Below are 144179 nucleotides of genomic sequence, written 5' to 3'. Positions count from 1 at the left end.
AAATCTCTTGAGACTAGCCTCTAATAGCTGCAGCTGACAATATCCTCTGACATATCAATGGAATTTTATGCTATACAAAATAATTATCCAAGAAACGTGATGAAAATGCGATTTTGTGGCAGAGGCAAACTAAAATATTTTAAGAATAATGCTCACCAGCAGCCTAAAGCATACGTATGTCTCAGACATGAGCTGTTTCTGTTGTCAGATGTACAAGATTTTACTTCGAGTCTTTTGTTTCCACTTGCCATTTCATGGTCTGCACAGGAGTTGAGAGTATTAGGCACCTGCTTACCTGCAAGATGCTTTTTAGTGTTAAAAGTTTCCGAAAAGCAACCTTGTTTCCGTTCAATAAACTTCTGTAAAGGTGCTTATTAAACATCATGTTATCCACTATGCAGGCATCCTTTTCTGTGTCTATTTAGATTATTATAATAATATTAACTAATAATAATAATAGTAGCTAATGGGGCTAGGTGTTATTTTTTATAATTCTTATAATGCAGATTTTGAAGATTTGAAAATTTAATCAGTTCAGAGAATACGTGTTTGATTCCTCAGACTGGGATTTCAACTAACGTTAACCAGAGTGGCACTAAAGAGATGAAAACCACCCGTGCAGGTGTCCTGGTTTAGGCTCAAATATCGTTATTTTTTCTTCCTGGTAGCAGGTTTAGTACTGTGTTTTGGGTTGTTTTGGATGAATAATGTTGCTCACACACTGATGATTTGGTTGCTGCTAGGTAGTGCTTATACTAAGTCAAGGACTTTTCAGCTTTCTGTGCTCAACCAGTGAGGAGGTGTGCAAGAAGCCGGGAGGAAGCATAGCCGGGACAGCTGACCCAAACTAGCCCATGGGATATTCCATACCATATGACATCGTGCTCAGTATATAAACTGGGGGAGTTGGCCAGGGGTTGTGGGATCACTGCTTGAGGACAGGCTGGGCATTGGTCAGTGGGTGGTGAGCAATTGCACTGTGCATCACTTGTTTTGTGTATTCTTCTATTATTATTATTATCATTATCATTATTATTATTTATTATTTTCTCTTCCTTTGCTGTCCTATTAAACTGACTTTATCTCAACCCATGAGTTTTATTTTGTTAGATTTCACTTCCCATCCCACTGGAAGAGGGGACTGAGCGAGTGGCTATGTGGTGCTTGGTTGGCAGCTGGGGTTAAACCACGACAGCAGGTCTTTTTCAGCTTTTTGAATTGAGCAGAATACAGGAAGAAAAGGAAAGAGAAGATAATTTAAACGGAGAAAGATGACTGTAAACGTGACACTCTAATAGTTATCATTATTACTAAGCCTACAGTTTGAATATGTAACATGACCTAAATATGCCTCTTGAATGTACTTTTAAGAAAGTTTATACAAAACTGCTGTACCATTATCATGTTAATAGAATACTTGAATTTAAAGCTCATATTAATCATTAAAAAGTGTAACTTCACCTTGAAAGCTATCTGAAAGTGAAACCTTACTTGAATAAGGATACTTTAATTACCCACTTTATTCTTATATATTCTAAAAAGGTTTACCTAATGTCCTTATTTAAAAGGGAGATGGAGTATCATTCTGAGTAGCTATGCTACTTTATACTTTCCTGTGGATGCAATTGTACTAGCATAGAGGTACTTCTTGAACTACTAGTAGAAATTATTTCCTTTGATGTAACCACACCACTTCTTAGAATGAAAATAAAGGTATAATTGTAAAAATATGTAATTCTGAAATGGCAGTGAAGAACAGCACAAAAAAGGAGAATTATTATATAATTTGAACTGTACTAATGCAATTGTATTTCTAGGATAAACTATATTCAATGCATTCTCTCAGCTTGGTACAATGTAGATCCTACTGCTTTAAGACTACAGTCAGGATTATTTTCCTGAAACAATTTTAGAGATGGATGTAGTTTTTAATCTCATATTTCCTGCAAAGAAAAATGTATTCAGCAATACTGAAACGTTCTGAATGCACATTATATAAAGCTATAACTTTCCAACATAAAGTATATTCCATTTTAGAATTCATAACATTTCACTTAGAAAAAGCAGATGAAACAACTTATTTGATTTTAAAAATGAAAAACAAAATTGTTTTTAACCTTGAATCGAAATATATTTCTACTTATTCTGTGTTGTGGTTTAACTTCAGCCAGCAATTAAGCACCACCCAGCTGCTCACTCACTCCCACCAATGGAACGGGGGAGAGAACCAGAGAAGTAAAAGTGAGAAAACTTGTGAGTTGAGATAAAGACAGTTTAACAGGTAAAGCAGAAACCAGACACATGCAAAGCAAAACAAGGAATTCATTCACTACTTCCCATTGACAGTCAGATGTTCAGCCATCTCCAGGAAAGCAAGGCTCCATCACGTGTAATGGTTACTTGGGAAGACAAACGCCATCACACTAAACTTCCCCTCTCTTCCTTCTTCCCCGAGCTTTATATGCTGAGCATGAAGTTTTCTGGTATGGAATATCCCTTTGGTCAGTTGAGGTCAGCTGTCCCAGCTGTGTCCCCTCCTAACTTCTCGTTTGTCCCCAATCTACTCGCTGGTGATGTGGTGTGAGAAGCAGAAAAGACTTTGACTCTGTGTAAGCACTGCTCAGCAAGAACAAAAACATCCCATGTTATCAACACCACTTTCAGCACAAACCCAACACACAGCCCCATTGTAGCTACTATGAAGAAAATTAACTCTATCCCAGCCCAAACCAGCACATTCTGAATTGACTGATCCATGTCCATGTCCCTACTGAAACAGTATACCTGCACAACAGCCATGTTATCTGTCCAGTACTACAAGTCTTATGTTGCCAGTGAAGCTTTTGAATTTTAGTACTACCACAAAGACAGCAACTCTAATGATATACATTCTGGCTGAAAGCTGAACCAGAACTTGAGTAGTATATTTCCCTAACTTCCCCTGTCGTCTGCTACTCATTTAATCCTTCCTTTCTCCTTGTTCTGCTCATTCCGTTTTCCTAATTCCACCTCCTCTTCCCCATTGCCATTTTCATCCTTGCCTCTCAGATTTCTTGCATTTCACTGCTCATTTAGAGACATTGCTTTGCATTTAGCACATATGGTGAATAGCTAACTGTGACTAGAAGCTGTGAATGCCCAGTATAAAACTTACTGGATGTGAAAAGCCCTCAAAGACCTTTGGATCATGACTCTGTGAAAGAACAGCTCTAAACCAGCTCCTGGGTATGTTATTGTCATAGCAGCTTCTATGAGAACCTCAGCTACCAAAATTAACTACACCTTAGCTTCAGCTCATTAGCTATACCCAAGTCAGTGAAGGAAGTTGACCAAAGAGAACATTTTCATGCTGACACTATTTTGACTGCTTCTAAAAGTTCACCAGACTTATTTTAATCTTTTGGTTTGTTTTTACATATTTTAAACACTGACAAACTGTAAGTTACTCTATTTTATAATCACTAACAAATTACTATCAGACTACAACTGCAGACAACTCCGTTCATTTCTTCTTAATCTTGGAGACCAACTGATGAACGTACTTAATTTCAGATGTTTACAAAGTGAAAGCAGGAATGAAATGCTATCACCTCTTGTTCTGCAGATAATATCTGAACTATAGGTCACTGGAAACATGGAGAATGCAGGAGGGATTCCTGGCCTATACCGCACTCTGATAAGATATTGCTAGTGCTGAGTTACCATGTTGCAACACCTTGCTTTTTTTTTTTTTCCTACAGAATTTAACAACCTCATGTGATTTTTCTCTTAAGCCTTGGAGGGGCTGCTCATCTCTGTCTCAGAAATATTACTTCTCCTTTCAGGTTTGCTCTACTCCTTTTACCTGGTTCTGCCCTGTGAAATATCTCAAGGCTCTTTTAACTGTTTAGCAGCATCCTTTGAAGTGTGATCCACGGCTGCCCAGCACTGTTGTGTCTCCAGTAGCTGAGCTGAGGCTTAACAAGGCGGCAGGGAACTGGGAACTCACATGGATCAGATGCTGCAGAAGATGCAGGAAACTGGAAACATAACCACAGCTTAGAAAAACAGACATCAGAAATAGGGAAAATAAATGAAAGATATTATTAGGGAAGGGAAAGTAGTGACAAGCTTTCTCCACACTCCTTTTTCCTCAAGTCATTCTGAATGATTCTATACCTCCTGTATTAATCTACTGATTATAAAAATTGGTTTGCCTAGGACTTAAGAAACCAGTCCATACTGGGTTTCTACAACTGAATATCGTTAACGATAAAAGAAAAGTAGCCTGTAGACTCCACCACAAGCCTCTCAGTTTGGTTATACAGTAGCTGCAGTATTTGTACAGGGCCTAGCAAAATGGAAGTGAGATCTGTTTGTTTCTGGGAATCACAATACAATAAAAAATATAACCCACTTGAAACTTTTTGTAAAAGTATAAGAAACGTAATTTTTTAAGATAAAAGAATATCTGAATTAGAGGTTTGACAATAGACATTTTGGCAGTACATACTGCCTTAATACCCTGTGATCATACAGCTATTTTCAATGATAAAACATAGCTTGAAAGTGTTATTACAGAAACAGTAATGAAATTCTATCAGATTATTTTTTTATCAACTTAGATTACCTAATTTAGCAATGCAGAAAAAGAAGCTTCTTTCTGGCACAGTTTAGGTCTAACTTCCAGAATTTGCTTTATAAACTTGGATAACTTAGATCATGACCAGCACATCAATCTTCTTTGATTTTGGAGCCCAAGCATATTTCACAAACGCATAAAAGCTCTGTGCAAACCATCACATCAGGAGGTGTGCAGCAAGCTGGAGTTTTAACATAATTTCCTCTGCTGACTCAGTTGTTTCTACTAAGGGGTTTTTCTTTTTCTATGAAAAGAAAATAAACCATGCAGAGAAGAACCTAAATGGGAGGAAGAATACAATTTCATGTTTTAGCAAAAAGGGTAGGCAGAATAATCAGTATTTTTTCTTTCATATTGGGTTTATCATCTACATGTGCATAAGGGATCGAAGTACTTCGTTGGGACACATCACTCGACAGTTCTTGCCTCCAAACTCAGCTCCCTCTTGGATGGAAGTTACTAGCCATATTGAATAGTGCACATATTCATTCAAAAGGCTGAGCAGATTCCTGGCAAAGGTTGTGTTTAATCTGTTAATTTTTTGGTTTATTGTTCTGTGTATTTGTTGTGTGTAGTTTGCCATCTGCCAAATGTCACTCGGAGATTGCTGCATTTCAGTAGTGCATTGAAATTTCATTTGTCCGTAGTTCATATTGACCTATTGTTTTTTCAAAATGATTGGGATTTCTTGAAGATGAAAAGCAGTATGCTTTAGGGATAGTGTCTTTTATTCATCTGAAACACCAGGACTCCTGAGGCTAGTTATCTGGCCCATTTGACTACATGTTTGTTTAAATCTGATTTCTTCTCGATTGTCTTGATAAAAGATTTCTAGCATAACTTATTGAAAATGCCACCTGATAGTCTGTGGTATTTGATACCACACAGCCAATTCTATCTCCTATCTTTGTAGTCTCTTGTCATAAGGGACGAGTGTTCTCTAAACCCAACATTTAACATATGTGGTCCTCAGGCTTACGCTTCCCCTGACTCAAACAACTACTGTTCCAGCTCATGGCCTACTGTTTCAGTACTCACATCATAAGGACAGATGCTTGCTAGAGCTTACTAGTCCTGTGTGGGTTTAAATGTAGTGGAACAGATGCAATTCTGCTGCACTGGTGCAGTCACCGGGTTGTGGCCAAGAGGATTGCTTCTACGCATCTCTATCTATAAGCGATTCATCACTGGAATGGACTACACGACGAGGTACTCAAATCTGGAAAGCTTGATGGAGAGGAAAGGCAATCTGTTTCACTAAATTGAAAGTTAAAAGAACAGATCTGATGATATTCTGCATGTATCCACACAAGGAGAACACGTCTTTTGGTAGAGCTGTCTAATAAAAAAGATGAGGCTGGATAGTGACCAGAAAGAAATCATGTATTTTGAAAAAAGAGTAATGAATCATTGGCACAACCTGCCTTGGGAAGAAGGAAAGCTGGGACTCCCCAAAAAATGAAGGACCAAATGAATAGTTGTGTTTTTTTTTCAAAAATAATTAAATATAAATTAAAAATTAGTTTTAATATAAAAAGTTCTAAGTCTGAAGCAGGAGCTCATTTATCTTACTATTAGAAATAGATCAACTTCATCTGTAGAATCTACATAGCAGTTAAAATATTGCTTACTGGCCATTTTCTTTTCTTTTAACTACATCTTCTCCCGTAAGTGAAAAAAGGTCATCTGTATTCTAAGCAATGTGATACACTCCCATCATATGAAGATTTTACACCAAATTTTGTTTATCTTTCCAAAAGTTAGGCCTTAGTACAAACAAAAATTATTAAGCCAATATAGTAAAATCTATAGACATCTTTGGTAGCATATTGGGTTGATTCAGCCAATTGATCAAGTCTGACCTGAAAATATAAGGGTTTGTGATCAGCTTTTCATCCGTCCTCTGTGAAACCAAACACTGAATGGCAATATCTGACGTAGTATTTCAATATCAAGCCTCAAACAAAAGTCTCAAATGCTCATCTACTTTACATATCCCAATACATTTCAGAAACTTTTGCCTTCAAACAATTGATGCTTTATGTGTTCTAAGGAATTCAGTTTTCATTGTTATTTTTCTAATTTCCGACACATCATTTGTTGCCTCTAAATCATTGTTTCAAACGTGCCTCTGAAGTAGTGAAAATTCTTCGTTCCAAAAATGAGAGACCGTTATAATTGATTTTTGTTATCTAAGTCTTCTTTTGTGTCAAAACAATAAGCCTCCTTTTGTGGTCTCATTGAAACTTCATTTATCATAGCTTTGCAGCAACGGATGGGAAAGCTAGGAGTGGCAAGAGCATGCAATTTTAATCCCTTGTGCTTGAGGTGGGACAGAAAAAATTTTTTTTGTTTGTTTGCAAATCAGAAAATGGTACTTAATGAGCATATAGAATTCTAATTTGTCTAAAACATTTAAGTGTATCTATGTGCTGCCAGGATTGTTGGCAACCATTTTTACTAACTGCTATTTAATGTGTAAGTACTGTGACACTTATGGCATTTTGTAGGATGGCTGAGAAGATAACGAAACGTCTGCTTGAGTCCGGGGTTCCTCCAACCCTCCCATATTGGGACAAATTAGGAGCAATTTTGTAGGTTGTTTTGTTGATGTAGATGTTGCTTTCACTCGAAATTTCAATAACAATCAACTCAGGTCAGATCAATGTGAAGATCACTAGAGCAGCTTTTGAGTATTAATCACATCATCTGTTTTGCCTCCGTACCAAACTGTCAAGGCGCAAGACACTGGCTCTCAATAGTAGAGAATTTTTTTTTTAAAGCATCAATGATGCAGCAGATGTGTGTTTTCTTAATGCAAATTTTTTATTTACTAGTTTGTTTCATCTGTCCTGCAACAGATATAGATAGGGCATGCACAAACTTCTAGTCTAGTCTAGTCTAGTCTAACCTTGCTTTTAAAATCCTTATTCAGGTACATTGAATTTAATCCCAGAGGTCCACTTCCTCCTCAGATGTGTTTCTGGTTAGAAGGACAGAGGCAAAGAACAAATGCTCTTGCTGTTTACTAGCTCTTTCCTCTAAGAAACTGTATCAATAAGTCACTAATGCTTTTGTCCATAACTAAATATTTGCTCATGGGAAATTGAGTGCATATTTGTAACACCCGTCTCATGCATTCTTCTACAAAAATATTGAAGCTTTGGATCACCTGTGTGGCTACAATGAAAATGCAAAGAGAGGTTAAAGAGAGAGCAATATATAAGCCATAGCCTTTGCATATCATGTGTGCATGTGGTAATTTGAGAGCAGAACCAGGTTTGAAATCTGCACATAGGATTAGAAACCTGTCAAAAGGACAAGCAGCAGAAGAGGAGAAATTAGGACAGTCAGCTTGCACACTCTGTGAACCACATCTGTTTTTTTTCTGGAAGAGGTCTCATTACTTTAAAAGCAACATTACACATTACATGTCCTTCAGCAACCACTTGCAAATGAATAAAAAAAAACCCAAAACCCAGTAAAATAGCACAGAAGTATCAGATCTTTGATTTTATTTTTTTTAATAAATGATATATCATTTATATCAATTTAGTAATAAATTACTCTCTACCCATAATGAAGGTCCGGTGACAGTACGACAATTTATGGAATACTATGTATATAGTACTCATATATATACAGTAAACATAGTATCCATATTATGACATACACAGATATGCATATGTGTGTGTGTGTGTATTTACAGACTATGCTATAAACTATGTATAGTTATAGTATCCATTGTATATCACAAATCATACTATTGATATAACATCCTATAAAGTTCCAAGCCATGTAGTAAATTGGCACTCACAGGGAGGGTATTACTCACAGTGAGTAAACCTTACATCAGTCAGGATCCTTGTTTTCAAATGGCTGGATTCGCTCAAAGTCTTCTCCATTTCAATTTGCTGTCAGGGCTGTGCCCAGGAGTCTCTGCCTTCTCTGCAGAGGTCCTGCTGGCTTCTACAGCAGAAAGCAGTCCCCCAGCACAGGGCTTAGCATGGGGCAAGCATTTGGAGGAGCTTTCTGACAGAAAGGACAGGTTCTGTACTCGGTAGACATTGTTTTCTCTTTCCTCATCATCCACCTGCTTTCAGATCTGAGCTGATTCTTTATTTTTTTATAGTCTCTTGCTCTGTTGCTTTTCTTAAATTCTAGACAGATCATCTCATTGGGATTCTTTTATTTATTCTAGAAGATCTTGGAAGAAATTCAAAATCCTCTTTATTGTATCTGTAATCTCCATGTCAAGCTGTCCCTTGACATCCAATGCCAGCCTTTCACAAATGGACTTTGTTGCCCAATTTTTGTTACTCCCCATGGTCCCCAAATAAGGAAGAGTAAGTTCATAGGTGTAGCAGCAAACAAGCATTTTCTTCCCATAGCACAGACAAACATAACTGTTGTCTGTATAACTACCTATCAAAAAATGACATTTTCCCTTTCCAAGTAAATTTAATGTCAAGAAAGAAACATGTATTAGGTGACGCCATGGCTCAAAGGACTTTGCCCCAAGACATCTACAAACTGTGACAAGACAATGAGAGGCTGGAAATGTCTGTCCAGTCAAAAGACCATATTGCAAATTCACTGGTGATGGCAGTGTGTGTAACTAGCTGAGTCTCTCCCCTCCCTCTCTTCCATTTAACGAAATGACAGCAGAAGAGAACAGGGAGGATGGAAGATTCTGGAGCAGAAAAGGAGAGGATTTCTATTCTTTACATTGTTGATGGTTTGAGCATAAAGGAGAAAATAAGAATGTGGGAAAAGGAAAAGAGAGAGTAAAATTCTGTCAGTTCCTCAACACTGATCAAGCATTACACTCTTTGATGTTAAGAAATGCCTCATGACCTGTGTTTTGATGTCCTGTACCCCATCCACACACTCTATCTATCTATCTATCTATATAATGCAGGTGTTTGTTACTGTGGCAGAAGCTATTATCAGTAACATGGTTTTATTCACATATTAAATTAGAATGCAATTATCTCTTTATTATTTAGGAAATAAACTATTAGAAATGATTTTTATATTCTCTGCATATATAAATAGCTGTCAAACAAAGCACTGCCTCTAGATGATGTCTGTACTGTACCTGTTCCTCCAATAATATTGTCAAGACTGAGCACATTTGAGTAAATATGTGCAATACCCTTCTTCTGTTCTCCATAGAGAGAATTGGATAAGCAAATTGAGTGGAGCCTTGTTCCTGCTCCTTCTAAGGTTTGGAGGGTGCACTGGGTTTGGATGGTTAGCAATCAGCTTCCCAGTAAAGACAAGAATGCAGGAGAAATCAGCACAAGTGGAACATTTACCCGCACTATTAATTCCTCACACGGCCTTATTTTCAAGCAGAGAGCAGATGCAACATCATTTGTCTTGGGTGAATAATTGAGGCATAAAAATAGGTGGGAGCTTATACAAGTCCCTCTCCTGCCTCTGCTCTTCTTGGCTACTTTAAGCACATCACAAACTCTGCTGGCAAAAGGATCCCATACGAGAGATCGAATCACAAGCACAGGGTACAGCTCCTTCTACTGGACTATGGGAATTGGGAAGCACTGACTTGATCTAGACCTTACAAACATGCTGTGGATGTAAAATGAGTTACAGTTGCAGATTTACCAGGCAGGGACTCAGGCAACCTCCTTCCCCTGTTAACAGTAAGGCTCTTACTGCCTGCTGCCACATCCCAAGGTGCAGCTGCATCATCTCTGCTCTGCGAGAGGGCTGCCAGCTATTGGCTTCCACAGAGGATCCTTCATCTCTGCCAATCGTGTCAGCAAACACCAAGCTACCTTCCTAATGACTGCTTAAGATTAAAAGGGGATGGATTTCACAATGAACATTGTGTGTGACAGGAGATATAATTCAATAGGTTTCTGGTAGCTGCACATCAGTGTGTCATAAAGATAAATTCTACTTTTAAAAAGATTGTTGCAAAGTAACCAAAACAATCTCATCTATTGTCTGTTTGTTTGTTCGTTTTTTTTTAATTTACTGATTTTAAATGTACAGTGAAGGGAAAGAAATAATATTTATTCTCTTGACACTGCTAAACAGACCAGTCACAGTTTTCTGTATTTCACAGAAGAGTAACTATATAAAGTCTACCTGAAGATATCAAAAATGCAGTCAAGAAACTTTTCAGCTTTTATATCACACCATATGTTCTTTAGGAAGCAGGTAAGTATTAAATTAGCAGATGGGGAAACTGAGGCAAACACCCATACTGATTCCCACCCATGATATAACAGTGTGGTTATCCAGCATGTACTACTGCCTTAGCTATTACCAGACTCTCCCGATTGCTCATCAGAATACCAACGTGACAGGCGTGCTCTGGACAGCATGTCTCTTACTGAAATATTCCCTACAAACCCTTAATGATCCAAAGACCATGTTGCACTATAGATGCTATATTTGGGAATAACTACATTCAATAACCTTTGCAGGGAAACATATTTTCCTCTTGCCTCTCTGGTATCTTGGGGAGCTGTTGGAGGATGGGCCCAAGGTTGTACAAGATGGAGGATTCATTCAAGGCTTGGCTCTCACAAGCCTCCCTTGCCTTCCCTTACAGTAGGGCAGTTGGTCTGATGCTCTTCTGCCTCACACTTGGGAGAGCTTGTTCTTATCCACCTTCATCATACCTTGCAGAGATCTGGTGTCTCTCCTAATTTTAATTATAGCCACATCTGCCTTCAATATCCATTAACTCGACTCTGACATTTCCAAAGTAAAGTTCTCATGTTTGTTTTAATAATCCAGCCATATTCTGCTTAAAATGGAGGGAATCCTCACTGGCACACCCCATACCGAGAATGATCAGTAGTCTAAAAGGAATGGAAATGTGGAATGTGTTTGCTTTTCTTTAAGGTAGGAAAATAATGAGCTCAGCTCTTCAGAGAGTGAAACAGCAGCTTCAGCTGTCCTGTGTCTTTCACATAGAGTACATCAATGTACTTTGTCATAACAGCTGTCACCAACCAGTCTACCACCAGTCAATCACTGTGCCTCTTTGGAAGAAGCTGTACTAATTTGTTATGCCATGGATCACTGTCGTGGTTTAACTCTGGTCTGCAACTAGGCATGATGCAGCTGATCACTCACCCCACCGCACCCCAGTGACATGAGAGCAAGAATCAAAGAGGTAAGAAAACTTGTGGATTGAGATAAGAGCAGTTTAATGCTTGAAATAAAACGAAATAAAATAAAAATAAAGATAATAATAATAAAAAACAATAAATAATAAATTGTAATGAAAAGAAGAACAACAACAAAAAAAAGAGAAACAAAACACAAGAAAAACAAATGATGTAACCAGTCACCACCCACTGACTGATGCCGAGCCATTCTCTGAGTAGTGATCGCCAACCCAGCCAACTCCTCCTAGCTTATACACTGAGCATGACATCTTATGGTATGCAGTATACTTTCAGACAGTTTAGGGTCCTTTGAATGTTATCATCAAGAAAATTGACTTAAGACAAGGTAACTTTGATAAGGTTCCCACAACACATTAGGCTATTGTTTGATTGTCATGGTAATGGCTGGAAGTCTCATGTTGATTTAGTTGTAGAAGACAAAATTGTCTATTACATTCTTCTATAGGTAGAACTTAGGTGACCTGGAGCTTTTTGACGACATTATTAAGAGACTGGCTGGAATGCGATACAAACTGTGCTGTCAGGAACGTCAAACAGCCTCCATCTATTATGTTCTAATTTAGCTTTTCAAGAGAGAAGGCAGAATGACAGAAAAACGGATTTTATTTTCTGCACCAAGTCAATTAGCTTGAGACAATGAGAGTAAATCATGGTAGATCTACCTTGCACCATCCAAAAGGATTTTTCCGTTATATTTCACAGAGATCATCTTGAAATGAACTATCAGGTTGGCAGCTGAAATGCCAGTTGTAGGTCCCAGATTTGATAAACAGCATTTGCCAGAGAACAGGAAATTGCTGTTTAACCTTCTATCTGGGTTCATCTATCAAGGGTCAATTGTCCGCCAATCTTGTTATTTTCAGGATAGTGAGAAACTAAAAGGATTCTGTGTGTAGAGGCTTTTTGCAATTATTGGGGAAGAGGAGAGAGACAGAAGTCACCTGGTATCACATTGTGAGTAAGATGGCAAAAGTTACTTGGACTACTAAAACTATTCTTTCTTCCTAAACTATGAAGATCTGTGGAAGGATACCTGAGACATGTGAACAATCCAGCCTTTCCTGGGAGCACGTGCCTGGATGCAGAAAGGGAATTCGACACCATGATGACGTTGCTTCCGGGATGCAACCAGTCATACTCAGGGGTGGGCTATTGTTTGTATTGTAACCAATCATAGATTGCCAAGTCTTGTTTAGAAAGCTATAAAGCACGCTGAGTGTATGCAAATAAAGGTTCACTTGTTTGATCACATTGATCGTGTCAGGTGTCCTCACTCATCTCCCGCAATTGGCGCCCGAACAGGGACCCTCAGATTCCTCACAGCAAAGTTGCAAGACTTGGCGAGGAAGAGGGTGGAAGGCCGACCGAATGATCCGCTGCCCCGGCGGAATGAGCAGTGACCTGCCCAGTCACTAAGTGGAAAAAGGTGCACCTGTTTAGTCGCTGGATCGACGCTGGAATCTCGCCTAGAAGAGGTGAGCGGTCGGGGAGACAGATGGGGTTGGATAAGCAACAAGAGGCTGTCCTAAATCTGCTCCAACACATGCTCTCTGTGAGAGGACTTAAATATGAATCCTCGGCTCTTAAAGGGCTGTTAATGTGGGCATGGAACAAAGAATTAATCCCCTCAGTAGGAGTCGTTTTTGAACTCGCTACGTGGGAAGCCATAGGCAGAGAGCTATGGGATGATATCAGTTCGGGGGGAGCGAGTGCAAAGGAGGCGAATAAATGTGCTACCCTGTGGAAGTCAATTAAAGAAGCGTTACATAGCATGAAAGTCGAACGAACTGTTGCTACTGCTGCAGGTGCTGTGGCTCCTGAAGCTGCTCTTAGTACAATAACTGGCATCGTCTTCATCCTCCTCCTCTTCACTCTCATGATCATCGTCTCTATCTTTTTTACGCGAATTTCTGTGCCTATCAAAGTAGAAACTGCGAATTCAGGGACCACGTGCTTAGAACCGCGCCGAAATGGCGGCAGCCAAAATGGCGACAGCATGCGCCAAGATGGCGGCAGCACGTGGGCAGAAAAAGGGGACTCGGAAGAGAAGGCGGAAGAACTACAAAGGGGCGGGGGAACAGGCGGACGGTCCTACCGGCCTAAGTACCGCCTCTACCCTGACCTCCCACCACCCCGCCGAGAGCTCCACCCGGTGGAGGAACCTTTGTCCGCACCGATTTCTTTGGGAGAACAACAGAAAAAGGAACTATCGGAAGAAGTCTTGCAGCAAGTTATGGACAAATTCTCGGAATTAAAAACGACAGATGCCAACGAGAGGAAAAATCTCCATAATACACCTAATCCTTTTGCTACGTCGTTATCACCGCCAGTGCCGACTGCTCCACCACCCTTTGCGCCACCGGATGAAGAAGAAAGAAGCAGAAGATGGAAGGGAGTTATTCGTGAAGCCTTAATCGAAGGAAATTTTCTACCATCTGCCTTTCCCATTATCACAGACCATGGGGGAAATAGAAAATGGGAACCTTTTGACTGGAAAATTTTAGAAAAGGCGCGTTCTGCGGTATCGCAATATGGGCTTCAATCCAGTTATTCTCAACAACTGTTGCAATTTATTTTCACAGCAGATGTGCTGATACCACATGATTCTCAACAAGTTGCTAATATTCTTTTGTCCCCTTCTCAGCAGCTTTTGTTTTCCAGGGCCTGGCAACAACTATGTGAACGTGAAGCTGCACGACCTCGGCAGCAGGGAGATCCTCTATATGGCGTTCAAGCACAAATGCTGATGGGTCAAGGTCCTTTTTCAAATATGGCATTACAGCAAGGGTTTCTGGGAGAAGTATTGCAGTTGTCACAACAATTAGCTTATCAAGCAATGATTTCAATTAGAGAACCGGGAAAAGTATATTCTTTTGCAAATACTAAACAAGGCCCCCAGGAAAGTTTTCCTTCCTTTATTGATCGTTTACATCAGGCTGTTCGAAGTCATCCCGATTTGGATGAGACAATGAAGGAACAAGTCTTTAAAATGTTTGCCTTTGAGAATGCTAATGATAAAGCAAAAAGGGTCTTGAGCACATTGTCTAGAGATGCCCAAGTGGCAGATATGTTAGAAGTTATGGAACGCACCACCGGTCCTGCATCTTTAGTTGCTGCTGCGGTATATAGTGCTGTTCGTCCTCTATTAGAACAAAAAGGGGGAGGAGCTAAGCAAAAGAAATGCTTTAATTGTGGGAAATCAGGCCATTACAGAACTCAATGTAAACAGCCACAACAACAGCAGCAATATAGTAGCAAGAAATGGTGCAAAAATTGCAAAAGGGATAATCATAATACCAATGAGTGCCGGAAGCAGGGAAACTGGAAACCGAGCGCGCCAGCCCCGCGCACGATGATAGTAAATCGGGGAGCAACACCAGTATCAAGTCAGGAATTTGTTCCCTCCGTGCCGCCACCACAGGAAGTGCCGGAGTGGATGTGGAAACCACAGTAGATTCAACGCTCGTATCTGACAAAGTAGTAATAGATACAAATGTAAAAGGACCATTAGGTGAAAGGTTATCAGCCTTATTAATTGGTCGCTCATCTACATCACGTCAAGGTATTTTTGTATTACCAGGAGTTATTGATGCAGACTACACAGGGATTATTAAGGTCATGGTATATACGTTAACTCCACCTGTTTTTATTCCAACGGGCAGTAAAATTGCTCAACTAGTGCCTTTCCGTGCCTGTGTGCCTTCATCTGATGACTCTATAAAGATTTAAAAACAGGGAAATGGGAAGGACCAGTAGAATTAAAAGTAACAGGCAGAGGATATATGTGTTTACTTACAGGAAACGGACCACTGTGGGTTCCGGCGAAGTGGGTAAAACCATATATACCCGAAGCAAACTAGAATGTGGCTTCTTCCCACAGATACATACTGGCTACTGACAAGAAATGGTTCAAAAGACTCATAATAGAAGATTTCATGTTAATACGTAAACTGTTTTTATGTTTCTTGCTGTTTGGTATATTGCAGGTGTGGGGTTTGCTTGTATGCTTAATAATTTGTCTGTTACACTTGCTCACGAAAATGATTGAACAGGTTGTAAAACAAGTCTGGATTGTTCAAAAACAAGAAGGGGGATGTGTGGAAGGATACCTGAGACATGTGAACAATCCAGCCTTTCCTGGGAGCACGTGCCTGGATGCAGAAAGGGAATTCGACACCATGATGACGTTGCTTCCGGGATGCAACCAGTCATACTCAGGGGTGGGCTATTGTTTGTATTGTAACCAATCATAGATTGCCAAGTCTTGTTTAGAAAGCTATAAAGCACGCTGAGTGTATGCAAATAAAGGTTCACTTGTTTGATCACATTGATCGTGTCAGGTGTCCTCACTCATCTCCCGCAAAGATCTTTCATTTACTGTGGGGAAAAAGGGAAGAAACACTGTGGGACATCCTTCCCTTCATTCTGTTTTCATGAGAGACATTGGTAAAACTTGTATGTTTGGCATTCAATTCAAAACACTATTTTGAAGTGAATAGAGTGTTTTGCTGAAACTTCTTGAACTGAGATGAGCTGCTTTGCTGATGCCAGAACATTTCATGGGGCTATATTATTTTTGGTAACATAGTTGGCATTGACAGTGATTTTGAGATCCCTGGATTCATTTGTTTCTAATAACAGAGAAAGACAGGAGCTGGGAGAAAGGAAGGAATAACAACTGAAACTTGACAATCCAAAAAAAGCCATTTTGACGTAGTTCTGTTCAGCATGGTGAAGCCTTCAAAGACTTAAGAAGAGAGGAGATAAAAAAAAAAAGTCTTTAGGACTTTCCATTCAATAAAACCTGGTCTCATAATGCCTAGGTTGATTGGACGAATGCACTTCTGTGATGGATTTTGCAAGACGTCACATTCAAAAAAAAATTCTCAATCAATTATGATGGCAGAGGTGGTAGCTTCATTAGGCTCCTGACCTTTGTCTTTCCATCTGTCTTTTACCAAAAGCAGGAGTCATACAGTTTTATAATTTTGTTTTGTAAGGAGAGAAAAGTAACAATATGTCAGACATAAGGAATTTATATCTGACTGCTCTTTCAATAAATTCTTTATTTCTTAGACGTAAATGTGAATGAACATTGGATATAAATGTTGACCTTCATGCTACTGTTATTTATAGAGCTGGCTTTTCACCATATCAGGTGTTGAGGGAATGAAATCACTCCGTCATGCTTGAACCTAACATCATTCAGGTAACTGCAGTAGAGATTTTATCTGAATGATCCTTGCTGAGTTCTTTTTTGCTTGTTTTTCCACTGAATTCTGACCTTGGTGTTTCTATCAACACCATAAATGAATATCTGAGTTCAAATTGCTGTTGTTTATAAACTTCTCTGAACAAAAGTTTGGGATAGAGAATTTTTTTTTTCTGATATGTGAATTTTGAGAGAATATCTCTGCATAGAATGAACCACTACACGTCACAGAAAACCTCTTTAAAATACAATTCTCCACAATGTTCTTTCCAAGCCAAACATTTACAACACTAAAATTGCTAAGTATAATGCAGGTTATCAGCTACATTTAAACAATGTAATGACAGTACCAGTCATCATCTAAGGTTATACTATTTATGAAAAGTCAAACAGAGCAAAAACCCTTCTCTAGTTAAGGCAAAGGAGAACCAGTCAGTTTTGTCTTTAAATCTTCACTGTGAGTCTCCTCTACAGCTCACATCACATTCCCATTGTTCTAATACATAGTTAATATTTGTTGCATGATTTTTCAGTTTAAAGAGTCTGAAATAATCATAGAATCATAGAATCACAGAATGGTTAGGGTTGGAAGGGACCTTAAAGATCATCTAGTTCCAACCCCCCTGCCATGGGCAGAGAAATCCTCCACTACATCAGGTTGCCCAAAGCCTCATCCAACCTGGCCTTGAACACCTCCAGGGATGGGGCAGCCACAACTCATCTGGGCAACCTGTTCCCATGTTTCACCATCCTCATTGTAAAAAATTTCTTTCTTATATCTAACCTAAATCTGCCCTCTTTCAGTTTAAATCCATTGCCCCTTGTCCTATCACTACACACTCTTGTAAAAAGTCCCTCTCCAGCTTTCCTGTAGGCCCCCTTTAGATACTTGGAAAGCTGCTATAAGATCACCTCGGAGCTTTCTCTTCTCCAGGCTGAACAGCCCCAACTCTCTCAACCTGTCTTCATAGGAGAGGTGCTCCAGCCCTCGGATCACCTTGTGGCCCTCCACAAATGTGTCAACAATGTCGTAGTTTCAGGGATTGGAAACTGGAGGCATGTTTTACATATGCTGGGAGTGATGCAAATCTTGCTAAGATATTTGGAAGAACAGCATAAAGTGAAGGGAGCCAAACTTGTTGCAATCTTGTCTCTGCTTAAAAGGCCCTGACACATGAAGTTCTCTGAAATATGCCCAGACATTGCCAGGGAGAGTGGTAATTGGCACGAGAGCATGCTAACAATTAAATGCTACAATTATAAGTTTCTTTTTCTGTTCAAAGTGATAACTACATTCACCCAAAAAGCCATTCCTTGTGATATTCCAGCCATCTGTCACCACTCTCCATATCATAGCAACAATCAAGGTTTTTTTCATGAAGGTGGGAATCAATGGATCGTAAATCATAGAACTGGTTGTTTGTCTTTATCTCTGCTGGCTTTTTCCAACAATTCATATCAACTCCTCCTTCTCAGTTTTCTATCGGAAACAATATCAACAGATGGTTACCTGTGGATACAAAAAGGCTAGAAGCAGAAATTTTCCAGCTACTGCAGCGTCCTGTGAAAGTTCTTTTTCCCATGCAGGCTAGCTGAGAAACAGTTTGAGGTTTTTGTAAACTAAGACTTTATCTTGCACCTGTAGCTTGTTATGCAGTCTTGTTTATGGCACACTGGGAAAGTTGTTTTGAAATGGGTGTTGTAGCATTTAGCCAATCACTCTGGGAGGTGGGTGGTCAAGCGACCAATTGCCTTGACCATCCTTGTGAACCATATTATATATATATAGATTTGTAATTAATAAACGGCTGATGCTGCTGCTGCTGCTGCTGCCGCTGCTGATACTGCTGCTGCTGCTCCTGCTGTTGGCGTTGGCTCTTTCTCCTGCACCTGAATTCTGTGTCGTTCTTCTCTCCGTCCCCGAGACGGCTGCGACATTTGGTGACCCCGACGTGATACAACCGCAACTGAATTTAGAAGGTACGTGCTTCCCCCGAGGCTCCGGGGACAAAACTCTAGACTGAGAAGATGGGGCAAAGCTCCGTGAAAGAAAGCACGATATTTTCTGCCTTCAAAAATGTGATAACGATCGCGGGAGCTGACATAAGTGATGAAGCTCTCTGTGAATTGCTAAATTGGGCAGCAGAACATGAGTTTGTAGCTGATCCAGACACTGCCCTTAACCCAGAAGCTTGGGAACTGTTAGGGGATAAGTTATTTCATGAGATCATGCTTGGAGATAAGAGCGTACTTGACCTGCTATGTACGTGGTGGTCCCTATACGGTATAATGCGGAAGTGGACAGCAGGAAGAGAAGGAAAAGAATTACCGGGCTCTGACGAATCTGCGGGTGAAGGCTCTGAAGGGGACGATGAGTTATTTGAGGGATCACTGACCCCGGACAGCACAGGCAGCGTACCCGCCGCGTCTCCGCTGCCCTCGGGCACTGAGAGACTCGCGGGGACTGCGCGGAGGTCCTACCCCTCCCCGCGGGATTATGTTCCGCCTGAGTACCCCTCACCAGTGGAACAGTTAGCAAAACTAACCGGTCAAAGCAAAGCGTTGGAGCGTCCCCCACCCTCCGCCCCAGCGGCCCCCCCCTCCTCCTCCGCACTACGGCCGCCCGTACAGCCGGCTGCTTCAGTGACTGCAGCGGGATCTGTCCTTCCTACGGCTCTGCCATTGCCGCAGCCAGGCACGGCAGCCGGGGTTCTACCGCAACCGGGAGGTGCAGGAGGTATCACGGCGGCGTCGGCTCCGGCGCCTTTGTGTCCCGCGCCAGCATCCGCGCATTTCCCGGCGCAAACGGCGCAGACGCCGGTAGCGGATCTCTCGGCACACCAGCGTACGACGCTTCTGCGGGAAATACTACAGCAACTAGTGGTGCTGACGGAGGCGGTGCGACAGGCGCCGAGGGCGGCGACGGCAGCCCCCCCGACGGCAGCCCCCCCGACCGCGACGGCGGCCCCGGAAGTGGCGCCGAGTGCGGCGCCGGCAGCCCCTCCGACGGCGGCCCCGGACGCGGCCCCGAACGCGGCGCCGGCACCCCCCCCGACGGCGGCGCTTGCACGGACAGTGATGCCGCCGCAAGCCGCAGCGCCCCAAGCTGCATTGCCGTGCGTAGCTCCGCAACCGTCCACAGCCTCCGCCTCTACACCGCCCGCTGGCCCGGCACCTGTGCCCTGCCAGCCTTCCTCATCCGTGAGGCCCGACGATGCAAACAGTGTTACTGCGGACTCGCTTACTACACTGCGGGAAACTGTGGCAGTGGTCAGACATCGGCAACCAGTGACACAGCTGACCTACAACCGTCCTTGGACGCTTCCCGAATGTAGTGTGACTGTGCGTCCAAAAAATTCAAAGCGGTTTTGGGAATCGGTCAAGAGGCGGGCTCTGGAGGTTGGGGACTGGGATTTAATAGAGAAAGTCGGGATGCCTAAAGATGAAAAGGGACCTGAGCGAGTTATTATAGTGCCTCAAAGTGCTGTGCAGGTAGATCAAGGTGGTAGTGAACCCACAGAGGGTATCATCCAAGCCTTTCCTGTACAGAAAGCTCTTCCTAACTCAGGTCAGTCTGACACACATGATGTTATCGCTTGGAGAGTGGTCCAAGATTTGCAATCCAAAGTGGCACAATATGGGCTAGGGTCTCCTGAAGTCATGCAGATTATTAGAGTGCTGAATACTGACCTGCTCTCTCCATCTGATATTAGGCATTTAGGTCAGGTATTATTTCAACCTGTACAATATTCAGTTTTTGAGGCCAATTGGAGAAAGATGGCTGAGAAAGCTGCGGCTGGGAATATGCAACTACCTCCAGCTGATCCTAGACATGGAGTTCCAGCAGATGCTCTTATGGGAGCTAATGCCTTTTCTGATCCTGATCTTCAAGCCACCTGGCATCCTCAGGTCCTTGAGCAGGCTCAGAAGATTGGTATGGGAGTATTAAAAGGCATAGACATGGCTGCTCCTAAAACACGATATGTGAAAATAACACAGGGGCAGAAAGAGCATTTTTTATCTTTCGTAGAAAAGATTGCTGCCGCCCTCGAGAAGCAGGTTGAAGATGAGACCTTGCGGCAGCTGTTGTGCAGACAACTAGCAAGAGATAATGCCAATGATGAGTGTAGAAAGATCATAGATGCTTTGCCAGGGGAACCCACACTAACAGACATGGTTGAAGCCTGTTCCAAAGTGGGATCTGAGGATCCTAAGTCTGCTCTGGCTGCAGTTCTGCAGCCTATTCAATTAAATTCTGATCGTGGACTAAAAAGGCAACCTAAGGTTGAGAGCAAGCAGAAACAGATTAGACAAAAGAAGAAGAAGAAGGAGAACAGGGGAGCTGCTCACTGCGAGAGATGCGATAGGCCAGGTCATTTTGCAAAATACTGTCGATCTATGTACCATGCCAATGGTCGACCCTTGACACGCTCGGGAAACTCGACCAGGAGCGCAAAGGGGATGTGCGCTCAGACACAAATACTTCCCCAGGGCATGGCATCGACACAGGCCTACTCAGCCAGCTTAGAGCCGGCACCCAGGGATCAATCGGAGTGGATGTGCACACCGCAGCAACAGTCATCTTAGAATCCTGTCATGTTTATAAGGTTCCCTTGAACGTATTTGGGCCCCTAGGACAGGGACTGAGTGCATTGCTGGTGGGAAGATCTAGTGTCACCCCTCAAGGGATCTTTGTACACCCAGGAGTTATTGATGCTAACTTTACAGGCCAGATTTGTGCTATGGCTTCCACACCCACCCCCCCGTCACTATTCCTGAAAAGACTCAAATTGCTCAACTTGTGCCTTTCAAGTCATGTGTTCCCAGGACAGAACAACGAAGTCGTGGAGATGGTGGCTTTGGATCTACGGGACTTCCGCAGGTCTTCTGGACCGCAGACATCTCTAGCCAAAAGCCGCAGATGACATGTACCCTAATCCTGCCAAATGCCCAGCCGTCCAGGATTCAGCTCCGAGGTTTGATCGACACGGGCGCTGACGTGACAATCATCTCCTTCTCTGCGTGGCCTCCTAGGTGGCCTTTAGCCCCTGTGGGGTCAGCCATTGCAGGGTTGGGGGGAACCACACAGAGCTATTTAAGCGAACAACCTGTGGTGGTGAAAAATGCAGAGGGGCAAACAGCTACAGTTCGGCCCTATGTCACTGCAGCTCCGCTTAACCTCTGGGGGCGGGATGTATTGGCGGCTTGGGGGGTACGGATTGGGACAAATTTTTGATGGGGGCCACTGTGCTGAAGGGCGCAGAGTATCCTACGCTGCCTTTGCGGTGGCTAGTAAGCAAATCCATCTGGCAACCCCAGTGGCCCCTGCCAAAAGAGAAACTAGTCGCCCTTCATCAGTTAGTTCAGGAGCAATTACAACAGGGACACCTTGAGCCTTCCACTAGTCCCTGGAACACTCCTGTTTTTGTAATTAAGAAAAAATCAGGAAAATGGAGATTGTTGCAGGATCTCCGAAAAATCAATGCAGTGATGGAAAGTATGGGGGCATTGCAGCCTGGTATGCCCTCACCCACCATGATTCCAGCAGGGTGGGAAATCCTGATCATTGGTTTGAAGGATTGCTTTTTCACTATTCCTTTACATCCTGATGACAAGCCGAAATTTGCTTTTACTGTGCCTGCAGTTAACAATGCCGAACCTGCGAAGAGGTATCAATGGAAGGTTCTACCTCAGGGCATGAAGAACAGCCCGACTATCTGCCAATGGTATGTCGCTCAAGCTTTGTCCGGAGTCTGCGAGCAGTTTCCTGAGGCATACTGCTACCATTACATGGATGATATCCTGGTGGCAGCATCTACCCAGGACGAGCTGCTGAGGATACAGCCTCAGCTGCTCGCTGCTCTGCATTCTTATGGATTGCAGGTGGCTCCGGAGAAAGTTCAAAAGCATCCTCCTTGGAAATATTTAGGAGTCAAAATTCTGGATCAAACTATACAACACCAAGAGGTGCAATTCTCGGGTTCTATTAAAACACTGAATGATGCTCAGAAATTGCTGGGTATCATCAATTGGTTACGTCCCTATCTAGGGCTAACCACGGCACAACTTTCCCCGCTTTTTAATATTTTAAAGGGGGACCCCGAGTTGAATTCAGCTCGGAAATTGACTCCTGAAGCGCGACGAGCGCTGGAGGAGGTTCAACAGGCTGTTTCTGCTCGTCAGGTTTATTGAGTGGATCCCTCCATTGATATCACTGTTTTCATTACCACTCCAGATTTTCATCCTACAGGTATCATTGGCCAGTGGAATAAACAGTGGCCCGATCCTTTGCATATTTTGGAATGGGTCTTTTTGCCACGTCAGCCAAAAAAGACAGCATCCACATTGTTTGAATTGATCGCTTGTCTGATAATCAAATGCCGCCAAAGGTGTTTGCAATTAATGGCAGCGGATCCTGCAACAATTGTTCTTCCAGTACAGCAGGAACACTTTGAGTGGAGCCTCACTAACAGTGCTCCTCTGCAAAGTGCGCTGCAAAACTTTTCGGGACAGATTGCTTATCATCTGCCCAGCCATAAACTACTGCAATTGGCAAGATCGACAAGCTTTACCTTGCGGCCAAAAAATAGTTGGGTGCCAGTGCAAGGACCCACCGTCTTCACCGACGGGTCCGGGAAAGCCGGGAAAGCTATTGTTACCTGGAAGGAGGAATCTGAGTGGCAGGTGCTGGAAGGCCACGAGTCAGGCTCAGCCCAGTTGGTTGAACTGAGGGCTGTTGCCATGGCTTTTCAGCGGTTCTCTCAGGTACCTTTGAATTTGGTCACAGATTCTGCTTACGTAGCAGACATAACCCAACGCTTAGATTGTTCACTTTTGAAGGAAGTGAATAATGCGGCTCTGTTTTCACTATTGAAAACTTTGTGGTGTGCAATTCAAGCTCGAGTTCATCGGTATTACATTTTGCATATCCATAGTCACACCAACTTGCCAGGCTTTATAACAGAAGGCAATGCCAGGGCTGACATGCTAGCTAACCCTGCATGGGTAGCGCCTCAGCCTGACAAAAATGCGCAAGCCAAGGCATCGCATAGTTTTTTCCATCAAAGTGCGCATACCCTGCAGAAGCAGTTCCACTTAACGCCCACTGAGGCTCGGGACATTGTCAGCGCTTGCGCTGACTGCCACGGACTTGCGGCACCTCTGCCATCGGGGGTAAACCCCAGGGGCCTAAAGGCCCTGCAGCTTTGGCAGACGGATGTAACGCATGTTCCTGAATTTGGCAGGTTTAAGTATGTGCACGTGTCTATTGACACTTTCTCCTCAGCTATGTGGGCGTCTGCTCATACTGGGGAGAAAAGTCGCGATGTCATTGCCCATTGGAAACTCGCCTTCGCGGTCTTGGGCGTGCCTTTTTCTGTGAAAACCGATAATGGCCCGGCCTACGTCTCACAGAAGACACGGCAGTTTTTACACCTGTGGGGTGTAAATCATACCTTGGGTATTCCGCATTCTCCTACTGGCCAAGCCATTGTTGAACGCGCTCATGGCACTTTGAAGCGTGTTTTAGATAAACAAAAAGGGGGAATGCATGGAGAAACCCCACGGAGTCGACTAGAAAAAGCATTATATACAATTAATCATCTTACAGTGCCACCAAATTCAAATAATCCTGTTATTCTGAATCATTTTCTTTCGTTGCAGTCTTCAGGCGAGACGCACCTGCCTCGAGCGAAAGTCTGGATACGGGACCTACTCACTAAGACGTGGGAAGGCCCATATGAGCTTATTGCTTGGGGTCGTGGGTATGCTTGCGTTTCCACAGATACTGGGGTACGATGGCTACCTGCAAGATGCGTTCGCCCTGACCTGCGGCACCAGAAGCAGAACAGGCAACCTCCAAGGCAACCTTCAAATGACAGCCAGAATGCAGATCATTCGATTGATGATCCTCCTGATGACGACCAAGACATCGACCATCAGCCCGGTCCTTCTACAAGCAGAGACTGAACTTAAAGTTTCTTATGTTATGGAGTCAGAATGTAGAGCCCTTAAGGCTATTTAGAATTAATGACTGGATGCATAACTGCGTTTGCTATACGTGTATCTCTTATGGCATTGCTGGAGAATCTCTCTGCCTACTTTAAATTAGTCTTAAACAAAAAGGGGGAATTGTGGATACAAAAAGGCTAGAAGCAGAAATTTTCCAGCTACTGCAGCGTCCTGTGAAAGTTCTTTTTCCCATGCAGGCTAGCTGAGAAACAGTTTGAGGTTTTTGTAAACTAAGACTTTATCTTGCACCTGTAGCTTGTTATGCAGTCTTGTTTATGGCACACTGGGAAAGTTGTTTTGAAATGGGTGTTGTAGCATTTAGCCAATCACTCTGGGAGGTGGATGGTCAAGCGACCAATTGCCTTGACCATCCTTGTGAACCATATTATATATATATATAGATTTGTAATTAATAAACGGCTGATGCTGCTGCTGCTGCTGCTGCCGCTGCTGATACTGCTGCTGCTGCTCCTGCTGTTGGCGTTGGCTCTTTCTCCTGCACCTGAATTCTGTGTCGTTCTTCTCTCCGTCCCCGAGACGGCTGCGACAGTTACCCTTTCCTCATTTGTGGTGTTCCATTGTGTAATAGTTCTGCACTTTAATAACGATAATCACATCTCAGTGTCTAGCTTGACAACTTTGATTATCTTGACATCATTTTCTACCATCCTTCACTGAAGAATGCATCTTCTTGATTAGACAAAGAATGAAATAGATATTAGCACCACAGCAGGTGACTTTTCTCATGCTGTTGTCAGAAATTTGATTTTTCTCCTCCAGTGAATCCACAGATATTCAACTGATGTTTAAGTAATAAGACCTTCCCCATCATGGCGTTCTGGGTTAATGTCTACTACAAGATGAATACAAGATCCTCAGTTCACTTACTTCCTGCCTTTTCCTGTTTCTCCCTACTAGGCTGCACTAGATAAGACAAAAGAGACTTTCTTTCTGTACTACAAAAGTGGGTCCTAAAGTTTGCAAGGAACTTGGCTGTGCTTCATTATCACCTTAAAAATTTAAAGGAGTCCCCTAAAAGTGGGGGATTTAATATGCTTTATGTCATGGTATAAGGATAGCAAAAGCTACCAAAAACTGACTGGTGCTAGGCTGAAGAGAAGCTTTCCATGTCAATCAGCCAATCTAAGGGCATTCTTGACATGTTGTTGAGGAAGCCAGTACATTACTGTTTGGTTTTGGGTTTTGGTTTGAGGCTGGTTTTTTACGTGATGTTCATTTTGTTTGGTTTGGTTATTTGATTTAGTTTGATTTCTTTTTTTCCCAAATAGGTTATCTTGGACTGAATATTGCAAACCAGAGTTAATCTCAAATAGGATTACTCCCTCAACTTATCTTGTTCTTCTAACAAGCCCATACTACAGTTAAACTACTCAGACGTGATGTAATCTTCCCTATGCTGCAGTAGGTGTTTTATAATCCGAAAAGGAAATTCTGTTTCATTAAAGAGATTGCTTCAGTCACTACAGCACAAAGCATGTTCATTCAAAAAGACTGCCTCCAAAATCTGTAGTGTTCAAGAAGGATGTAAATGGGTGCCTGAAGCATTAGCTTTCATGAAACCTCATAACCCTGGAACGACGGCACTCAGGAGAAAGCTATTGATAAAAATAGGAAAGACTTTCCAGTTACAAATGCTGTGCAGTGTGGACAGACAGAGATATTTAGAGATTTTTCTTGCAAAGTCTAATTTATTTGGAGACAGAAATTATATTAGAAAATAATTTGATACAGTAGAAAGGACATTCAGTTATATGCATAAACTACAAGTGATCTAACACAACAGAATATTGAAGGATGGTTTCTAATATTCTGGATTATTACTCCTCTAGTGTAAAGAGAGAACTACATAGGAAATAATTAATGAATTTCCACTTTATACAAGCGCTTCAGAAGGGTGAACTTGAAGTCCACAAGAACCCAGAGTGATTCAGACATCACTCTAGATCTTAGAATCCCCTTTTCTAAACTGACTGCAAATGAAGCTTATGGAGCCTAGATCTGCAAGTCTCATGACATTTAGATATACTCATCAGGTGTCTAACATTAGGTGGAGTCTAAGAATTCAATCCCAGATATGTTTTTTTTTAATAAATCTGTCCTAAAAAAAAGAAAAAAAAGAAAACCCACACCACAAAAACTCAAAGAAAATCCCCCAAAAAATCCCAACCCAAAAGTCCTCTTTACCACTTAGCACAAAAAGGGTTCTGTCTTGTAGTCAAGACCTATAGTCATGTTCTTCACAGGGACTATAGACTGCAAGAGTAAGGTCCTGCCTGGTGTTAGTATCAATTGAAAAATCTCTTCAGCAAGATGTCATTTGGCTGCATCAACAAATCTCTGATTTTCAGTCAATTATCTGAACTGATAGCAGGGCTTCAGAAACTGCATAGGTTGATATGACTATACCATCCTTGGATCTTGTTCACCTTAAGTTGGGGATCACTGTAGGCATGTCCTGGTAGTGCAAATTACCCTCCAGAAGTTTCCATCTGTAGTCTTCCCACACTCATATTCTCTGTGATTACATATGAACCGATGCTTTGCGTGTCCTCTCATTCTCTCATTTACATGCCATGGAAGGAGCAGCCCAAATTCCATCAGTGACTTTAACTGTAAGGAGAATCAGACACTGAGTTTGGTGATTTAATACACAAGGAGCTTAATAAGAAAAAAAAAAAACATCCTGAACCAATCCATTCTAATTTTTATCAGAAATGATTCATTAGAAAATCCTGGAAAGGGTATATGTCAGTCCTCAACACTGAGTCATAAATCTGTATATGTCGATAGAATCATAAATGGTTTGGGTTAGAAAAAACCTTAAAGATCATCTAGTTCCAACCCCCCCTGTCCCCCCAAGGACACCTTCAACTAGATCACTTTACTCAAAGCCTCATCCAACCTAGCTTTGAACACCTTCAGAAATGGGGCAGCTACAACTTCTCTGGGCAACCTGTTCTAGTGCCTCAGCACCCTCAGAGCAAAAAATCTCCCCTCTTTCAGTTTAAAAACATTACCCCTTGTTCTATCACTACATACCCTTCTCAAAAGTCCTTCTCCAGCTTTCTTGTAAGCACCTTTAAGATATTGAAAGGCCGCTAGAAGGTCTCCCCAGAGCCTTCTCTTCTCCAGGCTCAACAACCGTAACTCTCTCAGCCTGTCTTCATAGCAGAGGTGTTCCAGCCCTCAGATCATCTTCGTGGCTCTCCTCTGGACTCAGTACAACAGCTCCATGACCTTCTTATGCTGGGGACCTCAGAGCTGAATGCAGTACTGCAGGTGGGTTCTCACGAGAGCAGAGTACAGGGGCAGAATCACCTCCCTCGACCTGCTGGCCATGCTTCTTTTGATGCAGCCCAGGGTACGGTTGGCTTTCTGGACTGCCAGCACACATTGCCGGCTCATGTTGAACTTCTCATCAACTAACACCCACAAGTCCTTCTCCTCCATGCTGCTCTCAATCCATTCTCTGCTCAGCCTGTATCTGTGCTTGGGATTGCCCTGACCCACACGCAGGACCTTGCACTTGGCTTTGTTGAACTTCATGAGGTTGGTACAGACCCACCTCTCCAGCCTGTCAAAGTCCCTCTGGATGGCATCCCTTCCCTCCAGCATGTCGATCACACCACGCAGTTTGGTGTAGTCAGAAAACTTGCTGAAGGTGCGCTCAATCCCACTATCCATGTCACCAACAAAGGTCTTAAACAACACAGGCCCCAATACTGACCCCTGGGGAACGTCACTGATCACTGATCTCCACTTGGACATCAAGCCATTGACTAAAACTCTTTGAGTATGACCATCCAGACAATTCTTTATCCACTGAGTGATCCACCTATTGAATCCATGTGTTTCCAATTTAGAGACAAGGGTGTCGTGGGGGACAGAGTCAAATGCTTTGAACAAGTCCAGGTAGATGACATCAGTTGCTCTTTCCTTATCCACCAACACTGTAGTGGTTTTCCATAGTCCTCCTTTTATAACTGACATACTTATAGAAGCTTTTCTTGTCTCCCTCAAAGTGCTTGGGTAGACTGAATTCTATCAGGGCTTTAGCTTTCCTTACCTGATCCCTGGCTGCTCAGGTAATTTTTCTGTATTCTTCCCAGGCTACTTGTTCTTGCTTCCACCCTCTGTAGGCTTCCTTTTTATGTTTGACTTGGTCCAGGAGCATCTTGTTCATCCATCCAGGCCTCCTGGTGTTTTTGCCTGACTTCTTCTTTGTTGGGATGCACCGCTCCTAAGCCTGGAGTAGGTGATCCCTGAATATTAACCAGCTTTTTTGGGGCCCTCTTCCTTCCAGGGCTTTATTGCTTAGTACTTTACCAAGCAGATCCCTGAAGAGGCCAAAGTTTGCTCTCCTGAAATCCAGGGTAGTGAGCTTGCTGTGCACTCTCCTCCCCTCCCTAAGAATCTTGAACTCCACCATTTCATGGTCACTACAGCCAAGGCTGCCCTTGAGCTTCACATTCCCCACCTTGCTGGTGAGAACAAGGTCCAGCAAAACACCTCTCCTTGTTAGTTGCTCTGTCACTGGAAGAAGGGAGTTATCATCCATTCATTCTAGGAACCTCTTGGATTGCCTATGCCCTGCTGTGTTGTCCCTCCAACAGATATCGGGGTGGTTGAAGCCTCCCATGAGGATCAGGGCTTGTGAACGTGAGACTGCTCCTGTCTGTCTATAGAGGGCTTCATCCACTCAGTCTTCTTGGTCAGGTGGCCTTCAGCAGACCCCCACTATAATGTCAGCTGTCCCTGTCCTCCCTTTAATCTTGACCCATATACTCTTGGTCAGCTCCTCATCCATCCCCAGGTGGAGATCTGTGCACTCTAGGTGGTCATTGACATAGAGTTAGGCAGCGGTGATAGTGAGCTAGATTGTGTTGTTATGTGGTATGGCTGACCCACGCCTCTGACAGAAAATGAAATGGAGTAACAACATGCAAGGACATGGTTACTGATAGCAGTACTTCTAATTGCTCATTCTGATACACTTGAAGGCCCCTTCAAATACTGTTTTTATGAGTGATGATAACAGTAGTCCACCTAAGTGAAGCTAAACAGGAGCACCAGAATCTGGAAATTTGGGACCAGATAATACAAAGAAGCAAATTTCATCTCAAAGGTATCCACAACATTATATGCAGCAGAAGCAGAACAACAGTTGTCAGAGAGAATGAAGAGAAATTGATAATCTGAAGAACACGGGTTTTGAATCATTTATCACCAAGGAAACTTTTTTTTGCAAGCTCAGCTTGGCAGAAGGGACATAATGGATGGTTTTGAGAATCCCAAGATATTTTATAAATGTTGGTTCAAGCATTTGATCTATTATTCTTATACACATAACTCATCTGAGATGAAAGGAAGAAGACAGAGATATCAACCCATCTATAGCTCTTTGCTAGAACATTTTCTACAGAAAATTTCCTGGCTACAGGATGTTATTTCCCATGGGGCTTGCACCCACTGTATCAGGTAGTTTGGGAAAAAAAAAAAAAAAAAGTAATTGGATTACATGAGACTACAGCTCTCCTGTGCCAAAGCCCACAGTCAGACCCAAGCATGAAAACCTTTATGGAGCTCACACACACTGGGACATGCATAAGACTTGATTCAAGTCTTACTCTTAGCAGTAGTGTCTCAGAGGCTACCTCATATGACACTTGAAATGGCTGTGGATTGTCCACTCTTGGAGATGTTCAAAACCTGACTAGACATGGTGCTGAGCAGCCTGCTCTAACCGCCCCTGCTCTGAGCAGGGTGATTGGGCTTGATGATCTCCAGAGATCTCTGTTAATTTCAACAGTGTAGTGGTTATGTAAAGCCACAGCAGCTTTGTACATGCTGAAAGCACCATGAGGCTGAATCAAGGCTTTTGTGCTTGTCTTAGGACATACTGAAGTGAACTGTGACTTATGGTAGTAAGGGCAGAGGTTTCCTCTTTTCTCATTACTCATGGTTCCTTCACCTTCTATTTACATTTATTTAAATACAATAACCAGGTGCTACCTAGCTACATGGACAGTTTGGCTAAGCTTTAGATGTTCTACCTGTACTTAGGCATCTAAGAGCTACAGGTCTGCAGACCCTAAGCTGCAGAAATAAAGAAATAGCAAACTCCAGGAAGAAGTAAAATGGATCATGTGTCTTGGAGGTACTGGAAGCAAAAACCAAATATTTAAATGTTTAGTGGTGCCACAGAATGACACTTGCGAGTGAAAATGTTGTCTTTTTTTTAGCAATGAAGAATGAGATTCCACTTCAGTGGAATTTTCCAGAACGAATTCCTTCAGATACAAGGAAGTTGTTCAGCTGCTGAAAACTCCCGGTCTTTAACTTTCGCAGGTAATTAAACCTAAAATATTTGGTTTTCTTCTGGATAAAAGCAAACAAAAAATATTTTAATAATAAAAATATTTTTAAATATTGATTCGCCTTGTCTTTAATACTTCATTCAACAAGGAAATTTTAGAAACTAAATACATTGATACATAGTGTGTATGGTTAATGTAGTCAGGTTGTAAAATATAAACACCAAAAAAAAGAGTTATCTATTTTATAGGACAGTCATTTTCTCACAGCTTTCCATTTGTAATACAGGCAGGCAAGCTTTGTTCAGAGTGAGTTACTGACCTGTGCCAGTGCTTGAGCTCTTTTACATTAGCTGGTGTCACGGTTTGATGTGCAGGGGGGGGTGGTTCTGGTGGCAGGAGAGGGGTTTTGCTCCCTGTGACCTCCCCGGTTTTGGAACCGGGTTAGGCTGAGTTCTGGCCACCAGATCAGACTGCCATCCCCCTCGGGGTTGAGCCAATAGGGCACCTCTGCGAATTGCCCTATTTAAGTCAGGACAAAGGAACCAGAAAAGGTGCTTTGCCCAGGATCGAGCAGAGAAGGGAGGAGGGCACTGCCCCCGCTGCCTGGCTCCCGGCCGGGCAGCTGCCTGCGTCGGGCCGGCGCCGCCCACGGAGAATGGCAGCGGCGGAGCCAGCTGGGGAACTCGGGGGCACCCCACTCCCGGGGTGCCCACTGGGCTGAGTTCACCTGGAGAGGACTGAGATCTGAGAGAAACAGCCGCATCGACAGCAGGTCAGTGACAATGGAGCGGAAGGAGGTGTGCCGGAGCCGAGTTTCCCCTGCGGCTGGTGGTGAGATGGCGGCCCCCCTGCAACCAGGACGGCCTCGGTGGAGCAGCGACCCACTCGCAGCCCGTGGGGAGAAGATGCCTGAGCCCGAGGATGGTCGTATTGGGGTGCACGACAAGGCAGAGAGGCATCTGGAGTCTGCGTGACGACCCACGCCGGAGCGAGTGGCTACAGCTCCCTAAGTACCCGAGACTGTGGTATAGCCCACACCGGAGCAATCTGTGGTGAAGGATTGTTTCCAGTGGGCTGGACTCACGCTGGAGAAGTTTGTGGATTTTTCCTTGTGGGTAGGGGATCCATTGGAGCAGGGGAAAAGGGTGTAAGGACTCCTTCTCCTTTAAGAAAGAAGCAGCAGTAACAGCACGGAATGAACTGACCTGCACTCCCCCAGTCCCTGCCCCCTGTGCTACTGGGGGGAGGAGGTAGAGCCGGGAGGAAAAGGAAAGGGGAGGGGGAAGGTGTCGGTTTTAAGATCTGGTTTTGTTTCTTTCTGTCCTCTCGAGTAATCGGTTTTGTTTCCCTTTGTCCTTCTAAGTAATCATTAATAAACTGTTTTGCTTTGAGAAAGCCCTGTCTGTTTTGCCCAGGACCATGGTTGGTGGGTGCTCCCTCTGTTCTTGTCTCAACCCTCAGTCCCTTTGTTTTTTTTTCTCTCCTCTCTACTTTACTGGAGAAGGAGAGACTGTGTGAGTTTTAGTTGCTGGATCAGCCTAAAACCACGACAGCTGGTACCACTCAATACCTCCAGTGAATTTTCTTTTAATAACATTACTTATAAATTTACCTGCCTCTAAAAAACTTCAGCCATTTTTACACAAATCTGCACGTGTTCTATTAAATTTGAGACTGATACGGAACAAATGGTGATTCATTTTGGTTTTTTTTTCTCCCTATAGACTTTGCAAAGGAAAATACATTGTTGCAAAATTCAATTTCATTTTTAAAAAGGAAAAAAATGAATAGGAAGGTTCATTTTAGTTACTTTCAATTTAGCTGTTTCAGGTGTCAGTAATACAAGAAAATGAAATCTCATTGATAACTAGAGGGCCTCTGAAGGAGCTTGTGTCAGTCATTGGCTGTTGCACATATGGTCATTCATTTAACTAAATATCAGCCAACAAAATCTCTGGAAAGAAATCCAGAACTGTAGATTAAAATTGGATCAAAGCCCACATCACAATTCAACCATATTTAAATGCTGGAACTGGAGCTTGTCAAAAGTGTTGATGAAATATAACTGCCATATATTCTTCAATAATGTTATCTATCCAGATCTGCAGACAAATTCCAGTCTAAATCTGAACCTTTAATTTTCAGTAGACAACACATACAGCAGAATCATCACAGCATATTACAAGGCAGATCTGGCTGTTCATTGCTTGGAATCTCTCTTAAAAAATAGCAACAAAGGTTGAACCAATATTTTGAACTGTGTGTCTCCTGAAAGATAAAATTGAAGGAAAAATTTAAAAAGCTTTAAGTATTTTATTTTAAGAATGGTCAGCCTACAGTTTATAGGCAATACACAGTTCAGGTACTACGTAATTGAATCTTTATTTAGAGACTATTTTAAGTCCTGGAATGTTTTGAAATGAGTTTGTCACAATCTGGCACAGCCACCAAAACAAGTGCAGTATTATAAATATCTCACAGCCTATCAGCTTTTTCATCTCCCAGAAGCCTGAATAATTTTCTTCGTGCTGAATATTATCCAGCACATTAACACATTGATATTTCCCCACAAATTGCATCTACTGTCTTGCGGCCATAAACCTGTTGGATTGTGAAATGCATTCTAATGATATTCCACCTCTGAGGAAGAATTAATTTTTAAAAAGAATAAAGAAAAATATTTCTAACTATTAATACAGCCTGGGGCTGTTTTTTCTTGCTTTGTGTATGCAAGTGTGTCAGCAATGTTGTAAGAAATAGTTGTGGAAAATTCTGTGGTTTATCATTTTTTTTGACCATACTGTATATCTTTTACTACTTTAAGACTGTTAATCACAATGTACATATTCTAAAGGTATTTTCTTATTATCTGATATAAATTTGTTTGATGGATGTAATAGATCTGCTCTCAAACTTTGTCTCACCTTCCCAGGCAAAATGCTACATGGGTTTTTGGAAATTCTTTGGATTTAACAGATTAGAATGAATACTACCTACTTCCTGAAAGAGCAGTTGTTAAAGGCAGGGTTTTCCAGCGTGGGTCAGTGTGCTGGATTTATGGGAAATGGTCCCTGTAAGTAGCTGTGAAAAGCTTCCCTGGCTTCAAAACCGGTCAGACCAGTGTCCGGCCAGGTGAGACCCTCCCCATCCCCTCGGGCCAGGGCCGAGTCAATCAGCGCCTCTGCCACTGCCCTACTTAAGATGAGAACAAAGGAGCCGGAACTGGGGCTGGACCTACACTGAAGAGAGAGGAGGTGGGGGCTGGCTCGAACCCCATGCCAGAGCATGGCAACTCCCTAAGAACTTGTGACTCTGTGGGGAAGAAGCCCATGACAGAGCAATCTGATGGATAAGGATTGCATCCTGTGGGAAGGACTCAAGTTGGAGCAGCCTGTGGACTGTCCTATGAGGAGGGGATGCACTGGAGCAGGAGAAAAGAGCATAAGGAGTCCTCCTCCTGTAAGAAAGAAGCGGCAGAAACAACGTGTGATGAACTGACCTGCAGCCTCCCAGAATTATTCTGGATAAGAGTTGGACCAGAAATCAGAACACACTTTTTTGTCCCTTCGTCCAGATGTGCTTTGGCAAGCTACCTGTCTTTGTTCTTTTACCAGTTCTGGAAAAAATCTGCAGAAGTTCTTAACATGAAGTCAATCATGTTGATTGATAGTTCTTCCTGGTTCTGGAGCCTAGAGGATAATGAAATGACCTCAGAGGAAGTAAATCAATCTTAGACAAAGTGTAGGTTTTGTGTAACTTTAACTTAGCCATGTCCTGTAATTCTATAAGTGCTGAAGAACTTTGAATGAAAAACATTAATTTCAATTTTTTATTTATTTGAAAAAATAAATTGAGAAGTTGAAAAGTTGGTCAATCTACTGTTGGAAACAGATCTTTTTCATGTACTTTATTGGATTTTATCTGCCCTTTTACTGAGCTGCTCTATAGTTATTTATTGAATTTTATTACTGACAAAATATACTGTTTAATAAGAGGTGAATTGTTTGAAGCTGGAAATCTTTCTTCTAGCTTCTCTGTAGGAACAATCTCTGGCTTTCTTCCTAGAGAAAAATAATGAGAACAACTGCGATATGGGGGCTCTGTTATTTGCTGTTCCCCCAAAAGATATGTCTATCTTTTATACTCACCACGCTGGAAGCACATTAACCATTCCTTTGATGTGAATGACAATGGCTGTATCTTACCTTGCTATAATCCCTAGTGCAGTGAGCCCCAAACCAAAGGACAGGCAATAAACTACTAAGAAAATGACTCTGCACTTTCTGCCTCATGATATGAAGGAAGTTCTTCTTTGTGTCCATTTACAGTATAACTTGCCTAGTCATAAAATATTCTCCCTGCTTCTGTATTCACATGATTTCTATATCCCGTAGGAGTTCTGAATAGGCTTAAAAATCCATCTGCCTGGAAGATCTAGGACCATCACTGAGGTCTATTACTTGCCTCTAGTTTAAAGAATAGTCTGAAATATCCAAAATATATCTACAGCCAGTCTGTGCAACCTCGTAGTTCAGTCACTGATTCCCCTGATCCTCCTCTCTCTCTTTGCTTATATGAATAATAAACCAAATATATTAGTTGAGGAAATGTTTGTCTCTAATCATCAAACTAGCCTGACAGAACTGTTCTTTAATATATTTCTGAAGGTTTCCATTTGAGAAAAAAGAATAATCTTATTCATATGTAATTAACCCATTCTTGCACGACCCTTATTTTGGATCTAAGCCACTTTTATCTATTTGTCAAAATCTCAGTTGTGCCAAATTTTAGCAGTTTCTGCGTGTCTTGGGGTAAAATAGGCATCCCCTGACAGTGATCAATCACATCCTAATAAAATTACTGAAGGAAAGTGGGAAGGTTTGCCATCTGGAATTATCTATTTCATTCCACTGACTAGGAAGGGACTCTGGGTTACAAAATATCTTATTCCTTTGGATAAATAACTTTTTAGCCCTGATGTCTTCCATCCTAAGAACAAGACAGGCCAACATTGCAAGACTTGGCAAAAATAAACGCAATTGCAGTGGTCATAGGGCTGAATTGCACCAGTCTATCCCTTGTCCCCCGATCCGGCAACTAAACCCCACACAGCTCTCCCACCCCAGTAAAATGGAGAGGAGAAAAATGTAATAAAAGAGCTGAGGGTCGAGACAGGAACAGAGCAGCACCCACCAACCATGGTCCCGGGCAAAAGAGGCTGTTTTCTTAAAGCAAAACTATTTATTAACAGCTACCTAGAAAGAGAAAAGCAAACAAAAACGGTTACTTGAGAGGATAACAAGGAAACAAGGCCAGGTCTTAAAAACAACACCACTCCCCCCCTTTGCCTCTTCTTCCCGGCTCTACCTCCGCCCCCCAGCGGCGCAGGGGGGCAGGGAATTGGGGGGTGCAGGTCAGTTCATTCCATGTTGTTACTGCCGCTTCTCTTAAAGGAGAAAGAGTCCTTACACCATTGTCCCTTGATCCAGTGGATCCCCTACTCACAGCAAAAGCGTGAATCCTGCCCGCTGGGGGGCAAATCCTTACCCCACCGGATTGCTCCAGGTGCGGGCTTTACCAGTCCTGGACCTTTAAGGAGCTGTAGCCACTCGCCCTGGCGTGGGTCATCATACAGATTCATAGATTCATAGATTTCTAGGTTGGAAAAGACCTTAGAGATCATCGAGTCCAACCATCCCTAATCCCCATTAAACCATATCCCCAAGTAGATCATCCACCCTATTCTTAAACACATCCAGGGATGGGGACTCAACCACCTCCCTGGGCAGCCTATTCCAGTGGCTGACAACCCTTTCAGAGAAGAAATACTTCCTAACATCCAACCTGAATCTCCCCTGACTAAGCTTATACCCATTACTTTATCCAGTCTTTTATCCAGACTTTAAATGCGCTCTGGCGTGGGTCGTCATATCGACCTTAAATGCGTCTCCATACAGACTTCAAATGCATAAATGCGCCTCGCCCTGTGCCCATGATTCACAATAGTCTCAGGCTCAGGCATCTCCTTTAATGAAACACCTCCCCATCGGCGGGGGGCATCCCACGGACTCTAGATGCGTACCGTACTCAGGCTCTGGCATCTCTTCTCGACGTGGATCCTCCACGGGCTGCGAGTGGGTCTCTGCTTGCTCCACCGAGGACTGTTTGCAAAGGGGCTGCTGGCAAGGGGGACTCAGCCGCGGCACACGTTGTTCCGTTCCATCTTCACTGACCTCTTATCTGTGTGGCCGTTTCTCTCAGATCTCAGTCCTCTCTGGGTGAACTCGGCCCGGCGGGCACCCCAGGAGCGGGGCTCTCCCCGAGTTCCCCAAGTGGCCCTGCCACCGCCATCCTCGACGGGGGGGGTGTACCGGCCCGGCCGGGCGCCGGGAGTGGGGGCCGTGCCCCCCTCCCGTCTCCTCGCTCCTGGGCACAGGCACACACCTTTCCGGTTCCTTTGTCCGACGTAAATAGGGCAATTCGCAGAGGCGTGGATTGGCTCAAGCCCCGAGGGGGATGGGAATCCGGTCTGATGGGCAACTTCTGCCACCCGGACCTCCCCCCCCACTTCAAACCATGACAACTCTGCTTTCTGCTTATGTTTTAATCCTCATCATCTGTCATCTCTACACCTGAAACTGTGAAAAACTGAGCAAGCATTCAGGACAATTATCTGTACATACTAGCTTTGTATTTATATATTCCTATACACTCCTTCTACTTCTGGTTGCAATGGGAAACAGGCTATTAAAGACGAATTTTTAATCTGATCCAGCAGGACAGTTCATATGGCTCAAAGATAGATTTAGTTAGATCTAAAAGAAAGTTTCACACAGAGAAATAATTAATGTAATTGTGAAATATGTACATTCTGGAGTTTCTACCTATTTTTCTTTCCTAACACAACTGAAAAAAAAAAATGTTGTAAGACAATATGGAGCAACTGTTAAGTGTGCCATCATTATCATCTTCTTTACAACCAAAGATAGGAATCCTAGGACTTCAGCTTTTTCCTATTTTCAGCTTGTTGTCACTCCTACACTGATATGGCACCAGTCATTATTACCCAGCTGGATTGAGTTGAGATAATGAACTACTAATTAACTACTCAACTCAAGGTACCTATCCTGCCCACAAGAGGCAGGCCATTTCCTCCTGGCTGCGGAAGATGCAACAGTGTCCCTGGTGCCGCAGCCCAGGCTGGTGAGCAACAACTGGTGACCCTGACATGATACATCGATGAGACCCTGGGAAGCCCCGACTCCCTCGCCGAGCTGAGAGCCCTGGCTGCAAAGGAGCCCGAGCCAAAGAGCCGGAGCCGGGAGCTTGAGCGAGAGTCCTTCGGAGAAGAAGGTAAAGCCGCAAGCCCTGACGTGGTTTTCGCGGAAGGGAAGCGTGCTGGAGTTGGATGAATGGGCCAGGTCTCTGCTCACCCTTAAAGCCTTTGTGAAAACAAAAAATGGTAAAACAAAAAGGGGGAACTATGGCACTAATCATTCTTATCCAGCTGGACTGAGTTGAGCTAATGAACTACTAATTAACTACTCAACTCAAGGTACCTATCCTGCCCACAAGAGGCAGGCCATTTCCTCCTGGCTGCGGAAGATGCAACAGTGTCCCTGGTGCCGCAGCCCAGGCTGGTGAGCAACACACTGACAATTTGAAATACATTATCTCACTCTAGAATGCCATACCGTAAACTGAAATCTGTGTATTTTATAGGGACCGTCTTCTTCCTTTCTCTGATCTTTTCCAAGCCTTTTTTGAACAGGAACTTTCTGTGAAAGTACAGATAATGAGTAACCGTAACTATTTCCCTCATGAGGGAAAGGGAAATAGCTACCTCCCTCCCCCTCTTTTTCACTTTCTGTTTTTCCTTTCTGGTTTTATCCAAAATCATAAACAACACCTGCAAGGTTTGTAAGCTTTGCTCCCAGTGTTTCTTTAGTATACACAGTGGACAGTTCTGCAAGTATGATTTCTATAATTTCATTTATTCATTGCACAAAAAAAATTATTTATTGATTGATTGTCCTGGTTTCAGCTGGGACAGAGTTAGTTCTTTTTAGCAGTTAGAAGAGCTCTGTGTTTCTGTTTTAGTCTGGGATTCATTGTGAGAAGAAGGTTGATAGCGCACTGATGTTTGTAGTTGGTACTGAGACCTCAAGGACTTTTCAGCTTCCCGTGTTCTTGCCAGTGTGTAGGAGCACAACAGGTGTGGTGGGAGTATGGCCGGGACAAAGGGGCCATAACTCCCCTTATGATTTGAACTTAGACTTAAGATTGAGGGCCAAACTGGCCAATGAAGTATTCCATATCATGCAATGTCATGCCTAGTATACAAATGAGGGTTAACCAGAAAGAGGGACCTTTGTTCTTCCAGGGGCGCTCAGTCTTGGACTCTGAGTGCTATTTCTCTCTTGCTGTCTTTTTTGGGACTCTCACTCATCCAGGATTGTGGCATCAGGATTTATCTGTTTTGCGATTGTTAGTCCAGGATGGGACAGGTGTTGCTCACTGGGTGGTGAGCATCTACACTGTGCATCACTTGTTTGTATATATTATTACCATTATATATATATATTAATATATTACTAGTAGTAGTATTAAATTGTTCTTATCTCAGCCCATGGGTCTCTCTCCTTTTTTCCCTTTCTCTTCCCCATGCCCTAGGAGTGCAGAGGGGTAAGCATATCAGTAAGATATATGATTTACATTGATGAACATGCAAGAATAATAGTAACAAAAGAAAAAGCTATCAGTAAAAAAAAAGATCCAAAGAACATTAACAATCTTTAATGATTTCTACTGAGAGCAATAGGCCAGTGTGCCTTCTGAGGCTCCAAAAAGGCTATCTGGGAGCTGAGGTAAGGCTGAGTGTTAACCACGTAGAGTGACCATCCAAGAGCAGTGTTTGTAAATTGAAAGAAAGAAGCAAAGGCAAAAAGATAGCTGCTGCTTTAGGTAAGTGTTGGCATGTCTTATCTGGGATTTTTTCTTAAGCTTTGTGATATTGGTGATATCCGCTGCAATCGAATAGCCTAACATTTATAGAAATAAGCAAATGACACCAAGAGCATACAGTGGCTCCATATCAGTTATTATACAACAATGAAAACTTTCTCAGATCATCCCCAATTCAGGCTGTGCCTTGACTGAAGAGATACATTGTTATTCATGCAACAGTTTAACAGGTAGCATTTATTTGTGCAGATTTTGAATATTTAATTTTATTTTAAAATCTGCTGCTTATAACCTTGGGCTGTCCCTGACTATGTACTTCAGTCTAGACAAATACTTAAAAAACATTTATTTTGAGCAGAAAAAGGAGGTTTCAAAATTCTATGATGTTACAGACCACTCAAATTTTACAAATAAAACATACCTGATGGCAATGACACAGTAACATCTTGCATATTGGTGTATAAATTTATCCTTTTTCAAGGAATCAGATGAAGAACTTAGATGCATTGGAAACATCAATAACTCTTAATGATGCAGATGCTGTGTTCTCATCCCCTGTGCAATGCAGACTTCACTCCCAGTTACTAAAATATGCTGGGGAGGAAAAATGTCTTTTCCATTGATCGATGAACTGCCCATGACAGCCCCGAGAGAGAGTTATCTGTACGTCAGCAATGTTTGTTCTGCTTAACCAGCTAATATGTATGCTCTGATTGTTAAAATATATCAGTTTGTAAATGATACACACTCCTCCATTGCAGAGACAGAAAAGATACGTCTCATTGCATGATCCTTCCCTTGAGAATACTCTGCTTTCTAAAGAGTAGGATTCTGACAGCAAAGATTGTTTCCTTCTTAACCAGTTTCCTCTCCAGAACTGATCAACCAATCTCCTACTGTTAGTAAAGGGCTTTGGGTCAGACTTGGACTTTCTGAGAAAATTTTCATTGTGTGTAACTTTTGCAAGATGATTGCCACAAGTGATGTTTGAAAACTTCATCTCAAAAATCATGTTGGCTTTGGGGGTGACACATATATCATCTGTAAGACTGAAGTGTCTAATCTAAAAGATAGGTGTCTCATTTTAGTAATTTATTTATGAAGATATTATATAAATGGTTTAGATCACACACCTGTTGTGGTTTTCCGTTGGTCTGAAACACATTTAAGATGTGGTTCAGATCGAGATTTAGGTCGTGGTTTCAGACATCTAAATTTAACAATCTGAATTTCACTCTAAAATTAATTCCCTAACTTTTAGATATTTCAGTGTAGTTAAGATTAATTCTACCTTTTATCTCAAAATACCATCCAGCTTATGAGTATTTGCTACATACAAAGAGTGATAATAACATCCTGGTGTATTGATTTCTTCTTCCTTTAGAAGTGAGAAAAAAGGGACACAAGGCAAAGGAAATCTCAGTCTTTTGACCACAAAATCTGTTTCTTCCCTTCTGTGACGGGCAGAGATTCTGGTTACAACTGCTTGCAAATCTCAAAGATTTTCAGGAAACTGTTCAACTGATGTTCTTCAAATTGTTATTATCCATGACTTTAAGCAAATCTTTCTAAACTCTGTTGGTGTTCTTAGCACAAAGATCTGGAAATCAGCAGAATGAGGTAACACTTCATGTCCCTGTAAAGACTTTGCAGACTGTTTTAGACATAAGGGACATGGCATGAAAAAATAAATATTGTTACATGTCAACAGAATAACAAGTCTGAAACAGCTGACAGTAATATTTTGTTTGTAAAATCTTCATCCTTCCCTATAACGTCTTTACCACCGCCTCCTCCATTCTAATAAGGTTTTTAAGCACCACAATAATTCCTGAATAGGAGCCATCTTCAAAACTGGTCTGTCAAAAGTATCACTCTGCCTTTCATATGCTCTTTCCTGGATGTCCATGAAAGAAAGTTGGAAAATTAGACTAGACTTCTAACTGTTCAATAACCAAACCAAGAAAAGATACATTTTGTTATGAAGTCTGGTGCGATAGAGATATCTGGAAGACTAATTCAAAGAGTCTTCACACACTCAAATTTCCCTCTGATCAACAGAGGTAGCAGTTATCTATAAAGACTGCCTAGATGAGACATCCTTAGATCCTTGTTTACCATTTGTAAAGCCTAGAGCTGTAACGCCTCTTTAATTCTCTTGCCTGCTGAATAGGAAATTGCCAACAGTTGATTAATAGGAAATATAAGGCCCAAGAGTGTACTTAAAATTCAGGACGTTATGTCCACTTCTGAAAGCAGCTGACACTGTGGTAAACAAAGAACTCTGATAAGAAATAATCTGCAAGAGTTCAGAGGGAAGCCCTGTGCAGATCAAGCTTTGAACTCCGGTATCCTCTTCCAGGAGACAGGAAGTCATTAATTTAACAATGATGGTTTTAAATATTTTCCTCTTGCTGAGGGGACCACAGGGGGACAGGGGATGGGACAGGGATAGGGGATAGAAGGAGGAAGTCAAAGCATGCAGTGTCTTGCTGAAAGTCACATGAATGACAGGACTAAGTGGAATACTGAATTTATCCCCTGAATTATCCATTACACTATGCTCTGAAGTAAGCAAAAGTTCAATTCCTCTTTATGTTAGTCAAGTAGGAGATTCTCCAATATGTGTCAAAGGATCAGGCCCGTTTAGATAGATACTCCTGTCATTAGAGCTTTAACCCTATCAGTGGATGATAGCAGAGGAGGCCAGGTTGGATGAGGTTTGGCTTTGACAGCAACAGTAATTGATTTTACATCCATAGTTGGCATTTGATTGGCTGATTAGTCAGTGCAGGTTGTAATCTTTAAGGAGTGGAAATGCCACCCCACTGAAATGCAGAATACTGAAAAGGTCAGAGAAGAGGAGAATTCCCCCTTTAATTCATGAAGAAAGAGACATTACAGCCTAGGGAGCCCACACAGATGACAAAGGTTATAATGAGAAAATAAAATGGCAAACGGATAATCCATTTCTGCGAAAAAGATTCTAAGGAGACTGTAAAAGGGCAAATGTCCCATATTTATCCCTCTTGTGAGTGTCACCACATGCAGAATGCAGACAACCTTTGCTAGGGGAAAAAGAAAACAAGACACATCACTGTTAAAATATATATGTATATTCCACGTATCTATATGCTTATGTAGACAGGAAACGCTGAGGTGTGATATTTTTAAACAGAAACAGACACAGTGGGAAAGATGCAATGAAAAGAAAGGCATGTGAAATTATTTTAAAAATTCATACATTTCCTGCAGAATTCAGGAATGAATCGCTGTTAGCTGTGTTTATGTAGCCGAAAAGACTGAGCAAGAGAAGATGATTGTGGAGGAATGCTTTTTCTAACATGTTCCAGATACAGACCAAATAAATGTTTTCTGCCTTTTTTCTTCTTAATTTCTGGAACTCTTCTTTCATATAATTTACTTACTGCATTAGCAAACTTATGCATAGGAATTTACCTGCTGTACAATAATTCAAATAGAAAGTGTTGCGAACGAGCAACTTAGCTCTGTATATCTCTGTGTCTGAGTTAAGATTTATCAAGGAAGTTTGCTTTGGCCAGTAAGAAATACACAGACAAATCAAGTCCTTCTCCACTTTCTTCATATGTGCATATATATATGTATATGGGTGCTTGCATTTGTATGCAAATATATGCATAAGCTTTTTTATTTAGTGTTCATACACACACACACGCATGAATAAGGACACAGAGCTATTGAAAAAAAAAAAAGGAAATAAAAGCATCATAGAAAGAAAGGCATCCTAGAATTTTTCTGTTCCCTTGAGCTTTTCCCCCAAGGCAATAGCCTAGTGTATATCTACAAATACATGCCAGTTCTGTGAATAGTTCTTTCTAAAAATATTCGGACTTTTGCTGCTAAGGTTGAAATCAAACATTCTGGAACATTCTGTTTTTACAGTTTTTAAATTGAAAAGTCAGTTTTCTGATAACCACTTCTCTCTTTCTCTCTCTCTTGCTTTTTCTTACAATCTTTCATTTACTTCTTTGTTATTATATTCAACACTATAATCTCTACACAGAATCTCTGAGCATTGAATGGTACTAGATGTAGACATAAGAGATGAACACAGGTGCTTGAAGAGAAGAAAAATGTGGTAAAATGGGGCAGTATCCCCTCGCTATTAGATGGCTTTATAGTGTTATTGCTTTGCAGCTGAAATTGTCTAGGAATGTAATGCATAACATGAAGAGGTTCAAAGAGAAAATCTGTTTTTTTCAAGAAAGTATGCAGAGCTACTGAGAACTAATATGAGCAAAAGTTTTCTGTTTTTCTCATTTTGCTGTGTCTGAAGTGTTGAATTTGCTTAACAGCCTGCACTTACAGAAAGAAGAGTGAACTGTTACCTAACTGTTCTAAAGAGATTTGAAATAATATTGTGCTTCCAGAGAAAGAAAGAACTGTATCAGTTTCATAAGAGATCAAAAACAGGGTGAAATTTTTGAAGCATTTATATCACCTCTGAGGGTATTCAGCCAGACATGCAATTTTGAAGAGTTTGTGGAATCCCTAATTTGAGAACAGATTATGACAGTGCTCGGAGGCCTGAAATAGAACATCTCAACTCAAACTTAAAAAAACCCAATTGTGTTGTTTGCCAGAATGTAATCACACCAGATTACATATTTAGAAGAGAAGTTTTGGCTTAGTTTTTCAAAATATGGATTCACAGCAGCATCAGAGGCAAAACAAAAGTAGAACTCCAAGAGACTGAAAATGGACAAGAAGCAGGAAAGAGCACATGTGATGCAGAGGAAACTGGCAGGCTTTGACAGTGTCCTGACTTCGCATAAGACTGCTAAATCTGCAAGATGCAAACCCAGTTTCCAAAAGGCTGCAGAGACAGACGGAAGTTCCCCATGAAGAAGGATAGTACATGTGTCTTACAGAATCAGAAGGTTCTGTATTCGACACAGAGATGTTTGCAACACTAACAGTTACTTTAGAGGATATTTCTTGGTGGGATTTGCTCAAGAGCAGACACACACTGTGACTGAACTATCACCTTAAACATCAGGAACGACCTTCTTAATTTTAAGTTTAAAAACTCTTCAAGTTACTGTGATAGCTGAAGATACAGTTCAGTATGCGAAAAGAAAACTTGGTCATGTGGAACATAGGTAAAGTTCAGATTGCATCATGGAAAGGCTATTTCCGCTCTGAATACTCAGAGCTGGGTGTAAAAATCAATGTGCTGGAAAGGTAAATTTGCAAGTGTTAGGAAATGCAAGATCTGACTGACATTAGTAACGTAATTCAATTTCCCAGGCAAAGGGATCTAACATCATCTGAAACAGCTAACAAGATAAAATACCTTATTATGTCCTACCTGGATGGCAGATATAACACAGGAGCTATGGAACATCTATGGTTTTTTTGGAGTGACAGTCAGAGGTCACTCACACAGTGAGTTTTATTGACTACCTTTACTATTTTCTATTGTACACGTCAGCTTATGCTGCCTTCTGTCACTAGGTAGAAGCCTGTATTATGGACACCTCAACGTAGTTATCTCTAAGCAGTCAATTCATTTGCCTAACAATTAGCACTGAAGGCCACTTAAGGGTGCTTATTTTTTCACGGGCATTTCTATGGGGCTGGCAGATACGACAAGGATCAACAGGGCCAACTATGCATTCGTGCATTAGCATCAGAAACCAGCTAAGAAGTTCAGGTATCTGAAGTGTGAGAAGGCACTTCCACAGTGGCTCATGAGCTGCTCTTGGCTCCTCTGAGTGTATTGATCAGGGTATAATGGGACTAGTAAAGCTGGAATAGCAACTTTGAAACTGTTAAGTTTAAACTGCTGAATTTCTGAAATATTGTTCGATACAAAGCTTAGAAACAGTCTAATTGGTACAAACTCAATGCTAAAAACAAAGATATTACAAATGCCTGAAAAAGATTTAATGAAACAGAAATTATACCGTTACAGGGAATTACATTTATGAAAGTCTTTGCAGCCAAAAAGCAGAATATGCTTATAACAGTAAAACATGGATTCAATGGTTCCTTGCGTGGCTGCTGTAATAAGTTAATTGCTGCAGAAATGCAGAGTTGTAGTTGAAATAGCAACTATTGACAGCAGAAAGAAATACAAATGAACTGTGCCTTCAGTCCTTAAATCATGAGGAACTACCAAATCCTAAAATCAATAAAGACTGAGCTGTTCAATGTAGATAAGAAAACTCTTTAGGGGAATCCAAGATGTAAGAACGGAAAATAAAATTTTAATATTAAATTTTATTTTGGAAATTTTATTTTGGAAATTTTAGTTTATTTTTAAATTTATTTTTAAATTTAATTTTTTAAATAGTTTTTTATAAATGCCCTCATTTTTAAAAAGGGAAAAAAGGAAGACCTAGGGAACTACAGGCCAGACAGTCTCATCTCTGTGCGTGGCAAGATCATGGAGCAGATCCTTCTGGAAACTATACTAAGGCACATGGAAAATAAGACGATTGGTGACAGCCAGCATGGCTTCACTAAGGGCAAATCCTGCCTGACTAATTTGGTGGCCTTCTATGATAAGGTTACAGCATCGATAGATAGGGGACGAGCAATGGATGCCATTTACCTGGACTTATCCAAAGCATTTGACACTGTCCTGCACGACATTCTTGTCTCGAAATTGGAGAGACATGGATTTGATGGATGGACCACTCAGTGGATAAGGTATTGGCTAGATCATTGCACTCAAAGCATTGCAGTTCAATGTCCAAGTGGAGGCCAGTGAAAAGTAGCATTCCTCAGGGGTCAGTACTGGGGTTGGTGCTGTTTAACATCTTTATTGGCAACATGGACAGTGAGATCGAGTGCACCCTCAGCAAGTTTCCTGAACAACACCAAGCTGTGTGGTCTGGTGGGCACATTGAAAGGAAAGGATGTCATCCAGAGGGACCTTGACAGGCTGGAGAGGTGGGCCTGTGTCAATCTCATCAAGTTCAACAAGGCCAAGTGCAAGGTTCTGCATGTGGGTCAGGGCAATCCCAAGCATAACTACAGGCTGAGCGGGAAAGGGATTGACAGCAGTCCTGAGGAGAAGGACTTGGGAGTGCTGGTGGATGAGAAGTTCAACATGAGCCGGCAATGTGCGCTGGCAGCTCAGAAAGCCAACCGTATCCTGGGCTGCATCAAAAGGAGCGTGACCAGCAGGTCAAGGGAGGTGATTCTGCCCCTCTGCTCTGCTCTTGTGAGACCCCACCTTGAGTACTGCATTCAGCTCTGGAGTCCCCAGCATAAGAAGGACATGGAGCTGCTGGAGCGAGTCCAGAGGAGGGCCACGAAGATGATCCGAAGGCTGGAACACCTCTGCTATGAAGACAGGCTGAGAGAGTTGGGGCTGTTCAGCCTGGAGAAGAGAAGGCTCTGGGGTGAACTTACAGCAGCCTTCCAGTACTTAAAGGGAGTCTGCAAGAAAGCTGGAGAGGGACTTTGTACAAGGGCATGCAGTGATAGAAGAAGGGGCAATGGCTTTAAACTGAAAGAAGGGAGATTTCAATTAGATATAAGGAAGAAATTCTTCACTCTGAGAGTGGTGAAACACTGGAACAGGTTACCCAGAGGAGTTGTGTCTGCCCCATTCCTGGAATTGTTCAAGGCCAGGTTGGATGAGGTTTTGAGCAACCTGATCTAGTGGAAGGTGTCCCTACCCATGTAAGGAGGGTTGGAACTAGATGATCGTTAAGGACCCTTCCAACAAACCATTTTCTGATTCTATGAAAACTCCATTACTTGCCCTTCATTTTTCATTATGGCAAGAAATTATAATTTGGGCATTCTTACGGTGTGTTGTGTATGTACATATATGTATACATATATATCTTAAGAAGTATAATCATGTTGATTTTAATAACAATATCTTTAGTCATTAATATCTAGCTGAACTAGCATGTCTATACTCTTTTTCTATTGTCCTGATTGTCTTGATTGAATGCACCAAATAGCTCCAAGCACATCTGTGCTATTAAGAGCCTATTCAGTATCTTTCACCAGTTCAAAACAGGATCAGACTGTGATAAGTATTATGTCACTCTTTTTTGCTCACTAATAATTTTATTTGAAGCCTTAGATAACCCTTTAAAATTAATTCCTAAAATATTTCCATTTCTATAATCACTGAGTGGACAAGGTGATATTTTGTTAACAGCTGTATATCTTGGTGAAAAGCGTGTTTCAGTAGAGCCCAGATTGTGCATTGTAATACTATTTTTTAAAAATGTCTACATCCTTTAAAATTGTCTGAAATTCAGGCAGTTTTGGTTCTTAATACTGTCAAAAAAAAAGGTATGCAAAGATCAAAATATCATAGAATTAATAAAATTGCATTTCCTATTAGGGAAAAGTTTAATTTCTAACATAAGAAAACAGTAACTTATCCTTGCAAACAGTCACTTATTTTCTCTGAAATTGTGTAGCTTTAAATTTTTCTCTGTAGCACAGCACAAAACAAACATTTGCTAAGACAAAGACATGTCTTTATAACATAAGTTCATCTCTTTCACTGAAAAAAAATGCAATGGAACTCTATATAAGTGCATGTGTCCTAGAATTATATTCCTTTCATAAGCTTATTATTAACTTTATGTTAGTATTGCAGCTTTCAAGTCAGCAGTATATGTCAACTATAGGACAGAACAAAACAAATCTATGTTGGTTTACAGGCTGGGAGTGCGAATTGAGTGTCATGAGAATGATGAATGGGAGTATGAAAACAGAGTCCTGGTAAGGTCTGATTCCTTTGCAATGATACAATGACGATATACGCTCAACACTTCTACTGCAGATCTCGGAGCAGATACCACCAGACATCTATACCATTGTCCCTGCTTATGAAGAAGGAAATTACGATCCTTGATGATGGCTTCCTGGCAGACAAATCAAATTCAGTCACTGAATCCCAGTCGGGAATTCAGTGTCTGCAAAACACAGCTTCCCACTGCACATTTCCATAGAAGTTTGGCAGGAGCAAGGATATGCTTCAAAATTAATGAATGACACAGGCAGCACTGCAAAGCGGTTTTAGGTAGTCAAAAAAGGTTACTTTTTACCACTAGTGCTACAGCAGCAGCTACATACTCTGTTTATATGTCCACCTGTGAAGCGTTATCCACATGCATCATGAAAGGGAGATACCTGAGCAGAAGATCTTGCACTCTAAGTGCACAGAATGAGGCAGACAGCAAAGCTGCACTGAGCTTGCAATAACTGATTTGAACATTAGCCATAGAGCACTCATATTCGAGTCAATTTTAAGCACCTTTGTCGTGGGTTAGGCCGTTCCGGCAACTGAACTCCACGCAGCCGGTCTCCCACTCCAGTAAATGGAGAGGAGAAAAATGTAATAAAAGAGCTGAGGGTTGAGACAAGAACAGAGGAGCACCCACCAACCATGGTCCCGGGCAAAAGAGACTCAGTTTCCTTAAAGCAAAACAGTTTATTAACAGCTACCTACAAAGAGAAAAGCAAACAAAAACGGTTACTTGAGAGGATAACAAGAAAACAAGGCCAGGTCTTAAAAGCAACACCACTCCCCTCCTTTGCCTTTTCTTCCCGGCTCTACCTCCTCCCCCCAGAGGCACAGGGGGGGCAGGGAATGGGGGAGTGCAGGTCAGTTCATTCCATATTGTTACTGCCGCTTCTCTTAAAGGAGAAGGAGTCCTTACACCATTGTCCCTTGCTCCAGTGGATCCCCTACTCATGAGGAAAGCGTGAGTCCTACCTGCAGAATGCAATCCTTACCCCATCGGATTGCTCCAATGTGGGCTTTACCACAGTCTTGGATTTTTAGGGAGTTGTTGCCACTCACTCTGGTGTGGGTCATCATACAGACTTTAAATGCGCTCTGGCGTGGGTCGTCATATCGACCTTAAATGCGTCTCCATACAGACTTCGAATTAAATGCGTCAATGCGCCTCGACCTGTGCCCATAATTCACAATAGTCTCAGGCTCAGGCATCTCCTTTAACGAAACACCTCCCCATCGGTGAGGGTTGTCCCACGGACTCTAGATGCGTACCGTACTCAGGCTCAGGCATCTCTTCTCCGATGTGGGTCTTCCATGGGCTGCGAGTGGGTCTCTGCTTGCTCCACCGAGGCACTGGCTGCAAAGGGGCCACTTGCAAGGAGGACTCAGCTGCAGCACACGTTGTCCTATTCCATCTTCACTGACCTGGTGTCTGCATGGCTGTTTGTCTCAGATCTCAGTCCTTTCTGGGTGAACTCAGCCCAGTGGGCACCCCGGGAGCGGGGCTCTTCCTGAGTTCCCCAAGTGGCTCCGCTGCCGCCATCCTCAGCAGGTGGCACCGGCCCAGCCCAGGCCGCCGGCCCGGCCAGGTGCCAGGGAGTGGGGGCCGTGCCCCCTTCCCTTCTCCTCGCTCCTAGGCAAAGGCACACACCTTTCTGGTTCCTTTGTCCCGACGTAAATAGGGCAATTCGCAGAGGCGCCCCTCGAGGGGGATGGGAGTCCAATCTAATGGGCAACTTCTGCCACCTGGACCTCCCCCCCCATGTCAAACCATGACAAACTTTTTGATAGGCACGATGACAGAGGTCATGTTAGAATTTCCTCCTTCAATTATATTCATAAGGAAACTCATTGCCTGCTTCCTGATAACAATGAAACAATTTTAACAGCTTCAAGTATTACCTTGGTTGAGTAGTTGCTTTCCCCGCAATTGAAGAAGGTGATAATTTTAATAAGCCCTTCTTTATCTATGAGTGCCTCAGCCTTTTTCATGTTGAAAATTAAAGATTTCATTCATTTCCTGCAAAATAGTTAAAACAAATGTCTTCTGTCAGAAGCCAGCTTCTCACAACTTCAATTAAACTTTAGAATTACTTTCATGCATCAGAGACTGCGTTGAAAAGATCAGTCAGTTTTATCTTCTCCACATCAGCGTTGTACAGGCACATATGGCCAACATCGATTCCTCAAGCACTGCAGAGAATTTCCCTACATTTTTCAATTTTCTGGCAATTGCACCTTTAACTGACAGTGAAATTATTATGGCTTTTGCTGTCATCTTAACTTTATTCAAAGTGCTTAATATATCCTAATTTACTCAGTGTTAAAAAAAAATCCTATCTAATTTTGTTTTGACACTAACAGATTACTTCCCACGTGCTCTTTATTAAAACAGTCCACACAGCAATTTGTTCTCTTTTGCTTTGTTTTTCTAAAAAAAAAATCTGTCTGAATTTAAAGTTTTGGGTGCAAAAGTCTTGATTAATGGAAAAGTAACATTCTTCATTGACTGAGTTTTCAGCAATATCAAGACTTGTATCCACCTGGCCATGAATTTGATTTTAAGGTCAGGTTTAAATTCAAAGAGTAAGAACTCAAAAGTGGATTCTACCAAAACTAAACAGGATCCTTGTGGCAAACTGAGGGTGTCCATGCATGATATTATTTGGAAACGGTTAATCACGTATGGCTTTTCGGACAGATTCAGCAAGAACGGAATTTATCTCTTCAGACACTTATGCCTACCATTTTTCACTTCCCAGAGAAAAAGTGTCAGTCAGTGACTCTGAAATATTTTATCATGGATGGCAGATCAAGCACTTGTTCACCTCTGTTGTGCTAGAGGTTAGTCATACAGCAGCACAGGTGATGATATGTTTGCTCTTCAGTCCCCTCTCCAAGAATACCTGTGAAAAGCTGATTGATGATAATTCTCAGGGAAGTGAAGAACAGCTGTAGTAAGTGGCTATTGAGTAAGTTCTGTTCTTATCTCCACTTTTCTAAATCTGGAGCAGGATCAAGTCCAGAGGACTTATGTCGGTAAAGGACAAACACTTCTGTGTTTACTAACTAAATTCAAATAATACACAGTTGTTCAATGTCTGTAGTTAGAAGAGATCTGCCTTGTGATTTTGGGCAAAATCTTTAATTTGTCTTTGCTACAGTCTCTCCTCTACAAAATAATGCTTCTTCACTCTTTTTTTTCCAGTTTTTGTTTGGTTGGTTGGCTGGTTGGTTTTCTTTATTTTGTTTTTTAAATCCCAGAGCAGCAAAAAAACCTCCGACTCTCTTGAAAATGCTGAGTAAATGCAAAATGGACAGACCACATCGAGTTCCACTCCGCTATATCACATCGACATGGATTCTAAAACTGCCCTGCCTAATGCTAACTCACCATGTCTGTGTTGCAATTTTCACTCTAGCTTGTTGATGGAGGTTTCAGACTCAGAGGCTGGCTGTCTTTGTGCCCTTGTATACAGCACCCAGAAATGGAACACTTCTTGGCCAACCCTTTAGGTAGCGTAATAATACAAACAGCAACAGTTTGCATCCTGGAAATAAAAAGAAATACAGCTGAGAGCTTCAGATCGTTTACCTGCATACAGACCGATGGGCACTGCTGAAGGATAAAAGCCGCCTGGACAAGTAGGATAGGCAGCACTTTCATGAAACACCTTGTTCTCCTCAATATTCCCCAAACTCGGTGCGTGCTACAGCTTCCCTGCAGAGCAGCCGGGTGCCCGTAGCCACGAGGTGGTACTGTTGCCTCTCGCTATCCCGGGGAGCCCGGGCTGCGCCCGCGGGGCCGCCGCAGCGCTCCGGGGCCGGGGCCGCCTGGCACCCCCGGGCACACGGGGGCTTCCCGGGAGGGCTCTGCAAGGCAGGTGACAAACTGAAAGGTCCTCTGCCATGCCATACCGCGACAATCCTTCCTCTGCTGTCCTTGCTAGTGTCAAGGGACTTAGGCAAAGCTTGCTTCTAGCTGGGTTGGCTGTTTCTTCCTTCAGACGGGGCCAAGTTGTTGAAAATTTCCCTGGAAAGTAAGGGAGTTCTGTCTAAATAAACAAAAGCATTAAAAACAAAACAAAAAAAAACCCCTCACTATTGAAATAGTCTACTTTGACTTTTAAAAATTCAAATTCACATTTAAGAGCAGAATTTCCATTCTCCAGGGAAGAAATCCTTTGCTACCACATGCGCTAGTGACAAATGTAACAGATAAATAAATAAATATAAAAATCAAACAAGGGCAAATCATTCTCCATTAGACACAGTGAATGACTTTGGGGTACTTTTTAATATGTGCATTCTTGCCTAATTTGAAGTTTGTTAACATAAGTGGCTGAGACGCAAGGCTCTCTCCCACTTCAAGCATTGCTGAAGGCCAGGAAGGACTCTCCAAGGCAGCTCAAATTGAGCCAGCAAGTCATCACATTCACGTATTAGGAAATATTTTAAGTCTCCTTCAAACCCAGACTCTTTCGATTTGTTATGTTCGGGCACTGTACACAAGGTCGATTTTTCAAAAATGTTTTTTCCTTTGTTGATCGGAGTACAAAAGCACAGACCCGTGGGAGTGAAATTCTGAGCTGAACTATATTTCCTGACAATATTAATAACAGTCCCTGAAATGTCATTTGATGCACACTGAGAATGTACGTAAATATTAAGCTGAAACGTTCACATGAGCTTTCATTCATCTATTCCGGGGAAATGTCATTGGTGAAATGTTAATGGAATGTGACAAAATACTTAAGCCAGAAAACTCATGAGACAAATTAAGGCCACTTGACTTTTCCTAACCGTTGTAATAGCTCCTGAGGTACTGACAGGGCCAGAGGAAGATTTTGTGTTGCTCTTGGGATTCCCTGGTGTGGTCTATTGTAAACAGCTTTATGATTCCTGGCTGACCACAGGTTTCCAACCTACTTTGCAAGATAGTATCAAAAAGTAAGGCCTCTGAAAGGGAAGAAAACTCAAGCAAGTACTGGGAAAACAGTAAATATTCTGTAAATGTTGCTAATGACTTTTGTGGTCCTTCCTTATTTCCACAGTCATTTAAAAGTAGAAGAAACAACTTTAGTTTGTGAGATGAACTTAACGAAATAGTCATTGCAAATTTTTCCTAAGCTTTCCTGTTTTTCTTCAGGTATATAACAGATCTTTTCCCATATCTAACATTAAATACCAATGTATCTCAGAGGAACACCTATTTCCAGTTAAATTTGTCCTAAATTAGAGAGTCCAGCCCATTGCTTGTGATTTGGTAGAGAACTGGAAGAACACCCTTCATCCCCAAACACAGAGATGTGGTAAAAGCAAACATGAAGAAGGAATAAAGTATTTGCCCCACAGTGTTATATTTTTAAAGGAATAGATGCTGGTAGGTGTCTGCAAGAAGCACAAGCTGACTGAAAGATAAAAGCCAACACTACATGCATCCATACCAAGTACAGAAGAGGTGGATCAGAGGCAACCAAACGGGCACAGAGACCTCCGTTTATCTCTTGCAATGAAATAGAATATAGATGAAACTTGGCATGAGTCTGAAAGGACGGTTTGAAGTTTAGCTACACAAAGACCTGAGAAAAAAACAACAACAACCAATCAGCAAAAAACCCCACAGCAGAAACAGATCAGAATATAAGTGAGAGAGCAGAACGACACCTAGGAGCCTGGTACAATTTGTAAGATTTTAGTTACACACCAAGGTAACTTGGAAGATGGGAAGTAACAATAGATTTTGCTAAATCTACACCTGGAAATAGAAGTAAGATCCTTCAAAGAGCAAAAGACCTCTATCAGTACCTTTGAAACATTTTATTGATGAAATAATGAGAAAATTATTTCAGTATCACTGACATCAAACACAAATAATCAAAGACGAGAAGAAGAGGAGAAATATTTGTGTGTATTGAGGTTGTCATGGGATTTTAAAGGATACGGATAGCTTGCAACATGATTAAAATGATTATTCACATAAAAAAGAAGTCCTTAAAAAAACTGTTATTTAGTTTAAGAAGGAAGTAGTGATGGGTTTCTTATCTGCCAATTAATTGCATTCTGCAGAGCTCTTCACTTGACACCAACCACATTTTTTTTGCTTATCCTCCTGACTTTTCTTCAGAAACAAGATTCTTTATCAGTCTCCAGTGCGTTTCCCCAAGGTGTAGGGCTTAAAGGCTGTACAATTAAAAAGGGATTGCACCTAAATCACTATACTGTAACCATTTCTCATGCAGAGTCTCCTTTATAGAACTGCAGAAATTTAACTCATAAATGTAACTTTAGTCTAATCCACATCTCTATGCTCATCTGTAGTATGTCGGAGAGATATCCCCCCCTCCAAAAAAAAAAAATAAAAAATTCTCAAGCACAGGCAGCTGAAGAGATTGTGAAAACTGCTTTTTCTTGAGGGACATTTTTTCTTTCAGGTCACCTAGTGAAGTTCCCATTTTCTCTGATTAAATTATTTTTTTTAAGCACAACTATTTGTCTACAGATTTGTCATGGGTCTACAAAAATCAATAGGAATCTGTCCATTGACTTAAAGAGGCTTTAAGTCAGAATTTTTACCAGCCAAATCTTAATCCCACTGAATATAAGGCAAAGCTCTGCCGATTTCTGTGAGGTCAGAATTCTGCCTCAGATGTACAGTAAGAAGATCAAAGGTTTAGCTACTGCCACAGAGATTTAAATGGAATAGGAGAAACTATGAATCTTTTTTTTTTTCTTGTTTATGTACAAGAAGCACCACTGAATGAAACTAACTTTGGAGAACTACTGAGTATCTAGAAACCAAACATCTATAGAAAACCAGTGCATATGAGGAGGCTACACGCACTTTCAAGTTAGTGAGAAAGGCATGATAATAAAATTCAACAAAATTTTGTGTTCATGATCAAAAAAGCAAAATATCATAATTTCTGTGTTGTATATACCAATTGTCACAATTTTTCAGTTGCTTAAAAAAGTGATCCTAAGAACATTGAGGGGCTGAGAAAAGGAAATATTTACACCACTCATGTGTAGGCAGCTAACTTTGAGGGCTGAATCATTAGGGCTAACTGATTAGCTTTGGTCTCCCAAAGGTTCCCAGATAGAAACAATGCAGCATCTTCAACTAGTGTTTAGAGAAGGTACCTGAGCATATCTAAATGCATCTCCACTGTCAGTGGCACCCCTTCCTTCCCCTCTTTGTGCTCCCTGCACTCTGCAACTGGCAGAACAGCCTCCCCTCCACATCGAAATTTGATTTTGGTTGCAGCTAGTCTGATCTGGCTACTCTTACCACTGCTTGAAGGAGGCTGTGGAGGAGGCTTATCCACAACAAGGATGTCATAAGGCAAAATACAGATGTGTAATTTCATGCATGGTCTCACAGAAGACAATTTTGAACTTCAACAAAGCATGGGAGTGTGAAAACATGGCGTTACGCTTTAGACCACTGTGAATAGGCTTTTCTAAAAAAAATGCAAAGGAAAGGCAGAGGGCTGATTTATGTCTCAGTAAAAGTGGCACACCACTTCTACTCTGTCTTTTCAATGCACCCAAGATGCCCTTAAGCCTCACCAGGATGGGTCTGATCTTCAGAGCTGTAGCACAGCCTTTGTTAGACCAGGTGAGTGCAAAGGGCATCACTTCAGCTCCTGATCCTGCTGTCAACCCAAGCTGAGATTCAGACAACTAACAATGCTTTAAGCAGACAATGAAAATATGGCCATTCAGAGCACTAAGAAAGGAAGCAAAAATAGTAATATTTTTCTGTTTTATATTACTTGTGAACAAAAAATATAGAATCATAGAATCATAGAATCGTTAGGGCTGGAAGGGACCTTCAAAGGTCATCTAGTCCAACTCCCCTGCAAGGAACAGGGATATCTCCAACTAGATCAGGTTGCTCAGGGCCTCATCCAACCGGGCCTTGAACGTCTCCAGGGATGGAGCATCCACCACCTCTCTGGGCAACCTGTTCCAGTGTTCTACAACTCTCATGGTAAAAAATTTTTTCCTAATATCCAATCTGAATCTACCTCCCTCTATTTTAAAACCATTACCCCTTGTCCTATCACAACTGGCCCTCCTGAACAGCCTCTCCCCATCTTTCTTGTAGGCCCCCTTGAGGTACTGGAAGACCGCTATAAGGTCACCCCGGAGCCTCGTCTTCTCCAGGCTGAACAGCCCCAACTCTTTCAGCCTGTCCTCATAGGAAAGGTGCTCCAGCCCTCTTATCATCTTCGTGGCCCTCCTCTCGACCCTCTCCAACTGGTCCATGTCCTTCTTATGTTGGGGACTCCAGAACTGGACGCAATACTCCAGGTGAGGTCTCACGAGGGCAGAGTAGAGGGGGAGAATCACCTCCCTCGACCTGCTGGCCACACTCCTCTTGATGCAGCCCAGGACACGGTTGGCCTTCTGGGCCGCAAGAGCACATTGCCGGCTCATATTGAGCTTCTCGTCCACCAGTACTCCCAAGTCCTTCTCCTCAGGGCTGCTCTCGATCCATTCTCCACCCAGTCTGTATTTGTGCCTGGGATTGCCACGACCCAGATGTAGGACCTTGCACTTGGCCTGGTTAAACTTCATGAGGTTGGCACGGGCCCACCTCTCCAGCCTGTCAAGGTCCCTCTGGATGGCATCCCTCCCTTCCAGCGTGTTGACGGCACCACACAGCTTGGTGTCATCGGCAAACTTGCTGAGGGTGCATATGGTCACCTTAAGCCAGTATCGGCAATGTCCCAAGTCACTGAATCATGGAATCACAGGAAGAGACCTCTAGAGATCATCTGGTCCAACCTCATGCTCAAGTAGGGCCATCTAGTCCCCGTAGCCCAGGACCGTATTCAGATAGTTTTTGAATATATGTAAGGATGGACACTCTACAGCCTCTATAGGCAACTTCTTCCTGTGTTCAGTCACCCTCACAGTGACTGGTCCTGTCACTCAGTACCACCAAAAAGAGCCTGGCTCCATCCTCTTTGCACCCTCCCTTTAGATATTTATATACATTGATCAGATCCCCCAGTGAGCCTTCTCTTCCCCAGAATAAAGAGTCCCAGGTCTCTCAGCTTTTCCTCATAGGAGTGATGCTCCAATCCCTTAATCATCTTCATGGTCCTTATGAAACTCTCTCCAGCATGTTCATCTCTCTCTTGTACTGGAGAACCCAGAACCGGACGCAGTACTCCAGGTACGGCCTCACCAGCGGTGAGTAGAGGGGAAGAATCACCTCCCTTGACCTCCTGGCAATGCTTTGTCTAATGCAGTCCAGGATACCACTTGCCTTCTTTGCTGCAAGGACACATTGCTGGCTCGTGTTCAATCTGATGCCCACCAGGACCCCTAGGTCCTTTTTTGCAATTCTTTCCAGCTGAGTAGCCTCCAGCATGTACTGGTGCCTGATATTGTTCCTCTCTAGAAGGAGGACTTTACACTTGTTGAACTGATTAAGCTACTGTGTCAGTCCATTTCTGCAGCCTATTGAGGTCCCTCTGGGTGGCAGCATGACCTTATCAGCCACTTTTCCTAGTTTGGCATCATCAGTAAAATTACTGAGGGTACACTCTGCCCTATCATCCAGATCATTAATGATGATGTCGAACAGGACTGGGATCCAGTATTGATGGCTGGAGAACACTGTTAGTCACTGATCTCCAACTAGACTTTGTGCTGCTGATCACCAGACTCTGAGTCTAGGCATTCAGCTAGTTTTCAATCCACCTCGCTGTCTGCTATTCCTGCATCATCAGCTTCTCTACAAGGATCTTATGAGGGACATTGTCAAAGGCCTTAGTGGAGTCCACATAGATAATACCCACTACTCTCCCCTCATCTACCAGGTCACTCACTTCATCATAGAATTTTATCAAGTTGCCTGAAAATGGTTTCCAATATTAGCCATGTCATTACCTTCCCAGGGATCAATGTGAGACTGACTGGCCTGTAATTCCCTGGGCATTCCTTCTTGCCCTACTTGAAGACAGAAGTGACGTTTACATTTCCCTAGTCTTCGGGCACTTCTCCCAATCACCGTGACTAATCAAAGATTATCAAGAATGGCCTTGCCATGACATGAGCTGGCTCTCTTTTAGGTGCATCCTGTCAGGGCTCATAGACTTATTATGTTCAGTTTGCTTAAGCGTTAATTGACCTGATCCTCTTTACCAAGACTAAAACTTCCTTGCTCCAACCTTTCTCTTTGGTCTCTGGGGCCTGGGGTTCCTGAAGGCCTGTCTTGCTAGGAAACACAGAGGCAAAGAAGGCATTCAATACCTCAGCCTTTCCCATGTCCTATGTTACCAGGTCCTCCAACTCCTTCAGCAATGGTCCCACATCTTCCCTAGTCTTCCTTTTGTCGCCTATGTACTTACAGAAGGCCTTCTTGTCTTTGATATCCCTGGCCAGATTAAATCCCATTTGGGCTTTAGCTTTCCTAACTTCATCCTTGCTTCCGTCCTCGGTATGCTTCCTTTTTGTGTTTGAGTTTGGACAAGAAGTCAATCCTATTTTCAGACATGATTTACCTTCTTTATATAGTTGCATAGTTGAATTGTATCCATTTACATCACAACGGAGTTTAGGATACTGTGTGTTTGAAACACCATCACCACCAACAAAATATTAATTAGAAAAAAATCACAGGTATGTGCATGAAAACCACAGGTAAAGTGATATTTGCCTTCACTGTAGATGCTAAAAGCTGAATTTCTTTTATGTTTCACTTCTGTGTTCCTAAAGCATGTGATGTGTGCCATTTATTGTTTTAAAGCTGTATCAACATGAAATATGCAAGTGTCACAGTCCAGAATAAGGTTTGTCAGTGTGCTTACTAAGCAAAACCAACTTTTACAGGACTGCCATCAGCAAAGGATATTGGGGTATAGGATTTAAGCAAATATGTTTCTTTTTCAATTATTTATGAGTTAATATAGAAAATAATAAACACAAAAATGGCCCAAGGGGTTTTTAAAGGAAATTTGTAATTTAAAAAAAAATCTTTATAAAATATGATTTTCAATATCATTTACACTGTGCTCCCTAAAGCTCACTGTTCAATTGCTAACATCCACAGTTCATGTGTTTGCTGAATGTGCCTGTTATCCAAGGACACAGCAGTATAATTACTTTGAGTCCTTATGAACAAGTTGGATTGTTTATAAGATCAATTTTTTTCTATGGATACAAAGAGGAGTGAATAACATTACAGGCAGTTAGGACAGAGTTGTATACAGAAATATGAACAGAAGAAGTACTTATTAACAAAATGATCACAATTAATAAGAAATAATTGATAGCCAAGAAATGACAGTGGTATAGAAAAAATGTTATTGCTGCAGATACCTGCCCAGTATAATGAAACAAACCCAGAAAATTCCCAGCAGCACTATTTTGCATTACACATACTCTGTCTGTGCTAATATATGCTAAATAAGGTCTGTGACTGAAGATTTACTATAGAGCAAAACAGTTTCTACCAGTAAGGAAAGCCTAGAACTTCATGTACTTCTTAAATATGATTCACCCACTTCCTTTCTCCTCTAGGGAGCACTCTGTGGTTTCCTGCTGTCTACTGATCAATACCAAAAGCACACAGCAGCACACGTGCACAGGTTTAGCTGTGACATCTCAGGTTGCATCAAGACAAGCATAAGCACTCAGATATAAAATGAATTCTTCATGCAGAGCTTTCAGATTGATGATTCAAGGACCTTCTATAGGACCTGAATATGTGTATCTTTTAAGGCAATCATATTTTCCTTGTCTCACATAACTATAGACATGAGTTCCTTCAGTCACAAACAAGCCACAACAGAAATATCGACAGAAGATAACTCAAAATTTTTGTCTACAAGGCAAAAGATATTTCCCCATCTCCAGAAAATTATCGCTTATGTTGCACGAAACCATTTTTATCTTTATTTGCTTTTTTTTTTTTGTTGAGCTGTAGTTTATGTTTTCTATTTTGTTATTTGAAAGAAAAGAGAAAATTTCTTAAAAGAATTAAGTTTCTTTTAAAGATATCTTTCCAAGTCCATACCAGAAAAAAAACAGTTACAGTCCTCAGTAAAAAGCTAAGAGGTTTCAGCAATAAGTCACTGAGATTAAAAAGCTAAGAGAAAAAACATTTGCTGCTTATTTACATTCCCATAAATATCAATTTTAAATTCAAACTAATCTTTGTCATTATAAGGACTGGGCAGGTGCAGAACATCAAAGTAGATATTTTTATATTCCAGTCTGAATTTTGTTTTTCGGTCCATTACTATCTTCCACTGCAAGCAGTGTCTGCATCATAAATGGGTATAACTCGGCAGTCATTCATTAATAATTTTTAGCAATTACCTTTTTTGACAATTCTGCTATGTATGGAACAACACGGGTTTATAACAGATGGCAGTCTCTGCCCTCAGTCCGACTTTTAAGTTCATACTGGCCTCACCTTATGTTGACTCCCAATCTACTTACTACAGAGCAGAAATACATGCTCAACTCTCTGCTGGGAGCCAATGATACATCCAAAGTTGAATTCAGCTTGTGCTGTTCTAATCTACACATGATATAGCTTAAACATTTCCCAAATTCAAACCTTTTGCTGACTTAAACAAAAATAGATGTCAAAATTTCAGACAGTGTTCTTGTTTCTTACTTATTTTATGTTGTCTATGTGTAAACTGCAGACCCTCCTTTCCTTCTTCTATCTGAGCAAATCATCAGAGTGTGCTTTGCATCTGTAAAAGCACAGACTTGCCTGTTTTGGGCTATTTCTAATTCTCTTTAAGTTTGCCAGTTTTCAAGGAATTTAATTCTATCCAATAAAGAATAAATATCTAAAGAAGCAAGAAAGTTGTGCAAGTGTTTGACGCATAATTAATGATTCCCTGCAGAACACATTTAAACTTATGAAAGGAGGTTAAACCAGAGTGACCCAACAGATGACTAACATAAAGACCATTTTCAGAGATTGGCTTTACAAGGAGAAGTGCATGGAAAGGACAGAGTGCAGGGAGTTGTACTATGGATCCATGAGCTCCACATGCAGAATGAGTGGTCTATCACTGCTACCGTCATTTAAGCAAAGTTTACAAAAAGTACATTTAAACCTACAAATTTGAGAATTAGGACTAAACACTCAAAACAAGCATAAAATCTGTATTACACTGAGAGAAGTAAGGGAAGACAAAGAGAAGAGTAATGCCTTGGATCTGAGAGAAAAGAGAGAATGTATGAAGAAAGGAGAGCTAGGTTTACACATCCTGTTCTCCTTCCATTAATTATAATCATGTTCATCTCCAAATATGTGTGGTTTTTGTATTCTCTGCTGAGAGACTGAAATCAGAACATGCATTGAAAGTTTCCCCCTAAAGATGCTCATACCAACATTCTTCAGAAAAGACAAAGCTATCAAATTGAGAGAGTGTGAAGAACACGTCAGATGTGTGAATTTCTCATCTTTCACTTGACTTTTATACAAAAAAAAAAAGCTACATTGTCAGGGACAATAAAAGCAAGGGAAGATCTTGAAAAACAAGCCACACATTGGGTCGATAAAACTCTCATAAAGTGTTAGCTTTATGACTGTTAGGAACTTAGAAATTGTCATACTGGGCCAGGTGAATATTTTTTCTCATCCAGCAGCATGTTTCAGGCGCTTCAAAGGGAGATAAAAGAAAGTCTACGAGGAAAATTCCTTGCTAACATTTTGTGTCAGCGGTTGGCTTATAGACATCCCACGTAATTTAATTCTCATTATCTCCATGAATGTCCAGTCCTTGTTTGAACCCTGCTATTTTTGACAATTATTTTCATAGGCCTGCTGTTCACTGTGGGAAGAATATAAACACACTTTGAAAATTTAGATTTCCTCTATCTATAATATGAAGTCTCCTGCTTCTTGGATGGTAGTAGAGAATAATAATGGGGAAAATCTGGAAATGGAATGAACTTGCATTTAAAGTATCAAAATAGGATTTGATACACCTGGCACTCCTCAAGATACTCTTCATGACCTTTGGTAAGTAATTAAATCCCTCTGTGACTTAATATTCAAACATCCCTGTGTTCATTTGGTTATCTTTAGCTGTCTGTTAATCCCCTGATTCTGATGCAATAATTACTTAAGGATTCTCTTGGTTCCTGTCATATATCTCCCATATTTAATTTTTGCATTATTCTCTGCTTTTTTCAGAGTAGATGAAAGGATTCTCTAATTAAGTATTTCCTAACCTACTATTTGTCTCTGGAGTGAACAATAGCGTAAACTTAAGGAAAAAGAATTAAAATTATTGCAAACGTAATGAGGTCTTGCCTCAGTGAAACCCACCAGTAAAGTCTGTAAAACTCAAAAGAAGCACCTCACCTGTTGTGAATCTAACATATTTGACAAGTCTGTGACCTGGTCTTTTCAATGGCTGTCCCCATTTTACGAGCTGTGGAGAAAGAGAAAATCACTCAGCATTCCCTACACAGCTGCCCCATTGCATTCATGGCCTCATAGATCACTCTCATATTCCATTCCTCCTTCCAGAATAGAATAGTTCAGATGCCTTTCACCTTTTCTCATCATAATTGCTCTTCTCTAGACCTTCCAGCAAGGTACACCTGGACTCAATAGCTTGAAGAATTGCTTCTCTTAGTTTCCATTAGTAGAAGTTACGTGGCTTACATTGTGCATGTTTTACAGATGATCTGTCTCCTACGGGACTATGCCTTGTTTGCTAGGGCTGTCAGCATTCTGGAAAAGTAAATTCTTAGCCAGAATCATCCATCAAATGTGTTTTCCCTTCAGTTTGGCAATTTAAGGTTGTTTGTGGTACTTAAGAGGTCTGCCTGTTTTCATTCTCTCATGAAATAAACTTTTTTCTGCTTGTGCTTTTGTCTTTATGAATCTGAGTAATGTACATCTAATAACAATATATTGCTTGATTCATAATAAATAACATGAAAGAGTTTTGTTGTTGTTGTTTATTTGTATGGTTGTTTTTTTGCTAACTGGAAGGGTTTGAACAAAAAAAAAGTCTGCCAGAGCCAGGCTAGTGAAGCATATTTGAGGCAGAATCATCCAGATACCAAATCAAGAAGATTTATCTTACTCTCGGGCAACTAAAGGGCCCCTAAGTGAAGAATACAGTAATTTATAAAGTCTCATCAGATAGGCTTACCATTGTGTCGGGTGTCAGGAGCAGCAAGACTAGGGCTGCTCTAAGAGGAAGATGAGCCAGAAGCCATGGGCTCTCACTGCACAGGCATCCTCATTGAGAGGGCACAGTCCTGCAGCATCCGAGCAGAGCGGGGCTGGTGGCAGCAACAGGTCTGGGACAGCCTAGTGAGCATCAGACAAGAGCATCAGAAGCAACGAGTCAGGTCTCCAGTTGATTCAGTCAATGTCAAGGACCAGGCACAGGGGTATGTGCAGGTGGCTCAGGTTGAACCTTGCTCCTGGGCCATGGGAAGAGGGTGTGTGAGTCCCAGATAAGATATATCAGGGCAACTAACGTCTTTTCTTGCACTCAGGCCTGGAGATGTTTCCCACACACTTAACTGAGGACACTTAAGCTTAAAGCAATCTGGTTATACATCCAGGAGTGAAGACTGCGGGACAAACACCAGTATTTGCCTTGTAAAATAAACACCCCTCTTAGCTACAAATGTCATCTGGAGTACTCCTAACAGGATGGCTGGCTGCAATAGGAAAAATGCATATTGTGTGCCCGGAAGTTTCAGCTAGGCTGGTACTCTCTACAAGGGCACAGGGCAGATATGATGACTGCAATAAATACAATTGCTGCCATTTGGGGGCAACTGCCGTTATGCTTGGGCACAGCTACAGAGACAAAGAAATGAACTCCCTGACTAAAGTGCTAAGCAAGTCACAAATTATTTCATTATTACTTGCGGAAAGGATCTCAATTAAATTATTTGCTTTGCTTTGCGTTTTATTTTGGTTGGTTCAAGCTTAAATGAAAAAGAAAAATCTATACCACTGAAATAGAAACAGAGATATTTTAGGAGCCGTGAAAGACACAAGCATCTAAAACTCAGATTAGGGATTGTCCTCGGTGGAATTCACCTTTTCACTGTCTAAAAGTAAGGGTCTTTTTTTTCTGGAAATGTAGGTAGATTTCTGGTTTGGGACATAATCCTGATGAAATCACTAATACAGAGAACAAGAACAAGTATTTAAGCTACTGTGACTTTGGAATCACACTACTCCCAGATCAATGCTTCTGATATTTTGAAAGGTCTCGCAGATATAATAGTCCCAGACAAGACATTAGAATAAATGTTATCACAAAATCCTGTACAGTCTTGGCATGAACACTCAGGAATTGAACAAAACCCTCTAGGAAGGGTCTTTTCTGCCTGATGTCCCAGAACGGATGGGATAACGGGAGGAATAGAAAGTTGAGTGCACACATCACTGAAGGGAGAAAACATGCCCATGACTTCTCACCCAGAAGCTGGATTGCCCCAAAATCAGTCCTTCAAAAAAGTAATATGGATGGGAAGCTGATCAGTTCTTTAGCATGCCCCGTGAGCTCCTATGCAGTTGCTTTCCCAAACAGAAAAAAAAAAAGAGCAGAAATATGTACATGTGGGATCTGTTTAGGACTGATTTCTCCAGGAACTGGTAAGAAATTAGGCAGCAAGTCCACATCTTGCAATTTCCAGATTGGGCTCTTTTGTAGATTCATGGTTCAATGCATCTTCTTCAGGTTAAATGCTCTTTCATTTAAAGAGTATTAAATGCCAAACTTGCAAGGGATTTTAAGTAAGATATTGTCAAGGCCAAGGTGATAAATCAGATTTTACAACTTAAGGCATAAAAGCTGTATTTGATCAATACCAATCTCGTGTATCTATGGATAATGACAATTCATGGTGTCAACTGGACAGTGTGCATCAGAACAAACAGCCCCAGATCACTTCAACACTTAACAAAAGGAACAGGTTATGGCAGCTTCAGCTGGGATTCAGGACACACACATCCTTCTACCAGTTCTGCCACAAACATTAGCCAGCAACTTAACATTTCCAGTCAGTAAGAAGAATCAGTAAAACATAAATAGCTACGCAGTCAGCATGACTTTGGTGGATGCTAGGAAGAGTGAAAGACTAACAACACAACAAACTTCTTCTGTGAGTGTGTCTCATTTTTTGACACCTAGAGACTTAACATACACCCATCTAAGCATGAGAAGAAAAGCTGGGATCTCAGCTAACAGCAAATTCTCTTAGGGGAGAAAAAGAGAAGATATTTTCTTCCTTCCCTAACTCATTCCCTACCTGACCTCTTCTTTACCAAGCACCAGGCAGTTCTAGTGCTCTTGTCGGCCTTCATGCAATGCCCAGGCATCACTTCTGAAGCACGTTGGCATGAGGTCGGGGAGTGGTTGTCACTAACTCAGCCCAGATGCTGCCCTTTCTGTCTATAAAGGGATAGAGGCTATCTATCCCTATAGATCTATACAGATCTGTTTTCTTTAGATATTAACCAAGAGAGGGAATGAGGACAAGAAACTCACACTGTTCTCTGAGGTAAGTAATACTGAAAGAGGAAGACAGTCTGCTACTAGAGAAGTTGTGGATGTCCCCTCCCTGGAGGTGTTCAAGGTCAGGTTGGATGGAGCCTTGAGTAGCCTGGTCTAGTTGAGAGGCGTCCCTGCCCATGACAGGGAGGTTGGATTAGATGATCTCTAAGGTCCCTTCCAGCCTATGCCATTCTATGATTCTATGATTCTGTGATACTACGGGAGAGTGAAGATACTGGGACACATCAACAACTGTCACCTCATTTGGCTGCTGTCAAGACAGGTGTAGGTGAGTATAAGAGCACTTTTGTCCAAAGAAAGACACAAAGGGAGGGAAAATCTGCTGCTCTGCTGAGGGGTTTGAGGTCGGGGGTGAAGGCAGCTGAAGTTTCTTCAGCCACGCTGCAGATAAAGGGTAAGGCTCTGGGGATATGGGCCTGAGGTCAGATCCTGTCTTTGCAGTTTATCAAACTGCAGTGGATCACACTGCTCAAACTGTGTAAATGCTGACTCCATAATAATGTAAATAGCACTTATAAATAGGAATGCATTAAAGCTCCTCTGGCTCAGCTTTTCTGTTTTTTCATCTCTGTGAGCTGCCCCTTCTTATGGTAGAATTCTTGCAGGTAGTTCATCTGAGTACAGCATTTATACAGTGACTTGAACCGTTGGTTTAAATCACTTGGGTGTTAAGTCATTTATTTTAGGATAGGTTTAAATCAGACTGAAGCTCTGTAAAACTAATTAAGAAAAAACAAAACCTTCTCTATTGCAAATTTGCATTAAAATGTATAATGAGCTAAAGGCAAGTTCCAAACCAGTATTTACATGCTTTCAGTGAAGTCTAAACAGAAATTAGATTTCTAAAGTATGTGTCATTAAATCACCTCAAGTGATCTGGAAAAACACAGTTTGATGAAAAACAAACAAAATATCTTTCTTAGGCACCAAGATCTCTAGCTTTATGATACAAATCCTGAAAAAAATGGCCCTTGGAGGCACCACAAGTAGTCGTCTAGTCACAACTTTGTTAAAAAAAACCAAACCAAACAAAAAAAAATCCAAACCCACAACATCCGGGACAATATTTTCGCAATGCTTTTCATCTAGAAAAACATAAAAACGAGTCTTCCTAAGGCTTAAATTTTTCTAACCATGAAAGATACCTCTGCCTAAAGAAAGATGTTACCTCTCCCTAGAATACCTTGTCCTGCTATGTTATTAAGACCGTCACAGCTACAATACTACTACTATAGCATTTATAGCAATTCTATTTGTAGCCTGTTCCCAAAAACACTTCAGTAACGGACGTGTCATGAACTCTTTATTTCATGGAATCATAGAATGGTTTGAGTTGAAAGGGAGCTTAAAGACGATCTAGTTCCAATCTTCCTGCCACAGGCAGGGACACCTTCCACTAGACCAGGATGCTCAAAGTCTCATCCAACCTGGCCTTGAACACTTCCAGGGATGGCGTGTCCACAGCTCTTCTGGGCAACCTGTTCTAGTGCCTCACCACCCTCTGAGTGAAAAATTTCTTCCTTAAATCGCATCTAAATCTACCCTCTTTCAGTTTAAAACCATTGTCCCTTGACTATCACTATCTGCCCTTGTAAAAAGTCCCTCTCCAGCTTTCTTGTAGACCCTCTTCAGGTACCAGAAGGCTGCAATAAGATCACCCCGGAGCCTCCTCTTCTCCAGGATGAACAGCCCCAACTCTCTCAGCCTGTCTTCGTAGCAGAGGTGCTCCAGCCCTCGGATCATCTTTGTGGCCCTCCTCTGGACTCGCTCCAGCAGCTCCATGGCCTTCTTGTGCTGCAGACTCCAGAGCTGAATGCAGTATTCCAGGTGGGGTCTCACGAGAGCAGAGTAGAGGGGCAGACTCACCTCCCTTGACCTGCTGGCCACGTTTCTTTTGATGCAGCCCAGGATATGGTTGGCTTTCTGAGCTGCAAGCGCACATCGCCAGCTCATGTTGAACTTCTCATCAATCAACACCTCCATATCCTTCCCCTCAGAGCTGCTCTCCATCCATTCTCCGCCTAGCCTGTGCTTGTGCTTGGGATTGCCCCGACCCATGTGCAGGACCTTGCACTTGGCCTTGTTGAACTTCATGAGGTTCACTGAGGCCCACTTTCTCTCCAGCCTGTCAAGGTCCCTCTGGATGCAATCCCTTCCCTCCAACATGTCGACCACACCACACAACTTGGTGTCATCAGCAAACTTGCTGAAGATTCACTCAATCCCATTGTCCATGACATCAACAAAGATGTTAAACAGCACCAGCCCCAATACTGATCCCTGAATAATGTCACTCATCGCTGGTCTCCACGTGGACATTGAGCCCTTGACCGCAACTCTCTGAGCACGATTACATCATAGGTGACCATCTCCATTAATACTGAACTATGCAATTGTTTCTGGTCCCAAACTGAAATGCAGTATTTTTAAGTAGGCTAAATTTTCTTAGCTTGCTTTTGAGACTAGTGGGAGAAGGTATCAAAAACCTTACTGAACTCTTGCATCTGACATTTAGAGTGAGATTCAGCTCCCAGATTGAGACACCCACTTTTATTTGTCTATCTGTAGTTGTCCAAAAGTGATTTAAGTGCTTAGGATCTGATTATAATTAAAGAAGATCTCTTAACATGATCAGTGGAGCCTGTAAAGAAACATAACTGGCCAAATATATCTAGTTTAGAGAAAAATGAGTAGTTCTTCTAATTGTCTTGACTTTTTAAATTAGGACCTTGAAATTCACCACCCACTCAAGGTGTCCTGTGCGAACTGAGACTCCTATGGTGTTCATGATGTCTTTGTAGGCTTTGAAACTGTTACAGGGATCTATGGAAGACTACACCTTTCTGGAGCAGTAGCTGTAGGGCATATCCTAGGACACTTCAAATGTCACAAAATATCTATGTTTACCATTTGAGACATCATATAAATAACGTGGAGGATCAGATGCAATAAATATCTATGCTTCTAATATTTTTCTGGACTCTTAAATTATTATGCAAGCATTCAGTTAGGAGTTAGATTTTTAAGAAATTGTCTGGAACTTGGCATGAGAGACTATAGATCTCTACAAAACAAGATTTTTGAAAGAACAAAGTATATTTTCCAAATATTTTCCAAATAATATGCTATAAATACTGTAATTGTAATAAAGGCTAGGAGCCTTCGATAGCATTAAGATCTTATAGAGCAATGACAAATATAAGTGAGAAGTTTTGTCATGTAGAGCTTATCATTTTACATTGTGATATTGCCGTTGGTTGCACATACCTAAGGTTTCCTGCAATCATGTATAGGACTAAGGGTTCTGTCTTCTCACATCCTGTCTTAAAATTTCAATCTCGATAAAATCATTCTAACTTAGATATTTCTAATGACTTGAACAGAAAATTAGAACATGCAGGATAAAGTCGCTTTTCTACAAGGATAAAATAGAAGGTGTAACTTTTATGTAGCCTTATTTGGAAACTTTCCCAATACAGTAAATAAAGAAATGTTTTTCTAAATCAGGAAAACAGGTAGTCAAAAGATGAACTTCCTATCACAAAAAGCCAGAAGAATGCAATTCTTCCTCAGAATCACTATTCTAAAGAGATTTGCTATTTCATTTATGAAAGACTTGAAGCTACATATTTCCCCTTGGGCACATTGGAAAGGTTTGTGACCTTGGAGTTACATTTTATCATCTGCTGGCCAAGACTGAAGTTTTAGTTGAGTCTTGATATCACTGTCATCTAGTGTCTTTTATAGCTTGTTGGAGATTTGTTTTTATACGTAATAGCTTACCTCTGATCTACTTTGCTTTTAAAACGAATTTGCTAGCAGTGTGCTTTTGCAGAGTGATGTGAAATATGTCTGGGCTTTTAAAAACCTCTATGCATAATAAAGGAATCTTCGATGTTTGGTTTTGTTTTAACAGCATACTTTCTGTTCTCTAGTACTCACTGAAAGAAGCATTCATTTACCAATAAGAATATATGTTATTTCCACAATTTTCAATTAAAGCAATCAGAAGTGCTGTTAAGGGCTTTCCATCAAAGATGGTAGTTAAGGCTGATAGTCCTTCAGCACCTGGGAGTAACCTTCTTTTGTGCTTGATGTAATGCATTATTGTCCTGTGAGAACAATAACACATCCATATGTTTTGCTGCAACCTAGGTGAGAAAGTGAGATAATTTCTCCAGTGATGGCTCAGTTCAAGTTCATACAACTTCATCTACCAAATCCATACCAGAAATCTTGCACTTAGTCCATGAAGAGCCCACAGTCTACAGCTGTATAACAATTTTAATTATTAAGCAGCAACACAACAGTGAAGAACCTAATGACTGGGCATGGGTACAGGTCAGAACACCTCATCTGAGAACACTTCACTCTGGGCCAGCAATTTTGATTTTAAGTAATGTCCTTTTGTGAGATTCCAGTTTTCTCTGGACTTTGAGTGATGATGTTGCTGATACTTTCAAAATTTGTCTCAGGATGAACTATTTAATTTGATTCTCTGGCTGTCAGAACTGAACCAATAACCTCAGAATGAAGGGAGGTTCCAACCTGGCACTGAGTTCACGTGTGACTATGGTGTTTCAAGCTGTGATCCCAACTAGTGCTCATGATGCCTGCTACTCAGTGAGATTAAACACTGAAGGCAGAAAAGGTTTCAGAAGCTGAAAATCCTTGCACTGTGTAACTTAAGTTTTTCCTCCATAGCATGTCTTCATGGTACAGGATATTGATAGCTGAAATGGATCCTGTACCAGAAGCAGTCTGGCTGCAGAAATCAAGCAATTTACCCAAGTTCACTTACTCTGCTAGGAGACACTCATTCATACTTAAAAAGCATCAGTACTGAGATCTGTGAGAACACTTATTTCCATCCGTTAGTTGTGTATTGACAGGAAGAGGAAGGAGACAGAAGCAATCTTTCTGTTTGAGATGAAAGGAAATTCAGTAAACATTTATTTTAACAGGAATTATATTTTTTCATGCATATTTTTAATGGATTTGAAATACGAGAATAATAAATCGAGGACAACTTTTTTTGAAAGAAGTACTGTGGCAAGAACAATAGCAATGAAATCACTCCTCATAAATGAACTCACCTGTCAATGGGCCAGATTATGAGCTCAATTACATTGATATGAATCTGTAATAGCTCCACAGAAAGCAATTAATCTTCTTGTTATTCTCACTTTTTTAAATGCAAATAGAATCTGCTGTGACATGCCCAAACATCTGAATTTGATGACATTCAAGGTCTTGCAAAGACATTGACAACATCAGTGTTACTCTAAGCTTCTTATCCATACTAGTATCAATGACCCTAAGCCAATTAGAAATAACTATGAAATTTTGAGAACAAAGATGAAGACGTCAGAATAAACAATAGGTGCTTTTCTCTATTCTCCCAGATGGATACAATGGTATATATAGGCAAATAATAACCTTTTAGAGTTCCTTATTGAAGATATTCTTACAGAATTCATTGCATAGCAGATAAGTTTCTGGCACCAAGACTTGTTGAAGATGTTCCTTGAGGAAGGTCCACAAGGAATGTTGGATGACCAGCTGAGAAGGGAGGAGTACCTAAGAACATTATCTTTAAACAACCTGGTAAAGATTGCTTCATAATATTTGAAGATGATGCTAAAAACATGGAAGCTAGCTGAAAACTTCTGCAGGAAAATGAGAAAGGCCTGATAAGTAGTTCAGATATCTATGCAGGAATGCCCAGGGAACAGGAGTAAACTGGAAAAATTCAAAATCTTGGAACACCATCAAAATTGCGTGTTACCATTTAAGAGGTTCATTAGAATAAGTCATAGAACTGGAATGTTTATGCAAAAGGAATTAATATATAAGGAAAATTCAAGATGTATTTTTTCTATATATTAAAAGAATTTATATTTGCTCTTATTCATGAAGAAAAATAGTAAAAATAATGATAGTAAAAGGTAAAAGATATTGAGTATTTCCAAATAATTGTAGGAGAAAAGCTATGTATGGGATGTGATTCAGACTATGTAGTAAGAGGGAAAAATTGAGCAGTTTTAAATAATTACAAAAAAAAGTGTATGTGGTGGCAATGAAGAATCTGAATTAGCTAGTTTTTTTTAAAAAAACAATATGGTAGAACACAGAAATATGTCATAAAAAAATCTATTTTGACCAATTTTGTCTTTAGAAGATGAAAGAAGTTGTTGAAGAACTAACAGTTCTAGATTTAATTCTGACAGGTAGAGTGGAGCTGCTTAAATGTTTGGTATGAGAAGATGACATAAAGTCACTATCAGCTGAATAAAAAATATCCTCACACTACAGTTAACAATTCGTTGCTACGCTATGAGGATATTTCAGGTAGTATCCTTTGTACCTGTACAGTGGTTGCTAACGATCACAGTACTTTCTTTAATATCTTAGGTAAAGGAATAGAAAACAGATTTATTGATTTTTCTTTTTCTTTTTTTTTTTTTTTTGAATTGTTGGATGCTCCTTCCAGAGTCTACATCTCTTATCTGTTGATGACTGCTCTCTCACAATAGCCTGATGACTACTGGCTCTCAGGAGATTCAGAATCCCTGACCCCCTGTTGCTAACCCAGAATACAATTTCCGAATGCAAAGATATTATCTACAGACTTACATACGTTTAATACATTCTTTATTCCTTCTAACACGCTTTTTCTTTTTTTGGTTATCTGCTTCAGTCGGACAACATACACTTTTAAGTTGATTACTTTATCTGAAACTTATATGGAAATTTTGTGCCTAGGTGCACTGTAGTTCAAGTTCCACATCTCAAAATGCTGTGGCTGGAAATTGTGGTCTATGTATAAACCCTGATACAATATGGCAGATGTCTTGTGTAGATCTTCTCTAATTCTTTGATGGGCTACAGGCATCATGCTCATTGGTGTACTGTCTATGTGCACATCACTGATGTTATCAATTTTTCCAATATAATGATTATCCTGCTGAAATAAATAACCTTTTAATTTTCTGGCCTTCATAGCTTTGCCTTAGACAGTATGCTAGTGGTTTTTTCCCTTGTTGTGAGACCTACACACATCAGTTTCTTCACTTGACATCCCAAATGGCCTCCTATCCCAGGATAATCACCCAGCTGGGACACACTCGTCATTCTGGTGCACAGGAGACTGACACAGGTTCTCAGCACACACGTATAAGATCAAGGAAGTAGAGACTATTTAAAATCATGTTTTGTTTGCAACATCATCATTTTCTTAAGTAGATACTGCATATTTCAAGACAGAATATAACTGAAGAAGCATTGTATGAGTGTTGATCCCCAAGTGGACAACTACCTACAAATTATTTATTCCCAAATAATTTTAGCAGTGTTTTTCACTCTCTGCCATTGCTTTGAACTTTCCATTTCGCACACTGATTAGCCCAGTAATATTATCAGTTTCTTTTCTAAACTGTGAAGCACTGATGAATTCAACCAGGGCTAGGAGGGAGGTCACAAGCAACCTACAAGGCAGTATCAAAATTCAAATGATCTTGAGAAACTGGGGAAATAAAATTAAATCCAACAGGAAGAAATTCAATAAAAAGAGTAAAAGGCACTTCACCCTAGAAGAAGAAATCATATGTGTAACTACAAAATGAGGAATAGTTACGAGGCAGCAATGTGCCAAGAGAGTCCTGGGAATGATAGTATGTTCTGAGAAGAATGAAAGTCAACAGAGAGATGATAATTCAAAACTGGTGAATCTAATTATGTGATTCATTAAGGCCATGTAGAGGTAAGATAGGGGAAATAATGATTAAAGTTCACCTACCACTGTTCCAGTGAGCCACTGTATAATTTTAAGCACTATAGTAAAAGATATATGTAGCCCCAAAAGTTAGAAAGAAAAACAATAAGACAAAAAAACCCCAAACCACCACATTTAGAAGACATGACTTACAGGCAAAGGTTGAAAAAATTGGACTCCTTTTGTCTACAGAAGGGAAGACAGACAGAGATTGATATAGGATGACTATCTGCAAGATGTAAAATGGTGCTATAAAAAAGATGATGATTAATTGCTTTCTACATCCACAATGGATTAAGGAAAAAGAAACTCATTTGACTTCCAAAAACGTAATAAGAAACACATTCAGATTACAAGGGAGTAAAACACTAGAACAGGTTACCCAAGGAAGCTATAAAATCCACCCCACTGATAATTTTTAAGAAAACATTTTCAGAAAAGCATCTGACAGAAGTGGTTAAGATATATCCATCTTATCTCATATCTAGGGAACAGATTAAAACATGTTTTCTTGAGATCCTGTCAAGATTTATGTTTCCATGTTTTTTGATACTTGAAGGTAGAAGCAATGGTATTTGAAAATAACTAGAAAAGTTGTAGGGGTAGTAAGGATGAGAAAACTTTTGAAACTTGAAAAACAAATTTGAACTCACTACTCCACTGATGGTGAATATATTAAATTATACTCACAGTGTGTATTTTTAAAATGCTTCAAGGATACTGAAAGAATATGAATATTCCTGTTTTATACCATAGCAATAACTTCAGAATGGAAATAAACATCGATTTGGTTTGGGGTTTGTTTTAAATAGGGCACTTCTAGGATTCTAAGTGTAGATTAGTCTTCATGAGCATTTTTCAGCTGAGTAATTTTAGCCTGTGGCAACTTCAATGTTTATATTTGAGTTTATCACCCTGGCTACTTTTTGTAGTCTGTAAAAGGAAATATGTGAAATAATGCATGATTTATACGATCAATTTAGAAGCCTACTTTAGGATAAGATTAACTGTGCTATGCAAATGTCTGATTTCCTCCACTGGCTTTATCAAAAAGTCTAAACAATTAGCTTAATTCTACCAACCACCTCAAGCTAGTACCCACCACCTCACCTACCATTGTCCTTGAGAGGCCAACAGAAGAGCTAAATGTGAAACAGACTTTCATCACTGATTTGTCACTATTCCAGACTTATTCTTAATGGAAGAACTCTCCATCCTTCATTTTTAGCCTTCAATATGATAAAAGGTGACCCAAAGTCTGGACTATATCATTGAACTTGCCCATCTATTACAGGTGTCTCTACCTCCCTTTCCACATACAGAAAATTGCAAAAATGATACTTACTTCCCAGCTTAATTGATTATTATTTGGGAAAAAGTTTGATTTTTCCTGATAGGAATCACTATGCACACTAGGAGATTAAGAAAATGTTGCTGACTGCACAGGCAGATGAAATTATATTTATGCCTGTCATGTAAACTTGTTCTGTTTCACGTTTCATCTACAATTTTCTTTCACCTGTTTCAGTGTTCAGACAGTTGCTCTTTCATTACCATTTCTGATCCCCTTTGCATGGCTCATCCTTGTGCTAGATATTGTTTAAGCCAATAGGTGCCCATACATAAGTACTGTTGCTGATATATTCCCAGTCCCTCATACCACTCACCTGGAGAACCAGATTGTTTGGCTGTATCTTGTTACACAAAGACAAAGTTGCTTTTCTTTTATGCATCCTTAGTATTACCCAAAGAAGATTCAGAGCTTAAACTAGACTCAACCTTAAAAATTGCCATTGCCAGCTGATAAAACAGATTTGCAGCTTCTCGCTGTAGGCAATTTTTATAAACACTCTGTACATACAGGTAGAAAAGTAGAACATTTTTGAGTCCAGTGCATCTACCTATGTCGGTAGGCAGGAATTAACCTCTACTCGTAAACACAGCTTGGAAAAGGGATGATGGTTCTCTTCCTCTCTCTCTGTAACTCTAACTTCAGGATTACCTGCATTAAGGAAATGAAGTTTGGATTAGAATAAGAGACAAAACAAGCATCTATTTCCCATCCAAAAATATTGCATGACCTTTAGCCACTTATATGTTTCGCTGGTTTATATTTAGAAACACAGAAAAGAGAGACAGGTCTGAAAGACCCACATGTCAAAATCCCTGCTGTCCTGAAATATGCATATGCAGGCTATTGTGAGTTTACCAGAAAGAATAGGACAAGAGTCTGTAAAGGTGTGCTTCATACATAAATGTATTTTGGAAATCTGTGTGGAGAACAGTACTCTCATAAGTTCAGTTTGATCTCCATAAACTTTCCCTTTCAAAGAGAAAGAGAGTCCTGAATCCTGCTTTTCTGGCAGGAGCTGTGTGAAGCTCCTGCTCATAGACCCTCCACTACTCTGCATTGTCAAGGAGATGAAAATCAGTCCTTAAGGTTTGATTATGTAATTTGCAACACTTGTCCATAAAAAAATAATCTTTATAACAACATTACAGTTGTTCAGCCTGGAGAAGAGAAGGCTCCGGAGAGACCTTCTAGCAGCCTTCCAGTACATAAAGGGGCCTACAAGAAAGCTGAAGAAGGACTTTTTACAAGGGTATGTAGTGATAGGACAAGGGGCAATGGCTTTAAACTGAAAGAGGGCAGATTTTGATTGGATCTAAAGAAGAAATTCTTCACTATGAGGGTGATGAGGCACTAGAATAGGTTGCCCACAGAAGTTGTGGACATCCCATCCCTGGAAGTGCTCAAGGCCAGGTTGGATGAGGCTTTGAGCAACCTGGTGTAGTGGCAGGTGTCCCTGCCTATAGCAGGGGGGTTGGAACTAGATGATCTTTAAGGTCCCTTGCAACCCAAACTATTTTCTGGTTCTACGACTAATTCTATATGGCATTTTGATACTCGATCTTGGCATCAGTCAGCTGCTAGAATATAATGCAAGGAGAATGCAATGACATTGAAAGCTGAACAGTGGGAATGGGATGAGCTGCAAGGTTATGCATTTAAGCTGACACAAGAAGCTGATTTCTACTGTGTGTCTATAAGCTGGAAATAACAGTGAGGGTGAAAGTAATCAGTGAATCAGCTGGAAACAGGTTAAATATGGGCCACCAGTGTAGTGCATCCTTAAATATGACAGATGTGATCCTGAGCCGTCTTAGACGAGGTAATTCCGGCCTTCCTAGAGAGCATTCAAAAAGAATGTAGTGCACAGTTCTGGGGAAAAAATTATTATTTAAACTAAAAATATTATATTAGCACAGCAGCTATTATGTATAATCTGACCTTAATTATATTTAAATAGGAAATTAAAAGAAATGTTATTACTATTTTTGATTATTTTCTCAATACAAAGAACTGGCGGAGTCACAAGCTTTAAGATGGGGAAGATTATGGTTTGTTAGTGATGCAAATAAAGTGAATATGATGCTAATATTTTTTTCTCTCATGTTGAAGGAGTTTTTCTTGTTGGAGGCAACTAGTACGGGTGACACCAGAGAGCATCTCTGGATTCTCCCTGCTGTCACAGAAATCTGCAGTGAAAATTTCTGACTTTCTCTTAGAGACCAGCGAAAGCATAAAATAATGGCTTCTACTAGACATTGTTCTGAAATGACGCACTGCCTTTTTTTTCTTCTCTTTTTAAAATCCAAATCTCACAACTGTACTTCCAAACATCAGTATCCTCCTGATTCCTTTCATGGTGCTGTTCAATTAGAATCTGCCTTCCTTTGTCTACAGGCTATTTTTTCTATGCCTATGAAATCCATTAAGAAAGTAATTAGTAAAGATTTTCAAGAAAGGGATATGATTTTGGCATGAAGTAATCACGAGCTAATTAGTTTAAGGCCAAACAAATGTAACTGAGAACTTTTTAGTTGCTTTTTTTTTTTTTTTCATGTGACCATTGGAGTAACAGGAAGACGAAGTAAGATTAGCAAAGCTTTCTCATTTATTATGCTCATTCTCTGCTGTCATGTAATTACATCTGAGTTAATCTTTAAGCTAATTATAAGTCAGGTGATAAAGAAACTCAAAATGGAAGTACTAGCATTTCATTCCAGTAAGAATTTTTCTTTTTGAAAGGGATATTTTATTCCCTCCTAACCATTTTTGATCAATTACTGGCATCTTACTGAATATGAAGAAACTGAAAAAATTTGTTCTTGAAAGTACCTTCAATATTTGTGCTTCTATGATGAGAAAATATTACATATATATTCCAACAGAAACAATTCTGATCACTAAAGGCATCACCTTGAATAAGAATTATACAGACCTGTTTGCCAGTCTGCTACTTGAAGTGCCTACGGTAAAAAACATATTTACATGTAAAGCAATCCCCTCTTTTAGCAGCAGTGTTGTCACTGTGCAGCAAGATACATTGAAATGATTTCACATATAATTGCTGTTTTTCCACAATTTGTGTACTTAAAGAAAGCCTGTTCTTCTTTCTCATGCTAGAGAAAATGTAGTATTTCTTACTTTTACTAAACTCATGAATGAATTCACTCATGAATTTAGATTCACAAGTTTAGTCCCATAACATAGTATCTTTCTAATAGCACTATTTTATTGTGTCCAAGTACCAGAAGCTGCTGCAAGTAATTTTCATCTGATTAACTTATTAATCACAGATACTGCAAATTCTGCAGTATCTTCAAAACACTTCATTATTTGCTTATACACAAATTCAGCCACTCACATATGCAACGGAAAAAAAAAAGATTTCCAATTTTTTTAAAATGTTCTTTTTGTTCATCTTCTAGAGGTAGATAATTGTTTTGGTTTAGGCCTATCCGGCAACTAAACTCCACACAGCCGCTCTCTCACTCCTTCTCCAGTGAAATGGAGAGGAGAAATATATAATAAAAGGACTGAGGGTCGAGACAAGAACAGAGAAGAAGCACCCACCAACCATGGTCCTGGGCAAAACAGACTCAGCTTTCTTAAAGCAAAGCAATTTATTAACAGTTACTTTAAAAGGACAAAGGGAAAACCAAAACTGGTTACTTGAGAGGATAAAGAGAAAACAAAGCCAGATCTTAAAAACAACACCTGCCTACCCTCCTTTCCTTTTCTTCCCAACTCTACCTCCCCCCCAGCAGCACAGGGGGACAGGGAATGGGGGAGTGCAGGTCAGTTCATCCATGTTGTTACTGTCGCTCCTTTCTTAAAGGAAGAGGAATCCTTACACCCTTTTCCCTTGCTCCAGTGGATCCCCTACTCACGAGGAAAATCCACAAACTTCTCCGGTGTGAGTCCTACCCACAGGATGCAATCCTTCCCCATCGGATTGCTCCAGTTCGGGCTTTACCACAGATTCTTAGGGAGTTGCAGCCACTTGCTTCAGCGTGGGTCGTCATACGGACTCTAGATGCCTCATGACCTCATTGTGCATCCCAAGCTCCATTATTAACAGTTACTCATCGTGCATCCCCTGCTCCACGACGTCTCTCAGGCTCAGGCATCTCTTCCCCGACGTGGGCTTCTCCACGAGCTGCGAGTGGGTCTCTGCTCCACAGAGTACATCCTGGCTGCAGGGGGGCCGCCTGCCGTCTCGCCACCAGTTGCAGGGGAAACTCAGCTCCGGCACACCTCGTCCCGCTCCGTCTTCACTGACCTGGTGTCGGTGTGGCCGTTTGTCTCAGATCTCAGTCCTCTCTGGGTGAGCTTGGCCCGGCGGGCACCCCAGGAGCGGGGCGCTACCCAAGTTCCTCAAGCGGCTCCACTGCTGCCATCCTGAGCAGGTGCCGGGTGCTGGGGAGCGGGGGCAGTACCCCCCTCCCCTCTCCTTGCTCCTGGGCAAAGCACCTTTCCGGTTCCTTTGTCCCACTTAAATAGGGCAATTCGCAGAGGCACCAATCAGCTCAACCCTGAGGGGTGATGGGAGTGCAATCTGGTGGCCAGCTCCTGCCACCAGAACCTCCCCCTCCACATCAAATCATCACAATAATTTATCTTTCCAAGTGTTACTCCTTACAGTGTGTTCAGTTCTGAATTTGTTTAGACAACAGTCCTGTCCCTGAGGACGTGCATTAGCAATCTTAAATTTTCAGATGTTCTTCTCTCTCTCTTAATAGCGGAGAGATTTCCAGGTTGGTAATTTATTGTACCCGTTACTGAATTATATAATATTGTGGCTAAGATGTGATGGAACTGGATTCAGTAACATCAGAAGTTCCTCCTACACTTATGTTCTCATGACAGTAGGTAAGAGCAACAACATGCTAAAGATGAAATTAAGGCCTGATAAATTTTGGACTATGTCTCTATTTATTTATTAAAGTTGATTGGAAAAAATCCATTAGAAAAAAAAAATTGAAATAGTATGATTTAAGGGATTATGTTGATACTGTTCCCCTTTTTGTTTTACACTAAAAATAAGAGTGTCTGGCGGTGTTAAGATTTCAACATGAAATGTACACATTTTATTTTTTCCTTCCATTTAATTTACTAAAGAAATTATTTTGAAAAAAAAATCAAACTTTTCAATGTTTATCAAATTAGAATCCTTTAAATAGACACTTTCTGAGACCTTTTGTTTCATTAGTGTTTTTTAAACTTTATTCCCTATTAGAAGGATAATGATTTTGAAACCTCAGAATTCTCTTCAAAATGAAATTTCTGTTCTCTGACAAGCGTGGATGGTTGTTCATGCAACATGTTAACGAGGTCAGGAAAATTTTTTCCATTTCATAGACAGGATACTAGTGCACAGAGAAATTATCAAGATGTCAATGCAAACAGGTGAATACTTACGAAGGACACAGTTGGAGCTCTTGGGAGTAGGAATTAGGAGTCTGGTGAGTAGGTCATTTAGCCTACATTTACAAAAATAATTGTAGGTACATGTGAGACTCTCAGTTTATGTTCCAGCTCTCCTGGACACTCATTATCCAGTCCAAATAGATGTCCAAGTGTAATGCTATAAAAATGTGAGCAGGACAAAGAAGGCTATATATTAGCTAAGCACCACGTTCTAGTAACGCTAACCCAGAGCTGCAGCAGAGAAGGGGTGGAAGAGATAACCTGTGCCTGACCTGTTTCCATAGGCGTATTTAACTGATAAGTCACCAGGTCTTCCAGGAAAGAACTCTGACCATGGCATCCTTTAACCTTCACAGAATATTTTAGAAAAAATATAATCTTATCTATACATGGCATTTAGAGAACGTTCATTTTGCTGTTATGCAGGGGATCTCTCAGGAATGTTTCCATTTCCTCTCCACTCTCCAATCAAGCAGACAGCAACAAAAGGACAAGTAGCACCGTTAACAGTAGAAAAAATATATTCTCTTTTTAGAATAAAACCAAAAGCATTTGCAAAACATGAACCTCCCTTGTAAACGATTGCTTGGCTTCTGAGCACAGCGTGCTGAGAGCTCACAGGTAACAGCAGATCTGCTCCGGGCTTCTTGCAAACACATCTACAGTTCTTTCATGTTACTTTTCTTCCTCTTCATCTTCTCCTGTGCGTGTGCATGTGATGACTGACTCCCAGTTCAGCATACAACTCCGCTGCTGCTCGGTAGACGCAAATAGAAGTGCAGTGAGTACAGCAACCCGGTGTGCAGCAGCCACCCTCAGCAGAGAAAAATGCCTTCAATAATTAATGAGAGAAAAGGACGTGGAACCACTAAATCCAGCCTGAGGTTGATTACAGAGCTGTCAGTCATCTGCAGGGCAATGTAATGAAACAGAGCAACTCAGCAGCCGGGATATGTATGAAAGTCATTTCCTATCACTTCTGCACATTTTTTTATGGGCTGTAAAACTGACAATTGGATTATTGAAAGGAAAAACTGATGAAATATGTCTGTTTTGAATGGGAATGTATCTCACTAATACAGCCCATACACACTCTGTCCTATTTTTATCCAGACTTCAGGAAATAAGTTATTCAAATGTATTTAAATGAGATTTCTACCCCGCCAATATAGTTTTCATACTGCCTCATCTGCTATGTCATGAACATAAACCAACATAGATTAAATTTATATTTAATTATTTTGCTACTCATATATACTTCTATCTAAGATGTGTGCCTAAAATAGCTGTCTTGTCATTCTGAAACCCTATACTGTTTTTCATCTGAAGCAGCATTTAAATCAGTCTCTCAATGCCATTATTAATAAACAGGTAAACTTAGTACCAGACAAGTTTTTATTTAGAAAAAAAAAAAAACCACAGTCTTCATTTTTTTTCCAATTGTTTTCTTTTTTCTCGTAGATGATCTGATAGGAGATTCAAATTCCGTATGAAATCTCACCAAATTAATCAAATATAATGCAGTTTGCAAACAGATGATTCTAGAAGTGTGAGATTACAAGGCTCTTTTGTCCTTCCACAGCAAGTGTCCAGTGACTTAGTAATATGCTGAAACAGGTCTGTTTTGAATTGTTATCCACCCTATAATGTCTCCTGAAGAACTGAAAGAATTTCTGAGGATTTTGTCTTCTTCTGCTATTATTATTTTTTTTTTTTTAAAAAAAGGAAAATTTATTCAGGCTCTGTCTTACAATCTTCAAGTACAGTGGGCAAAATTCTGATACAGGTTAAACCTGTAGTAATTTTATCACTGATTTTACAGAGTTTGAGGTTAACTAGGACAAAGATTAAACACTAAGCAGAAGTATAAACTCAGAATTACACCTGTTTATCATGCTCTTGAACTCTTTGGAAGTGCAGCTTGTGTATGGTGAGGCTCTGCTGTGCTGCACAACTGCTGCAAAGGCGTAAGGGTCAGTGGACTGAAAACAAATCTCAAAACCAACCTCCTTTGGGTCACTGTATGACTCCTTGCTAGATTTGTGGGTTCAGCAAACAATTATTACTGGTGATCTTTTTCTTTAGCAGTTATGGTTAATATGTAAGTTAACAAAGTGTGTAAATAAGCAGTTCAAGTTATGTTTGCAGTATGCATTTATTTCCAGGGATGTAGAAGGCAGACAGCAGTATGTCACTGAATGAAACCTGTCACCATGTTTCCAGTTACTGTAATGGCTTCCATCACTTATGCTGACAGTAAATTTGGCCCTGAGTTTCAGTTATGCACAAGGATTGAGTGGCTACGGGTGCAAAACTGTGCATACAAATGGCAAGGTGCTCTGCAAGACGTGTGAATATTAATAAATCAAACGCTTTAAATCAACTACTTTTAGACAGATAAATTTTTTGAATGATGTCTTGCTTAAGATTTGCCTTCTTATTTTTCCCCAAAAGCCTGTTCTTTTATTTTTTGCATGGTACTTTGGAAAGCATTTACATCTGACAGTGGAAATAGAGAAATGTGTAAGACAACAACAATTTTGACTTATGTACTAACCACAGACTCAGAGACTTCCAGGGCTGAAAGTGTAAGCTGCAGCAGCTTGACCTAAAGATGCAAAACTGTGTATCCAAGAGTTATAAGAGATCATATTGGCTGTGATCGACATACCAGGACTCTCTAAAATGTGCTCACCAATGGATTTCAACAGGCTTAGGTAGGGGACCATGTACATACAGTTGTTGAGATCGAGGTAGAATAATTGGACATGAAGTTCCAAACAAGATGAGGTTTTGATTGATTCTTTGGTATTATTTTTCTGAAAACAGAAGTATTTCGGTTATGTCAACGTGTCATAAGGATAATATTTCCAGGCTGCGTTCTGTTCCCTGATAATTAGCAGTATCTATAAGTACACAAACATTTGTGCTGTATGGCAGCAACATATCTGTTATGTGCAGCTTGATGATTTATCCAGGTCAACAGAGACCAAATATTAGCTTGCATCACCTGGCAGATGTTCTGTGATGCATAAGAAATTAATTGGCCATATTCTTCCACTTCTCCAGGCATAAATGCCCACACCGAATAAAACATGAGACAGGAACATTTTTTTTTTGTCAGATTCTAAGACCAATAATATTCAAAGATCCGAACTGAGGTACAGTGATAAGAACTGAAGGAAGGGTGACCCTTCACATCCTGTACTGACTCTTTTATCGATGTACAGAAATTCCTCCTCACTGATCCCAAATAAAAATTCCAAAACATTGATTTCTTCTTTGCCTTAGTATTTCCTCTTTATGAAAGCAGAGCTTTAAGAAAACCTTACTTCCTCTTTGTTTTTAAACTGCTTGTCCCCAGCACCAGAGCCTTCTAAAGAATTCTATGTTGATTTCCAGCAGTCTCTCAAAGAACGTCCCAGGCTATGCTTTTGATGTATTTTTGCGGTTTCTTCATTTCCATAGAGTATTTTGACTGCCTATGTTTTGAGTCATCAGTGACACTGAACTTGATTCCAACGCTATTATTTATAATATAAGACAAACAGCACTTTCCTATTTACAAAATGAAACTACTTTAATTTTGATTTTCCCATTGAAGGTTGCATGTAGCTGTCAATACATCCAATAGTAGAAGAAAACATACCGCAGGCGACTCTTGGCACAGTAAAAATCTTCCTTTGCCAAAGCTGCAGCCTATCGAGTGATAATGAAGAAATAGGTTAAAATATCAGTTAAAATCTGGTTGATCAGACTGGTACCAGAAAAGCAGCAGGTAAGTAGCTTTCAGATAACTTAGATCCCTGATTGCCAGGTCTTGATTCCTTGATTGCCATGCCACATGTATCCTCAAGGCTTTTCTTGGGAATAAATCAACATTTCTCCAAGGCTGCCTTGGAGCAGTCGCAGGGATTTGGTTTTAACCTTTCAGCATCTAAAAGCAACTTCTGTGTTCAACAAAGAGCTCCTAAACTGTAACTCCAGCTGGCTGTTGCACTGGTTATCCATGCAGACACAAAGAGAGCATCTCTTGCCATGTCTGAGACTCTTCATAGTCTTTATTGTCTGTGCTTCTGTGGTCTAAAATGCTGCTACAGTGAATAATGAAGATAGTATGGCATGATAGCTGGCAGATAAGGAGGTCATACAGATAAGCAAGCTATGACGTGGAGCATGTGGCAGACAATGCTAAGGGGAGAGCTATTGCTTTCTTCAGCTGGCTGATGGGAGGATGTAGAGAAGACAAAGCCAGACCTTTCTTGGTAGTGGGTAGTAAAAGGAGAAGAGGAACTTTATTATGACAAATGAAATTTCTTTTAGACATTATGAAAAAAGTTGTCACCATGAAAGTGGTCAAACAAAGGAAAGAGGACCCTTGTAGGGAAGGATCCTCAGAGAGGAACCTCTGACCTTGGAGATACTCCAGACTTTGCTGAGGAACCTGATCAAACTTTGAAGCTAACTCTGATCTGAGCAGGGTTTTGGAGCACGTCCTCCTTATAATCCTTCCAAATAAATTATTCTGTGATTCTGTGATTTCATATTTCCACATTTTCTCACACCTGCCATGTTTTGTACAACATATATATAATCCACTCTTTTGAGATTTCTGCCTCAACTATTGCAGCTTTCTCTTTGAGAGAACAGTGTCATCACCTCTCTTCTGTGAGATCTTCCTTCTAAATTAATCACTCACAGGAACAGGGGTACAGCACTGCACAGGAGACAAATCAGCATTTGGTGTCTCCCCAGCTTCAAATATGAGACCTGTTGGAGAGGACAGTCCTCCTAGTGTAGAATAATGGCACTTCTCCATGATTTAAGTCAGTGGTTAGGGTATATCCTTGACATATGACTCAGTGCCCTGGACACCATTTTATAGGAAAAAAAAAATAATTGGAAATTCTTTCCTGGCCATGCACACTGAAAATTTGAGGGCCTTAGGACTGGAACTGCTCTGCAAAAGTTAGGATAAGGAAAATATGGAATTGGTATCCAGCAGTCTTCACTTGCCTTTGACCAACTATAATGGACATGCTTAGGGTTTTGCAATCCTTAGGGGCAGTAAGTGCTGTGCTTTTTAAAGATTTTTTTTATTAGTAGCCTAAAGAGACCGCTGATAAGGCAGATGCTCGAGGGAGGCTTTGGAAAGTGAAGCGGGAAGAGCCAGTGGGAGAGAGACAAAGCACTCTGTTGTAGTCACTGACTGTGGCAGCTAGGGATACCCGGGGCTGCAGGTTTGTGGCTCTATGGAAATAGCCAACAGCCTGCGGTTTATGGAATAGATGTTGTGTCAGCTGGAGACAGCAAGGCGAGTAGAAATGAGTGACTGAGGACAGGAAGGAAACCATAGAGTAAGTCTGGAAAAGCCTCGGGGGAAAAGATAATCAGGAGTGCATGTTTTATCTTAATGGATAATTTATGAAGTAGAAGAAAAAAAACACGTCCAAATTACTTGTACATATAGCCAAATAACCTGCACTGAGTATGCAGATTTGTGAAACAGCCTGTAAAAATCTGATCAGAAAACACTGGTAATTTTTCAAATGTATAAAGGTAAGGTAGGAAAAAACCACTGGAAATTTAATCTCTAAATTAGACATTTCAAAAGCCACAAATCTTGGAAACAGTAGTCAGCTGTATGCCTCAAACAAGTACTGAGTCTCTAATTATTTTCACAAAAGAGATACACATGTAATATTAGTATGCTGGTGGCTACCAGGGGTTCAACAGTTGTGGAGAAGAGCCAGATTTATGACCCTATTCCTTCCTTTCCCTATGGTCCATCTGTTGCACTCCTAGATAAAACCATTATTCTTTTCTATAGGGTGTTGGAGTTAGAAGATGACCAGGTTGGTCCTGTTGCATGGTATGAGAGCACTGTCCACAGGACACTCCTGGAGGGTGGTTTTGAAAAGTTAGACTTTGAGGTTGGATCATTCTTCTATGTAACCTTTTGTTACATCTGGAGTCAGAACTGCCAAGGCATTGGCTTGGACAAGCAACCCTCTTGAATATCACTGGACGAGAACAAGGCTTCTACAACCAGTTCTATGTGTATGCATTACCTGTTTACCTACAAGAACTCATGAGGTTTTCAAAAAGCATGGACATTTATGTCAATTTGCCGGCATACATGATGGGACGTTTACTCTAATTTCATGCTTTTATATCAGCATTATGATAGAGGTAGGAGGACAGATGATACCTAACCTAGCCTCTGCTGCATGATACAAATAGGCATAGAAGACTAGTCTTCTATGATACTTGCCAGCAAAAAAGTTAACCTGACAACATTTTGTCTACAGGAATATGTCTACAGGGTTTTTGACAACATCCATGGAGGCAGGAAATCTGGCTTTACCGGCATTAAAAAGTGAGTTGAAGTTCTCTGCCCACAGTCAGGATAGACTCTTTGTACAGCAGGCATAGGAATCCTACTATTCAATGGACATTACTTCACTCCAAATTATTGTCATACAGACAGTATCTGATTGGGGTCTTTTATACAAAGAAATCATTGAAAACTAGAGTAGGTAAAGCATAGTTCAAAAAAAAACGGTTCAATTACTCCTCTGCCCCAAATCATTCTGCAGCATCTTCTACAAACATATTCCAGTAAAACAATTGCTTCAGAAGTGTTAGTAGGAAATTTTTCTGGGATTTTTTTCCCCCTGCACTAAAAATCCTGAATCCTCTAAAAGATAGTCTCTCACAGAGCATCTTACAAAAACTGTCAAAATACCTGTTTTTCATTTCAAATGGCTCATATAGAAATTTTATCTTGTTAAAAGTCAGTGGAAAAATACTTTAAAAAGAGAAGAAAAAGTACCTTTTATGGTAGCATTTTAACCTTTATTTTTAAAAAAATGTTTGAGTTTATGAGCAATTTTTGAGGCAGTGGTAATTTTTATGCTCTGTGGGCTGGAAAAATGTTTAAATCTTGAAAGTATGATAAAAAATTCTTGATCAACTCTACTAAAAATGAATAATATTGGAAAAACAGATCCAAAGTAGAGTTGCTTTTGGATCACAACTCTGTTTATGAACTTTATGGATCTATAAACTAAAAAATACTGACTTTGCTTGAAACCAGTCAGCAATTGCTTAGTAATGCATCTCAGTAAGGCTTCTATCCAGTGTTTAGGGTGCCATGGCAACTTGTGCAACTGTGGTTATATTGCTGTGAACTTCTGTAAAAAGTTCTGATTTTCTTTTTATTTTTTGTAGGATCTTAAGAAAAAAAAAATATATTTTGGTCCTTTTGTAAACATTCCAGGGTGGAATTTCTTGTTTCTGTAGCACTGAGTGACTGCGAGGCAGTAGGAGAGATGTTTGTCATCATTTCTTGTAAGAAGTAGGCATCATGTCCAAGAGCAGGTGTTGTTTCTGCTGTAGGATATTTTGTGGAAACACCTTGTGATGTGACCTACATATTCTCACAGCTCCTGGTGAGAATTAACATTCATGTTTACAACACGAGCCATTTCTCCCTGGCATTTTAGTGCATCAAGGAGCTTGTTAATGTCACCAGCTGACTATACCATAACGAGCTGTGTCTTCTTCTCAAGCACTTATACAATGCAGTAGTGTTAATGCAGGGTGAGGCAGAGTAAGCACAATGTGGAGAAATGCAAAACCTGTTAAAAGGAATAATTTCAGAATACAAAAAAGTAGAGCATTGAAAGAGCTATGACAAAGCCATGCTCTGAGTTCTTTGCAAGTAACTTTCTAGGAAATTTCCTATATATTAGTATAATATTATTATAATCATTATACAACATATTAAACTTCAATTTTAATATTCTACAATCATTTAAAAGTTCTTTTCATGCATTATGTACGAAGATATAATACTCTTATTTTTTTCTTATTCTGAATTGGAATGAAAGCCATGTAAGAAGTTCAACATGAAAAGCCAGATAGGTAAAACTTTCAACTGTACGGGGATTTAAGACATACTTTTTAAAATAAAAGAACTGAATATATTAAAAAGCTAGGGCTGCCTCCTTACAATTTCTAGCTTGATGTATGCGTGAGGCTCTGAGACCTCTGCTTGCAAAGCTCACTGAGGTAGTGTGAGTGTTATGTGAAGTGTCAGGGGAGTCCTGGTGTCTTCCTAGCTCCAAGCACCCTCCCAAAGTGTTAGAGGTGTTTCTAAGCTTCTAAGCTCAGGGTTTAAGTGACTGTTATAAACTGGAATATTTCTGTTCCCTTGTCCAGTGAGTTACAACAATCATCCCCCAAACAATTCCTTCCTGCTCTCATTTCCAGTGATAATTCTCTGAAAGGACAGCCAAACACCTTGGGAAAATCAAACATTCAAGGATCAGAAACCCGTGCATGCTTTGTAGGGCTCGAAGGGATGCTTAGCTATGAAGGTCAAAGCGTGATGAACACTTCAAAGTAAACTGCAGAGAATTGCTGGCTGGATTTTGTTCTTTTCTTTCTCTCTGCAGAAGAATATCATGTTGCCAAGGGCTTACAGTGAAAAGACTGGCACTTTTATATTACTGTAGTTGAAACAACACTGGCTGTATCATGATGGATCACATGCACTCTTTGGAGTCAGTTCTTCAGATGCTACTGTTTAATTAAATTTTAAGCATTATTGATTCAGTTTACATAGCCTCCCCACTTCTAGCACCACTGAATCTGAAGCTGCTGCACTCTGCAGCAAGAAAAGAAAAAAAAAAAAGAAAATCTAGGGTTACTAAAAATGAAAGCACTTGGCTGGAAGATGCAGGGAATACCTTACAGCATGCAGAGCTTAATTACTGTAAGATACGTAATACCCTCTCTTCTGCAGAATAGAAATCTAAAAAACTGAGAGATATTTGTGGGGCGAGTTCTTACATTGCACAAATGAGGGCAGCAGTGTCTGTGTACTCGGTGGTGCTAACACCCTGTGGAGGGGAAAAATTGGCCTAATCTGTATAAAAGTATGTGATCAATAGAAAGACAAAGCAGCTATTTGTCTTGTATGATAGAGTTACCAGAACAAGTCCTGTCTGCTTTTTTTGTTCTTCACTGTTCAATGCTGCTTGTCCATCGCAAGGCTTTATCTAGACTGTATGTCAGCATTTGTGTTGGTTTAAGACAAACAGGGAGCCCGACAAGAGAAGCAAGTTTTGGCTGAACGGGGGGGGGCTCAGTCTGGAAAAGACAAGACTGAGAAATGCAGTTAGCAGTTTTCCAATACACACAAATTGTACTAAAAAAGGTAGTGATTCATTATTCCCACAGTCCTTGGGACAGAATAAAAAGACTTAGAGGAGTACGTGACGATTTAAGTTGAATATTGTAAAATAACCCTCTCAATATGTACCAATAACCCTCCCCAATATGTACCAGTACAAGTTGGGGACTGAACTGTTGGGGAACAGCACAGAGGAAAGGGACCAGAGATATTGAGCTCATGGAGCGAGTCCAAAGAAGGGCGACTAAACTGGTCAAGGGGCTGGAAAATAAAACTTATGAGGAGCGGCTGAGGGAGTTGGGGCTGTTTAGCCTGGAGAAGAGGAGGCTGAGGGGAGACCTGATTACGGCCTATAAATACTTGAGAAGGGATGGTGGGGAGGTAGGGGAAGGGCTCTTTACATTAGTGTTGGGTGATAGAACAAGAGGAAATGGGTATAAGCTTAGTCAGGGGAGATTCAGGTTGGATGTTAGGAAGTATTTCTTCTCTGAAAGGGTTGTCAGCCACTGGAATAGGCTGCCCAGGGAGGTGGTTGAGTCCCCATCCCTGGATGTGTTTAAGAATAGGGTGGATGATCTACTTGGGGATATGGTTTAATGGGGATTAGGGATGGTTGGACTCGATGATCTCTAAGGTCTTTTCCAACCTAGAAATCTATGAATCTACGAATCCTGGTGGACAGCAGGATGACCATGAGCCAGCAATGTGCCCTTGTGGCCAAGAAGGCCAATGGCATCCTGGGGTGTAGTAGAAGGGGTGTGGTTAGTAGGTCAAGAGAGGTTCTTCTCCCCCTCTACTCTGCTCTGGTGAGGCTGCATCTGGAATATTGTGTTCAGTTCTGGGCCCCTCAGTTCAAGAAGGACAGGGAACTGCTTGAGAGAGTCCAGCACTGGGCCACAAAGATGATTAAGGGTGTGGAGCATCTCCCTTATGAGGAAAGGCTGAGGGAGCTGGGTCTCTTTAGCTTGGAGAAGAGGAGACTGAGGGGGGACCTCATTAATGTTTATAAATATGTAAAGGGTGACTGTCATGAGGATGGAGCCAGGCTCTTCTCACTGGCATCCAATGATAGGATAAGGGGAAATGGATATGAGCTGGAACATAGGAGGTTCTGTTTAAACATGAGGAAGAACTTCTTCCCAGTAAGGGTAGCAGAACACTGGAACAGGCTTCCCAGAGAGGTTGCGGAGTCTCCTTCTATGGAGATGTTCAAAATCCGCCTGGACACGTTCTCGTGTGATCTAATCTAGGTGGTCCTGCTCTGGCAGGGGGATTGGACTAGATGATCCTTTGAGGTCCCTTCCAATCCCTAACATTCTGTGATTCTGTGATTCTGTGATTCTGTGATATGTATGAAATACTGGAGCAATCTACCTAGGTAGGCTTGAGGAACCTACTTGTTTTCAAGGACAACCAATATACAGGGTGTTGCATGTATTTTTGGTGCTGCTTCAGTGCAGGTGGTTGAACAAGAGGATCCCTTAAAGCCTGACATTTCTATGATTCTAGATTTATTGTGAGCTAGTCAGGACAGGCTGTGTCTTCAGCTTTTCTTCCAGTACCTCAAGGGGGCCTACAGGAAAGATGGGGAGAGGCTGTTCAGGAGGGCCAGTTATGATAGGACAAGGGGTAATGGTTTTAAAATAGAGGGAGGTAGGTTCAGGTTGGATATTAGGAAAAAATTTTTTACTATGAGAGTGGTAGAACACTGGAACAGGTTGCCCAGAGAGGTGGTGGATGCTCCATCCCTGGAGACGTTCAAGGCCAGGTTGGACAAGGCCCTGAGCAACCTGATCTAGTTGGAGATATCCCTGTTCCTTGCAGGGGGGTTGGACTAGATGACCTTTGAAGGTCCCTTCCAGCCCTAACCATTCTATGATTCTATGATTCTATGATTCTATGATTCTATGATTCTGGTATGTTTGTGTGCCTGCAGATAGAAGATGCATTGTCTGGGTTGTTTAAGCTTGTAAAAGGACTGTTTTCCTGATTTTCTTTTATTTCTGTGTTGAAAAACTGCCTGTACTTGATGCGTTCCTTACTAATGGCTGTAAAAATGGCCTGGAGATTTGGCATGGAGCTTGGGTTTATTTATATATAAATACACACTCATGATGTATGAAACTAAATAACTACAGAACAAACCCTATAGCAATGGGGGCATTATTGTATCTGAACATCGGCTATTTTTCTAAGTATATTATCACTGCATCAGTTGTTCCTTTATTATCCAAACAAAGGCTGCAGCACTCATTTGAATTCTGTCTTAAAATACTATATGTTAGTTACTGCGGTCTTTTCTCTTTTCCTTTTCCCCATAGGTACCCCATTCTATTAGATACATGATCTGAGCAAGACAACACTGAAAGAAACTAAAAGTTTTCCAGAACTGCTTTTAACTACTACTTTAGAAAAGGCAAGAATACTTCCTAGGATATTGTAATAATAATTATTATGATTATTGTTATTACTAAATTTTTTGAGGGAGAGGAAAACATTTTTGCAGGCAGTTTTTCTTTTAATAACACAAAAACTTTTCAAAAAATGTGTTAATGGAGAAAAGTCTGTGTTATCAGAGATGTGACAGCACGAAATCATACATTCATTTAGAAATATAGAACCCCATTGAAGTATAAATACTCTCAGTGGCCGTGAGTAGATGTATACAGCAAGAGTAGCAGTATATTTAGGGAGGGGAGGTCATAGTCTTTCTGAGGAAAGGAAATTCAGACCACGTCTGTGCTGCCAGACAGCTCCAGGCAGGAGCTCACACCCTCATCCAAACCCGTAATTGCCTGTACCACCTGCAAATGGGCAGCTTTGCCCAAAAGAGAGGCAGGTTCACACCTGCCGCACAGGTAGCATGGCTCATGCTACCTCTCTCTGAATGTCAGACTGCTACTACAGGCAGCATGGAAAATATCTTTACATATAGAGACGAGTTTTGGAGGCAATCTGACTGGAGGTGACCTGCAGCTTGTGATAGGACAAGGGGTAATGGTTTTAAAATAGAGGGAGGTAGATTCAGGTTGGATATTAGGAAAAAATTTTTTACCATGAAAGTTGTAGAACACTGGAACAGGTTGCCCAGAGAGGTGGTGGATGCTCCATCCCTGGAGACGTTCAAGGCCAGGTTGGATGAGGCCCTGAGCAACCTGATCTAGTTGGAGATATCCCTGTTCCTTGCAGGGGGGTTGGACTAGATGACCTTTGAAGGTCCCTTCCAGCCCTAACCATTCTATGATTCTATGATTCTATGATTCAGGCCTAAATGGAATGCAAAAAAGGTTAATATGGGTAAAACAGAAACTCATATCCAGTGTGTATTTGGAATTTCTCTGCATTAACCTATACCCCCTGCAAATTTAACAGCCTTTCTGCATACCTCCTATGCCATAGCTGTGACTGTGATTTCCCAAACTCTTTCTTCATTAGCTTTCCATAACACCACGGTTGGCAGTACACCGTATGCCTTACTCGATCCTGGTGCTTTCTGAGCAATATTTTGTCTGTATATTCATCTGTGGTACATAACAATCTTTGCTACAGCCAGGCTACATAGATGTGCATTCAGACCTTGTCCACCCTCCAAAATAGAGGCTGCCAGGCTTAGTGGCAATGTCTATACTCTGAAGCAGATCTCACACATTTTGAAAATAGACTCCAGTCTTGCAGTTTCCCCACCTATCCCCTTCCTTGGAAGGAAACCCGCTCCTTGACTTCAGTGAACAGTGTGTGAATAGCAATCTTGGGAATGAGGCTGCAGAGAGCACCCAAGAGATGAGAAACAGCTTTGCTGTTCGTGAAAGCCCTGTGCTGGTACACCACAGCTGACAGCTACTTCCCCAGGCAGCTCTGCCAATGCACCTTCCATCCGGCTCACACGTTCTTTCAGCGCTTGTGCCTGGCTTTAATGAGCAACCGGGGGCTGCACAGGCTGGTGCCAAGCTGGGCTGGTTTTGTAATGGCTCAGGGCTGAATGTCTGCCTGGAGATGAATGGGACCCCTGGACTGCGCAGTTTTTGCAGAAGAAAGTTCTGCAGTCACATTCCTCTGATCCTTCTCTTCCCTTTCATTTGGGGATTTAATTAGAGCTTAGAAGTGAGGGCTTTTTAAATCAAGCCAATTATTTGCTTCTCTTCCTAAGGAAGGAAACTCCTTTGCTTTTTACTTGTTCCAATGCCGCCTCTTCCCAGCTCCTGCAACCGAATGCTCACTGGCTGGAGTCCTGTTTGGTGACCATCACACAGTCTCACGCTGCTAACTGCCCATGTCGGTAGCAGTCTGTGGGAAGAACATAAAGAGCTTCCTCCTCACCACGATTACTGCCTTCACGTTGCTGGGAACAGCGAAACACCTCTCAGGGAATGTCAGCACGTAGAAGGAGGACATAGAGACAAGTTGGGCATCCTTGACCACTGCTCTAGTTTGCCAAGGTGAATTTCCAGAGACAGAGGTATTTTCACTCTTAATGAGTAGGTATGTGCTACGCCTAAGCTACCTCAAGCTGTACTGTGCCACCCGAGTGTAGGTGCAGGCAGTGCCTTTGCTGCTCTACAGAAGCACTCCTCAAACCTCATGAAAAGTAGCAAAATTGATGATTTCCCTCCTTCCACCCATACTCTTGAGGACAGAGGAGGTTACTCTTGCCTGACAAAGCATCCACTCTGTGACCAGAGGGCTGACATCCAGCTCACACAGATCAGGGACAGAGCATCGAAAGGACCCTGCCTTCCTGACTTCCAAAACTGTGCTTTTCTTTTGGTCTAAGCCAAAAACCTGGCTCCAAGGAGTGCTTCTTCCTTCTGGACTTGTGCAGTCAAGGAAGCTTGGCCTGAGACTGAATGAAGTAAATTGGCTTTTATTGTTTAGATGTCTGTCATGGTTTAACCCAGCTGGCAACTAAACACCATGCAGCTGCTCGCTCACCCTCTCCCACCCCTGGGAGATGGGAAAGAGAATCAAAGGGAAAGAGGGAAGGAGACTTGTGGGTTGAGAGAAAAGCAATTTAAAAAATAAATTAAATGTAATAATGATAATAATAATAATAAAATTTATAATAATATATAGAAACAAGTGATGCACTGTGCAGTTGCTCACCACCTGCTGACCAACACCCAGCCCAACCTGGCTAGTGATCCTGAAACAGAGAAGTCCTGAAGCTGCAATCCTGGAAGAGAGAATGCCCTAAAGAGAGATCTGAAGAGGGTGGGAGAGCGCAAATTTCTGGCCAACCTTCATCTATATACTGGGCGTGATGTTGCATGATATGGAATGCTCCATTGGCCAATTTGGGCCTCTATCCTAAGTCTAAACTCAAATTCTAAAGTAGACTATGGGTCCTTTGTCCTGGCCATGCTCCCTTTCAGCTTTTTGTGCACCTGCACATTGGCAAAACATGGGAACCTGAGAAGTCCTTGATGTCTTTTCAACAACTATAAACACCAACATGTTATCAACAATCTTCTCATAACAAATTCCATAGTAAATCCAAAACACATTCTGTCTATTAAGAAGAAAACTAACTCTATCCCAGCTGAAACCAGGACAATGTCTTGCTCAGATCCATTTCCAACCCTTCAAATACATCTGTCTCATCTTGTCTGTATCAAGAATTAGACTGAGACTTTCCTGCTCCATTTGATTGTACAATATATTGAGCATTCCCATCAGAGGGAACAGTGGGTGGTTGGCATTTTAAATGGCTGCTCAGACATTGGCAGAATAGAATTAATAACCATTGGAGCAAAAAATACAGGAATATATTTAAATGAGCTTCATGCGTGTTCAACAAAATATGTGCTTGCAAAAGGAGAGCTACAAAGAGATGATAATTCGGAAGATAAATTTGACTGAAAACAAAATATTTAATAGACCACTGTCAATTTTAATTATTATGCCAAAAATTCTGAAACAAGATGTTAAAAATTTTACATTCATTTTTCTAATATATATTTTAAATATCTTTTTTGATGAGATAAAATGAATTTGTGATTTTATTTTTAATTTCTTATTATATTTAATGTGATTTTATGATATTGTCTTTCGATATAGTTAATACACAGACGATATTACAACACTACTTTCTAGTACAGATTTATTGAAGCGAAAGGTTGGTTCTTTATATAATTGAGGTTTTTCAGTTTGTTGGAATAAAATCCTTGGTTATTATTGCAAATAAATAATCATATATTTTTGGATGGAAAATGTTCAGCTTTCAAAAGAAATAATAGTAGGCTTTCTACTCTGGTTTAGAATGATCTTCTATTTGCCTGTCCATTGATCCAGGAAGGTAAAGTTGTAATAATGCAGTTTTTTGCTTCATGAGGCTTGGAAAGTTTTTGTCTGGCTCATGATGCCCAGGGGACTTCTTTAGTGCGTTGCTGAAGCACAACATCTACAGTAGTTTCTGGGAGAGGACATTCAGTCCACCTGGGAGATGTCACACTTGGGGCTCTCTGTGCCACTGCCTTTAACAGGCTCAAACTGCCATACACAGTAACTCAATTACAATATTAGCCATAATAGTTAATAATAATAACATAACAGTTAAGATAATGATAGTAACTATACAACTGTGTATATCAGTTGAATACAAAGTTAAGGTCTTGCTCAAGGTCCATGTCTGGATACACACCCTGCCTAGCTTTTAAGCAGATTTTATGCATGCATTGTCCTTTTTCTGCTAAGCTTCATTTTATCCGTACAGTTTCTTCTGTTGTCTTTTCTCTGAGCTCCAAACTTTAAAAAGTAAAGTAATCCATATCCTCATTTGACTAAAACTTCATAAAGAGTACTTGTGAGATATTGAAATTTCCAGTTAATTAAAAAATGATTACATTTAATCGTAGACAGACTTTCAGCATACTGGGAACTATTTCATTTCACTAGGCTAAACAGCTGTGACTAAAAGGATTACTGATGGAGAAAAACATTCTTCCTAAATTAAAGGTGCGCTAGCATGAAAACATCTATTTGGTCGTATGGTTTTTAAGACAATATGTGGTTGATCACAAAGTTAGCACATTGATACCAAACAGCACAGATTAGAAGATTAATAGTTTTGAAAGGTGAAATATGGTCATTATCTGTTTGTTACAGCAGAACTGCACTTCTTCATGTCCAGTCGTTCTTTCATAAACATCCATGATGCCTGCTATTTTCATTAAATATATATATCCCAATACAGCAGGTATGACCTTTACTGTAAATTGGTTTACTCTTCTGTGAGCAATGACCCTCAATCTGCTCTAAGACAGATCTGAGTGCTATAGTCTATTTTTTTCCCCCTTCACTCTACCTACAGCTGCCTGTTCCTGCCCCATATTCCTCCTAATCCTTTAACCTCTCATTCCCCTGTGTCTCCAATAAACTGTCACGGATTGGTAGAGTTGGATCTCTGAAAACTTGGTGCAACACCCTCAAATTCATACTATCTTTTGGTTGCCCTGCAATCAAAGGAGGCTTATTGACATCTACTGCGTGCTGTGTCTTCCCTTTAGTACTAGCATAACTCATTAAAGAGGCACTGGTTGGGAACTTCTATACTATATGATTATACAACTGCTTCAGACAGAAATTTTGTACATGACCTGTTAGTAAAATTGCTACTTGTTCACAGAGGGCATAATAAAATTTTGAAATTCTTTTCTAGCCTAAATATGAGTCAGTAAGGAAAAAAAATAATATCCCAAAAGCTTTACACTAGGAATTATGTACCTATTTTTCTTTAACATTTCAAGCTAAAAAAAAGCAGTATTGCAATTTCAAATTGTCATTAAAAAAATTATTTTCATTTCAATGATATTGAATGATAATATGAAGTGTAGCTAGCAGGTCAAGGGAGGTGATTCTACCCCTCTACTCTGCTCTCGTGAGACCCCACCTGGAATACTGTGTTCAGCTCTGGAGTCCCCAACACAAGAAGGACATGGAGCTGCTGGAGCGGGTCCAGAGGAGGGCCACGAAGATGATCCGAGGGCTGGAGCACCTCTCCTCTGAAGACAGGCTGAGAGAGTTGGGGCTGTTCAGCCTGGAAAGGAGAAGGCTCTAGGGAGACCTTCCAGCAGCCTTCCAGTACATAAAGTGGGCCTACAAGAAAGTGGAGAGGGACTTTTTACAAGGGCATGTAGTGATAGGATAAGGGGCAATGGCTTTAAACTGAAAGAGGGGAGATTTAGGTTAGATATAAGAAAGAAATTTTTCACTCAGGGGGTGTTGAGACACTGGAACAGGTTGCCCAGAGAAGTTGTGGATGTCCCATCCCTGGAAGTGTTCAAGGCCAGGTTGGATGAGGCTTTGAGCAACCTGATGTAGTGGAGGGTTTCCCTGCCCATGGCAGGGGGTTGAAATTAGATGATCTTTGAGGTGCCTTTCAACCCAAACCGTTCTATGCTTCTAAGATTCTATGTAAAATATGATATATATGATATAGCTAAAATATTAAATGTGCATTATTTTACGTTTTCAAAAAAGTAATTTCATAGTTAAGTAACATTAGCAATGAATTCCTTGGCTTCAGTGACACTATATTTTCAAAGAGTAAACATTTATTCCTGCAAATTCAACTAGTTTTTTTATTTTTAACACTATCTTTCGAACATCATATTTAGTAATTTTTGAATATTTCAAATTGCTTAGTAAAAAGAAAATTAATATTGAAAACAGAAGATATATTGAATGATTCTGCTAAAAAAGAAACATGCAAATATGGAAGGTGAAGGTATGAAAATAAACAGGAAGCAAATTTCTATAAAATATAAGCTACTGGCTTAAATAACTATTGCTTATTAACTGAGTTGAATAAATTGATCATGTCCATGTTCTTAAACCATTCCGATGAGGTAAACTGAAGTCATTTAACATGGATGTTTTATGTCATCTGCTGAAATTTATGGCACCAATCATTCTTATCCAGCTGGACTGAGTTGAGCTAATGAACTACTAATTAACCACTCAACTCAAGGTACCTATCCTGCCCACAAGAGGCAGGCCATTTCCTCCTGGCTGCGGAGGATGCCACAGCATCCCTGGTGCCGCAGCCCAGGCTGGTGAGCAACAAAATTAATGTGGTTAGCAGTGACAACTCTTGAAATTAATGTGTCAAAAAAAGTAAACTAACACTGTGATTTTCTAATCCTTCTATATATTTTCAGTGGAGACAGATAAGTGCTTACTCTATATGCATCAGCATAGAATCATCATGGCAGTACTTATGAATCACCATTTCAATCATGAAATATACTATATTTCATATGATAAGGTTTGATCATATATGATATGCATAGTATAGGTTCTGTATTTTACATGTATGTATTTGTATTGCATATTCTAGCTATTACTTTCCTTCACAGAAGATTACATAAACACTTACATTGCAAATCAAACTTTATGTGCTTACAGAGTCTTGCAGAATGGGTCTGTCATTGCAGTACCTTCACATGCAAGAACATTCAAATAATAGTACAAAGTCACAGGTTCCACTTCAAAAGCAAGTAACAAGCAGACAGAAATTAGTGACGAGTACTTGGTATACAGTGGAAACCACAGCCTAATTTACATTTGCCTGTTGTTAGTATTGATCTATAATTCCCTCTTTGCCATGACCAAACAATGCTGAATCTATTTCTTGATAAAAACATCACACAGACTTTTATGGGCAACAGACATGTTGGGAATGAAATAAGAACACCCTGCAGTGCTTCAAAATAACCTTTCGTCTACAACTTCTGATTGTTTCCCTACACCATGAATCTGCTAATCTTAGGTACTACAGCAAAAGATAAAAGTACCAATAAATGGCATAGACACCTATAAAAGCCTAGGTACTAAAGAAACATCCTGTGGCAGTGCAGTTAGAGATCCTGAAATGTGTGAAAACAATTACCACCATTAAAAATGCTTCATTAGTCCAGCTGAACATCAGAAAGCATGGGTCATTTTGTTTAAGAGATGAAAGCAGCAATCAAAGAGATAAGACTTTCTTATTCCAGGAAGACTCTCTGAGAAAGATATAGGCCGAGCAATAAGTGGATCTCAGACATCTTGACATGTAATAGGTGAAAATACCTTTGCCATTCTTGACAAGACAAAGCTCTGCCCTGGAATAACATCGTTGCTTTCCACAGCAATGACAACAGCAGCTTTATAAGAAGGAGAAAAAACAACTCTGTTCATCTCTAGATTTGTCAAGTGGAACTGAGCTTATCTGAGCCAGGCTGTGTTTGTCATTTGGCAAACAGATACTGTCAACATGACACAAAGCAGTAGCCATTAAGTGGCTGAGAACTGCTGTTGGGCATATCTTTCCATTTTCAAAACTGCTTCAAAAAGATGGAAGGCTACAAAATATAGCAGGTATTCAAGAGCATTGAAGCATTTAAAGATTGTCAAGCACTGCAGCACTCGCTGGCTCAGCCTCCAGAAGTGCACATCAAGGACACTGCAGCAACAACCAAACCTTTTCAAAATATTTCAGTAGCCAGGAAGAGGTAGATGAGTGAGCAGAGGTCAAAAGTGTAGCAAAACACCTTAGTTCAATAGAGATTAAGCAGTACTATTATTATCACGATTACACGTTCACATCACTTAGCAGACTTAACCGTGACTCGCAAGGCAAAGACTGCCCAGGAGCCCGTTTGACACCAGAGTTGATCTTATTACCTTGAAAAATCTGGGCTAAGTAAATTCAAGTCTGTCACATGGTTTGGTCATGACATATGATCCTAGTTGACTTCAAGGTCAAAGAAAAGAGGTTACAAGGTAAGACAAGATTTAAAGAATAGTGAGCTGGAAATAGACTGCAATTGTCACCTGAGTAGAGGCTTAGAAACTGTTGGAGGATGGAATCCTTCCAGCCAAGCTGCCACTGAAGAACAATTGGTACAATTTCAATGAGATGGAACTGTGTTAGGAAATTATGTACTGTTAAAGCCAAAATATTTTTCAGAGGTCAGTTTCAATAAAGTTTCCAGCAGAAAGGAGAAATATGTGCTTGCTAATGTAGTCTGTATCAGGCACTGCCTTGGGATGTGAGTGACCTCATTGCCTGCATGCCTCCTGCAGCACCTCGCTTTGGGTTCGCTTTCCACTGCTGCGTGCTGAAGCCACACCAAGCCACATCAGAAAATAGACTTTTTCCAAAGAGTTGCTTTGACAGCTGGAAAAGTGCAATGTGAAAGATGGAAAAGCTGCACTCATTCTGAGTCACTTATAAAAAGAAGAAAATACGGATATGACTTGTCACGTGAAGTGCTACTTCTATGTAAAGCAAATTTTCTACAGTTCGGGAAAGTAGAACTGAGCCACCTGCAAATGAAGACAGAATATTCCAATGTATTGACGCTGAAAAATATACACAGGACTTTGTGTTAGGGATTGACAACACGTGTTGATATAGTTGTCTTTTAGGAAAAATATTTTCGTACAGATTCACTGGAACAACTATGCGGACACAATGCTTTTAATGAAAATTACCTTCCACTGATCTAGCATATTTCCTTCTCATGTTAAATAGCTAGATTTTTTGCTGTAGATATAATATGTGAAGGGAAAATTAGATATTTCTGCTACCAAAATTAGGTCAGTAACTAGTCCTGTTTACTGATTCATACAGTACTGCCTTCAGAAACGAATCTTTTTGCAATCACTATCGACTTGTCATGGTAACTCAGTCAACTTTTAAGGTTCGACAAACACTATGATTAATTTACCTCCACTGTTATACTGTTAGTGTGATCCTCCAGGTAAAACCTGAGATGCATTGCTGGAAGTGTTTGGGAAAGGTGGTTTTGTCCACTATTGATTTATACCTCAAATTTAATTTTCCTAAACATAGTAAATACATCAATATGAGAGCATGAATTTCCCAACTTAGTTTTTTTCCTAAAAATTAGAAGCTCGTCCTCCAGAATTAGTATGTATATATGCACAGCAAGTTTATTTAAATAAAGCTGTAATTTGCATGAGCTTGCCATCATTTTTGCAAAACAATGTTAATTACCCTATTTAATGATCCAGAGCATCCCCAATTTTTACCTTTCACATTTTTCTATCTTTGTAATTCCAACTCTAATTTCCATTACCATAACTATATTGCAAAACAGTGACTTCAAAACAAACTCATAGTACACGTGTTCTTTTAACTTGGAGGCCAGAAGGAATATATAGCTAGCATGCTGTTTTGTTTAGGGGGTCTTTTCTTCTCTCTAGTAACCCAAATTTCTGTGCAATAGGAGACACCTTTATCAGACTCAAGACTTTTGTGTGTTGTTTAAAGCTCAGGAGGATGTGTTGTAAGTATGTATATACACACTTTTATACATATATTAAAAAATCATCATATATATACAGATGTTATGAATCCATACAGTTACTGTTCAAAGCTGAGAAAAAGGTGTAAAAGAAAACAGAACACCAGTCTCTTTCCAAAGTTCCAGCAGAGGCTGATTTGCAACCTACCATTGACAAGCGAATAACAAGACAAGAATTGGTGCAGAAATCGTTTCAGGGTACTTTTTATTTAGAAATCTGATTTTATATTTGTAACTATAAATGTGAATATAAATTTCTGAGAGCAAAACTAATATCAGTTTAGGTAATTCCGTCATGTTCCAGACAGGCTCAGTGTCTTTATACAATGTTTTAAATCTTTTCCCTGTGTTATATGCTGCATATCTTCATAGTATTCAAGTAACTTCCAGTAGAATATTAAATGTTTTTCTCACATGTAGCCCTATTCTGGTTACTATCCTTTTTCTTACCAGAAGAAATTCTCACATAAATTTCATTTATATTTTCTTCATTATTCCTTTTTTAATCTTAGCTGTGTTAACTTTAATCTCTGTAGAAAGGACGTACCTGTGTGTATGTTTGTGAGTGTGTTTGAAGGATCTGTATTTTTGTTAGATAAGAACATCATTTAATCAGTTGATATTTATGACTGTGACTGAGGGAAGTAATGAATATATTGTTTACTTTTCAAAAAGTGTTTAACTTAAACTAGAAGCTTTTGAAACTCGTTTGCTAGGTGATCTCACCTACGTTATCTGCATGCTCAGACTGCTCTGCTGACTCTTATGGATCTACTGATTACTCGCCAAGGGGATGCTGATACAAAGATTTAAAATTGGTATTAGATTGAAATGAAATTACAGTGCTTTTTCTTGTTCCTTTCATAAGCAGCTTTTTTTCACTGGTTTCATGACAACTGAATATTAATTTAATTCCAAGATTCAGAATGATTAAACTCAAATTGCAGCAGATTTTTTTCACAGAGCACTGAAGCCAACTATATTGTAAAATATGCACCGACATTCTGCAAGAGATAAAGCTTGTTTACTGTACATTACTGAATCCCAAGTAATCCTCCTGAGCTTTTGCTAGTGATAATCCTTTCTGTTGCTAAGTATTGGTGATAACACTTCCTTTAACATACAGTGATAATTCTTCCTCTTTACCTCCATAAAACTCTTTTACCCTCATAAAGTTTCAAATAAACCAACCCAATCTTGCAAAGCAGAAACAAATCATCGTCACTTGTAACAGAGAGATAACACCAAGCATTTCCAAAGGTTGCAATTAATCCTGGGGTAGCAGTATTCAAAAATTCCAACATCCAACGAAGAAAAGTATCATTACCTGCTGTGTTTTCCTAAAAAAAAAGCATGTTATAAAGGCATACGGTTCTAAAGAATTGCTGGTTCACTTTCTATTTCTGGTGTAGCCTTAGAGTTCAGGCAGGCTCCCTTTCCTTCCTTTCCCTCATTGGAAGGTGTCTGCTTCTGCTAGAAGCTCTTTGAGAGGAGTATTGTCTCTCCCTTTATCTTTGTGCTGCATTCAGCTGTATTTGGCACAAAGGAAGGAGAGAAACACTGAAGCGGGTACACAGAATTAGGCTGGAGTATGCTGCTTCCCAGCCAGACAAATCCAGGAACCCCAGTTCTCTTTCTTGCCATTAAGTAAGAAGTTTAACTAAGCTGTATTAGGAAGGGGAGCACAAAAAAGTTAAACATGGCATTGCTTCAACAGCCCCCTACCTAGGAGACTTGTTGTGGTGCCTGACACAATAAGAATGAGAGGTACAAGTAAGTTTCTAGCTATTGGGGAAATAAAAACCAGAAACTATTTTCTCTGCATATGGAGAGATTTTTTTCCTCTCTCCTCTCTCCTCTCTCCTCTCTCCTCTCCTCTTCTCTCCGCTCCTCTCCTCTCTCCTCGTTTCATTTACGCCAGCATCACACAGAGTATTTTTGCCACCAACCATCACAGGAACAGGAACAGAGAAGTTATTACCTTAACAGTAGAACCAAATGCTATTCTGGTTTACACCCACATAAATGCAGAACAGCTTCATTGAAATAAATGAGCCAGAGCTCCAAGTGGTGTAAATGACCTTTTTATTGGTCTCAGTGAAATTACACCAATTTTCTTCAAATGTGTATCAGTCTCTAAGTAAATTCAATTTATGCTCACTTACCAGGGCACTATTTGGCCCAGTCTCAAAGAGAATAATTTGCCCTCTCCAGTAGCATGAAGTATTTATTTTCTTTCTTTTTTTTTTTTCCCTCTGCTTACCTCTCCTGGGGGAGAACATGATTTTTGACTCTGCAATTAACATAATTAGAACAATTTCAAAAATTTACCTAATTATTCCTCACGACATGCCCAGGAGGTTGGCAAATACTATCACCCATGTATTATAGCTGGGGAAATTGCGTTGAAGAGGTTAAATGACTTGCCTGAGGATGGGTTGCAAGGCAGTGGGATAGCTTGAATTGAATCTCAATAATTCAAGCTTCTCACAGCCATCCCCTGCTCATTGCACAGTGCTGACCGTATTTTGTGCCTGTGTTTTGCCTATTATGTCAGCTTGGTCACTCAACTCCTTCTCATGTGGTAATTCAGTTGCAGGAGTTCTTCACCACACTGTCAAGAGGTGTCTAAGTAAAAAGTGCATTGATGTATGTGATTGAGTGTAAACTTTTGTTTATAAAAATAACTTAAATAAGTGTTATTCTCAACACGAAGCAAGGGTGAAACGTTCTCTGGGAACGCATCAAAATGAAAAAAAGTATTGGAATAGCACAATGCATTACATAGCAATTAATCATCACTGCTGTGTCTTAGCTGTCTAGGAGCTCTGAGGGACTAAACAATGACACAGTCGAATTGCTGTTTAAGATACAAAATTTATTGTTAAAAATCTGAAATAAAAAGCTGTTAACATGGCCAACTGGGTTGTAGTCAAGACTGTCTAAACTTTTCATAAAGTGCCAGAGGCAATTGTCTTTCATAGATACACAGGACATATCTCAACAGCAGGAAAAGAAAAAGTCAAAAAAATAATTAAGGATAGAGTTATACATTAATTTAATGTATACAACTTTGTAGTACTAAAGGCTCGGGCTTCTCAAGGCCAAACGGTACCTCTATAAGCTGCTGACACTCATTCAGAGTTAACAAAATAGTGAATAAGGGAGAAATGGTGGATAAAATTAATTCAGGCTTTCAAAAGACTTTTGATAAAGACCCTTACAAGAAACTCTTAGGGAAACTTGGTAACCATGGAGTGAGGGGTAAAACTTCACATGGATTAAAACGTCACTAGGAGATAGGGAAAAAGGAGAAGGAATAATGTTCTATTCTTACTGTAAAAAGAGTTTAGTGGTGCAGTAGCCTACACATCAGTGTTTTTTGTCTATGCCAAACCACAGAGTCCATACTCATGAGCAGCTCCATTGAAATTTGCTGGTAACTATGGTGGGAAGTTTGTTGTTACTGTGCTTCAGGAAGTTTAAACAAGATTTAGAGGACAAAATGGCAATTTATAGACAGTCTGAAAGAGGAAGAGCTCAGTAAATTAACCACATGAGTTGGACTTGCAAATCTAGTGGGTTTAGTTAAAAGCAGAGACCACTATGAAGGACCCAAAAATCATCTGAATTGGTCTTGTAAAAGCAGTGCTGTGCAACTCACCAGCTTGTCCCATCAACGGCATGGCTGAACTCTTTGTACAGATTTCCTACCTGCAGATTGCCTTTGAGAGGGTGATATGTGTGTTCGCTAGAGAGCATTTTACCTCCTTTCTTTGAGCCTCTAGGTTAGAGGAAAATCTGTGGAGAAAAAAGAGAGGAAAAAGAAGGAGGACCAAATTTCCAAAGAAATTATATTTGAAAACTACTGTGACCAAATGCATTGTGTTTGGGGTGGGCAGGGGAGGGGATGGTAGTGGGGGACATACTACAGGGGTGGCTCCTGTGAGAACCTGCGAGAAGCTTCCCCAGCTCCAAGTCAGATCCACCTCTGGCCAGGGCCGAGCCAGTCAACGACAGTGGTAGCAGCTCTGGGTTAACATATTTAAGAAGGCTGGGAGTGGTTCCCACAGCCAAGGGCTTTCATTTCCCTAAATCAAGACTCGAGAGGAGGGGGATGTGAGAGAAAAAACTTTGCAGACACCAAAGGCAGTGAAGAAGCAGAGGGAGAGGTGTGCAGGAGCTGAGATCCCCTGCAGCCCATGGTGAGATGGCAGGCTGTCCCCCCTGCAGCCCGTGGAGATTAATAGTGGAGCAGAGACCCACCTGCAACCTGTGGATGACCCCAAGCTGCAGCAGATGGTTGTGCCAGAGAAGGCCATGACTTTGCACGAAGCCTGTCCTGGAGCAGTCTCATTCTGGAGGACTGCATCCTCTGGAAGGGATCCATGCTGAAGCAATTTATGAAGAGCTGCAGCCCGTGGGAAGGACTCACGTTGGAGAAGTTCATGGAGGCCTGTCTCCCATGGGAGAGACCCCATTCTGGAGCAGGAGAAGAGTGTGAGGAGTCCTTCCCCTGAGGAGGAAGAAGTGGCAGAAACAACGTGTGACAAACTGACTCCAAACCCCATTCCCCATCTCCTGCCCCATTTGGAGGGAGGAGGCAGAGAAATTGGGAGTGTAGTTAAGCCCGAGAAGAAGGGAGGAGTGGAGGGAAGGTGTTTTTAAGATTTGAGTTTATTTCTCATTATCCTACTCTGATTTTATTGGTAACAAATTAAATTGATTTTTTCCCCAAGTCAAGTCTATTTTGCTCATGACCATAATTGGTGAAAGATCTCTTCCTGTCCTTGTCTTTCATTATGTTTTCTTCTCCCTGTCCCACTGACAGGGAGGAGTGAGCGAGCAGCTGCGTGGTGTTTAGTTGCCAGCTGGTCCTAAACCATGACACCAAAATAAATCTTGTTGTGTGAGGGAAGCTAACGTATTTTTATTATGGATCCTGAAGCAAGAGTGGCAGCTTCATTCTGTACTTTCCTCTGAAGCCACCTACTCTTGACTCCCGTGGAAGGGTGTGCCTGACCATTAGGTGTTAGCTAAGTGGATAGGTATGTTGCTGGTCACATCACTCAGTGTGCACTACTGGCCAAAAAACTAACGTGCCTTAACCACTGTTATCCAATGTGACAGCTAAGCATACAATGCCATTTCTGTGTTTTCTTAATGTAATTACATAAGTTTGCTAGCTTCCCTCAAGCTGAACATTATTTTGGAGAAAGCTTTGTTGTCTGTATGAAATAGATCTATTCTAAACTCCGTCTCAAAATGCTATGCATGTTCAAAGAGATGAATAATGCAGTTGCTCTATAAGAAGAATGAATATGAGAAAAGGAGTGAAAAGGAAGATAAAAATAGGTGGGGAGATGATGGCCCATAGCCAGCTATGCAAAACTAAGGATGAAACTCTGAAAGCATAAAGGACAAATAATTATAGCAGGAAGGCTGAGGTAGACTAGTTCATCTCACTTTGCTTAGTACTATGGCCCTGAATCAGCTGCCTGAAAATGTCAGGAAAATGAACTAGTCTCTAAGGTGAAGAGAGGGAAGACACAAACTTTGTTGATGATATGAAGTTGCTTGGGTTAGTAAAAATGAGAGCTGACTGCAAAGATTTGCAGAAAGACTGTACAAGGCTAAGTGGTTGAGAGATAAAGTGGAAAATGAAATTCAATGTGGATAAATGTAAAGTAATGCACATAGGTAAAAGCAATAAAGCTTTAGTTACAAAATAATGGGCTCTAGGCTGACTATTACCATTTGACAGAGAGATATTGGGGATATAATAATTCTATAAAAACATCAGCTCAGCATTTAGTAGAAGTCAAAAAGCAAATCAAATGTTAGGAATTATCAGGAAATGAATAGAGAACAAGTAAGTAATGTTGTTATGCTGGTGTAAAAATCTGTGGTATGCTTCCATCTTCAATGCTTTGTACATTTCTGGTCTTTCTGTTTCAGGTAGAGGAGAACTGGAAAGGTACAGACAAGGGCAGCATTGCTGATCAAAGGTGTGGATGCTATCTGTGCATGAAACAATGAGGTGGACTAGGACTCTTCGATACTGGGAAGAGGTGGCACAGAGAGAGAGTGACAGGGAGGAGGTGAAGAGGAATTGGCTTCTAGTACATGAGCTTAAAGTCATGAGAAGATTCTGTCACATGCTCAGTTCAAAACAAGCCAACTGAAGTAATTCCTCATACATGTGTGAAATGTATTGCTCAAGGAAGCTAAAAATTGCTATTGTGGTAAAGGTGCCTGCATACTCCTGGAAGCAGAATCCACTGAGGGTGACTACATACTGAGCTACCACCTCTGTCTCAGGAAGTTTCTGGCCTGTAAAATGTTGGTAGTGAAGGACAAACACTGCTTTCTGGCCACTTTTTCGCCCTCACACCTGTCCCTGGTCTGTCAGAGACAGATTATTGGGCTAAATGGAGTTTATACTGTTCAGGTAAAAATTATTCCCAGAAGTTGGAGAGGTATATGCATACATGGAAAATGGCATATGGATGGACAGAGAAGCCACCCGCAGTGGAGGGAGGGAGGAGAGGAGAAAGAAGCGTATCCAGGGAACACTGGGACATTGCATGTTATTGTTTTATCCTCTTGAATGTACGGCAGAACAGTTTTCTACATATCAAAAAGGGCTTTTTGCAATCAATGGGAGTTGTAGGCCCTCAGGGCAAAGCTTTCTTGCCCTCCCCTGTACATTCCCATTGCAGATATGGTTTCCAGATAGAATTTATTCTGAAGAGCGGAAAAGTCACTCCATGGTGACTCAGGGTGCATCTATTTGTCATTCTGTCTGTATCTCTCACTATCCTTTTCTTGTGTTTTCTCTGATAAGGGACCTTGGTGACTGAAGTATAGATCAAAGCCCCAGCCTAAGGCTGGTCAAAAGAAAAGGCAAGAGAAAAAAAGGCATTACAAAATATATCATTGAGCTTAAAGGATTCTTTCTTTTCTTATTTTCTGCCCCTTCTATTTGAAGATTTTCTGTCTCATCCTGAATTTAGCATATCTTACATTAACTTTGAAAGAGAGAAAAAGGGAGAGACTAAACAAAAGATGGTTTTCCTTTATGATATTATAACTATACTTATTTCTAAACTTGAGCTGTTTCATTGTACATTGGGCGAGATGGTGACTTTTGGTGCTTGATCTGCCGTGACTGTGCTGCTCATTAACCTTTTTATGATCGCTGATGTGAATTTTCACAAAGCCATGAGTCCAGTGACTTTGAACCTCTGTGTTTGATTACTTTGGCTCTAATTATATTTGTGTTGCATGTGTTAATTGTGAAGAAAGATACGTAATTTATCCTACAATTTGCCACAGTACCCATAATTTAGATGCAAGGTCTAGACCAACAGAAATGACATTTCATACCACTGAAGCTTGAATACACTAGATAAACACTATCTTGTCTCACATATTGGAGAGGGGACAATTCTAGACATAAATAGAACTGAAAAGTTGGTTGTGCCCAAATAGTCTTTCTTTTAGAACAAACTAGTCTGTAAGATCTCAAAGATTTATATAAAGAGTTCTGTTTTATTTATTAAATAAATATACTATATAACTGCAATATTTTTATTCCATCATTTTAATTCCAATAGCTTCGTCACATATTTTTATTTAATATTGTCATAAAAGTAATGCCCATGCTTTTTCCTTGCCCCAGAAATGCAGTGGTTCTGCTGTAGCATCAGGGCATTCTCAGCAATCACATTTTTTCATGGGTTTTATGAAACAGTTACACTGTTTTCACTACCTACAGTATGATTTAACTCTAGGCAGTTTTATTACATTACCCAGCAGTGGTTGTTAGGCTATAGCAACAGATCAGCATAGCTTCACCAAGCTCAGTAAAACTTTACTCGCTTGGACCATTTGATGCGGTACTTTCAGTGGGTATGTGCTGTTGAAAACAGTATCCTTCTCACCCAGAATCAGAACAAATTTATTTCAAGTTACAGCTGTGGCAAAATTAGAACCATTACTTGCTGTCATAACCATCATTTGTGCTGGCAAGGCAAAACAAGACTCCTTAACTTTTTCAAGATTTTGGTTTCATGAGGAAATTTCTCTGATCTTGTTATAACAGTAGTGCAAAATTCTATATTCTGACGACTTTTACCTAAAACTTACTAATGTCTCTGAAAGTTCCTCATGCAAAATGATAGCCTCAAAATATAAGCCATTTACTGCCAGATGTTTTGCAAGCTGTTCTGTAATGTCGCATAAAAAGCAATGAAGTAAAGACAGAGCCATAGCAATATATATTATAAGAAGATAAAATTGGGATGGAGAGGGGTGTTAGCTTTGCAAAATTTACAGTAATGTGAAGAAATCAAGGTGTTCTTGGAAACTGAGTGGAGCCAAGCCAATTTTGACTGATTTTTTTAACATCAAGAAGAACATTCAGTTAAGACATGACTGAATAAATGAATATATTTTGCAGCGGACCATGAACACCAGGAAACTTTCCCCCCTGTTGAACCAAATGAGGAAATAACTCTAGGACTTGAAGATCCCATTTTGAGGCTATGGCTTTCTCCATTTCCAAAGACCTTTCTGGAAGAGTCACTGATCCCACAGATGGATCCATGGTAAGGTGTCTCACATGAGATTTGGCAAAACCCTAGTTGGAGCTGATAATGATTTTCATCTCTTATCAGGTTTCTTTCACTTTCTTTTCTTTGTGTATACCCCTGCATTATTTTGAGCTCTTTCTGCTAGTGATGATGTTCATTCAGACCAAGGCTAGTACATTAGTCAGATGGAAATAACAGACTTTGCTCATGAAGTATGTGAAAAAATGAAGCATATGTAACCAACTCTTGAGTTGCTGTTTGAGACCTCATTTTTACTTTGAGACATACCAGTTCAGCCTCAGTACACTTTACCATAGAGCTGACACTGCTTTGAAATAGTATGTTTACTGATACCTGGAAACTGGAGAAACTGGCAGTAGAAACAAGTGATTAAGCAGAGACGAAAGTAAAAAATAATGACCTATAACTGGAGATGGACAACATCAACAGTTTGGGCATGCTGACTAGATATGTGGGTTTGTTTAAGAGCAAAATTTAGCAGTAAGTGAGAGGCTTGGGTCCCATGCATATATTTCATGTCCCTCTGTCACTGCCTCTGACCCAGATCAGGGCCTTAAGACACCTCAGAGTTATAAAAGAGGAAAATACAGCAATATCAAAAAATCAAGAGGTGATGCTTTTATTATTAATAACAGTAATTCTTTATTTCACTCTTAGTTTTTAAAGTAGTATCTGCATATACATCACCATTGTGTGCTTTTTCCCTCCCTCCATTGTCATTCCATATAATATGTTCTTTTCCCTTAAAATATGTGATGGCAAGTAAAGGGAGTAAGACAAAGTGAACACATTCCTTGCTTTCCTATATTCTATGTTGTAGAGAAATAATGCAGTTGCGTCTTAGTTTGTACACGTGGGAACAGTAGCCTGAAAATTAATTCTTCATAGCATGTGTGCATGAAGCCCTAATCCAGGAAGGGAGAAAGAAGACCTGAAACACTATGTAATTGAAACAATAAGCAGGATTACATCTATGCAGGGGGCAACAGTGTTGACTACTATGCATTTACCCAGATCTCTTTGACAGCACTAGACTAAGACTGCTGCCCAGTCTTATTTCTCTAGACACTTTGCATCAGGAATCATGAGGATGTCTACCGTGCCATGCTGCTCTGCATGGTTGTCAGCAGGGATTCCATCTTTATTTGTTTTTTAAAGTGCCTCACACATCTGTGGAGCAGGATAAGTCATAAATAATAGTAATAATGTCACCGCTTCCCTCTCATTAATAACGAGTCACTAGAGACTCCTTCGTGGTGATGCATAGTGCATGACACTGCACAGATTAGGGTTTCCATCACGCAGACTGTCAGCATGATTGCTTTTACTAAATACAGCCATTGCATACAGTGAAATATGCTCAGCTGGGGCACTGCTAATAAAGCACTGACAGCAGCTTCGCCTACAAGAATGTACAACTTTCATAATTCTGCTCTGGAGACCAAAAGCTTGGCTACTGGAGATTGTGAGCAAGAGGTGAACACGTTAGAACTTTTTCCAGAAGAATACAGGCAACGGATCTTATTGCCAGAAATTTGCCTTTCTTCTCTCTGGTAAAACCATTTACTAACTTCTTAAGTCCATAAACTCTTTGGGTCAGTAATAATCTTAATCAGTTCCACAGGGTTTAGAGCAACTGAGACTTAATCTTCTCTAAGAGGTCATTCGGAGCACAAGCCCAATGCAAATACTTTGCACGCTTCTGTGGAGGAGTCTGCCACTGTCAATGGACCTCCAGATTGCACACCTAAAGCTGCATGTGCAGAGCAGATGACATGGATAACTTCTTCATTCTCCTTCCCAACACTGCCTTTCTTACAAACTTCATCTGGCTTCTACAGCCATTTTCAGACAAAGGCAGTGGCACAAAAATCAGTTGTCCCATCTTGCTACTACATTTGGCCATCCATTCCCCTTCCTGCCTTTTCAGTGAGGCACTGTGTTCATACACTCACACAGAAACATAAGTAAGACAATGGCCCTGGCTAGAAGGAAACCATTGGGTGTTTAGGGGTTACTTTTCTGGAAGGCAGTTCTCTGACATGGCTTACCGCTTGACCATCACAAGGGAGATGGTGGGAATAAAACATCAGCCCCATCTAGATGTGCAGGAAGAAATTTTGAAATAGTACGCAGTGTTTCTGTGAAGATTAACTCAATATCCCTCAGAGGCGCAGAATATTTGCTTCTATATCAGATACAGTGTGAAATAGCTACCAAACTTTAAATTCATCTATTTCCCAATAACTTCCGCACATAGGAAAGCCCTGGGGGACTGCATATTGTTATTCTTCCATGAATTCACTTAGCTTCATGAGAATGTAGGGAAGGGTAATGTAGAATAACCACCCTGTAGATGGACGTCACTGGTGCAGATACTCATAACTGCCAAATAAATGACATGGCTGTGGCTGATGACTACTCTGCATCGAACGCTGAGGAATGAACGTTAATTGCAAGTGTATTTCAATATGTTTTCATGTGTTGTCAGAAAAAAAAATGCAGTGATCATACACATTACACACAGGCCAACATTTTGAAGGTAGGGAACAAAGTCATGGCCATGTTCAAGTCAGATAGGACATTGCCTTGGAGTCCATCCAGACAATGACTCCACTCCAGAAGAGTAGAAAAAAATCTGAGATAAATTATTGTGTTGCAGGGTTACCTGTGTCATCACTCGAGCATCTGCAGTTTTCTGGGCAGCAATAACAAGAGTAGATGGACCAGTCTGGATTCAAATGACAATAAACTGTCTATTTGTAAAGGCACTCAACATTTTCCTGTGGAGAAACAAGAAAAAGTAAAACATTAAACTATAGGAAAAATTGAGTTGAGCAGAAATACATTTTACTATTCTAAAAAAAAGTGATACAGAGGCTCATAAAACCTGAAGCTCCACAGGGTTCATCCAGCTAAAGAATCAATCCTGAATAGAGTACTTTTGACAAATATGTTGTTTTTTTAAAAAAAATTATATAATAAATGCCAGCTCATTTGCATATGGTAATTGGCCTTGTCTGTCACTTCTGCTTGACAGTCTGCTCTTTAGCAAATGCTGCTTTGTTTGTCACTTCCCAAGCTCTATGACTGTCTATGGAGCACCACTCTTTCATTTTTATAGATTTATAAGTGATGTTAATGAGAATAATCTGGCAGAAGCAGGAAAAAAAGAAAGCTGGTGTCATTCCTGGGCTACAGACATAAAGACAGCTCCAGAAGAGTATATTAAAAGCATAACATGGTTTCTATGCTGACTGAAATATTGTTGCACTATGAAGCTAGTAAATCTATAGCTTTATATTCTAGCTTGCTTGGACTATTTTTTCAGTAAGTAATATCTCGGCAATATTTACTGTTCTGATATCATAGGAAGCTTTTATAATCTACAAATGTACAAGTCCGTTAAAAACAATTAAGTTTTAACAATGTTTTCAGTAGTGTTTTAATGAAACCCAGAGCTACTGAAAAAATGTCACCTTTATTCTGGAAATTCAAGCTCCTTATGTTGCAGCTGCAAGTGAAAAATTTTAACAAGTCTTCGTATGCCAAGAAATATCCTTTCTGCCATCACTTCGTCTGCATCCAAAGCTTTCTTCAAGTGGGAATAAAAACAAACACAGTGTCACACGCTATGCTTCATTACACAAGAGACAAGTATGACTAAAGGCGTCTGACAGGTCTCCAAGCCATGGAGGGAAAGCCACTACTCACATTGTGCCCTTCGGTAGTCTAAAATTCATTTTAACATTAAAAATTGCTAAAAAGAGAAGCCAGTCACTTCGCATGTCAGGGTCCATGGATGGCCAAGAACTGAAGGACATAAAAATGTATGAGAATGGATCTTCCAGTAGCTTTCATTCATGCAAAGAGAACACCAAGTTCCAGCCCAATAGGGACTTCTTGTTTGGGGACTGTTAGGTGCAACGGGAAAAGGAAGATCAAATATAATCTGTGTTTCAGCAATACTTCTACTCCTTCTGCATAGGAGACTTTGCCTCAGTTAGGTGTACTGGCAGATTTATGCAGGAAACATCCAACTGGCACCTTGTAAAATTAAGACAAAGTGTATTACCTATGGCAATCTTAGGGAGAATTTATACCTAGTGGACTGCTCCAGTGTCACGCTAGTGAATCACAATTCATACAACATGGGTAATGCACACACTGAGGGAGGGTAATAGAGAAAGAAAAACACAGAGCTGAAAAAAGAAAATAACAGACAAAAATTAAATGGGTATAAAATAGGCAAAAAAAATGTTAAAAGCAAAATCAAGTGGGAGAAAGAAGCCTAACCAAAAGGAAACAATCTGCAAGTATCTTTGCACAGTTGTAAACAGTCAAGTTAGTGAGATTTAAAAAACACTTATCAGCCAAGGCATGGCTGTAGCTGTTACCTGAGACATTCTTCCAAGTCCCAAAGAGATTATTTTATTACTCAATTTAAGTGAAGGATTAGGAGTCAGATCAGACCATGAAGGGGTTTTCATTCTCCCTGTAAATCCTCATTGATCAGTCAAAACCTGCTGGCTGGTCAGGCTAAGGCTCACCAGAAGATACTTGTGTGCTCTTTGGTCAAGACCTGTCTGCAAGGAGACTATTGCCAAACACAGAAGGCTCCATCAAGTCTAATTTGCTTAATTCAGTACCATGTTCACAAGTACATGTCCTCATCTGAAGTGGCAGCATTTGCAACCCAGAACATAAGCATAAATTAGGTTTCATTAGCTGCTTAAGTTGATAAGCTGAATAGCAAACTGGTCTGCTTCAGGCTCAGAAGCATGTTCCTCCTGCTTCTCTTGAAAGGGGCAGGAACAACAGTTAGAGCAAACAGGCAAGGCACAGAGTATCTGACACTGCCACAGTAGGTTAGGGAAAGCTTCTCAGATCCCTTGACCTACAGACTGCAGTACATTTTGATAAAGGAAAGAAATGGCTTGTCTGTACAAGATAAAAAAAGTAATTCAAGAGAGTATTTGTTTAGGTTGTAGAAAATTAGAAATCAGGAAGAGAAACAGATGAGTCAAAAAGCAAAAATATTTGAGAACTGCAAGAATATCTATAGTGTTAAAATGTACATTAATGTCAGTTCTTGATGACAAGTGATATTTTTAACTTTTGTAAATCAACTTAGTTCAGCTGCTGTACTGCAATCAATGGTATTTGATCAATATCTATTACCTGAAGATCTGGCCCCTGATGTGCAAAAGAGATCATTAATTATTTCACTGCTAACACAATGCATGACCAACTCATGAGATCAGTGTAAAATTAACATATTTCAGATTTTTGTGCTTGCCTTATTTCTTTAACCATTGGAATTCACAGATGCAAGCTTTCTTCTGCAGTCATGCAGAGCACAATTTTTTTTTTAAATAAGTTGTTTGTAATGATGGGATTCCAGGAGCTTTAAGCATATGAGTGATTTCTATCCTTTGATGAAATTACAAGAGTTGGCAAGCACTAATTATGACTGCTGACATTTGTTTTATTGGTCTGATTTCTCATGCTTGTCATTCTCTTCTCTCCTGTTGAAATCCATGGCAAAAAAATTGCTGTTACCGTTGATGGAAACAACGATATTGTAGATCCCATAACTCTTAATGGCTTGCAAGGAATTTGCTTCCAAACTCAACTTTTCTCTTTTCTTTTTGGCTTTGTTTTTTTGATAGATGCTCTCAGCCAGTAAGGAAAAATCAATTTAAATGAATATGCAAGTGAACAGCATTCACATCACCTTTATTTCACTTTGCTTCCTTGCTTGATTCTAATGATGCTTTATTTCATTACCAAGAAGCTTCACTACCTGGCCAAGCCTTCATAAATAAGAATCAAGTAAGTAAATAAAATCACAAACCTGACTCAGTGTCAGTATTAATGCTCAGCCGTTGCAAAGTTCTATTTAATAATAATAAATGTAAGTTCAGGAAAGTCCAAGCTGTTCATTGCTCAGGCAGGGCTCACAAATTTCAGGAGATGACAGCAGTCTTTTAATACTAAAAAAAAATCCCACAAATTAAGGCCCCTATCAGATGTGCTGCCAGCCAGAGGAGAAACTTTACCCTTTTTATTAAGCTTGCCGTTCTGCTTTGTTTAATTTGTTCTCGAACAAGGGGAAAAGATGAGGATGAATTCAAACAGGGACAGCTGGAATGACAATGTGTTGCAAGGGATGAGAGCTGAAGCATAAACAAGCATTGGCTTCATCACACAGCTGAAATCAATGAGCCATCATGGACTGTCAGTGCTGGCAGATGGGCCTCTGGGATCAGTGGAAAGTTAGGACTGACTACCTCCCTTCTCCTCAGCCCACTGGTCCTGACTCCTGACAGTGGCGGAACGACCCTCCCTGTCCCCTACATCCCTTGGATGGTCTGATCTTTGCTTCCCTTCTCCCCAGTCACAGGGTCAACCCTATTCCCTGTCCTCCTAAACCTTCTTCCATAGTGCTGAGACAAAAGATCCAAACAGAAAGGTCATCAAATACAGCCAGACTCGATGGTGGTAAAAATAAAATATTGCATCAAGTATGTTTGATGGCTTGAATTGACTCAGAGCCCCATTAGTCCTGTATTTTGGCCCTTCAAAATGTGAATGCTTGATAAAGACAGTGCAATGAATGATGTGGGAGATTTGAATATGCAAATATACACTGACCTGTTGCATCAATATGTTAAAGTAACCACATGTTTGTACTGATAATGGCAAGTCCCTAACCTATTCCTCAAGGAAAGGTTACTTCTCAAAGCATTCACCTACCTTAACCCCAGGCACCTAGAATCTGCACATCTACACTCTCATCCATCATTTTCATGAGCCTTCATAGTCATCTAAAATGACCCACTGTCACAGAGTGGTTGAGGATATAAAGGACTTCTGGAAATCCTTTAATTCCAATATAGGTTTAGAATAAGTTTTAAAAAAAAAAATCATGCTCTTATTCATTGCCTGTGAAAAGTGTGTAAGCACTCCATTAAAGGTAGAGGGAGCTGAGCAGAGAAGACTTGGTGAAGCACTTAATGAGCCTTTAATCTCTAGGCCACACAAGAGAAACACAGACCATCCCTTTTCAGGTCCCTCACCCTCCCAAGTATTTTCTGGGATTCAGCTGGTGTTACCTAAAGACAAGGGCTCCGAGGCTGTGTTGCATGCATTACTAATGGCTGCTCCACGGTTTTCACCAGGCTGTACTCTCACGTTCAGTTTATCACAAAGTACAAAAGTAGGGTGTTAAGGTATCAGTCGTGTCAGGAATTAAATCTCATGAAAAGTAGAGCACAGTACTAGTGGGAAGTCAAGAGCACAACAGACTGACACAGATGACACTGCCCACCCGTACTAGATAAAGGAAAAATCAGCTTGTAACTGGGGAAACAAGATCTTTGTAATAAGTGTCGCTCTTCTTCACTGGTAGCTATTTAGTATAACTCCCAAATTGTGTTCATAGATATTCTTTTTTCCCTGAAGGACACTTGACAAGAAAAGTCTTTTTTTTTCTTACTGAGCTCTTCTTTTTTGCTAGCAGTTAGATTCTGTGAGCTACAGCGACATGTAGAACTGCACCTGCTAGAACGTCAGCTGTCTACATCTCCAACATCCCCATAAGATGATAGCATGTCTGTGATGATATGTGGCAGTGACATTATAAAGCATCAGTGAGAATTTCTTAAGCTTGCCTGTAAATTTTCTCCTTCAAAAACAATTTTTTCTCTTGAAGTAGGAACTGTAATCATGTTCTCCTCAGCTCTTTGTTAACTCAAAACCAGTATTACAAATATTTTCATATTATTATCTTGCTAATACCTTAAAAAAGGAGACTGAAAAGTAAAAGAAAGAAAATACACACACAAAAAAGTACACCCTCTGGTAGAAGTAAGGTGGTCAAGATATTGGGTCAAGATATTCTTAAAGATACTCTCAGCCTTCATACTGATGTCCTCAACCAATACTAACAGGATATTTGTATTCAAGGTGCAGGCCTTTCAGTTTTATGGCCCATTCTATTATCAAAAATGTAAGGATGTGTTAGACACCACACAAAGGACCGGCACGGAGTGAGTGCTCCTAACATGTAAATGGAAAGCAATCTCTTGTGAGGGATTTCAATATTCTGGTCAAATGGCAGATACATTTCTAGTTAGATTACCAAGGAAGGTAGGGCAGAAAGTGCTGGAAAGATACTGGTAGAGACTGGTTTACTGGAATAGTTCTTCCATTTTCCAGCTCATTCTCTGACACCTTCTTTCTCAAGTGTCCTTCACCTGACCTAGACTGATAACCCAAGTAGTTATTTGGAGGGCCTGAATCTGATCTGTGAGCCAAATATCAAGTATTTTACAAATTAACAGATGATTCATCCTTGACCTCAGTGTCTCCATCTGAAAAAAAAAATGAAGCAATAATATTTAACGAACAGTGAAGTTAAAACTAATTGCTGCTCACTCTGCAGCAGCTTTGCCATCTGGGGACTTGAACTTGTGACTGAGGGTACAGAAAGCAGTGTTAGGGAACTCACGAACTGGGATGGACAGCAGGAGTATAGAAGATGTCAGGGGTTATAGGACTGAGGTCTTAGTCTGCATGTGCAAAGGTGGATGATAAAAGAGAGGCTTAAAATGGAGGACATGAGTTGCACATCCTGATTTAAATATACGTGAAGTAGTAGAAGTTTGAAGGTAGGCAGGATCTATTTGGCTTCCTACTGTGGGGATATGTAAAAAGGACAGCAAGGAGTGGAGAAGGAAGTAAGAAAACTTGCATCTCAAGCATGTGAAAAGGTTGGTGTTTGACTAATAAGGCCAGGAAATTTCATCCTTTTTCTGGGGAAGAGGGTTTTGTGAAGGATTCAGGTCCCTGGATGAGTTCTTTCTGTACAAGGGAATTTCAGTATAAGTGTTCAACAACCTGGAAAGTGTTTCAATTAAAAGAATAGTGAGTAAAAGGAGAGACTCTGTCTCAACAGTATCTACGGCATCGTGATTTCTGTAGGAACTGCCCTGTGGGTATAAACAAAGTGTGCTCTTGCCAGATGGAGAGTCAAAGAGAAAGGAGCAGAGGGACCCTAACCTCTAGATGTCAGGCAGACGCAGAATTAGGCCGCCATGCCTCAGACTTATATAGCCAGAATCCTTTTGAGGTAAATACTGAAGCAGAACTCTAGGTTACTCTCAGGTTGAGATATATACAGTTTTAAAGCACCAGCTAATTCCGAGATTGAACCTAACCACGTTGTAGCCCAACATCTCAGCTGATTTTTTAAATATTTTTTTTGGTGTGTGTATGATCCTAGAATCCTAGAATACTGGAATGGTTTGGGTTGGAAGGGACCTTAAAGATCATCTGGTTCCAATCCCCCTGCCATGGACAGGGACACCTTCCACTAGATCAGGTTGCTCAAGGCTTCATCCAATCTGATCATATGAATAGCTTCTTCATTTTTGTAGCCACCTTTTATTCAAAGTATAAATATCTGCCGCAGTTCCCAGAACTGTGAGGTCAGATCTCTGGGGCTGGAAATCAAATCCAGCAGTAGAGGCAGATATAAAGCAGTTTCATTGCAAGAGACCAGTGAAGCCATAGTTTCCACTGACTTCATCAGTAGTTGACTGGTATCTCTGAAAACCTGCCTTTTTAGGCACCTAATGATGGAGCTTAGTGTCTAACGGACAGCACTGAAGTTTAAAATATTACTGGCTTCATTGCATTATAGCACGCTGACCTCTGCCAATGTCATTCCCTCAGTTGATAAGAGCGATTTTGCATGGCAGAGCCCTCACTGCACAAGACTCATGTGCGAGAGGCCTTTTGGAAGCGTAACACCCTGCCCAAGGGCTAAATATTATTAACTTTTCTTGGCCTTTTTAACATCACTCCTTAATTAGCAGTGAATATAAGTAGCTGTAAAACTCTACAATACAGCACTAAATTCACCACTCAACCAAAAATTTAGCAAAAATTACCATATGTGTTACAGGAAGCTCAACGTTTTCTGCTTTTCCAGGCTGCTGAGGCAGCATCCTCTTAGTGTTGATAAAAATTGCTTTGCAAAGGTTGTGCCTCTTTGGATTTATCACTATCAGCATGTGGCAGTGTTTGAGCTTCCAGCTAAAAAAAAATTCAAATGGAATTTTACAGTACTTGCTTTGGGGCTGGAGCGTAAAACTGCTCTCTTAGCAGCTTCCAAGTCCCTGGAAGCTTGGTCCCCGTGTCTTTCAGTTTCGTCACACCCCCTTATACATTGCCACTGATCTTTCCCACATGCTGTTTACTTATTTTATTGTATGGTTTGGAGGCACCTTTCTGTTTTTATTGTCTTGGTTTGATTTTGGCTTCTCTTGATGACAAGGGTGTACGTAAGTGCAAGGGGATGATTAATGTACCATGCACGGTGGGCAAGATGTCATCATGAAGGGAGAGGAGAAAGTTGCTGAAACAAGATTTTGAAGAAATTTTAGTATTAGAAAATGTAAGTGGCTGGGTTTATGTTAGCAAGCTGTAAGGCCCAATATGAGATGCTACGCTACGTGCCTTCTGATGGCTCTGCTTCAGGCTAGCTCTGATGCTGTGAGTCGAATGTCTGGTAGCAATTAGCACAAATTAAGTGCTCGTATAATATTCTGGTGTAGTGCCCTCCTGAAGGACTACAGTGTGTGCGTTAGGAGCCCCATCTGCAATCTGAATCCGTGTGCTATGTGGTGGTGATGAGGAGATACACTTAACAAGTGCACTGCTGAGCACTTCTTAATGGAAACGCACCTGGAAAAAGAGATAATGCCCTTGGACTGGATATAGAACAGCGGTGGTTTTACACCTGGTGTAGCAATACACGCAGGCAGATCTTCAGCTGCTACAAATCAGTCTATATTAATATAAATAGCCTGAAATACATTTATTGAAGATCTGGTCCTGTTTATTTAAGAAAAAAAAAACAAACTTACCTTTGCATACTGAAGTGGATGAGGCATATTAGCATTTGATTTTTCCAGGTGCCTATCTGATTTGAATGGGGCTTTTTAGCACTCAGCGCCTTCCTGGGTGTCAGCATTTTGATTCTCTTGATAAGGTCGCACACAGCATCCCTTACGTCTGCTGGCTGAACCTGTGTTTCCTTCCTGCACACTTAGACCAGAGCCCTTGGAGAGAGCTGGAAACGACTCTCAATCCTAAAGCCGTCTCAGTCCCTCTTCATGGAAGGGTAAAGCGGAGGGTCAATGCTCTGTTTTGAAGCCTCTTTTATGTGTTTGATCTTTCACAGCGTTCCTCATTCAATCCGTCCCGCACTAGTGATATGAAAAAGCTGTGAAAGTTAATCCATTTTGGCGATGAATCAGTGCTGGCAACTGTCCTCAGTTGCAGATCGGTAAGCACAGGATGGACCGTCATCCCAGTGCTCTCCGCTGGGGATAATTCCTTGAAAAACGGTACCTGGAAAATGCTCGGTCTCTTTTTGCTCAGCTGCTTTGGTAGCAGGTAGCTGGCACAGGGTTCAGTTTCACCTTGGCTCTAGGCAAGGTAGAACTGTCAACAATGACAGTTTTCAGTGGAGAGGCTTGGGGGGAAAAAAAATAATTAAAAAATTACACATACTGTCCCTCAGAGGAAAATCCTCTTTGTGCCAAGCATTAATACATAGTCAGTACAAGCCTTCCCCTTTTACATATTCCTGCTGGCACTATAACACCCCAAAATAAAAGCTTATTGTGGGAAAAGCAGAGAACACAAGCAGAAAGTACGATAAACTGTCTGGTTTTGTTCAGCACGTAGGCAAAGGACACAAAACACTTCCAATGCTTGACAGATCACACTCAGCCCTGCAAATAGGAACAATGACCTGCTGAAATGGCCAGGCAGAAAAGTTGTGCTCTGATTAGAGAAAATGCCTAAGGATTGAAGAATGTTGATCCCAGCACAGAAAATATTCACATAAATAGAAAGACCTGCTCCAGTTGCAGTCTTTGTCTCAGCTCCCGCTGTGACATTTCTGACTCTCTTCTGTGGTCAGGTCCAGAGAAGTTAGAGGTTTGAGAATTTCTTTAAGTGTTACAACAGCGTTTGATCTATACCAACCTTGAAGAAAAGCTAAGATACTGAGGTTGTCAATCTAAGTCTTACAGAAATCCATCCTAATTCTGAATTTTAGTGGCAATGAACATCTCAGCCCCCTTCAGCAAAACTCTGCCCAAGCTCTGAGTTGAATACCTGAAAATGATACCATTGGTACAAAAATGAGCATTTTTTTCTTTTATATCTATCGGTTGAGCAAGTTCTGGGACAATGTATGGCTGTTACACTGTTCTTCATTCAGACCCTCATCTTCAAACACAATTTTGGCCCTTTTTTGTGGAAACTGTTGCCCAAAATCCCATACAGAACCACATCTAGTCATTTTTCACATCCTCTAGTTGTTCTTATATTCTACTTTAAGTAAAATTTTAATGGCTAAAATACAAATGATGCTGGGAATCCTATTTGTCTCAAGTTTTAACTGATGTCAGCACCTTTTCCCCTTTAAGAACTGTGGATACTGCCTTCCCTTGGATTGTTCTGATGTATATGTTAGGTTATTTTTCCTCTTTGGTGACAATTTTTCTTCCACTTTTAGACTAATGAGTTAGGTAGCCCACAGGGAACTGTCCTTCTGAGTTGGGAACATTTTTTTTCTGCAGCTCATTTCTATCTAAGCACAGCTAACTGAAGCTATCTAACAAAGCTATCTGAAGAAAAAACAATATAGCTGCTAGAAATGTTAGCACTTGGATTAACACACTCAATTTTAGCTGAGGGAAGGCTCTGCTGATGGACATTAGGGACTATTGGGAAGAGAAAATTGCAAGATATGAGCATCCTCTCATAGCAGCAGTCCTTAGTATTGCAAATGATACCTAACATCCTTCCTGTCTTTGGGCTGGGTTTTCAGCTTTCTGTGTTGTGTCATCTCTTGCCTCACTTGCTGATGTAGTCTCACCTGTCCAATCACATATATGAATGAAAAAATACGTTATCATTTCGACATGGGAAATCCTATGGCAGAGAATCTGTTGTGTTAGTGAAGAGAAACAATCCTGCAGGAGCAAAGAAAAAAACCTCTTCTGAGTTAAAATAATCTTCTAGATACAAGTTTACTTACCAATAACCTGGTTCTCATAATAATAATAATAATAATAATAATAATAATAATAATAATAATAATAATAATAATAATAATAATAATAATAATAATAATAATAATAATAATAAATAATAATAATAATAATAATAATAATAATAATAATAATAATAATAATAATAAATCTTGACCCACACTGGTGCAAAAATAACTTAAATTGTAGAAAATATTCAGTGTGTGCTGAATCTTGATGCTACAGGGTTACAAGCTTCCTATTGTCTCTGTGGTCTCGTTGAAAAGCCATCACTAATTCTGAAGTTCTCCAAGATTTATTCATGTAATTAATGTCTATTGCACATGGTGACTTCTCCATTCCTCTCCTCATGAGAAGTTGTACATGATGTCCTGATGGTCAACATGTTGACCACTCACTAGCAATGTGCTCATGCAGGAAAGCAGGCCAACAGCCTCCTGGGCTGCATTAGGCAGTGTCACTGGCAGGTCGAACGAGGTGATCCTTCCTCTCTATTCAGCACTGATGAAGTTCTGGATCGAGTGCTGGGCTCCACAATAAGCATAAAATAGAAACATACTGGAGCAAGTGCAACAAAAGGCCTCAAAGATGATTAAGGAGCTGGCGCATCCATCATATAACAAAAGGCTGCAAGACCTTTGCTCAGTCTACAAAAAGATGGCTCAGGGGGAATTTTATCAACCTGTATAAATAAATATCATTTGAGGGGAAGTAAAGAGGGAGTCAGACTCTTCTTAGAGGTGATCAATGACAGGACAAGAGATGATGAGCACAAACTGAAATACAGAAAATTCCATTTAAACATAAAACCTTTTCTTATTGTGAGGATGGTCAAAAACTGGATCAGGATGCCCAGAGATGTCGTTGAGTCTCTATGCTTGGAGATATTCAAAACTTAACTGGACACAGCCCTGGGCTATCTGGTCTACCTGATCTGCTTTCAGGAGGAGAGGCTGGACTAGATGATCTTGAAAAGTCTCTTCTCACATCAATCGTACTGTGATTCTATGATTTCTTAAAACATATTCTGGTTATAAATAATCCTAAACTGCAAGAAAGCTTGAAAACAGATTAAAAGCTTTAGACCCTGTCTGCTTTCTATGCAAATCAGCTATGCACAGTTCATTGCAATGGTGTCTCAAGGCTCACTCTAATACTCCAGTTATATCTTCGAACTAAAAGATGGCCAGTGTCAGGACTACCTTCAAACCAGGTACCTTTTTTCCACTCTGAATGTAGTTCAAGTACTATCTGCTTAAGTATCCTGAATATCACAGACCTCTCTGGAAGACCCTTGGCAATCATGTAACCTCACTCCAGGAAGGAACTGCCCCACTGCGTACACGGGGTGAAACTCAGGCACTTTGCAGCCTGAAGGTTAGGCATCTTGACTGCAGTAGTCATCTAGGCAAACATTCACCAGACAAAATCTAGCAGTACAAAACATAAGCTAGCTGTCTAGATTCTTCGCAGCTAGTGCAGAGAAATAGATTAACTCTCGCTTCAAGGCAGATGTCTAAAACCATTAAATGTGTCATTCTTTAAAAGTGCCTTTTTTTCCTCTGTTGCCTATAAAAATATTCTGAATAATTAACTCCAATACAGATGTTTATAGTACAGATGTCTAAAATTAGATAAACTGACTATTGCTTTGGCTGTCAAGGCTCATGAACCAAGATTACAAGTGAGCCTTGGTGTCTTGCTAGCTTACTAACTACTCTCAGCATGCCAGCACCATCATTAAGTCATTCCTGTGAGTCCCTCAGCAGTAACATGACTAGGAGCAGTATCTCACTTAGCCTAAAGCCTAGTCTCATAGCTGCTCATACATGGCAGTGTATCAGTACAACAGTCCTCAACAGTGAATAATCTCATATACCTACCACCCAGACCCATCCTGCCTTTTCCACCTATCTACATGAAGAGAAAAGGTGTTGGGTTTTTTTTGTTCAGCGGTCCTTCCAAAATTCGTGGTCAATTCTTTGCTCTGCTGCTGAACATCTGTCTGAACTCAGGCAAGTCTGTCAAACCCACATTCCAAAATATTCAGGACTTAGGCTCCTGCTGAAGTTAATGACTGTTGGTTGCTTGAGAAGCTTTGAAGGTTAGAGGACTGCTGTAATGCATGTAATGCTCAAAGCTGTATGAAAACAGCGTTCTTCAGAACTTGTGCCATTAGAAACAACCTATTTCACACCTCTGTGAATTGTTCTTACACAAATACTTTATGGTTAAAGACAAAAAACAGCTATCTAAATTAAAGGAATCATGGAGGAGTTCAGATAAAGAACGAAGAGAAAGCAAATGAGATGTGGCAGATAAGTGCATGACATTCTTGATAATGTTGGTCCACCAATTAACTGGGGAAATAAAAGCAACCATTATGTAATTTTATCTAAAACGGTTCTTAGTATAGTGCCTCTGAGTTATAGACAGAAAGAGAAAATGGAGCCTTCTATAAATACAGAAATTAGACGGCTTCCATAGACTAGGTCTCTTTAAAATGAGACATTTTCCTTAAGCATCTGCCAGATATGCTTTCAGATCTCTCACCTCTACTAGTCTACAAGCCCACAAAACAATCTGCTATTATTTTCAAATCCCACCACCTGAAGCTATCTTCAGACAATCATTTACAATTTGTAACAGCTTTTTATATACAGTCCACCCTTTTCTATCCCTCTCAGCACACTGAGAGCAGCTTCTTTACAGAAATCCCTCTTTCCATCAAGGTGGTGCTATATCGAGAACATACTCATTTCTATAATACATGCTGTGGTAAACAGTTTGCTTGATAGGAATCTTCTTTTTTTTAAAAAAAAAAATTATTATTAACACATCCCTAGTTAGCACAAAACCGTTACTCACTGTTGGTCTAGGGGCTGGAGGAACATATTTTAAGACACATTATTATAGATTTTTTTAAGTCAGCAATGAATTCCTTTGGCAGCTAAAAGCAAAAGATAGATTTTTTCCCCAGTTGTCTTCCATTTTGGGAAAAGACTTTAAAACACACCTTTTCAGATACTCTTCATACACATTTGTCCTTATATTGATCTTTCCCAACTCCTAAGGAAGTAGCGTAGTTTCTCAACGATGAGCTTTGACTCCTTTACAGATCATAGATTTCTATAGGATAAGCTCCTTTCTAAAAGAGTATAATATAAGATACTTTTGGAAAAGAAGGAAATTATGTTCAAAGAATCTCTTGATTTGCTGTGAATGAGTGTCTGCTCCTAACCTGTTTTTATTTCTAGTCATGGTATATAGACATTTAATTATTTTTTGCACATGTCAACCAAATATGTTTTGCAAATGAGTTTCAGTATACAGGATGCCTGCAAACTATTATATGTCCATTGGGGTTTATTTCACTGTGCTAAGATATATGCAATTCCAACTGCATCTGTATTAGATGATAGTGACATTTTATATTTTTTGCAATATTTATAAGGATAAACCCCTCCTCATTATCAATAAATGATGCAGCAAAAAGCAGGTTTTTGGGAAACCAGAATTATTTAAGCAAAATACTGAAGGATTGCAGTTGGCTGCTATGGGTTTATTTACAAACAGCCTGACACCAGCCTTGCTCTCCAAATCCCTGGTGCTGTCCCTGCAGAAGCATGACTTTCTCTCTTAATTCCAAGTCTTTGTATTGCAAGCTTATAGAATGTACAGGATTTGCGAATGCTTCCATAGATAAATAAGTTATTCAGAAAACTATAAACAGCTCCACAGAGGGAGGACTCCACTATTGATCAGTCTCTAACAAGAACTTTAATACTGAAACACTTGACAGGCTAATGTCGCAACACTTCAACATCTCTTTTTATTTATAGGTTTCCTAGGTACTGATGTTCCAGTAAGGCATACTAGATAATTTCTAATTTTTCCTTAGTTGCCATACTTTCTTTTATTTCAAACAAGCTAATGAGCCTCAGTAAAATGGAGAATCTTGCTCTTCAAGGAAGCAGAGATGGAAAGAAAGGAACATTGCAGGTTAGGTTTTTTTTTTGTCTCCTGATCTTCCCCTCCTATTATCAATTTCCTGAAATATAATTCTATAAGTTAGTAATTGTTAACATAATTGGCAGCATATTCTGCTTGTATTTCTTGGGAAACTATTGAAAAAAATTATTTCCCATCTCATAGTATTATTGAATTAAGTCAATTTTTGTAAAGAGCTTTCACTATGAAAAGCTCATGAGTAAGTTCTTTAGAGAAAGGAATGAGAAAATAAAAGAATAACAACTGTGGTTTTTTAAATAGCTTTTTTTGTTAACAGTTAGGCATACTATGTGTTGTTACAAAGATAGAAGATATATTTTGTCTCTGTAATGCGTGGTATTTCAAGAAGGAAAATTAAATCTCTGAGCTAGTGCAATTCTCATGGAAATTACATACTCATCTGAAAGGGAACTTCTGTGTCTTGGATGAATCTTAGTTGTTCCCAAGTATCCAAGAGAAATCTGAAAGATTCCTCTACCTTGAGTATTTATGTAGGTGATATTATTGTTCTATCAGAACATTCTGCAGGCTGTAATGCCTTTTTTCAAACTGTATGTTTTTCATACAGTAGATTGGAATCTGGATTTTTCTTGGTCTTAAATCAATATCCTAACCAACGTTTATTTTTGCTCCCACAGGCAAAGATGATACTTTAGTTCTCTGTTGTGACAAGCAGCACAAGGAAAGGACTAGAGAAGGGATGTCCATGTACTGAAGTCAGAGCACTTATGTGCAAATAAAATTACTTATGTTAACAAGTTAAATGTGCTTTTGTATAGGGAAAGAAAAAAATTAAGTTTAATAAATTATGTATTTATGAGGAGTCTGAAAGGAAAGAATAATCCTACCTCTTTGGCAGTGCACATTTTAACCCATGCTAATACAAGATGATATTAGATCTGCATGGCATACAACGATATATAGAAATGTCTCATAAGACGAATATTTTATTAACTGCATATTAAAAATCAACTAGATTATAAAGATTTGCAGTCAATTTTAGGATTATGGGTCTATTTGACTACATTCAACGACCAGCATATTCCTCTCAATGCAAAAGAGATGCATTTTCTTAATTTATGGGAAAAAAAATAAATTATACCTCCTTGCATGTGATAACATGTTGAAATGAGTGAAGAGAAGGAAAATGTCAGCTGCATGTGCAGACAGTCGGCTCCTGCTAGTACAAAGATATGGTACACAAACCCTGCCCAAATTGCTGAGTCTGCACTTCTGTAACATCCAGAGGCCATCTCTGACAGGTCAAGGGTAGGTAATTGTGTCAGGTTCACTGAGGAGCTTCAGTATCATAGAATCATAGAATGGCATAGGCTGGAAGGGACCTTAGAGATCATCTAATCCAACCTCCCTTTCATGGGCAGCGACGCCTCTCAACTAGACCAGGCTACTCAAGGCTCCATCCAACCTGGCCTTGAACACCTCCAGGGAGGGGGCATCCACAACCTCTCTGGGCAATTTATTCCAAAGTCTTACCACCCTCGTACTGAAGGATTTCTTCCTAAGATCTAATCTAAATCTGTTCTCCTTCAACTTAAACCCATTTCCCCTTGTCCTATCAGGACATGCATCCTGGCAAGATTGTTCTGATCCCTTGTGCTGTGACAGTCTCAAACTGCTGCTGGGGAACCTGTCGTCTAAATAACCAGAAGAGGTGAGTGTAGCTCGCTTGCAATGGACTAGTGGCAGATCCAGGATGAAAACTTGACTCGTCTCAGTCTCAAGAGAGTACCTCAGTTACTCTGAAGTCTCCGATCTCCTGCTGCTCCATACGAGGCAGAGCTGCAAAAGTGCTGAGGTTTCTCAGTTTTCACCAGTTTTGGCATGGGATGTACTGAAGTAGCTCAGTATCATGTTTAAGACTGAGTTTTCAGCACCAGTTCAGAGAGTCTGAGGTTTCTAAATAATCCTTTTCCTGGGAAATATCTGTAATTTAAAACTCCTTCAGCATGCTTTTCTCTGCTAAAAAGTCTTTCTGATTCATGTCCCTTTCATTTGTGACCTGAGGATTTTGCTGAAATCCCATCTGCTTTTTCTGTGCCATCAGTGCCTAAAAGAGATTTTATGAATATGCACTTGCCCAGGGAGAATTTTGATATATTATCCTGTTGCAATTAGATATCAAAAATACATACACATTAAGAGCAGCTTCTGCAATTACTTGGTATGTCACATCATGAAAAAATTAATTTTAACAGTTAACAGCAAGTAGATAATGACTTACACCAAAATATTTACGTTACTTCCTTTCACATTTGAATTGATCAGGGAAAAAGATGGATTGAGTTATTTTCTCTTCTGCCACCTGAGGTTTGTTGTCTGACCTTTAAGTGGGGCTGATGAACAGAGAAGTCAGCTGGTGCAGCCATCCAGTATTTCATTATCTGTTACCTCCGAAGGACCTAACTCTTATCTAGCACAGGTCACAGCTTGGTGACTTCAGCTAAGCCTCATGGGAATAAAAGCCTGTCACTCATATATATTGTGGCCTTTGCTTCAAAAACACCAGGATCAAACAAGCTTAAGGAAGGTATTAGTTTCCAGATGAGCTGAGATCTTTAAGCCTGAGATTTTGGGTTTAATATGGCAAATGAGCTCCTTACCACAGCCTTTATACTGACCAGAAAAACAAATAAATTTGAGATTATTTTCAGAAACATCAATGACCATTTATAATAACATTTAGAATGTGAAATTTAGTGCAAAAACAAGCAATAGGTTTTGAGGCAAAAAATTTTAATACTTAGTCACCCAAGTGATATTTTTTCTAGCAAGTATTACAGTCTCCTCTCTGATGCTGCAGAAGAAGGAAAAAGGTGCAATTTCTCTTTACTGTGAAACCATTTTTTGATCCTAATTTTGATAAGAAAGGAGATATTTCCATCCCCAAGGACCCTCATGATACAAGCAGCCCAGATGCCAGATCATCAGTGTCTCTATTCTAGTGCAGATTGAATGCGCTTATGTTTTTATTTTGTAAACATTCTTCTTTCTTCCTAATAAATACTAAAGAAGCTGGGCGGGTCTAATCAAACTAGAGAAAGACCTATTTTATTTCCAGTTTTTCTACAAGTTTCCCATGTATCACTGAGCAGACCAAAGATGTTCTTTGTACCTTGGAACATGTCTATCACAGCTGAATAAAAAGCTTGTTTTGCTCATAGTCTTCTCACATCAACACAGATGAGAAAATTATAGTAGGGACCCGAGATGGTTAGAACTCATACAGTGAGATTTATTCTTTTAGGATTAACACTCTATTTGTGCTACTATTGAGCTTCTAAGGTTGAGATGACTTCCACCAGACTAATTCAACTCTCTTTGTACTGCACTTTCCTACATTTCAGATTACAACATCAGCTGAGAGATCTAGGGTTTCTTAGCACTGATTCGGACTAGTATTTTCCCACTTTCTTTCTCTATAGAATAAGATCAATATTGTAATCCACCTTGAAAGAGTTTCAGATTGACCAATGACAGTAATATATTCAACTGGTGGTTGAAGTATTCTGGGTACCAGTCACTTACCACATAGAATTGAATTACAATTTATTAACACATGAGAAAGTTGTTTCAAAAATATCCTAATTTATTATTATTACAAGGCACTTGTCTAGGCAAAATGATTTAATCAAAAGAGCTTTTTAATCATGAGGGAAACATATTTTCATCAAAGCAAGCAGCACACTCTAATTAAATAGAGTAGAAAGCAGAAGACAAGTTGTGAAATGTTATCTTTTGTTGAGGCTCCAGGGGACTAAGGAAATCCTTTCAAAAGCTGACCTTTCACAAGGAAAGCCCATTTGGGTATATATCTATTTCTTATCTCTACATGAGAGATTTATGCGGGTAAGTGCCTGCTCTCGAGATGAGAAGATACTTCATCAGGCATTATTATTCCAGTCATTAGGTTGACCGACAGGTCCAGAGCCTGCTTTTGTAAAAGAGGCCTTATTCCATGGAAGGTTATGAAGGATTAAAAAGCTTTTACTTCTTAATACAAATTGCAGTTTAGGAGACTGACTGTTAATATCACCACTGAGAACGCTGAATTATTTGGCAACAAGAATCAGGAGACATGTCAATTTAGAACGGCTGATGGTCTAAACCATGCTGCTTAGTTTCATTTGTCAAAAAAACATGTTGGAAACCTTGGACGGCTCTGTATGTGGTATTGATTTCAACAAGGCATATCACAAAAGGATGGCAGCTGCTCTGCAAAGCTGTGGGTACAAAAGATTAGCACACACTTATGCTTATGAGATGACCCTAAGGTAATGATGGTTTTGTTACAATCATTCATGAGCTGTTTTGCTGAGCACATCTGTTGGTATAAGAAAAGAAAGCAGGTAAGGTGACATCATGAAAGAGGAATCTCTCACTCTGTCAAGTCCTTCCTTTTCTTGGTACACTGGGAGAGAGGCCGTGACAACCCTGACTGTGCTTGTAAGGGGTCTTCCAGACTGCCCACTTCATATCCAGTAACTCAGCGTACTGTCAGACCTACCCAGGCAGATCATTCACAGGCATCAGTGGGTTTCCCTGTGTTCAGACTCATTTCATATCTGTGTTCAGAAGCTTTGTAAGGATAGCTCTTGGATTGTGTCCTTGCAAGGCTCTCCATTAACCTGTTTTGTGACATTATCACTGTCTTCTTGTACTTATTCAGAAAATCTCTTCCACACACATTTTTCCAGAAAAATCTTCTTTTTTGAAATGGTCATTTTATTTTCAATGACCTTGTGCTCTTGTTTGATATGCATAGATTATTTAAGTCCCAGCTTTTGTCTGAGCATCATGGTAAGGCATCATGCATGGGAGTGAATGCTCATTTTTTTCTGGAGAACTGGGAGAGAGAAATTTTTGACAAATGGATTCTTGGTTAAAAATTCCCATATTTGATTCTGTGGGATTGGAGTGGTAATTAGACTGAGCTGTTGATTTTGATTTATTTGCATTATTTCAAATAACATTCAGTAAAGCCCCAGATCAACAGATATTTTTTTATAATTATTATTTTTCTGTTGATCAGAAGAGAACAGTCAAAACAAATATAATAGCTTTTTACTTACCATGGTAATCACCTCCTGGCAATCACAAAGTCCACATCTCTCAGAGGTAACTCTGAGACAGTCTTACTGCAAAAGAATTTGAATTCAAGAGCTGGTAAGGAAGGCGGAAGGTGTATTATTGACTGTCTTTAAACAGAGAAACACAAAAGAGTCTAACCTCTCATTTATATTTCTTTAATGAGGGGCTGATGGAGGGAGAGGGAGAAGGAGCTAGAGACACAAAAGCAATTAAAAATGAAGGCTTATAAAGGAATTGTTTGTAGCTAATTGAGTTGCTGTGGATACCCTGTTTGTTTTTTGCATTCTTCCTGCAATCTTTTTAGGGAGAAATTGTTCATTGTAGTGAACAGCATTTGTTTTTGAAATATTTTTTCTAGCAGTCAACACATGAGAATCACAGAATCACAGAATCACAGAATGTTAGGGATTGGAAGGGACCTCAAAGGATCATCTAGTCCAATCCCCCTGCCGGAGCAGGACCACCTAGATCAGATCACACAAGAATGCGTCCAGGCAGGTTTTGAACATCTCCAGAGGAGACTCCACAACCTCTCTGGGCAGCCTGTTCCAGTGTTCTGTTACCCTTACTGGGAAGAAGTTCTTCCTCATGTTTAAGCGGAACCTCCTATGTTCCAGCTTATATCCATTTCCCCTTGTCCTATCACTGGATGCCACTGAGAAGAGCCTGGCTCCATCCTCATGACAGTCACCCCTTCCATATTTATAAACATTAATGAGGTCTCCCCTCAGTCTTCTCTTCTAGGTTAAACCACAGCCTCTGATGCAGGCACAGAGGCCTCTTACCTCTCTTTAAATATCTACAAAATAAAGACATTCATCCAAGGTAGTTGCTTAAAAGCCCTTTTAGTAAGGCCACTGATCAGCCATCTCCATGAAATTAATCATCTCATCTCGATGTAACAGTCAAAAGTACATTACAGGTGCATCTAAGGACTGTCCTATAAGGCTGAAAAATGAGAAAACATTGATGTATGAATCACATGTACTAAAAGGGCTTTCAGTGCACTCATTAGACAAGAAGGGTCTGATCTGAGCCTGGCTGGACAATGTTCCATCCTTTGCCCGGTTTCGTGAGCTAGAGCTGATATTGTGTTATTGCCAGATACGGGAGTATCAAAAGCAGCTCAACTTCTTCATTCCTATGAATTATCAGTATTAATTTTTTTAGCTAATAACATGCAATTTCCTAACTGAATACAAGTTTAGGAGAGAGTCAGAAGCTGAATAAATGTCCACAATCATGTCAAAACAATCTGCAGAGAATGAACCAGTTTTATTTTTAATCCATTTCAATCCTAGAGAAGGAAACAAAAGATTCTGTCCATGCTCATACAAAGTATGAATGGGAATTTTCAGAGATGATGCTCAGAATGAAGCTCCACAGACACCAGTTACAACTATTAATGCATGTTATACCAAGACAGGCTACACTCACCTCTACAGCAAAACTGGTTAATTTGTCCATACTGTGCCTTCACAATTAAGAGCAATAGGTAATCCTAGGAAATGAACTATCTCTAGTTTAAAAGAATTAGGAAAACAGATCCTAAGGCAATACCAACAGGGGAAAAAAAATCAACAACAACAACAACAAAAAAACCCACGCAACAATAAACGAACCAAGAAAGGAAAAAAAATTTAGGAGAGTAAGCTCTTCTACACTGACTTCAGTGAATTCAGTCTAGTAATGATGTTGTTCAGGCTTGTCATATGCCAAAAATAAAGACTGAAAAAAGTAGATGAGTTCATGCTAGTAATAATAAAAAACCTCATCCTTCTCCTTTCTTGTTTACCACAATAAAGCAGTGTTATAATTGTTTAAATTTGAGAAGATAGCATATAGCCATCCTTAATCATTATTTTTGTTTCCCTGTGATAGCCTAGATAATATTGTAGCTGAATACATAAACAAGAATGTAAAATCTATCTACTCATAGTAGTAATACAAATAATAGCTGAAAATAAGCCCCACTTAAAAGACACAAGTTTAAACGGTAAGGATGTAAATGGACTTTCTCATTATCTCAAAAACAACAGGCTGGTGGACAGAGGTATCAAAGCAATAAAGTCCTTCCTTCAAAACACCCTTAGGTGATGCTCTGATCTGAAAGTTGTTGAAGGATATGAACGTAGCATGAGTTGTTACCCTCTGATACACAAGACTAGCCTCTCAACCTCAGGGTGAATAAGTATCTCATCAGTTTACTGAGCATGAAAAATGTCAGGTGACAAAGCTGGAAAGATGACCTTATGTTTGGTTTTGTAACATTGTCAAATCCTCTTGTAATTCTAGCCACAGATTTGAAATCTTTTCATTTAACCCAAAACCAGAGAGATATGTATTTTCTTTCCAAATTAAAATAAAAAAAAATACAGTTACATGGTGTCTTGTTCACTTACATTCATAGTTGAGACAGTTGTAAAATCAAAAAGGTCATTCTGGATAACACAAAAGGTAAAGAAGAAGAGAATCCAGTTGCCTAAATATGGAAATTGCCTTTGCTACAATACTTAGAAGTGTAAACGTGCTTGGTCTTTTCCAGTGACTGACAGAAGATAGTTCACAGAACTGCATACTAATGATAAACCCTTAAGAGTTTGTTGCAGTTGCCCATCTGGCTTCGTAACTAATTTATGGGCTATCCTGACACTCTTTAATATTACATTAACTTCTAATATCATCATTTAGAAACCTAAAAATAGTCTCCAATGTCTTGAATAGCAAAGCTATTAAAAATTTAATAAAATGAAAGACAAATATAATGCAATTAAAAAATCCATATTGCACATTAGCACAACAACTCATTACAAGAATATGGAATATAATCAAATTTAAAACAAATTAAGAAATATATATTCACTAAGGTGCCTCACAGTTTCAAAAGAATTTACTGTAGACCATGCAGTTTTACGAATATAAATGATTCAGTGACATCTCATTAGAAGACACAGCAGAATCAATTTCTTATTAAGAAAAAGTAGCCAAACAGCTGGAATATCCCACCACTGTCTCTGTGTGTATAGAATATTGCCTGACTTCTACATGCCCTAGCCACAGGAGTATTTGTATTTTCCCATTCTTTCCTGCTAATTTTCCCAAGAATTTCTGCTAATTTGCTGGAGACTGTACTTTTGCTGATATTTTGATGTTGTAGTCTTACACAAACCAGCTCAAAGTCTTGTTTTTATTTTCTTTCTTATTCTGGTCTTCAAATGTGAAGACGTTTTGATGACACAATGACCAATGACCAAATATCCTGTAGATATTTCAGCTTTTGCAGACATTTTAGCTATCATAGAAAAAAAATTAGCTACACTTAATCTTCCCACTGAAAAGATTTGTAAATATAGACATGTTTAGCTCCTGCTGGTGGTATCATGGGTATGATGAAACACATTTCTTCCCATGTAAGTCACCAGACCAATGCTTACTTCTTTCCAGAAAAATAGTCATGACTGTCCACTGTGAAACCATCCCTTTACATGGTATGTCTTGATATCAGATGCCTAAGATGATATTACAGCACTGCTGGAAACTCATTCCTTCCTTAAGTTCCCAACTTGTCGTGAATTATAGTAAATACCATTGCTGATTTGTAGCACTGTTATATTTTAAATTTAATGTTTCCTTTAAAAGCAGGCTGCTTCCTTCACTTGCATTCACTTTAAACTTAAAAAAACCCAAACAACCTTCTTAACAAGTAAAGCAAGCTCTTGACAACAAAAAGGAGAACATGCAAAGGTCTAAAATGTCAGTTCAGAATGTCCCTGACATTAACCTCATGGAGATGGGCGGATAACAATAAAAGGGGCCTGTGACCCATGGCTAATTCAGCTGTCACTGATGGAGCCATCCCATGGCCTGGTGGACCAGAGGTATTTGTTTGCATCACAGAAGGGAAGAATGTCTTTGAAAATACTCTGCTTCTCATATGCTGTCTTTCAGAGAGTGACTCCTCCCTGAGATGTTGACTCCAGTTTTTCCTAGAAATTTTACGGATGCTTTTGATATGTAAGAGCCTGCCTAATAACACTCTGGATTTCTGTGCTGAGTTAGGAGCCATCTTTATGTACAGCTTTGCTTTAGCTATTTGACATCTATAAGAATAATGGAATGCTCGTCATCTTCCTTAAGAACAAAACCCCTTAATGAGAAAAAAGGTGTTTTGAAGTGACCCTTATTTCATTGCTGTCTGCTTATTCTTTCAGAAAAGCAGTTGAACTGTCATTATAAACCTACATTATAACATTTTGTAAACCAAAATTCGTACATATAAAGTGTTTTCATGCAAGCAGCAGCCTGCCTTTTGATTTCTGCTTTCCTTAGCATGACTTATAACACAAATCTTTTTATTGTTTCAATATTACTTGATAGCTTTATATTATAAAAGTATTATTTAAACAATATGTTTGATAATCCGACAATAAGAGCTATGTTGAGAAGTTTCCAAGAAAATAATACAGAACATATTAATAGCTGAAATGACAGGCTTGGGAAACCATCAGTGAGTACTATAGTTGATAGTGCTGAACTGTGTTTCTGGTCTACAGTAAAATACCAGAGGAACTTATAATGAGAAGCCTTTAGATGTCTTAAATGATCTTATACATAATATTTTTTTTTATGCCAAGGATTTCATATTTCTGACATAACAAAGACATATGGCAATGTCCCTCAATAATTATAACTGTGCAATAGGAGGAGATGTAATTAGTGGGTTTGTAGCCAGATTTAATGCATTTCAGGCCAAAAAAAAATTATATCTTTCTAAACACAGAATATCACTTCATTCATTCATGTCTATTTCTAGTGAGATAGACATCCTACTATGTATACCCATATTGTGGCCAAATCAGATGTGATCTTTCCTACTAAGCCATGGTCTTACTTTAAAGAAAAATGCCAGGAAAAACATTTCCCAGCAGAACACCCCCACATCTGCCTTCACTAAAAAACTCTCTGTGATCATTATAAGGCAAAAATATTACAGCCTCTCCCCATTACTCCCTCTGCACCCTTCAAAAAACTCATAATTAAAAAAGCACCCTGTTTTTGCTATCTAATGAAGTGGAAGTTCAAGTGTCTAAGCTGGCAGATGGATCTGCTGATTGTGGCTCTTTGGTCTGGATTCACTTAAACGATTCTGTTTAAACAAACTTCTAATCATGCTTCCATCCTGAATCATGTTTCTCCTGATAACCTTAATATATGTGTGTGTAAATAGATATGCATATGCATATATATATGCACATATCCTTTGAATCAATTATTTTTGCCTTAGGCCAATGTTTCAGGTCTTCTTCTGCAACAGTGCTGGCTAGAAGTTTGCATTTTTCCTGTAAAAGAAAAATTTGCTGTTGCTCAAATGATCCCAAGTACTTCTACAAAGCAACAAATATCCTTACAATATTAGTAAAGCAGTTAGAACTGGCAATGCAGCTACACTTAGAGGCCTTGCTTAATGCACCCCAATGGCACTGAATCGTCTGAATCCCACCAAAAACAAGTAACACAGCATTCCTGTAAATAGGACATTCTTTCTCCACAGCAAGACTAAGTATTTTTCCTATAGTTTGCATGATCACTTGCTAAATCTGTTATGACAGGCTACTTATCTCAGTCCAAAGCTTTAAGACCTTTGGATCATTTCCCCAACTCTAGACATTTCGGTGATAAATCTGCCATACCTAGCAAGCATTTTATAGCACAGTGGGGAAAAAAAATTACAGCAGGTTAATTTCACAAAAGTGCTGCTTTTACTTCAAGAGTGTATCTCATCATAACTGACCAACTAAGACAGGTATGTGGCTGCTTTGCATCTACCAAGTGGCATGGGGAAGCCAGGGCCAATATATTTAGGTGCCTAAAATAAGTGGCCTCATTTTCAGAGATGCACAGCACCAACACCTCCTACCTATGGTAATGAGAGCTGTGGTCTCAGCACTTTTTAAAATGAAAAATCAATTTGAAACAGAAACTTTCATGCCTCTATAAGGATCTCCTGATGCAAGTAGCCTGATCTTAGGTGGAAATAGACTCATGTGACTTTTGTAAGTCTGTTTTGCATCTATCATTCAGGTGCTCTTGAATACATGTGGAACCTTATCAGATCTGTTGGTTTATGGCAATACTTTGTATTCTCTTCCAGTTGAGTCTGCAAATTTCAAATTGGCTGTCTATTAGAGATCTGTATTTATCACACCAATAAATCTTTTAGGTAACTTGCCCCTTGAAAGCAGAGGTGCTAAGAAACTATTCAAACCCAATTTTTTAGCTGATCTGATTTCTTAGAGCAAAGTTATTTCTTACCCAGTCTGAGTCAGCCCTTTTCCTGTGTGTAAAATGTGTTCTGCCTCAGACTTTCCCATTGCTCTTTAAAATTTTGGAAGGCAGAGCTGTGTCAAAAATATACTGTACTCTTTGAGAGCTGTTCGTTTCAGTGTGCCACGTTAGAACCTCATTGTAATTTGGGTACAAAGTGGAGCCAATCAGAGGCATCTCTTTCCACTTCCACAAACCTGTTGTTTCACAGGTCTGCATAATTTACAGAAAGCAATGCTGTACTCTCCAGCATGGAACATTTCATTCCAAAGTGCTGCTGTTGCCTTTATCTGCCCTGCGGGGAAGCAATCCCTTTCCAACTTTCAACCATGGACAAAAGTTTACAGCACTAGAAGTAAAGGTTTGTGTTTATATAGAGAGATACAGCAATGTGTCTTTGCTTTTATCTATGGCACAAATACGTGGTTTTCCCAACTGTGGTATCTGAGAAGCTTTTATGTTTTTCTCCTTACATCAACACTGGGACAAAGTGAGAACTTTTTACTATTTTATTTGCTGGAATCTGACACACAAAGAGAGATATTTAAGGTCACACAAGAAGCGAAAAGGGAAGCGAAGAATTAAACTCGAGTTGCTGGGTTGCATGTTGCTCTTTTCCTTTCTTCTTCAGAAAAAGAAGTGCTTATATGAACACAGTGTGAGAAAGTTCTAATTTTCTTTGAGTTAAGGCAAATTTTTCTTGATTGGTTTTTTTTTTTTTTCATAAGCAAATCAATTTGGTTAAACTTGGGGTTTTTTTGAAGATCTAAATCACAGAATTGCAGAAAAAGTCACAGTGGAAGGGACATTTGGACATCATCTGGTCCAAACCCTGCTCAAAGATGGGCCAACTTCAAAGTTGCAATAGGTTGCAATACAAACTCTGTTGTTTTAAGCCGATTTGGTGAAACAGGTTTAATTAAAGGGAATACACCTTGCATATGGAGAAGTGTTAAGCCTGTGGTTTCCTAAGAAGACTCATTCAGTTTCAAGACATCTGATAAGACTCTCAAAAGCTTCTCCTACAAGACACAAAACAAAAAATTCATTCTGTCAGGTTTACAATAGGTAACTTGTGCTGATGGAGTTTAAGCAAGATCCAGTTTTGCTGATGCTTTCACAGTCAGTATAATGGCTGTCCTAGAAGTCCTCATGGGCACCATAAAATACTCTCTACAAGTTTTTGGCAGAAATGCAAATGTGTAATTGTTCCTGTTTCATATTAAATTTATACTGTCAGATGACCTGTTAATGCACAAGTACAAATTTAACGAACACAGATTACAGCTTGGGTTCCTTCTGTGACAATGTTACAAATAAGAGAAGAGAAGAGAACCTTGGTTCGTCTCATGCTGAACTCTACTTTCAAATTATGTCACTGTTAGAGTGGACTTATCTGAGTTTTTCTCTGTACATAATGGCCCTGCAGGGGTCTATAAACTTCACATCGGTAATACCCCTAAAAGCAACATGCCATTTATCTCAATGTTACAAATTCTGAGGCAGTGGGATCTTCCCACCGTAGAGGAACTGGAACTTGGAGTGAACTAGTTTGCACTAAGGAATCAAATGTAAGCATATAATCACATCAAAAGGTCCACATTCAGGCAGGTACTAATAGAATGGAGAAGAGCTGAAAGGAAGAGTAGCTGTAGATATATAAAATAGCATGAGAGGTACCCAGAGGATAATGTTAAAGAATAATACTTTCTAAGAAATTGACAGGAGGCTATTGGAAATTGGTGGATGAGTGGAAAGGTGAAAAGAGAGTACATTGAAGAACTTTTGACAGGACACTTTTTCAGTCTTTAAGCAATCAAAGAACATTGTGGATCCTGAGTGTAAATAATATGATTACTTTTTTATTCAGCATGGGTTTTTTGCTTTCACATTTTTTGATCATCTGAAACTTAATATATTCATTAAAAAAGTTCAGTGGGAAAAATCTTTCCCTTTAAAAGCCCCATTATACCCATTCTCCTAGTAAAAAAAAAAAAAAAAAAATAAGAAAAATGAAAATAGGCAAAAGTTTAAAAAAATATCAGTAGTGCAAAATATCTTATATTTACATATAAATATATTTGCATTATGCATATGTATTTATATTTTATTATAAACCTATAAAATATCTGTAGATTTTAAAAATAGACACACAATGACATGAATAGAGTGCTCTTTTTTCTTACAGAGACATTTAAGAAAATGAGAAGAATGTTATTTTTATGCCCAACACTATCTTTTAGAGATTGACTAACTGTGCTGACACACACTTATGTGAACACACAAGCCACGTTTTTTAATGGAGAGTAGCAGTTCAAGTGAAATAATAGGAAGGAATTTTTTTCCTATACTATTATGAAAAAGTATTGAAGAAACTGAGATATTTTTCTTTTCCACCAAGAATGCCTAATTATGCCCACATTACAGGTTTAACTAAGTTGTTAATTTTGGGAGATGGGAAGTAACTTTTTTTTGGTCACATGAAAGTTCACATTATCTTACTTCAAATGCCCAAAATATACAAGTTGATGTTAATTTTTAAGGATACTTATGCAGTCAATGAAATAGAAAGTAGGACTAGCCTCCAAAAAGCCATTTGAACCAGGCTAGGCTCCTTGATATACTATGAAACATCCTCTTAAGATGTCTATAAAGGACCTATGTCTAAAGAAAAAGATCAGACAATTACCTTAGGTTAAATTCCTGGTATTTGGTTTGTTAAAGTAAGTAGTTGCATCCAACTCTGTATGTATAATTGGAAATGCACCTGAAGGGCTATATTGGATATCTGTCAGGTGTTCTGTCATACACAGGGACAACATTAATGAACATAGACTCCTTGAAGTCTACAGAGGCACTGAGAGAGAATTAAAGTGCCAGCAAACTTGTATCTTCTCTTCTCTTGTCAAGAGAGACGTGTTTGATGTCAACTATGTGAATACTGGTAAATAAACCTCCAGCAAAATAATGCTTCCTGAAAAAAACATTATTGGAAAGGAAGCTAATTTTAAATATGTAATTATCCTACATGTTAATTGACTACTGAATTTCAGGGAAGTAGGAGGAATAATTCATGGACTGAATGTGAACTCTCTACAATTTACATAGAGAAGATAATTGACCTCTGCATCCTTTTACCTGTTTACAGTGTGTTTTCTCTAGTTTCCTGATCTCTGTCAGGAGAGGTCATAAGGCGCTATTTTAAACACTCTTTCAAAAATTTTGTCCAGTCTGAATATTATATTACATCTTTATGAAGATACTGAGTTGTGTCCCTACCCATGGTAAGAACCATCTCACCTGATCTTAACCATCAAACCTTTGGCATTCGATGAAAGCTAATGATTAGGCTCACCTTAAGGGCTTTACCTAGCCTTGGTACAGAAATCCTTCACATAGCCCTAACCTGAGAGTGAGAGAGAGGTAAAACAAAACATAATTTAGAGGTGCTTTTCTCTTCATTGACTCTTGAGGATTCCTAGATAATTAGTTTAGGCTAGGTGTCTAACTGGAAAAATTTCTGGAGCCAAACAAGCTTTAGAGGCATTTGAAACAGGCTGCCCAGGGAAGTGGTTCAGTCTCCAACCTGAAGGTATTTGCAAAACGTGTAGATGTGGTGCTTAAGGACATAGCAGAGTGGTGGACTTGGCAGTGTTAGGCTAATGGTTGGACTCGATCATCTTGAAAGTCTCTTCCAACTTAAATTATTCTATGATTCTATAATGCCATCAGAATCTGCTCCTGAACAGTGCAGTATGGATTCTTCGTGATAGTAGGAGAAGAAACTTAGAAATCTTGCATGATTCCTTCATATTCCTTAACTGCAGTTCAGTTGACTTTAGCCAAAATCCAAATGGATTTACGCAGTACAGTCACACAGATATTCATTAGGTAATCAGGCATCCACAACTTCTCTGGGCAACCTAATCCAGTGCCTCACCACCCTCAGAGTAAAAAATTTCTTCCTTAGATCTAATCAAAATTTACCCTCTTTCAGTTTAAAGCCATTGCCCTGTGTCCTATCATTACATGCCCTTGTCAAAAGTCCCTCTCCAGCTTTCTTGTAGGCCCTCTTTAAGAACTGTAAGACTGCTAGAAGATTTCCCCAGAGCCTTCTCTTCTCGAGGCTGAACAGCCCCAACTCTCTCAGCCTGTCTTCATAGCAGAGGTGCTCCAGCCCTCGGGTCATCTTCATGGCCTCCTCCGAACCCCCTCCAACAGCTCCATGTCCTTATGTTGGTGGCCCCAGAGCTGTAGAGAGTACTCCAGGCCAG

Source organism: Tauraco erythrolophus, chromosome 4 (genome assembly GCF_009769465.1).
Source record: "Tauraco erythrolophus isolate bTauEry1 chromosome 4, bTauEry1.pri, whole genome shotgun sequence".
Lineage (NCBI taxonomy): Eukaryota > Metazoa > Chordata > Aves > Musophagiformes > Musophagidae > Tauraco > Tauraco erythrolophus.
This window is presented reverse-complemented; position numbering follows the sequence as displayed.